The sequence below is a fragment of the Haematobia irritans genome, chromosome 4, assembly GCF_050003625.1.
Source record: "Haematobia irritans isolate KBUSLIRL chromosome 4, ASM5000362v1, whole genome shotgun sequence".
NCBI lineage: Eukaryota > Metazoa > Arthropoda > Insecta > Diptera > Muscidae > Haematobia > Haematobia irritans.
The window spans coordinates 173,085,639-173,229,817 of record NC_134400.1 but is presented as its reverse complement, the minus strand read 5'-3'; the positions used below and the strand labels follow the sequence as shown (position 1 = coordinate 173,229,817).

General features: G+C 32.1%; 5 protein-coding genes and 7 long non-coding RNA genes across 16 annotated transcripts; 6 read left to right on the top strand and 6 right to left on the bottom strand.

Annotated features, from left to right (window-relative positions):
* Positions 1-25,160: 25,160 nt before the first annotated feature.
* On the top strand, positions 25,161-29,290 carry LOC142234312 (aldo-keto reductase 1B-like). The gene is made up of 5 exons (XM_075305413.1): positions 25,161-25,374; positions 28,021-28,188; positions 28,377-28,549; positions 28,623-28,965; positions 29,029-29,290. The coding sequence occupies exons 1-5, from the start codon at positions 25,297-25,299 to the stop codon at positions 29,218-29,220; spliced, it is 954 nt and encodes a 317-aa protein (XP_075161528.1). The 5' UTR covers positions 25,161-25,296; the 3' UTR covers positions 29,221-29,290.
* A 2,781-nt stretch (positions 29,291-32,071) lies between these two features.
* LOC142234878 (1,5-anhydro-D-fructose reductase) lies at positions 32,072-40,027 on the top strand. Of its 3 annotated transcripts, none has more exons than XM_075306087.1 (6): positions 32,120-32,339; positions 32,468-32,667; positions 38,528-38,695; positions 38,768-38,940; positions 39,003-39,345; positions 39,613-40,027. In XM_075306087.1, exons 1-6 carry the CDS (start codon positions 32,135-32,137, stop codon positions 39,808-39,810), a joined length of 1,287 nt encoding a protein of 428 aa, XP_075162202.1. In that variant the 5' UTR covers positions 32,120-32,134; the 3' UTR covers positions 39,811-40,027. The 3 variants fall into 3 exon arrangements, with proteins under 3 accessions (XP_075162201.1, XP_075162202.1, XP_075162200.1); XM_075306085.1 differs by having other exon boundaries at positions 32,447-32,667; XM_075306086.1 differs by lacking the exons at positions 38,528-38,695; positions 38,768-38,940; positions 39,003-39,345; positions 39,613-40,027 and adding exons at positions 34,916-35,253; positions 35,780-36,122; positions 36,185-36,441 and having other exon boundaries at positions 32,072-32,339; positions 32,447-32,667.
* Positions 40,028-52,873: 12,846 nt separating this feature from the next.
* On the bottom strand, positions 52,874-53,252 carry LOC142234875 (uncharacterized). The gene is made up of 2 exons (XR_012721732.1): positions 53,144-53,252; positions 52,874-53,086 (listed from the first exon to the last, which is right to left on the bottom strand). It is a non-coding gene; the product is annotated as an uncharacterized LOC142234875 (long non-coding RNA).
* Positions 53,253-54,170: 918 nt separating this feature from the next.
* On the top strand, positions 54,171-56,725 carry Rcc1 (Regulator of chromosome condensation 1). Of its 2 annotated transcripts, none has more exons than XM_075306079.1 (2): positions 54,171-54,543; positions 54,639-56,725. In XM_075306079.1, exon 2 carries the CDS (start codon positions 54,651-54,653, stop codon positions 56,184-56,186), a length of 1,536 nt encoding a protein of 511 aa, XP_075162194.1. In that variant the 5' UTR covers positions 54,171-54,543; positions 54,639-54,650; the 3' UTR covers positions 56,187-56,725. The 2 variants fall into 2 exon arrangements, with proteins under 2 accessions (XP_075162194.1, XP_075162193.1); XM_075306078.1 differs by having other exon boundaries at positions 54,172-54,543; positions 54,609-56,725.
* Positions 56,726-62,181: 5,456 nt separating this feature from the next.
* On the bottom strand, positions 62,182-63,433 carry LOC142234869 (uncharacterized). The gene has a single exon (XM_075306077.1). It carries the CDS (start codon positions 63,431-63,433, stop codon positions 63,152-63,154), a length of 282 nt encoding a protein of 93 aa, XP_075162192.1. The 3' UTR covers positions 62,182-63,151.
* Positions 63,434-63,592: 159 nt separating this feature from the next.
* LOC142234868 (motile sperm domain-containing protein 2-like) lies at positions 63,593-131,607 on the bottom strand. Its single transcript, XM_075306076.1, has 7 exons — positions 130,760-131,607; positions 108,829-109,317; positions 108,521-108,747; positions 69,104-69,191; positions 67,889-67,998; positions 67,496-67,822; positions 63,593-63,802 (listed from the first exon to the last, which is right to left on the bottom strand). The coding sequence occupies exons 1-7, from the start codon at positions 130,848-130,850 to the stop codon at positions 63,593-63,595; spliced, it is 1,542 nt and encodes a 513-aa protein (XP_075162191.1). The 5' UTR covers positions 130,851-131,607.
* On the top strand, positions 75,277-77,120 carry LOC142234870 (uncharacterized). 2 transcript variants are annotated; one of them, XR_012721728.1, is made up of 4 exons: positions 75,277-75,813; positions 75,931-76,082; positions 76,148-76,560; positions 76,625-77,120. It is a non-coding gene; the product is annotated as an uncharacterized LOC142234870 (long non-coding RNA). The 2 variants fall into 2 exon arrangements; XR_012721727.1 differs by having other exon boundaries at positions 75,277-76,082.
* Positions 90,452-91,343, bottom strand: LOC142234873 (uncharacterized). The gene is made up of 3 exons (XR_012721731.1): positions 91,122-91,343; positions 90,740-91,050; positions 90,452-90,680 (listed from the first exon to the last, which is right to left on the bottom strand). It is a non-coding gene; the product is annotated as an uncharacterized LOC142234873 (long non-coding RNA).
* On the top strand, positions 100,163-100,951 carry LOC142234871 (uncharacterized). The gene is made up of 3 exons (XR_012721729.1): positions 100,163-100,348; positions 100,413-100,518; positions 100,584-100,951. It is a non-coding gene; the product is annotated as an uncharacterized LOC142234871 (long non-coding RNA).
* Positions 101,844-102,632, top strand: LOC142234872 (uncharacterized). Its single transcript, XR_012721730.1, has 3 exons — positions 101,844-102,029; positions 102,094-102,199; positions 102,265-102,632. It is a non-coding gene; the product is annotated as an uncharacterized LOC142234872 (long non-coding RNA).
* LOC142236613 (uncharacterized) lies at positions 122,585-123,300 on the bottom strand. Its single transcript, XR_012722114.1, has 2 exons — positions 122,885-123,300; positions 122,585-122,815 (listed from the first exon to the last, which is right to left on the bottom strand). It is a non-coding gene; the product is annotated as an uncharacterized LOC142236613 (long non-coding RNA).
* A 2,333-nt stretch (positions 131,608-133,940) lies between the features above and the next one.
* LOC142237161 (uncharacterized) lies at positions 133,941-134,356 on the bottom strand. Its single transcript, XR_012722372.1, has 2 exons — positions 134,262-134,356; positions 133,941-134,201 (listed from the first exon to the last, which is right to left on the bottom strand). It is a non-coding gene; the product is annotated as an uncharacterized LOC142237161 (long non-coding RNA).
* Between the last annotated feature and the right edge of the window lie 9,823 nt (positions 134,357-144,179).

The following is a 144,179-nucleotide window of genomic DNA, read 5'->3' as shown; positions in this document are numbered from 1 at the left end:
GCTTAGTTACAAAAATGTGAAGTGTTTTAAAAAATTTGGTTTAGCCGGAGTCGGAGTCGAGCAAAATTTTTACGACTCCGACTCCGACTCTAGCAAAATCTTCATACTCCGACTCCAAGACTCCGACTCCGGCTCCACAGCCCTGATCAAAAGTATGAATTTGAAGTATGGATCAAAAAAGTGTCATTTGAAATGAAAAAGGTTTCATTTGATTTAAAAAAGTATTCATTTTATTTGAAAAAGGTTTCATTGCAAATGTAAAAGGTTTCATTTAAAGTTAAAATACTATATATTCGTCGCAACCATGTTCTTTTCGCGGAAATGATGTGTCTGATTTTGACAAGAATTCTATGTTTGACGAGAAAATAATAATGTTCCACCCAAAGCTAATATTTTGATGTTGAGACATGTTTGAGATGATCATATTCCTTCTCTGCGTGCACGGACGAAAAATACTTTTTTTAAATGTTTAGGTTAAAAATCATATGTTTGGAACACAAATTTTTAGTAAATTATTTTGAAGTGCAAGCATATAATGTTCATAAAGTAGTATACCATATTTGGGACATATATGTTAATACTCGTATGTTAGAACATATTATATGTGGGACATTACATTTTTAACAGGTTGGCTGATAAGTCCCCGGTCTGACACATAGTATCAAATGCATATTATTTTTATATAGTACCAACCTTCAAATGATTCGTGTCAAAATTTGACGTCTGTAAGTCAATTAGTTTGTGAGATAGAACGTCTTTTGTGAAGCAACTTTTGTTATTGTGAAAAAAATGGAAAAAAAGGAATTTCGTGTTTTGATAAAATACTGTTGCCTGAAGGGAAAAATACGGCGGAAGAAAAAACGTGGCTTGATAATGAGTTTCCGGACTCTGCCCCAGGGAATCAACAATAATTGATTGGTATGCAAAATTCAAGCGTGTTGAACGTGTTGTTCATATCATTCATCAATATTTGGATATGCGGAAGCTCTGTGCAAAATGGGTGCCGCGCGAGCTCACATTTGACCAAAAACAACAACGTGTTGATGATTCTGAAATATGTGACAATGGATGAAACATGGCTCCATCACTACACTCCTGAGTCCAATCGACAGTCGGCTGAGTGGACAGAGACCGGTGAACCGTCTCCGAAGCTTGGAAAGACTCAAAAGTCCGCTGGCAAGGTAATGGCCTCTGTTTTTTGGGATGCGCATGGAATAATTTTTATCGATTATCTTGAGAAGGGAAAAACCATCAACAGTGACTATTATATGGCGTTATTTGAGCGTTTGAAGGTCGAAATCGCGGCAAAACGGCCCCATATGAAGAAGAAAAGTGTTGTTCCACCAAGACAACGCACCGTGCCACAAGTCATTGAGAACGATGGCAAAAATTCATGAATTGGGCTTCGAATTGCTTCCCCACCCACCGTATTCTCCAGATCTGGCCCCAGCGACTTTTTCTTGTTCTCAGACCTCAAAACGATGCTCGCAGGGAAAAAATTTGGCTGCAATGAAGAGGTGATCGCCGAAAATGAGGCCTATTTTGAGGTAAAACCGAAGAAGTACTACCAAAATGGTATCAAAAAATTGGAAGGTCGTTATAATCGTTGTATCGCTCTTGAAGGGAACTATGTTGAATATTTAATAAAAACGAATTTTGGCAAAAAATGTGTTTTTCTTTGTTAGACCGGGGACTTATCAGCCAAACTGTTATACCCTGCGCCACACTGTAGAACAGGGTATTACACGCAAAGAAAAAAAACGTTTGGAAAACGTGTACCGAAAACGTTTTTCTTTTGTTAGAGTTTTTTGAATTGCTTCGAAAATTTTAAACTTTTATCACCAAAAAAATTCGTTTGTTACAAAATTTTTATTTTTTCAATAAAAAAAGTTATTTTTGAAATAACAACACAGTCCATTTCGTTTATATCAAACACTGTTCTTTTCTGACTTTAGGTCTTTAATAAGACACATTTTACAGTTCAAAATTTAATATAGTACAATGTAATGTTGAACATTTTTTCGGAATCTTCCGAATATATCTGGAATATATGTAAAAAAAAAAAACAAAAGCAAAAAAAAACTTTGGCCGAAGCAGGGATCGAACCCACGACCCTTGGCATGAGAGTCGGACGTAGCTACCACTGCTCCACGGTGCCAAACTAACTGTTTGTTTCTGTTAAATAAACTTTGTTTATTCAGTTCGTGGGCGCCGCAAGCTATGCTATATAAATATAACTTATATGGATATTTATCTATTGATGACCATAACAGGTACATAGCTCAGTGGTTAGTGTGTTGGCTTACAATGTGCATGGTCCGCGGTTCGATTCTCCGTCCAGGCGAAAGTTAAAAAAAAATTTAAAAATTTATAAAATCGTATAATTTCTTCTACATTGTTGGTATTACAGGAAAAGGTGTTAAGAACTAAAAATCCTCGTGGATGTGAGAAAGATGTGAGGGACAATGCAATTGGCAAGAAAATAATGTTTTTGTTTTTTGAGCTAGTCTTTATGAAATTGTTTTTACATCCTGGAAAAGAATAAACGTTCATCACAAAAAGTATATACTTTTCTTCCAAATACACTTCCTTACAGCGAAAAGCAAATGAGAAACGAACTTTGTTTGTCTAAAATTTCGTTTGGGAGGAAAGAATTATTTTTTTGCGTGTATAAGTTAGTGCATATGTTTGCAACACCCAAAAGGAGACGAGATAGACACACGGTGTCTTTGGCAAAAATGCTCAGGGTGGGCTCCTGAGTCGATATAGCCATGTTTGTCTGTCCGTGAACACATTTTTTAATCAAAATCTAGGTCGCAGTTTTAGTCCAATCGACTTCAAATTTGGCACAAGTATGTGTTTTGGCTCAGAATAAACCCTATTGATTTTGGAAGAAATCGGTTGAGATTTAGATATAGCTCCCATATATATATTTTGCCCGATATGGACTTATATGGCCCCAGAAGCCAGAGTTTTACCCCAATTTGCTTAAAATTTTGCACAAGAAGAACAATTAGTACTATAGTCAATGTGCCAAATTTATTGAAATCGGTTCAGATTTAGATATAGCTCCCATATATACCTTTCGCCCGACATGGACTAATACGGTCCTAGAAGACAGAGTTTTACCCAAATTCGGTTGAAATTTTGCACTAGGAGTACACTAGGTGTAGTCAAATGTGCCAAATTTTATTGAAATCGGTTCAGATTTAGATATAGATATAGCTATGATCACAGTGGCCAATCTTTTACTCCGATTTAATTGAAATTTTGCACAGAGAGTAGAATTAGCATTGCAGCTATTCGTGCCAAATTTGATTGAAATCGGCTCAGATTTAGATATAGCTCCCATATATAGCTTTCGCCCGAGTTACACTCATATGACCACAGGGGCCAATTTTTTGCTCTGATTTAATTGAAATTTTGCACAGGGAGTAGAATTAGTATTGTAGCTATGCGTGCCAAATTTGGTTGATTTAGATATATCTTCAGATTTAGATTTAGATATATCTCCCATATATACCTTTCGCCCGATTTACACTCATATGACCACAGAGGCCAATTTTTTGCTCCGATTTAGTTGAAATTTTTCACAGGGAGTAAAATTAGCATTGTAGCTATGCGTGTCAAACTTTGTTGAAATCGGTTCAGATTTAGATATAGCTCCCATATATATATATATATATATATATATATATATATATATATATATATATATATATATATATATATATATATATATATATATATATTTTTTTTTTTTTTTTTTCTTCATATGCTATCAAATTCCTTTAAAAACAAGGTAACGGCAACTTTATTGTCCAAATTAAGACTCGACTTCCAGTAGAAATTATGCTATGTTTGAAGTAAAAAAACTTATTTAAAATAAAGTTTTGAAAAACATGTCCTATATTTGAACGATTTTTTGCTTTGTAGTCAAGATGCAAAAAGACAACAAATTTAAAGACAATTTCATTAAATTAAAAGAATTTTTCTGAATTATTAAAGTCAAGTTGACCTTAGCCTATAAATTGTTTCTTTCATGTTAAGATACCCATTTTTAAGTCAAATCACTTAATTATAAGGACAATACGACTTCATTGAGAAGTTTATCGACTTTTGGACAAAGAAAATAACTTTATTTTAGAGAAATGAGTCTCCTATGCTAAGCAAAATTTGTATTCGTATTTTAAAGACATGAAATCTTTGACCTCACGACAATATTTTTTTCAGTGTGGTGCAGGGTATAATATAGTCGGCCCCGCCCGACTTTAGACTTTCTTTACTTGTCTTAAATATAATAACTCTGAATGCAACAAACAAAACATAAATATGTTTAGAACGTCAGAGAAACAACAGAGAATCGAGAAAAAATCTTAAGATATTATTAAGGACATAAAGAGCTATGTCAGTTTTGGTATATATTGCTATATGTTTGGAGATAATCCCCATCTAAGCATCTCTCGATTTCATTTCTTCAGGTCGTGAAAGCCACAATATTTATCAATTGTTTAAAAATGGAAATATATACACCCAAAAAAATGGATGCCTTTTTCACAGCCGTTGCACTGAATTTGCATCACTTCTTAAGGTATGATCCGAATTCAGTGTTTTGGATGTGAATTAAAAAAAAATTTGTGATATTCTGCCAAATAAATAATTTTTATAATTTTTATGAGTTTCAATGCATTCTAACGCTTGTCAGAATGATTTGACTTTCAAAATAAAGCAAGTTTTCCAAAATTTAATTGAAAAAAAATTTCCATTGGAAGTGCTTTTAAAGTTGTGCCTGAAGAACAACTTCCAAATTTTTTTGCTGGGATGGTGGTGGGGATTTATTAATCGGCCTGGCTGAACTTTTTGGTCGTATATACATACTTGCTTATTGTACAACTGTTTTTTATTTACTATTTACCCATTTTTGTTTTTGTTTTCATAATATATAGGGCAAAGGAGATAAAACTATTCTGCCAGCCTAGTTGCAATAAAATTGGGACAATACATTTAAGACAAAGAAAAAAGTGTAATACGAGTATTTTAAATAAAAGTGATAACCAACTGAATACTTTCAATGCATTTATTATGACTAACAATTAGCTCGTGTTTCGTTTTTGTACACTAAAAAAAAAAACTTCAACCATCCTGTGTAGAAAAGTATAGGTTAAATGTAGATAATTATAACTAAACTGTATTACATTTATTTTTCGAAAAAGATCAAGAAAATTTATTATAAAAAAAATTTTGTATTTTTGAAAATAAAAATTGTATATACCACATTCGATTCGTTTATATCAACAATTTTATTTTGCGTGTAGCCTACACTGAAAAACATATTGACCTAATATGAAATTACATCACATCAATAATAAATTTCTTTAAAATAAAAAACTTCGTTAAAAGGAAGTTCATAATCTTTTTTTTAATATTTTTCATTAAGTTTAGGACACGAATCTATGATATTTGGTCTCCTTCGTTCCAGTCGTATGTCTTTGAAGTAATGCAAATTGTCCTTAATCCTCCCATGAGTGATAAGCTCACTGTGGGCTTTTTGGAATTTTATTCATGCATAACTCTGTATTTTACCTGATCTCAAACATGATGGTTTATCACTTCTTCTACTAATTAGTACATAAAGTAATAAACAATCACATTTGATTTCCATGAATAAAAGTCCACAAGGACTTTATCACCCATCGGAGGGTTAAAGAAAACATTTTTAATTTACATAAATAACCTTGAAATTAACTGAGCTAGGGGATATTTGCATTAAGGTGGGTATTAAGAATGAAAATTTTAGCGGCTAAACTCGAACTTAATACCTACCTTTAATGAAAAATTTTTTCACATATAGACTGTGGAAAGTAGTCTGAGACATTCTGTAAAAACGGGAAAACTAAAAACTTGGCAAAAAGTGGCAGGGCACTTTCTTTTACTTTTAGACTTGTTTGTTAGGCACGTAGATTTCAGAGAGTAGAAATCTACTACAAATCCTATCGAGCAATGTTGGAAATGTTTACCTATAGCGAGGAGAAAAAATAAAAGCGAGACCCTAGTTAAGTTTTGTAAGTACAATTTATTTTACCAACCAGACTACTCAACACCAAAACAAAGTTTACTTGGATTCAAAGATTTTGACCTTCCCTTAAGGATTTTGGTATTGATTCCGAACCAAACATGCGGCTTCTTTAAAATAAAGAATTTTTTAGCGACCTACCTGGCTTTAAATCTAGGACCAATAAAATTAAAATTAGGATACAGATCTCATTTATCAAATGTTCATTCTCTTTCTGCGGTTTATTAATGAAGGTACACACAAAAAAAATTTTTCTGATTCAATCACGAATTTAATTGATCCAATTAATTTTTAATTGAAATGTCTTCAATCACAGAAATGATAGTATCAATTAAAAAATTAATTGAAGGTCAATTAAAAAGTTAATTGATCCAATTAAAAAATTAATTGATACTATTATTTTTGTGATTGATTTTTGTTTCAATTAAAAAATTTGTTGAATCAATTAAATTTTTAATTGAATATTTTGAAGTCAAAAAATTTTTAATAAAATTTTAATTGGAAAAATTTTCGTGAAATTTTTTTGTTTGTACTCACGTACAGATTAAAAATCCAAGTTATAACGGATACTTCAAAGTAAAAAATGTTTTCTCAATTCCAAACAAAAATTTAAACCAAAGACGCTAAATCCTCAAAATAAGTCTTAGCCTATATTTGAAGCGTTTTTATCTTAAATCTAAAATTTCAATATTTCAGTTAATTTAAGGACAATTTCTTTAAATCAAAAATGTGTTTCTTTACTTTAAGGAAAATTAGCCTTAATTCAAAGACATGCGACTTTAACGGAGGGACACAAGTTTACAAAATTTGTGTCCTAAATTTAATGAAAAAAAATTTTGAAGCAAAGTTTATGAACTTTATTTTTTTTAATGTTTTATTAATTCATTATAAAAATTTACAAATATAATAAATGCCTCAGCGCCAATTGGCATTATTGAGGCTAGTTGGCATATATATCAATACATCATCTTTATATATAATGATCATACAACTTGTATCTGTACATATATATAACAGAAGCAAATGTTTATGACTAAGTTTAAATTAGCTCTTCAAGTTTAGAAAAAATATAGTCCTTTAAGGATTTTTTAAAATTTGATATTCTAGATAAGGTTTTAACTGTTTCGGGTAAAAGATTATATTCTTGACATCCGGAAAACTCAATTCTCTGTTTCGTTTTTTTTTTCGTACGGCAGAATGCTACTTTTAATTGTTGATTATTTCGCGTATTAAACGTATTCTGATTTCTTGTAAAGCTGATAGTGTGGTGACCAATATTCTGCAAACTTTTAAAAACATACAAGCACGTTTGAAATTTGTATATTCCTCTCAAAGGTAAAATCGATGGAAATTTGTTACGGAATAAATCATATGTCGAATGACTGATTGGCAAATTAGCTACAACTTTTAGGGCTTTATTTTGTAGGCGTTCTAAAGACCTCAACGCAGTGTTTTGTTTGTTGGCATACACAATTGCTAAATAATTTAGATGACTCTGAATTAGAGCATTATATAGAAGCAATTTTATTTCTTCGCTAAATTTATATCTAAATTTGAAGAAGATGCCAATTGCTGGCATCTTTAATTAAAATTTCTTTATTTTAAAGAAATTTGTTCCTAATATTTTGTAAATTTCGCATCCTAAAATTTAGGTTGCGTAATCTTTATTATCACGTAAATATTTTTTCATTGTACTCTCAAATCGCTCATTTTTATTTTGAAGATTTTGCATCTTTTGTATAAAGATTTTTCGAAATCAAAAATAAATTTTTTATTCTGTTATAACGTGAGCTTTTTAACTTACTTTTATTTTTACGTGAATAGCTTTGTTAATATATCCCAAAAAGGGAATGAAAGTTCGATCAAAAACTGTCATTATACACAAAAAACTAATTTTCTGATTCAACCACGAAATTAATTGCTCCAATTAATTTTTTAATTGAAATGTCTTCAATCACAGAAATGAAATGTCTAAGTATCAATTAAAAACTCAATTGAAAGTCAATTAAAAAATTAATTGATACTATTAGTTTTTGTGATTGGTTTTTTGTTTCAATTAAAAAACTTGTTGAATCAATTAATTTTTTAATTGAATATTTTTTAAAACTCAATTAAAATTTTAATTGGAAAATTTTTCGAGAAATGTGTATAGCGCATCTTTGGCTAGGAGCCAATGCCAAAATCGTTAAGAGAATGTCAAAATCTTTGAATCCAAGTTAATGCTTTCTTTTTAGTGTACGACCAAAACGTTTAAGTGGCAACAGCTCCAAAGCGGCTTCTAAAATTTTTTCCGATAAAAACTCGCATTTCTTTAACCCCAAACTTTTTCCTAAGCCACTAACAATACAAGCGAAAACGAAGGATATTCGAACACAGAAAAAAATATCACCAAAATATTCCCAATTAAAAAGTTGATTGAAGTTGACAACTTTTTCAAATAAAAAAATAATTGATACTATTAACATTTTAATTAAGCTAGGAACATTAATTCAATTAAGTTAATGATTGAGAGTTTTTAAATTTTCAATTAAAAATTTAATCAATACAATTAACTTTTTAATCAAACTGGGAAGAGTATGACAGTTAAAAAATTATGGATGTATATTTTTTTTTTAAATTCTTAAATTTAAAATTTTATTGAAACTATGAGTTTTGGAATCAAACTAAAAAGGATTAAAAATAGTTATAGAAAGTGATTGAAATATATAGTATAGCGATTAAAAATAGTTTCGTTTTTAATTGTCATTTCAATTAAAAAGTTAATTGGATCAATTAATTTTGTGATTGAATCTAATAAACAATTTTATTAATTGTTTAATTTCTCAAGTACACTGAAAAAAGTGAAGCTATAATGAAGAAAAATGTAGGTCAATTTAACTGAACTCTATAACACAGAAAAAAATTTCACGAAATATTTTCCAATTAAAATTTTAATTGAGTTTTAAAAAATATTCAATTAAAAATTTAATTGATTCAACAAATTTTTTAATTGAAACAAATATCAATCACAAAAATTAATAGTATCAATTAATTTTTTAATTGAATCAATTAATTTTTTAATTGACCTTCAATTAATTTTGCATTGATACTATCATTTCTGTGATTGAAGACATTTCAATCAAAAAATTAATTGGATCAATTAATTTCGTGATTGAACCAGAAAAACAATTTTTTGTGTGTACAAACATAAGTAAATATATTTCGAAAAATTTATTAGACAAAATTAAGTTTTATACCCTGCACCATAGGATGGGGATATAATAACTTTGACATTCTGTTTGTAGTTAGGTTAGGTTAGGAGACAGCCCGATGTATCAGGCTCACTTAGACTATTCAGTCCATTGTGATACCACATTGGTGAACTTCTCTCTTATGACTGAGTGCTGTATAAAAAGGGACCTCCTTTTTATAGCCGAGTCCGAACGGCGTTCCACATTGCAGTAAAACTACTTAGAGAAGTTTTGAAACCATCAGAAATGTCACCAGCATTACAGAGGTGGGATAATCCACCGCTGAAAAAATTTTTGGTGTTCGGTCGAAGAAGGAATCCCACCACTTCACCACGGTGGCTCCCGTGGTGCAATATAGTTCATCGAAATATTGGCTATCGAAGTAGTTGTTATTAATGTAGGTCAGATGGTATTGTTAATGGGTCATATCGGACCATTTAATTAGAAGACCATCTTAAAAAATAAAACTATACCTTGCAATCGGCCAACTATTGCCACAACCCAAATAATTCGATTGCAATGACATTAGTCAACTTTGTACGCAATCCATGGTGAAGGGTACATAAGATTCAGCCAGACAGAATAACCTAGATTTTGGGATACGCAATTTACACAATATTAAGAACAAATTTCCTAATAATAAAAAAATTATTAAAAGAAAGTTCATTTTTTTTTTTTTAATTTAGGATTTCAAAAACCTCAGTAAATAGTTTTCCACAAATATAAGACAATTTATTGGACATAATTCATTGTTTTCACATGTTAAAGAAAACTTCGAAGTTTGAAGGAAAAAATTGGAGTTCAAAATTGAAAAAATGTCTTTAGTACCATACGAAGTTCATAATAGACCCATTAGTGATAAAATTTACAAATTTTAAGAAATTCTGAACTATTTTGGGGGATACAGATGATAGAGCCTAGATTTAAAGCTAGCTATCTCCCAAAAAATGTCCTTATTTTAAAGAAGCTGTGCCCAGAGAATGAATATGAATACCTCAAGCATGTTTGAAGAGCAAAATGTTATTTTGTGATGGGGAACATGTAACATGTTTGTCGCAACCATGTTGTTTTCTCAGAAATTGTGTACCTGATTTCGGCAATCATTTTATGTTTGTCGAGAAAACAAAATTTTCGCAGCAAAAAAGTTCCATGTTCACCATCCAAAAACAATATTTTGTTCTTGAAACATGCTTCTCTTCAGGTGTATTTTTGACTCCGAGTTAATACAAAAATCCTTAAGAGAAGGTCAAAATATTTGGATATGAGTAATCTTGGTTTTGAGTGTATTAATAATAATATCGCAAAGTTCTGGTATCGCCATCACGGTTGCCACTCGAGCCAAAAATAATCTAACAAAATTTTACTAAAAAACTACGAAACAAAAAATCTTATTTTGCAAAATTTTATTTCCATAGAAAAAATTTTATTTCTATAGAAAATTTTGTCAAAATTTTATTTGTGAAGAAACATTTTTCCAAAATTTTATTTCTATAGAAAATTTTTTCTAAGTGAGCCTGATACATCGGGCTGCCTCCTAACCTAACTACAAACAGAATGTCAAAGTTATTATATCCCCATCCTATGGTGCAGGGTATAAAACTTAATTTTGTCTAATAAATTTTTCGAAATATATTTACTTATGTTTGTGCACACAAAAAATTGTTTTTCTGGTTCAATCACGAAATTAATTGATCCAATTAATTTTTTGATTGAAATGTCTTCAATCACAGAAATGATAGTATCAATTAAAAATTAATTGAAGGTCAATTAAAAAATTATTTGAACCAATTAAAAAATTAACTGATACTATTAATTTTTGTGATTGGTTTTTGTTTCAATTAAAAAATTTGTTGAATCACTTAAATTTTTAATTGAATATTTTTTAAAACTCAATTAAAATTTTAATTGGAAAAATTTTCGTGAAATTTTTTTCTGTGTTATAGAGTTCAGTTAAATTGACCTACTTTTTTTGATTCACTTTTTTCAGTGTACTTGAGAAATTAAACAATTAATAAAATTGTTTATTAGATTCAATCACAAAATTAATTGATCCAATAAACTTTTTAATTGAAATGTCTTCAATCCCGAAAATGATAGTGTCAATCACAGTTTTAATTGAGCATCCAAAAAAATACTTGATTAAAAAATTAATTGATTTCAATAGCAAATTTCAATTAATTTTTTAATTGATTCAATTAAAATTTTAATTGACGTTGATTGCAAAATTCAATTAATTTTTCAATTAAAAACGAAACTATTTTTAATCGCTATACTATATATTTCAATCACTTTCTATAACTATTTTTAATCCTTTTTAGTTTGATTCCAAAACTCATAGTTTCAATAAAATTTTAAATTTTAAGAATTCAAAAAAAATACACATCCGCAATTTTTTAACTGTCATACTCTTCCGAGTTTGATTAAAAAGTTAATTGTATTAATTAAAGTTTTAATTGAAAATTTAAAACCTCTCAATCATTAACTTAATTGACTTACGGTCATTTTCATGTAGCTCCGTTAGGCTTTAACTGCCAGTTAACAGAAAGTAAATTCGAAATGTCTTCTCTCCGGTTAACTTTAACTGAAAATTTTTCGGCAGTTAAGTTCCAAACTGGCATATGGAATATATATGCAAGATGGCAGCTATGCCCATAATACGGTTTAAAAGTTCGTTAGTTAACGAAGCACTGACGGAGCTCCATGAAAATGGGCATTAATGTTTCTAGTTTGATTAAAAGGTTAATAATATCAATTAATTTTTTTGATTGAAAAAGTTTTCAACTTCAATCAACTTTTTAATTGGGAATATTTTGGTGATATTTTTTTCTGTGTTCGAATATCCTTCGTTTTCACTTCTATTGTATAGTTTTTCCAATTAATATTTTAATTGAGTTTTAAAAAATATTCAATTAAACATTTAATTGATTCAACAAGTTTTTTAATTGAAACAAAAAACCAATCACTAATAGTATCAATTAATTTTTTAATTGATACTCTTCTGTGATTGAAGACATTTCATTTCTGTAATTGAAGGCATTTCAATTAAAAAATTAATTTGAGCAATTAATTTCGTGATTGAATCAGAAAATTTGTTTTTTGTGTATAATGACAGTTTTGGATCGAACTGTCATTCTCTTTTTGGGATATATTAACAAAGCTATTCACGTAAAAATAAATGTAAGTAAAAAGCCCACGTTATAACAGAATAAAAAATTTATTTTTGATTTCGAAAAATCTTTATACAAAAGATGCAAAATCCTCAAAATAAAAATGAGCGATTTGAGAGTACACTGAAAAAATATTTACGTGATAATAAAGATTACACAACCTAAATTTTAGGATGCGAAATTTACAAAATATTAGGGACAAATTTCTTTAAAATAATGAAATTTTAATTAAAATAAAGTTCATAAACTTTGCTTAAATTTTTTTTTTCATTAAATTTAGGACACAAATTTTGTAAATTTGCGTCCCTCCGTTAAAGTCGCATGTTTTGATTTAAAGAAATTGTCCTTATATTAACTGAAATATTGAAATTTTAGATTTAAAATAAAAACGCTTCAAATATAGGCTAAGACTTATTTTGAGGATTTTGCGTCTTTGGTTTAAAGTTTTGTTTGGAATTGAGAAAACATTTTTTACTTTGAAGTATCCGTTATAATTTGGATTTTTAATCTGTACGTGAGTACCTTCATTAATAAACCGCAAAAAGAGAATGAAAATTTGATAAATGATATCTGTATCCTAATTTTAATTTTATTGGTCCTAGATTTAAAGCCAGATAGGTCGCTAAAAAGTTCTTTATTTTAAAGAAGCCGCATGTTTGGCTCGGAATCAATACCAAAATCCCTAAGGGAAGGTCAAAATCTTTGAATCCCAATAAACTTTTTTTTGGTGTAGAGTAGTCTGGTTGGTAAAATAAATTGTACTTACAAAACTTAACTAGGGTCTCGCTTTTATTTTTTCTCCTCGCTATAGGTAGGTTGTAGTAGATTTCTACTCTCTGAAATCTACATGCCTGACAAACAAGTCTAGAAGTAAAAAAAAAGTGCCCTGCCACTTTCTGCCAAGTTTTTAGTTTTCCCGTTTTTACAGAATGTCTCAGACTACTTTCCACAGTCTATATGTGAACAAATTTTTCATTAAAGGTGGGTATTAAGTTCGAGTTGAGCCGCTAAAATTTTCATTCTTAATACCCACCTTAATGCAAATATCCCCTAGCTCAGTTAATTTCAAGGTTATTTATGTAAATTAAAAATGTTTTCTTTAATTTAACCCTCCGATGGGTGATAAGGTCCTTGTGGACTTTTATTCATGGAAATCAAATGTGATTGTTTATTACTTTATGTACTAATTAGTACAAGAAGTGAAAAACCATCATGTTTGAGATCAGGTAAAATACAGAGTTATGCATGAATAAAATTCCAAAAAGCCCACAGTGAGCTTATCACTCATGGGAGGATTAAGGACAATTTGCATTACTTCAAAGACATACGACTGGAACGAAGGAGACCAAATATCATAGATTCGTGTCCTAAACTTAATGAAAACAAGTAAGGAAAGTCTAAAGTCGGGCGGGGCCGACTATATCATACCCTGCACCACTTTGTAGATCTAAATTTTCGATACCATATCTAAAAATTTGTCAAAATTTTATTTCTAAAGAAACATTTTTTCAAAATTTTATTTCTATAGAAATTTTTTTCAAAATTCTATTTCTATAGAAAATTTTGTCAAAATTTTATTTCTATAGAAAATTTTGTCAAAATTTTATTTCTATACAAATTTTTGTAAAAATTTTATTTCCATAGAAAATTTTGTCAAAATTTTATTTCTATAGAAAATTTTATCAAAATTTTATTTCTATAGGAATTTTTTCCAAAATTTTATTTCTATAGAAAATTTTTTCAAAATTCTATTTCCATAGAAAATTTGATCAAACTTTTATTTCTATAGAAAATTTTGTTAAAATTTTATTTCTATACAAATTTTTGTAAAAATGTTATTTCCATAGAAAATTTTGTCAAAATTTTATTTCTATAGAAAATTTTATCAAAATTTTATTTATACAGAAAATTTTGTCAAAATTTTATTTCTATAGAAAATTTTGTCAAAATTTTATTTCTATTGAAAATTTTGTCAAAATTCTATTTCTATAGAAAATTTTATCAAAATTGTATTTCCATAGAAAATTTTATCAAAATTTTATTTCTATAGAAAATTTTGTCAAAATTTTATTTCTAAAGAAAAATTTTTTCAAAATTTTATTTCTATAGAAAATTTTTTTCAAAATTTTATTTTTATAGAAAATTTTTTCAAAATTCTATTTCTATAGAAAATTTGGTCAAAATTTTATTTCTATAGAAAATTTTGTCAAAATTTTATTTCTATAGAAAATTTTATCAAAATTTTATTTCTATAGGAATTTTTTCCAAAATTTTATTTCTATAGAAAATTTTTTCAAAATTCTATTTCCATAGAAAATTTGATCAAACTTTTATTTCTATAGAAAATTTTGTCAAAATTTTATTTCTATACAAATTTTTGTAAAAATGTTATTTCCATAGAAAATTTTGTCAAAATTTTATTTCTATAGAAAAATTTGTCAAAATTTTATTTCTATAGAAAATTTTTTTCAAAATTTTATTTTTATAGAAAATTTTTTCAAAATTCTATTTCTATAGAAAGATTTTTCAAAATTCTATTTCTATAGAAAATTTGGTCAAAATGTTATTTCTATAGAAAATTTTGTCAAAATTTTATTTCTATAGAAATTTTTGTAAAAATGTTATTTCTATAGAAAATTTTGTCAAAATTTTATTTCTATAGAAAATTTTGTCAAAATTTTATTTCTATAGAAAATTTTATTTCTATAGAAAATTTTATTTCTATAGAAAGTTTTGTGAAAATTTTATTTCTATAGAAAATTTTGTCAAAATTTTATTTCTATAGAAAATTTAGTCAAAATTTTATTTCTACAGAAAATATTGTCAAAATTTTATTTCTGTAGAAAATTTAGTCAAAATTTTATTTCTATAGAAAATTTAGTCAAAATTTTATTTCTATAGAAAATTTAGTCAAAATTTTATTTATATAGAAAATTTTGTCAAAATTTTATTTCTATAGAAAATTTTGTCAAAATTTTACTTCTATAGAAAATTTTGTCAAAATTTTATTTCTATAGAAAATGTTGTCAAAATTTTATTTCTATAGTAAATTTTATTAAACAAATTATTTCTATAGAAAATTTTACCAAAATTTTAGTTCTTTTTATTAATTGCTCTTAGATGAAGAGGAATATTTTGCAAAATCTACCAAAACATTAAAATTTCTACTAATCTACCAAACAGTAAAAAAATTTACCATTTCTGGTAGAATTTAACCAACTGTGTCAAACTTGATCGTCAAGAGTTCTTAGTTACACTGAAAAAAATATTTACGTAATAATAAAGATTACGTAACCTAAATTTAGGATTCCTAAATTCCTAAGGACAAACTTATTTACAATAATGAAATTTAAATTAAAATTTATAGTCTTTGCTTCAAAATTTTTTTTATTAAATTTAGGATACAAATTTTGGAAATTTGTGTCTCTCGGTTAAAATCGTATATCTTTCAACTAAGGCCAATTTTCTTTAAAGGAAATAAACACATTTTTTATTTAAAGATCGTCTTTAAATTAACTGAAATGTTGAATCTTTAAATTTAAGATAAAAGCGCTTCAAATATAGGCTAAGACTTATTTTGAGGATTTTGCATCTTTGGTTAATTTTTTTTTTTTTTTTTGAGATTAAGAAAACATTTTGTACGTTGATGTATCCGTTATAATTTGGATTTTTAAAGTGACATTTGTTTGTACGTGCACGCAGAGAAGGAATATGATCTCCTCAACCATGTTTCAAGAGCAAAATGTTATTTTTGTATGGTGACCATGTAGCATGTTTATGGCAAAAATGTTCTTTTCTCGCCAAAAATAATATGCTTGCCGAAATCAGACACATAATTTCCGAGAAAATAACATGGTTGCGGCAAACATGTTACATGGTCACCATTCAAAAATAACATTTTGCTCTTGAAACATGGTTGAGGTAATCATATTCCTTCTCTGGGTGTGAATAGCTTTATGAATATTCCGCAAAAAGACGATGAAAATTCGATAAATGGAATCTCTATCTTAATTTTATTGATCCTATATTTAAAGTAACATAGATCTCATCTTTGGCTGGAATCAATACCAAAATCCTTAAGGGAACATCAAAATCTTTGGATCCAAGTAAAGTTTTTTCGAATGTAGATGCGATAAAACAGGTCACTATTTAAAAGAAACAAAAATAAATATATTGGCAAACGGAAGTGTAAACGTTCCCGAAAATTATTACATATTTTACATAAATCAAGCAAATCACTTGAATAATTTCATACTTTCAACAAAGACACAATGTGATGTCCTTTGAGAAAGTCACTGCTCTGTGTATTTCTTGCACACGTATGCTCAACTTAATCAAGCGTAACGTAAACCTAGTTTTCTTTGGAAAACCCAAATATTTACGAAAATTTCATCCTTCTTTCGTCTTCAATTCTGGGCAACGTAGTTGATGTAAGAATATCGATACCAAGCCAAATACGATACTTTACTAGAATGCAAAGGACGTGTTTTTGCGTCTTCAATAAGAAACGGTATCAAATTTAAAAACCATCAATGTAATGATATAGAATGTGCAACAACATTGCACACAACCCAAGGAAGTAACTAAGTAACAATTTTTACCAAAAATAGACTACGAAAACATTTCAAAGGAATGCTACTTCCCAGTGGTGCAAAAGATGTCTTTAGCGGTATGATTTGTGTGATGAGTTTCAAGACTGTGGAAAATCATAACCGACCGATATCTTAATTAATTTATTGCTATTGTTTTGTTTTCAGCTTAAAAATCATGCATTGACTGAAATACAAGAGTAACTTAACCAACAGGGGAATTTATTTTGTCAAATTTATTTTGGCTAAGCCCTTTATACTGCAAGATGTTTGGATGGACGACCGTTTCGGAACTACCACATTCCTCATCAGGATCCTTTAGTTGCAGTGAAACTATCAACCTCAATCATTATCGCAATAAATTCGTGTTATTCACTACACTCAAAAAAATTTAACCCTATATTTTACTGAAGCCAATTTAATCCCATTTAAGTTCATGGAATTATTACGTTTCCATGACATGAATAATTGTTTGCGTACGGAGAAAATTTTTGGACAAAATTTTTGGAGAAAATTTTCTATAGAAATAAAATTTGGAGAAATTTTTCTATAGAAATACAATTTGCTGAAAATTGTCTATAGAAATACAATTTGGAGAAAATTTCCATTTTCATTTATTTATTTGATTTCCTAACACAAAAAGATATATATCTTATACGTCTATAGAAATAAAATTTGATTTGTGTAGATTATTTTTAGCACGAGTGATATCCGTGATTGTAACATGACTATTGATGTACACTTAACTTTTTTCAGTGATATGTGGTCGAATGCTCCTCTTATTTTTATTTTGTTTTGTATAAACATGCACTGAAAAAAATATTGTCGTGAGGTCAAAGATTTCATGTCTTTAAAATACAAATTTTGCTTAGCATAGAAGACGCATTTCTCTAAAATAAAGTTATTTTCCTTGTCCAAAAGTCGATAAACTTTTCCATGAAGTCGTATTGTCCTTATAATTAAGTAATTTGACTTAAAAATGGGTATCTTAACATGAAAGAAAAAATTTATAGGCTAAGGTCAACATGACTTTAATAATTCAGAAAAATTCTTTAAATTTAATGAAATTGTCTTTAAATTTGTTGTCTTTTTGCATCTTGACTACAAAGCAAAAAATCGTTCAAATATAGGACATGTTTTTCAAAACTTTATTTTAAAGAAGTTTTTTACTTCAAACATAGCATAATTTCTACTGGAAGTCGAGTCCTAATTTGGAAAATAAAGTTGTCGTTAACTCGGTTTTAAGGGACTTGAAAGCATATGAAGAAAAAAAGCTGAAAAAACGAAAAATTAAAATTTGCTTCCTAGAAGCAAGTACACAAAACCTAAATTTAAAAGAGAATTGTGTCTTAAAAGTATCCTTACTTGTATTCTCCGCTTCTTTGGCTCGGAATCAATACCAAATTTTTTAAAGTAAAGACAATATCTTTGGAACCGAGTATGCTTTTTTTTAGTGTGCAATGAATACAGGAATAGTTCTTTTTGCTGCTGCTATATGAAATTTGCAATATTGTGTTGCCACTCTTGTTGCTAGGATTTCAAGTAAAACGGAAGCAATGTCTGTTATATTTCTGCATGTAAAGGCGAAGAAAGCAATGCGGCCAGTTGAATATCCAGTAAAACACAACAATGATTTATGCCGACGATTGTTAATGGAAATTGATGGGACCCCCGGTAGTTTTTATAAATTTCCTGTATACTTTTCATGTTGTTCATTGGAATGAAAATATTTTGCTTATACATCATAATGCTGACTTTATAATTAAGTGATTTGACTTAAAAATGGGTATCATAACATGAAAGATTTTTTTTGTGCTAAGGTCAACTTGACTTTAATAATTCATATAAAAATTATTTAAAATTAATTAAATTGTCTTTAAACTTGTTGTCCTTTTGCATCTTCACTACAAAGCAAAACTGTGGTAAAAAATAGGACATGTTTTTCAACACTTTATTTTAAAGACGATTTTTACTTGAAGCATAGCATAATTTATACTAGAAGTCGAGTCTGAATTTGGAAAAAAAGTTTTCGTTAACTCTTTTTTAAAGAACTTTGATAGCATAAGACGAAAAACAGCTGAAAAAAAAATTAAAATTTGCTTCCTCCCTGCCAACATTTGTTAATTTGACAGCGCTTCTGAGAATCCTCACCACGTCGAAAACAGTCGTATACGATATCCAAAACTCGTCGGAAAAGCGCCGTCACTATTGAGAAGTTGTACCACGCCAAGTTACTACAAAAAAGTATCGAATGAGTGCAATTATTAGGTGCCTTCTTAGATAAATTTAGAACGACGCCAATAAGAGTCCCTTCAAACTACATCCAAAGAAATTTGTTAGTAGGGACAGCAGAAAAGTCTGCTGAAAAAGAGACAGCAGTCACTGTTTGCTGAAATAGCAAACACTTCCTGCTATTTTTTAAGCTCGATTACACTAAAACGTGTTTTATTTTGACTAAAACAAATAAAAATGTCAACTTAGGAACTATCCTAACATAATTAAAACAATACTTTATGAATATCTATAGTATTTGACCAAAAATCTTAGTGTTTATCGAATTGAGGTATAACAGCAAACAAAATGTTTGCTGATCGTATTTAGGAGCTTGAAAGTGTATTACAGTGCAAAAATATACCAAAAACTACTTTTGGTTCTTAAATATGCTTTGGGGAAAAATGTATAACCTAAAAATTTTATAAATTGTTGTTCATTAGGCCCTGAAGTACAAAAATATAACAGCAGATATCGACTGCTTTTAGCAGACTTTTTTCTATGAGTGTATTAGAAAAAGTGCATTGTAAGATAGCTGTAAAAGAATCATTGTGGTCAAGTAAAATACGATTGTTTAGATGTTTATTAATTTGAATAACAATTTATTAATGATTCCAGGTATAACATTTATACGAATAAAAACACATTGAACAGAATGCCTTAAATACGAATTATGTTGATTTATAAGTTGAAATTCTGCTATATTCGGCTGATGCTCCAGCGTCTATCAGTGTTTATTCTTGATGAATGCAGCGTGTCTGAAAAAATATCTGAAAAACTATCACTTTACTCCATTTGGAAATTCGAAAATTGTTCACCAATATACCTTTCACAATTTTAAGCGTAATAACTATGTTTTCACCACTTCATTTTGTTTTTATACCCTCCATCATAGGATGGGGGTATATTAACTTTGTCATTCCGTTTGTAACACATCGAAATATTGCTCTAAGACCCCATAAAGTATATATATTATGGGTCGTGGTGAAATTCTGAGTCGATCTAAGCATGTCCGTCCGTCCGTCTGTTGAAATCACGCTAACTTCCGAACGAAACAAGCTATCGACTTGAAACTTGGCACAAGTAGTTGTTATCGATGTAGGTCGGATGGTATTGAAAATGGGCCATATCGGTCCACTTTTACGTATAGCCCCCATATAAAGGGACCCTCAGATTTGGCTTGTGGAGCCTCTAACAGAAGCATATTTCATCCGATCCGGCTGAAATTTGGTATATGGTGTTGGTATATGGTCTCTAACAACCATGCACAAATTGGTCCACATCGGTCCATAATTATATATAGTCCCCATATAAACCGATCCCCAGATTTGGCTTGCGGAGCCTCAAAGAGATGCAAATTTCATCCGATCCGGCTGAAATTTGGTACATGGTGTTGGTATATGGTCTATAACAACCACGCAAAAATTGGTCCATATCGGTCCATAATTATATATAGCCCCCATATAAACCGATCCCCAGATTTGGCTTGTGGAGCCTCTAAGAGAAGCATATTTCATCCGATCCGGCTGAAATTTGGTACATGGTGTTGGTATATGGTCTCTAATAATCACGCAAAAATTGGTCCACATCAGTCCATAATTATATATAGCCCCCATATAAACCGATCCCCAGATTTGGCTTGCGCAGCCTCAAAGAGAAGCAAATTTCTTCCGATCCGGCTGAAATTTGGTACATGATGTTGGTATATGGTCTCTAACAACCGTGCAAAAATTGGTCCACATCGGTCCATAATTATATATAGCGCCCATATAAACCGATCCCCAGATTTGGGTTGCGGAGCCTCAAAGAGAAGCAAATTTCATCCGATCCACCTGAAATTTGGTACATGATATTGGTATATGGTCTCTAACAACCATGCAAAAATTGGTCCACATCGGTTCATAATTATATATAGCCCCCATATAAACCGATCCCCAGATTTGGCTTGCGAAGTCTCAAAGAGAAGCAAATTTCATCCGATCCACCTGAAATTTGGTACATGATATTGGTATATGGCCTCTAACAACCATGCAAAAATTGGTCCACATCGGTTCATAATTAAATATAGCCCCCATATAAACCGATCCCCAGATTTGGCTTGCGAAGTCTCCAAGAGAAGCAAATTTCATCCAATCCGGTTGTAATTTGGAACATGGTGTTAGTATATGATATTTAACAAACGTGCCAGAATTGGTCCATATCGGTCCATAATTATATATAGCCCCCATATAAAACATTCTCCAGATTTGACCTACGGAGCCTCTTGGAGGAGCAAAATTCATCCGATCCGGTTCAAATTAGGAACGTGGTGTTAGTATATGGTCGCTAACAACCATACCAAAATTGGTCCAATCACACAAAACTTAGTCTATATCGGTTCATAATAAAATTTTCATCATTTATTTCTATAGAAAATTTTGTTCAAATTTTATTCGGTTCATAATCATGGTTGCCACTCGAGCCAAAAATAATCTACCAAGATTTTATTTCTATAGAAAATTTTGTTAAAATTTTATTTCTGTAGAAATTTTTGTCAAAATTTTCTTTCTATAGAAAATTTTGTCAAAATTTTTATTTTTATAGAAAATTTTGTGAAAATTTTATTTCTATAGAAAATTTTGTTAAAATTTTATTTCTGTACAAAATTTTGTCAAAATTTTATGTCTACTTTGTCAAACTGAATTATATACGTATTGGATCGATCTTTTTTGATTTAATATATACCACGTATGGACTTACATACAATTTAGAAGATGGTGTTAGGAGGTTTTAAGATACCTTGCCATCGGCAAGCGTTACCGCAACTTAAGTAATTCGATTCTGGATGGCAGTGTTTAGAAGAAGTTTCTACGCAATCCATGATGGAGGGTACATAAGCTTCGGCCTGGCCGAACTTACGGCCGTATATACTTGTTGTTTATTATTATAGAATTAATTGGTTATTTATAAAATATTCGTTCATCTTCACCAGCGATAAATTTTCGTTTTTTTTAATAAATTATAACAAGCTAGTTGCGCTTGGTGTTTCACAAAATATAAAATGGCTGTTGTGACAATAGTGATGGCATAATACTTCCATGTACGTTTTGTACTTTTTAATACGCTTCCCCCATCGCAGTTGGCGATTGTTGTAGTATCACTTACGAGTCTCTGGTAGCGATGAGGATGAAATGGAACTTTGAAATGCTGGCAGGCCTAGATTCAAGTATACAAAGCCCAAATTTAAAAGAGAATTGATTCTTAATATGTCGAATTTAGTTAGGTTAGGTTAGGTTAGGTTATGTGGCAGCCCGATGTATCAGGCTCACTTAGACTATTCAGTCCATTGTGATACCACAGTGGTGAACTTCTCTCTTATCACTGAGTGCTGCCCGATTCCATGTTAAGCTCAATGACAAGGGACCTCCTTTTTATAGCCGAGTCCGAACGGCGTTCCACATTCCAGTGAAACCACTTAGAGAAGCTTTGAAACCCTCAGAAATGTCAACAGCATTACTGAGGTGGGATAATCCACCGCTGAAAAACTTTTTGGTGTTCGGCCGTAGCAGGAATCGAACCCACGACCTTGTGTATGCAAGGCGGGCATGCTAACCACTCCACCACGGTGGCTCCCTAATTTAGTTGTATTTGACTAGATTGATTTAGAATTGATACGATAGAGTTGGTTTACAGTAGAGGTGTGTGCGTGACACGCATGATTCACGTGAGGCGTGAACAAAATACAGGTGAATGTGCGTGAAAAATTCACATTCACTATAAATCATGCTCACGAACAAATTCACATTCGAAAGAAAATTCACACTTGCCGGTTGCAATCATACCCTGCCAGCATTTCTAGCTAGAATTTTAACTACGTTATCATAGACTCTTAAGTGACACTATAATAATTGCCATCAATGATGAGCAAAATGTACCAAAAAATCTTGAAAGTATTTTACCATCACTTGGAACACCAAGAGCAAATATCATGGCTGAACAAGAAGGTTAAATCATAGGCCCATATGATTACAATTTTTTTATTTCGAAAACATTTTTAATGTCAAAATCATATGTTTATGGTGGTTGCAGCTCCCCAAATGACACTTCATAGCAAATGCATCTAAAACCAACTCACGCATTCATAGCTGGAGAATTATGCACTTTACACACTATCAGTTATTCCGGACGACAGTGCTCGTGTCGAACATACCCCATATATTGTGCACATTATAAGTTAAGTCCGAAGGCATAATCGATACTGCTGCATGTTTATGGGATCGATAACACATTTACCGATTATTTAGTCATCGCCGACAATTCGTATCGATCCGACACACTATAAGATTCTTTGCAAACACCGACATTCCATCCGGAATAACTGATAGTCTGTAAAGCGCATTATTCGAAGATGACTTTTGTATCTAGATAACACATTCCAGTCCCAAAATACCACGCACATCAGTTTTTAAACAGCATCATGAACTGTTTTTGTTAATAAATGGCAAAGAGCCATTTGACTGACTTCCATTCTTAACTTTGGTGGGTTTATAGTCTTATTTGTCACATATCGGCGTTCCTCGGATGAACTATCTACTTCACAATCACTCATAGGTAACGCAATTATATTTGAACCTTCACTTTTCTCTGGATTTTTTCAAGACAATAGAAAGAATAAAGTAATTGCCACTTTTACCATAGCCATACGATTCTTTTATCAGCTTGTTTTGACTTCTTAAAATTGTAAACAACACATTGGAATTTTTGTTTTTGTAATCGTGATTCAACCTCTTTATTCAGCCATGGCAAATAGGTTCTTTGAAATTATTTGAAGAAAAAGGCCGGTATGCACCTCTAGCGAAATTTTCGGTAGCAAAAATTTATATAAGTCTACAACAAAACAACAGGGCTGTGTACACAAATTTTAAACCAGCTAATCGCTTTTAAAAATTGTTAATATATGTTCCAAATATTCCTCAAATAAATTGTTTATTATTTACAGACCTTTTAAAACTTTTACGCACACAATGATTGTAATAAATTAAATGTTTGCTGCCAAAATATGCTTTTGACAACCCTGTTATTTTCATTAGAGGTGCGTACCAGCTTACGAAATTGAACGCTACCGAAAATTTCGTTAGCATAAATCGCAATGCAATTTTTCGCCTATCGGCCTAAAGGCCGGTATGCACCTCTAGTGAAATTTTCGGTAGCAAAAATTTATTTAAGTCTACAACAAAAAAACTGGGCTGTGTACACAAATTTTAAACCAGCTAATCGCTTTTAAAAATTGTTAATATATGTTCCAAATATTCCTCAAATAAATTGTTTATTATTTACAGACCTTTTAAAACTTTTACGCACACAATGATTGTAATAAATTAAGTGTTTGCTGCCAAAATATGCTTTTGACAACCCTGTTATTTTCATTAGAGGTGCGTACCAGCTTACGAAATTGAACGCTACCGAAAATTTCGTTAGCATAAATAGCAATGCATTTCTTATGGGAATGAAATTTTTCGCTAGAGGTGCATACCGGCCTTAAAGCAAAAAATTAGCTTAAAATTGTCAAAGATGTATTGTTGGAAAATTGTCGAAATGTAATGCTGAATATAGTGAGAGCATATTTTTGTCAAGGGCTGAGCATACTGTTGACATGTTGTTTTTGTAATAAACGTATACAAATTGAAATTGGTTGTTGATTTACTTTCTACAGACATTTAGTTTGACATTATTCTGAGTTCTGTTGGACAAATGATGCTACCTTGTAAATTCTTTTAACATTTGTTCCCTGTTGTTGCAAAAAGCTCTTTGCCAATCAGTTTCTTTTGAAAGCTCTTCTAGAGAGAACTTTGACATTTTTTGACAGTCGGCAACAGTTGTTTGCAAAAAGAAGATCGTTGTGGTGAAAATAGACTAATTGGCAAAGAAAAGCGCAATAACGAATATTCTAAAATTCTGTTGTTCATTGCAAACAAATTTATTTCACAATGGTTAATCCAGATGTGCCCTATGTAACCCACAACAATGGCTCCAAAATGCAAACAATTGGTTTAGGAACTTATACTGTAAGTATGGTATTATTATTAAGATTTTGGTCATGTATCATCTAAACAGTCGTTAATTCATATTTTATTGATACATAAAACGAGAAGAATTATCTAATGAATGCAAGAATGGAATCAGTGACACTCTTATCAGAATTTTAGTTATGGTCTTTATTTTTACTGTACGCATTGATCAAAGATTCAAATTCATTAAGCTATGCGGTATTTATCAGTTGCCGTCGTAAAAGCTAAACAAAAATATTAATTCAACAAGTGTGTTCGACCGGGCCGATTCTCCACTTTAGATCGTATACAAGAATTTTTCCAGAAGGCGATAATAATCCAGATTTGCGGTACTTGTTGATCATTGTTTGGAGTCTGACGAAATCGCTTGCATGGAATGAGCATAACCACCGCATTTTTATTCACTACTGTGGAACAGGGTATTATAAGTTAGTGCATATGTTTACAACACCCAGACGAGATAGACACATGGTGTCTTTGGCAATAATGCTCAGGGTGGGTCCCTGAGTCGATCTAGCCATATCCGTCTGTCTGTCCATCTGTCTGTGAACACATTTTGGTGATCAAAGTCTAGGTCGCAGTTTAAGTCCAATCGCCTTCAAATTAGGCACAAGTTCCTGCTTTGGGTCAGAATAGAACCCTATTGAGAAATCGGTTCAGATTTAGATATAGCTTCCATATATATATTTCGCCCGATATGGACTTATATGGCCCCAGAAGCCAGAGTTTTAATTTGCTTGAAATTTTGCACCAGGAGGACAATAAGTACTATAGTCAGGTGTGCCAAATTTGATTGAAATCGGTTCAGATTGAGATATAGCTCTCATATATATCTTTCGCCCGATATAGACTTCTATAGCCCCAGAAGCCAGCGTTTTAGCCCAATTTGGTTGAAATTTTGCACTAGGGGTACAATTAGTAGTGTATTCAAGTGTGCTAAATTTTATTGAAATCGGTTCAGATTTCGATATAGCTCCCATATATATCTTTCGCCCGATTTTCCGTCATATGACCACAGAGGTCAAAGTTGTAGTCCGATTTACGAGAAATTTTGCACAGGGAGTAGAATTAACCCTCTAATGCCCAATCCCACCTTTAGGCGGGCTTCATTAAATCAGGAAGCTTTTTGTAAAACGCACCTTAAGACAACAAAAATGGGTGAAATAAAAAGAAAACTTAGTTGAAACTGTTCATGAGGTTTTGTAGCATATACTGAATTTTACCGTATAATTTTTTCTTGTTTAGTTTTCTTGCTTTTGTATCGTTAACATTGAATATTTAATCAGCTGGCAAAAAATTGAGGCATTAGAGGGTTAAAATACCAAGTATGCTTGTCAAATTTGGTTGAAATCGGTTCAGATTTGTATATAGCTTCCATATTATGTTTTTCCGATTGGGAAAAACATAATATGGTCCTACAATCTATTGTAGGACGGTGTTATTACAAATGGCCCATATCCAGCCCCTTTTAGGTATAGCCCCCATTTATATACCGTCTGACAACCCCGCAAAAATTGGTCCATATCGCTCCATAACTATGTATAGCCCCTATGTAAACCGATCCCCATATTCGACTTCAGGAGCCTCATTTAAGGCCAAATTTCATCCCATCCGGTTGAAATTTGTTACGTAATGTTAGTTGTTACGTATATAACAACCCCACAAAATTTGGTCGTAACAATATATAGCCCCCAAATAAACCGCTTCCCAGATTTGATTTCAGGAGCCTCTTGGAGGAGCAAATTTCATCGGATTGAAAATTTGATCCTGATGTTAACATATGCCTTCTAACAAACATGTAAAAATTGGTCCATATCAATCCATAAATATATAGCACCAGGTCATCAGAGGCGGTTGAAATTTGGTACGTGATGTGTCAGTATATGCTTTATAACAACCGTGCAAATATTAGTCGATATCGGTTCATAATTGTTTATAGCCTCCATATAAGGTAAACGAAGCCCAATATTTGACTTCTGGAGTCACTTGGAGGAACAAATTTCATCTGATCCGCTTGAAATTTGGTACGTGATATTGGTATATGCTTTCTAACAAACCTGCCAAAATTTTCAGTACCATCCAATAATAGCTACTTGTACCAAGTTTCATGCCAATTGCTTATTTCGTTTGGAAGTTAGGGTTCTAAGACAAATATTTCGATGTATACCGCCATCATCCTATGGTGGAGGGTATAAACAGACAAGGTTTGCTATTTCGTGACCACATTCACTTATCCCGCTGATTTTTCGCTGTTTTACAAGATTTTTGTTTTTAATAACAAATTTGTTTGGTGATGGTTAAATTCAGCTCCCATAGAAAATGCAATTATTTTAACTCTTAAATTCTCTTCGAAACACACAATATTTCCTTACGGCACACCCACATTTACTGACATTTGATACACATTGATAGCAAGTGGAACCAATTGCAGTGCTGTAATAAAACTTTTGCAAAATACGTGAATGCAACATTCATTAAGAAAGTTTATTTAAACGTTTATTTCACTTAACTCTTTGTCTTTTTTTTTTTTTTTTATCTTTCGTTTCATATCATGTCTAACTGTCATTTTACTGAAAATGGGTATAAATTTTTCCAACACGTCGTCGATACGGCTTGCTTGCTTCTCGTTGACCCTGCATGTAGTCATTGGGTGGAGATTGCGAACGTGCTGTTCGAGATGCTATTGATGCTGGTTATAGACACATAGACACTGCATACTTCTATGAAAACGAACACGAGGTGGGCAAAGCAGTAAAGGATAAAATTGCTGAGGGTGTTATAAAGCGCGAGGATATTTTCATCGTTTCCAAGGTAATTAACAAGCAACATTCAGATAACTAGACCATACTCCACCCTCATGTAAAACGACAAAAAAAAAAACATCCATAGAAGGGTGGAGACAGATCTGTGCCCATTGAGAATTAAATATGAGAAGTTGGAATAGTTGTTCCCAAGTTTAGTTCTTTAACTAACATACATTGTTCTATGTGTTTCACCAGTTGTGGTGCCATTTCCATGAACCCGAACGTGTCGAGTATGCATGCCGCAAGACTTTAGCTAATTTTGGCTTGGATTTCATCGATTTGTATTTAATGCATTGGCCTTACTCCTATGTACATCGTGGTGACGATGTGTTAATGCCTACCAATGCCAAGGGCGAAGTAGAGTTAAGGTATATCATGTTTACGACAATGGCATTTAGTGCTAAATGGTCAAATGCTTAAACGTAAACTTATTATTTGTAGCGATGTTGACTATTTAGATACTTGGCGTGAAATGGAGAAATTACAAGAAAAGGGGTTAGTCAAAAACATTGGAGTATCCAACTTCAATTCGGAACAATTGGCTCGACTAATGGCCAACTGTAAGATAAAACCCATACACAATCAGATCGAATGCCATCCGGCCTTAAATCAAAAACCTTTGATTGAACTTTGCAAGAAATACGATATTGTAGTTACAGCCTATTGTCCACTGGGTCGCCCAGATCCCGCAAAAAAATTACCTGTATATCTGTTTGATGGTAAAGTTAAGGAAATTGGTGATAAATACAATAAAACTCCTGCCCAGGTGGTCTTGAGATATTTGGTAATATAGGTGCTTGTAATTACAAAGTGTTGTTGTATTCACAATATGTTTTCATTTTTTCAGATTGAAATCGGTACTGTACCCATTCCCAAGTCAGTAAATAAGAATCGTATTATTGAAAATTTTAATGTTTTCGATTTTAAACTTACGCCTGATGACCATAAAATATTGGACTCCTACAATAAAGGTGAACGGTTAATACCCATGGAGCATGCAAAAAAGAGTCCATATTATCCCTTTGCTATTGAATATTGATTTTGGTGATTTGCAAATAAAAAGAAATTAAATAGATGGAAACAAATAAAGAATCATTATGAAAATTTAATTTCATCTGGTCAGACATTTTTATATCCTCCACAATATAATGTAGGTATATTAATTTTGTCATTCCATTGGTAACACATCGTAATATTGGTCTCAGACTCCATAAAGTCTGCCCGTTCATCAGTTGAAAACAATCAAATTCCGAACGACTTGAAATTTAACTGTTATTGGTATATGGCGAATTGTATATGAAATGAGCCATATAAGTTAATTTTTATATATAGCTCCCATATTAACCGCCCTTCCTCATGAAAGAGCAAATTTCATTCGATCCTTTTGAAATTATGTGCATGATATATGCCATCTAACAATCATGCAGAAATTGGTCCATAGCGGTTCATAATTCAATATAGCTCCCATCCGGTTGGAATTTAGTACCAGATGTCAGTATATGCCCAGCAAAAAAAAGCGTCACCAAAAAAGTAAGTAGTAATTGGCTCGGAAGCGATGGATTTTCCATAAGATGGATGCTTGCCATTTCAACAGCTGTTCCACTGTATTTGCATCACTTCTTCTTAAGGTTTGATCCGGATTCAGTGTTTTGGATGTATATAAAAAATGTAATATTTTTCCAAATTAATAATTTTTACAATTTTTTATGATTTTTAACGCTTGTCTAAAGCGTTTGTACTAATTTTTTTTACAAATTCGCAATTTTTCTAGAATGGATTTATCATTTTTTTCGACAAAATTGAAATTTTTGTACCATTTTATGAATTCTTACTCTGTGTTTAACCTATTTGAAACAAAAAAGTTAAAATTATCCAAAATATGAAAAATTGGCCCGTTAAAGGCTTTGAATTGCTTAAATATATGAAAAAACGTGTTATAAGAAATTGAATTAAAAGAACTAACTATGTAGTTAAAATAAAGAACATTGGGAGGACATTTTTGGAAGTACATACATTTTAAATTGTGCCTTTAGAAGAACTTCCAAATTTTTTTCTGGGATGCTTTCTAACAATCATAAAAAAGTTTGTCCATATCGGTTCATAATTATATACAGCCCCAAAAAGATTTTATTTCTGGAGCTTCATGGCGGAACAAACTTCATCCGATTCGGTTGAAATTTGGCCCTCAAATTACCGTGCTAAAATTGGTTCATATCGGTTCATAATTATTTATAGAATCATCTACCGATCAAGAACTAAAGAGACTTATGTAGAGATTTATTCTGCCTTACAATTTAGAAGACAATCACCCTTATTCCTGAAGTCGCCTTCGCCGTCGCTTTTTGTCGTCTCGTCATTCATTTGGTATTCCTGTGAAGTGGCGACGGCGAGACGACGATTACAATTTGTACCAATTACAATACTCGGTAAAAAAGGCCGATATCACTAGAAAACAATCAGCTGATGTGCAAAAAATGAATTTTATTTTTTTCGGTTTAAAATATTTTTTATTTCTGACGCAATTCTGTGTCGGCAAATCAAGAAAAATATTTAATGTGACGCGGGAAAAAATGTGGATATATATTCAAGGACAGTAAAAGCTTCCAAAACTATAAAAATGGCGACGACGCTGAGATCAATGGCACAAGGATCATCGTGAAAGAAAACAATCAGCGGATGTGCAAAACTGAATTTTAATTGCTTTTAAAAGTAATAAATGATAAATTTGGCTCGGGAAATGATTTACATTATCTAAGTTTGGTGCTAAATAAAATACATTGGCTTTGAAAGGTTTCTATTAAAAATAAATGGAAAAATCAACACGTCTACTTTAACTGTGCAGTTTTCTTTTCTGTGATGACCATAACTACTATATAAACAGATCAATTTGGTATAAATAGCGCATTTTTATATCAATAGATTTGTGATCGTGGTCAGCTCAGAACATGAGTTCCTCAAAGAGTGGAACAGTATCGATTTTTTTAATAATAGTTACAGTTTTCTACCATTTGCTCCAATTTTTCTCTAAAGTTCAAAGGCATTAAACTACAAACCATTTGTTCCAACCGGTTTTAATTCGTTGGAGTCAGTCTAGTTCATCTAATGGCTTATCTCTAGTTCCTTTTACTCCCATTTTTTTGTAATTTTTGAAGATTAGTCACTTTACCTCTTACCAATTTCCATTTATTAAATTTATTTTTCAATTATTCGATTAATAAAGTCTAAAAAACTTCTTCAAAAATTAATCACTAAACTCGTCGCTGGTAAATTTAACGGCGACAAAAAGCGAGATATTGGCGACAAAAAGCGATAGCAGAATATATCGACGAACGGAATACCAATTAGTGGCGACAGATGAAAAGCGACGGGGAGGGCGACTTCAGGAATAAGGGTGAATGTTAAGAAGGTTTAAGATACCTTGACATCGGCAACTGTTACCACAGCCCAAGTAATTCAATTGTGGATGGCTGTCTTTAGTAGAACTTAGTACCCGATCCATGGTGGTTGGTACATTCGATCCGGCCGACAAGAAATATATTGCTTTTGTTGAGTTCCATTACCCTCTAGATCACCTTTTTCTTCGATTCAGCCATACTAAAACATGCTTTATAGGAACCGGACTTAAAAACTAGGAGACCTATTTAGCAAATTTTTATTTCTTCAGCCCAGATTAGGAGCATTGTACTATATACCAACTTTTACTCACAATAGTGTTAGCCATCCCAAGATTTTGTATTGGATTTATTCCAGTAACTACATTTCTTATCCTACAGAATAGCGCTTTATTATTTCGAATATGGTGAGATGAAGGCGTTTTTCTAATTCGCAAATCGGAACAAGATAGTGGCCATAGGGTATTTTTAACAAGAAAGCTTTTTGTTTGGAAACCATCTATACCCTCCGGTTATTTCACAATTTACAACAGTCAGCTTGAATCGTTCACTTACCTCGAAATGCATCAGCACATAGCAAGATTCTTCATCCCTATACGTCACCTGTGGTCTGGAAATTTGCAACAAGTGAGATTTCTTTGGATAAATACACAACTATCGAATAATTGCAAAACGCAAAAACAAAGCAAAACCAATTTTTCTATTTTAAATAAAAATGCAATTAAACGTAAACAACACAATCCACAAAAATATACAGAGAGTAGAGGTAAGTATTTATTTTTCTCGCGCTCTTTCTCTCTCTCTCTTTGCAAATGTCAAAATGCAAAAGCTTTGCTAATTTCTAACGCGGCACTTCGATTGAAAGCAATTCAGTTCTTTATTGTTCTTCCGCAGCTGCAATTAACGTTTCGCTATTTGTAAAATATTCTGGAAAAGTTTGTGCGGGCACATCCAGTAAAAGTAGGAACTACACTTGCATTCAATACCGGAATTTTTCAACAAACAACTACAAGAAAATGGCTCCAATACTTGCTCCCACTATAAAATTGAACAATGGTTATGAAATGCCAGTTCTAGGTTTGGGTACATATGAGGTGAGTAGCAAATAAGTGAACAGTAGTTCCGTCCTTTAAGACCATAATATGCGAAGTCGCAGGTTTAAAAAAACGCAGAGGCCGGCACTAATTTCGTGTTCCATGGGTGAAAAGTGCACTGTTACATTGGAACCAAAGAAAAAGGGTCGAACAATCTATTAATTATTTTATAAACGTATAAAAGTGAAAACTATATTCTATGGTATTGAGGAGATTGCAGATTGAATTAGTCTACATTAAGCTTCACACTAGTTTCAAGAAGGGCACAGACGAACAATCATGTGGGTCATATAGTGTGACCGTATCCTTAGTGAATGCAAGAATCAAGTTGATGATATAAAAGAGTCGTCATGAATTTATAGTTTTTGTCTTCCGCTATCTATAAACATCATTTCTACTCATGACCTCATAAAAAAAGATTAGTTGTCAAGATTTGAAAATGTACATATAGACCACTACTTAACATGTCATGTGTTATCGTAGAAGAAGAATCCAACATGTCGATATCTGAACATCGTAGCCTCAATACATCACATTAGCATAATGAACTAAAATGACTCATTTCACTGTAGTGTTCATTTAAAAAGTTACTATTCTTCACAAATTTAAAAATAAACTCGACGAAAGTTAGATAGGTTTTGTTTTTGGGTCTGTGGAAGATTTATTCAAAGGCCTTCTAAAAGAGTGTTTGATATAGTATATAATCTTTAAATGATTATCAATATGATTATCCTATCCTAAGCAGATTCACATAATTAAACAAAATGGAACCTACAAATGCAGAATAAAATATAACACCCCATTGGGTCGACAGACATGCAATACAGCATTCGTTCGTCGTAGGTGCTCAACAACTTATCCGTTATTTCCATATTTGTTACCTCACTTTCGGCAGACGTTGTACTTCATTTATTCATAGAAAAGAATCTGCTTAAAAGCGCACTCGGTGTTTGATGTTATACTCCTTAGGTTCAAAATCTAATTTGAGTGCGTAAATTAGTAATGTGGAATGCATCCATAATGTGTCCACTAACAAATTTCTTTGGGTGTACACATTAAGGCACTTAATAACTAAACACGAATGGTGTTTTCTTTTCCAATAAAATTTTTTTTTTGCATTTTTCCCGAAAATATAGTTCTAAAAAAGGTCAAAAGTGCGAAAAGTCTTCGAATTCTGTTGTGAAAATAGTGCCACGCATAAAGGCAAATTGCGGGCATTTTCAGCACTGCCGACAAACGAGAGTGCTGCGATTTCCCTATTTGCTCCTTTGAATTCTTTTCTGCCCGCTAAAATGATATTTTCTAGGTGCTGGTAAAGGGTGATACGGTCAAAATTTGGTCAAGGGATCGCGCTTTGGCCGTTGCATTTTGATTATCATCGCGATTTGGAGTCACTACCTTCTTGTAAGTCGATAGTCCGGCTCGTTTTTTGCTCGATGCACGGTTGTAGACGATACACCCAGCTTATTTGCGGCATCTCGGAGAGAGAGGTTAGGGTTTCGCTTGAAACTACCGGCAACTCTCTTTGTCGTCTCAGCGGCTTCCGGTTTTCGATTTCCCTCCGATCCAGACTTCCTGGCTGTCGACAAACGTTCCCCAAACACTTTAATTACATTTGTAACGGTTGATTTGGCAACTTTTAGCGATTTTGCCAGCTTTGCATGCGAGTAGCTCGGCATTTTGACAACTGAAGAGTGAATTCCAAAATTAAAATAGGAGCAACATTCTACACACACACCTTCAAAATGAGGGGTGTTCAGGTTTTTTAAATGCAAAATTGAAAGAAATACGTCAAGTTTATATTGACCAAACTTTGACCATATCGCCCTTTAACATTTTAAATGCGCATTCTGTACAGACAAAATGAAGTCAAAGCTCTTTTTTCAGAAAGAAAACACCATAAGTACCATCGCCTTTAGTACAGATGTGACGAGAGGAGATTACATCATTTTGGGATTCTTTAATGCTAACTTCTAATGGCAATAACTTACGAGAAGTTCATTTCCCAAACTGAGGCATCTCTACCACTATTGTCCATCATCTTTTCATATATGTAACTATAATCACTTAATCATATTATATTTGTTGCTTTTTTTAGATACATGAATTTATTGTTTTGGCAGTTTTCTCATTTTCGGGAGCGTGTTTGCTAATTTAGTAAATATTTCTTACCTGTGTATAAATAAATTTCTCCCAGTGTATCAACTTATCATATAAAACTCATAACATAGTTTCTTTTCCATTAAAGTTGAAGAAAACCAAATGTGAAAATGCCATACGTGAAGCGATAAAAATCGGCTATCGTCACATTGACACAGCGTATTTGTATGGCAATGAAGCTATAATTGGTCGAATCTTAAGGGAACAAATTGACCAAAATTATGTAAAACGAAAAGATATATTTTTGGTTACAAAGCTATGGAATATTCATCATGAAACGGATAAAGTTAAATATGCATGCAAAATGCAAATGGAAGCCCTCAAAGTCGATTACATTGATCTCTATCTAATGCATTCACCTATCGGCTATAAATACGTGGATGATCAAGCCCTTATGCCACACAAGGAAGATAAATTGCAAACTATGTAGGTTTAATATGAAAGAAAATTAAGACGCTGACATTAGACGTGCTCTAGACGTAAAGATGGAAGGTTACATGCAATTTTATTCAATATAAAATTTGTAAATTTCTTTAAATTTTGAAAACTTATGTTGAACACATCCAAAATTATCTTATTGCTAACATGCTTTCAGTTGTTTTAATTAAATATTCCATATTTTTATAATTTCGCCAACATAAATGGGCAGATTTTAGCATAAAAAATACATCTTCGTGTACTACAAAGGAGTTAAATGATTGCGTCCATTTATTGGCGTTAACGATCTGATTTACATAAACACAGTTAAAATTTTCTACGAAGAAAAATAATATTTCTATAGAATACTTTACATAGCTCGGTTTGTAATTATATATTTTGCGTATATCTTCACATTTTTGTAAAATCTTAATACGAACTTTAGTTATTAGACAACAATTGCATATAACAGCCACTTCGTCTATAGCACCGTTTAATAAATCTCGTACTGACTAATACCTTCAATTGTTTTAAGTGATATTGACTATGTTGAAACATACAAGGCCATGGAGGAATTGGTATCCTTTGGTTGGGTACGTAGTCTTGGTTTGTCGAATTTCAATATATCGCAAATGCAAAGGATTTTAGAAATATGTTCCATAAAACCCGTTACCAATCAGGTAGAATGCCATCCGGCCCTGAATCAGAAGATGCTAAGGACATTTTGTGCTAATCATAATATAATTGTGACTGCGTATTCACCTTTGGCAAGACCCAAACCCTCGAAACCTTTGCCAGCATTCTATACTTCAGAAAAGCTTCAAGAAATTTCCGACAAATACCAAAAGACCAAAGCCCAAATTGTTTTAAGGTATTTGGTAAGTCATCCATTAACGAGAATAAATATGTGGCAAATTTTAAATTGTATTATCTTCCATAGATTGACTTAGGAACTGTGCCTATACCAAAATCTTCCAATCCGGAGCGTTTATACGAAAATATGAATATATTCGATTTTCAATTAAGCCCCGATGAAATCTCCGCAATTAATAGTCTCAACACAAATACTCGTTTGTGGCGAAATGAAATGGCAAAGTTTCATCCATATTGGCCTTTTAGTGAAAACTAGTTGTAATATTCCTAGTGAAAATTGTATCATATTATGTTATTCAAGTAAAGGCGTCGCATGAAAATCTATGTTTTGTGTCTATTTAACTCATCAAATAGTCCCATTTAAAAAGTATTTGGAGGGCATTAGTATAGAATTTTCAAAAACAAAAAAAAAAAATTAAACGACGAGTTTTTCTATATCAGAATACACTTGATCGACGTTTCAGATAAACGACTCTGTGTCCACAAATCGAATACACACGAAATAATATTTATTAACTTGCTCCCACATGGCCAGAATCACGTGAATTGTGAGTAAAATTCAAAGCATTACACATGCATGGGACTGAAACAGTGTATGTCGTGCGTGAGTAAAAAACAGTATCTTCAAAAGCATATTAAATTCACCTTCTCTATCAAATTCACGCTGACCCTAATTTTTTAGGTTCACGATCTATGAATGAGGAGAATTGTCGCTATTTGTGAATCAGGAGAATTTTCACGTATCACTTGTTGTTGTCAGGAGAATTTTTGGGCGTCGCGCAAAATTGTGTTCGTGGGTGAGCATGCGTGAGTACAGCTATTCGTTTCGTAAATGTTCGTGAGCGTTAGAGAAATTTCTCTAGTACGCCCTAAATTACTAACATTTTTTTTGAGATCTTTACAATAGCCAAAAAATTCTGATAGCAGAAAAGAAAAACTCTCACTGGTAAATTAGCTCAAAATCATGAGTTTTATATATATTAGAGGGTAGAAATATAAATAAAAAATATTTTATTATACCCTGCGTCACACTGTGGAACAGGGTATTACAAGTTAGTGCATATGTTTGCAACACCCAGAAGGAGACGAGATAGGCACATAGTGTCTTTGGCAATAATGCTCAGGGTGGGTCTCTGATTCGATCTAGCCATGTCCGTCCGTCCGTCTGTCTGTGAACACATTTTTGTGATCAAATACTAGGTCGCAGTTTAAGTGCAATCGCCTTCAAATTTTGCACAAGTTCCTGTTTTGGGTCAGAATAGAACTCTATTGATTTTGGAAGAAATCGGTTCAGATTTAGATATAGCATATATCTTTCGCCCGATGTGTACTTATATGGACCCAGAAGCCAGAGTTTTACCCCGATTTGCTTGAAATTTTGCACAAACATAACACTTGGTCGTATAGTCAAGTGTGACTATACGATATGGACTTTTAATTTGCTTGAAATTTTGCACCAGGAGAACATATAAGTACTATAGTTAGGTGTGCCAAATTTGATTGAAATCTGTTCAGATTTAGATATAGCTCCTATATATATCTTTCGCCCGATATAGACTTATATGGCCCCAGAATCCAGAGTTTTATCCCAATTTGGTTGAAATTTTACACTAGGAGTACAATTAGTAGTGTAGTCAAGTGTGCTACATTTTATTGAAATCGGTTCAGATTTAGATATAGCTCCCATATATAACTGTCGCCCGATTTTCCGTCATATGACCACAGATTCCATAGTTGTAGCCGATTTACGTGAAATTTTGCACAGGGAGTAGAATTAAAATACTAAGTATGCAAATTTGAAATCGGTTCAGATTTCTATATAGCTTCCATATATATACTTTTCCGATTTGGGCAAAAATGACCAAAATACCCACATTTTCCTTATAAAATCGCCACTGCTAAGTCGAAAACTTATAAAAGTAACTCAAATTTTCCTTTATTTCTAATACATATCTATCGACCGATAAATTATAAATACACTTTTGCGAAGTTGCCTCAAAATTGGTTCAGATTAAAATGTTTCCCATATTTGTTTACTAACATAGTGTACCATCCCTTAAATTTTAAGTCTATAGATTACAAATTTTGTTCAGATGGAGTCAGATTTAAATGTATGTATTTGGGACAAACACCTTTATATATAGCACCCAACACATTTGTCGGATTTGATATAGTATCGAAAATGTGGATTTACAAAGTGGTACAGGGTAAAATATAGTCGGCCCGGCCCGACTTTAGACTTTCCCTACTTGTTTTTTTTATACTTTAGGTAAAAACACAAAAATTTTACGAATTGTTATTCAAGGAGGGCTAAAAATATGGCAGCAAACACCGACTGCTATTTTTAGCAGACTATCTATGATTAAATATTTTTGATATTGCTAAGATTTACATTATTTGTTATTTCTAGTCCAAAAACAATGAAGGAGAGATCGCTGTGAAACATGCCATTGACATTGGTTATCGTCATATAGATACTGCTTATTTTTACCAAAATGAAGCAGAAATTGGAAAGGCTATAAAGGATAAAATCGCTGAGGGTGTTGTTAAAAGAGAAGACATCTTTTTGGTAACCAAGGTAATCAATTGCAGTTTCGTTATATAGCAAAATGAATAATATAATGTAAAAAATAAACGCTTCTGTCCTAAGTTGTGGTGTATTCATCATGAACCCGAACGGGTGGAAACAGCTTGTCGTAAACAATTGCAGCTTTTGGGATTGGATTATATAGATTTATATTTGATGCATTTGCCTGTTGGATATAAATATGTTAATGAGGAGACATTATTGCCGAAAAACGACGAAGGATTATTGCAATTGACGTTAGTTTTATAACGCAAATTTTTGTTTCTATTTCTTCATAAGATTTCTATCTTGTTTTCAGTGATGTCGACTACTTAGACACTTATAAAGCCATGGAAAATCTGGTTAAATTAGGTTTAGTACGCAGTATTGGCGTTTCGAACTTTAATAGCGAGCAATTGCAGCGTGTCTTAGATAATTGCGAAATAAAACCAGTAACTAATCAAGTTGAATGTTCTCCCGCCTTGAATCAACGCAAATTGACGAAATATTGCAAAGACCGCGGTGTTACACTTACAGCATATTCACCACTTGGTCGCCCCAAACCTTCAGAGAATAAACCAGATTTTTATTACTCAGAAAAAACGAAATCACTGGCCAATAAATATAACAAAACACCAGCGCAGATTATTCTACGTTATTTGGTAGGTATCAAAATGAATATACAATTTAAGACTACACAACCTCTTAATATAAATCAACTGATCATGAGATTTGTTAGAAGATGCAGCAGAAAAAGTCTGCTAAAAAAGGAAACCCTTTACTCAAGATTATACCGAGGTGCAGTGTATGCTTACAACATTTTCTTTTTATCATGGCGAATTCGATAAGATTTGCATATTTTAATGTTGATTATAGTTTTAAATATTATTAAATCTCTTGTTTTTATTAAAACATTCTTGTCCTTTCAGGTTGATATTGGTACCATTCCCATACCTAAATCATCTAATCCCCAACGTATTGAGGAAAATTTCAATATTTTTGATTTTAACCTCACTGAAGAGGACATTGCAACCATGGATTCTTTCCACACCGGTGAACGTTTAGTTCCATTCAATTTAATTAAAGGCCAAAATCACAAATATTGGCCATTTAGAATTGAGTTCTAAAATATTATATGTAAATTATTTTTCTAAAAATTGTACTGAAATATATATACAATGTGAATACATTTTTGCAATTCAAATCGATTTCTCGGAACTTTAACAACCGCGCGAATATTTTTGTTATCATTAAATCTTTTACAAAAACTGTTATGAAACGAAAGGATCACGATCACGAGAAATGGAACAATCGCAATAAAAATGTTATCTTCAAGTAAACAAATCTTTAATTTAGTGGGTATAATCGATTTTATTGCATATATTTTTTGGTATCATTTAAAATATTTCAAACTAAAATAAAATATCACAATTAAAATGCCAGCAATTAGAACCATTAAAAATAAATACAATAGAAATATTTTGACTACGTTTTGAGCCATCTCTTCGCTGGGACTACGCTGTAGAGGCCTGTAGGTCCGACATATACTTTGACTGTTTTTTGATGTTATTGGAACTTGATCTTGGGACGTAGTCATTGGAAAATCGAATTATTAAAATGCTAAACACAATGGTGAACTGACACAATTCATACAGATTGTATGTATACAAATTATTCTGTTCTTCATTGTGATGGTTTAACCGCAATCATTGGTCATTTATTTTAAGTTAAAAATTTTGAAAAAAAAAGTATGCTATTTATATAAATTCTGTAATGTACATTATTCTGAAACTGAAAACTGAATTAGATAGATGTTTATTGAGTACATTTAATTGGTGGGAAAAATAAGTGCACTCATAGAAAAAAGTCTGCTAAAAACAGCAGTCGATGTCTGCTGTTATATTTTTGTACTTCAGGGCCTAATGAACAACAATGTATAAAATTTTTAGGTTATACATTTTTCCCAAAACCTATTTAAGAACCAAAAGTAGTTTTTGGTATATTTTTTCACTGTAATATACTTACAAGCTCCTAAATACGATCAGCAAACATTTTGTTTGCTGTTATGTCTCAATTCGAAAAATATTCAGATTTTTGGTCAAATACTATAGATATTCATAAAATATTGTTTTAATTATGTTAGGATAGCTCCTAAGTTGACATGTTTATTTGTTTTATCCAAAATAAAACATGTTTTAGTGTAATCGAGCTTAAAAAATAGCAGGAAATGTTTGCTATTTCAGCAAACAGTGACTGCTGTCCCTTTTTCAGCAGACTTTTCTGCTGTCCCTACTAACAAATTTCTTTGGGTGTATGTGTTCTCTTTAAATAAGATCGGTTAATAGAGGGGCATAACATATGACTCTATTGGTGTAGTTCGAGACAAATTTGGGTAAGCTGCGTTTGTAAATGGTGTTAATAAAGCCCTACTCACGCAAGCCAGGCGACAGCCTGGGATTGATCGACTGATGAGATATATCCAATGCATACTATATGACATCATTAGACCTCTTGTAACAGTAATTCGCTTCTTCGATAGGCTGGCATGCATTCTAAGAGCATGTCATGGGGGAGCAAATTTAATCCAATCCGGAAACCATTCAACAATTGGTCCATATTGGTCCAAATTAATTTGGCCCCATATAAACCGATTCCCAGATTTGAATTATTGACCATCCTGGGAGCTGACATTGAATTAAAACTCCCGATGTGTAAGTATCTTTTCTTACAATAAAGGTGAGTACTATGTTCGTTTTTTTTCACCAAAACACTAAATTAAAATTACAAATATATTTATGAAGACGATTATATTTTGATCAAGTCAAGTTGATACAACGGTTAGCACGCTTGTCTTGCATACAGAAGTTCATGGGTTCAATCCCAGTTTCAAGCCAACACCAAGAAGTTTTTCAGCCATCAGGTTATCCCCTCTCTGTTTGTGACATTTCTGGATGTTGTAAAGCTTAACTAAATAGTTCCTCTATAAAGGTGGGTATTAAGCTCAAGTTTAGCCGCTAATGCCTAGTACTAAGTTCGTTTTTGCGAAAAACGAATATCTTCATTTATCTCCATAAATAGGGTGTCAAGCCCAGGGATGTTAACTTATTTATGCGAAATAATATACCTGCCTATTTTTTCGTGCGAAAAATCCAGGGTTGTATAAATATGTGTTTGAAAATGCTCAAAACAAAGATTTCGCATTTATTCCGCGCTGACGTTTTATATATGGAGTATAACAGTTTTTCGTGCGAAAACGTTATCTTAGTACTAGGCTTAAAGGTGAGTATTAAGTCTTTTTTCACTAAAGTGAAAACTAAATCAGTAAAAAAGGCATAAAATTATACATATTTGTTGCAGATTTCATTATAACTTGATAGGGAATACCCCAAAGCAAATTTTCACAAAGTTTGTATTCCTTAAAATGGATTACACTAGTTTACACTCAAAATATACACTTGATAAAAATCGAAAAAATTTTTTAAAATTTTTTTATGGAACAGTTTTTGAGATATCCCGTTATTTTTAAATGTTCGCTCTTTTTTCACTAAACACAATATATCTCGAGTTAGAAATGTCCGATTATAACGTTGATGGTAATAAGATGACGAATAATCGTGTGTAATTGGATCTGTGATAAGTTAAGTGGTTCAAAAATGACGAAGTTATAAGCAATTGAGTGAACAAATCCGATGGCAAATATGAGCCAATCACCCACACAAAAATTTCTCTCGACCACAGAGAAATGCATTTTTGTGTGGGTGAGTGGCTCATATTTGAATGATTTCACATCATTCAATTGCTTATAACTTTGTCATTTTTTTAATGGTTTATACTTTTCTGGCGGAAAAGGTCCATTGTAAAATACGTTTTTTTTTAATTTTTGACTTTTCGCATTGATTTGTTTTGAACTACTTAACTTATCACAGATCCACGATTATTCGTCATCTTCATGGCTGAATAAGGAGGTTGAATCACGATAACAAAAACAACAAATTTCAATATGTTGTTTACAATTTTAAGAAGTCAAAATCAGCTGAAAAAAGAATCGTATGTCATTGGTAAAAGTGGCAATTATTTATTCTTTCAATTGTCCTGAAAAAATAATTCAAATCCAGAGAAAAATAAAGGTTCAAATTTAATTGCGTCACCTATGAGTTATTGTAAAGTGGATAATTCATCCGAGGAACGCCGATATGAGACCAAAGTTAAGAATGGAAGTCAGTCAAATGGATCTTCGCCATCTATTAACAAAAACAGTTTATGATGCAGTTTAAAAACTGCATCATAAACTGGTCTGGAATATGTTATCAAGATACTCAAGTCATCTTTGAACAATTCTCCAGCTATGAATGCGCGAGTTTGTTTGAGATGCATTTGCTATGCAGTGTCATTTGGAGAGCTGCAATCACCATAAACATATGATTTTGACATCTTAAAATTTGGTCGAAATAAAAAAATTGTAATCATATGGGCTCATGATTTAACCTTCTTGTTCAGTCATGGTCATCTTATTACCTTTCATTTAAGTACCAACAACGTTTTAATCGGACATTTCTAACTCGAGATATATTGTGTTTAGTGAAAAAAGTGCGAAAATTTAAAAATAACGGGATATTTCAAAAACTGTTCCATAATTTTTTTTTTAAATTTTTTTTTCGAATTCAGCAGCTCAAAATACATAAGAATAGTTCATTTTCATCAAGTGTAAATGCATTTTTTTGTAAACTAGTGTTATTAAAGAAAAGTAATCGTGAAAAATGACGATTTTAGCGGCTAAACTCGATCTTAATAATCGTGAACAAATCATAATTTTTTCACGATTACTTTTCTTTAATAATCCATTTTAAGGAATACAAACTTTGTGAACATTCGCTTTGGGCTATTCCCCATCAAGTCATATTAAAATTTGCAACAAATGAGTATAATTTAATGCATTTTTTACTGATTTAGTTTTCACTTTAAGGTAGGTACTATGTTCGGTTTTCGAGTTGAAAACCACTTTATTTTCGCGATTACTTTTCCTTAAATAATCAAAATTATAAATGAAAACAAACTTATTCCTGTAAAGTCTTGCCGAAATCTAGAGGAACAAGAAACCACGCATCAATTGTGTTGATTTGTCTGCTTTATATTGAACTGTTTTAATAAAGTAACCACGAAAATTTCAACGCGAAAAGCGAACATAGTACTTACCTTTAGCGGCTAAACTCGAACTTAGTACCCACCTTAAAGGTGGGTAGGTACTATGTTCGGTTTTCGAGTTGAAAACCAGGTTATTTTCGGGACTACTTTTCCAAATTCCACTATTATACTAAACTTGAAATAGTTCATATTTTTTAATGCGAGAAATGTATTTAAATTATGTTCATATTTTCATAATAATAATTTCATATTTTTTTGTGCAGTTTCCAATAAACTTATAAACAAATTCACCAGGTTTTCATTTAAGAACTTCAAATTCATGTGTTATATGGTGTTCTCACCAAGCATGTTTTGTGGTTTGAGATGTTTTCCCTTTATAAGCACTTCAAAACGAGTCGTTTTCACCATACTAAAAAACAAGTTCAAAACACAAGTTTTCCTCCAAAACACGTCAATTTTAGAATGTGAACCCACCTAATTTGGAATATACCCCGAATAACATACCCTATTCAAAATATATGTCAAAATATTGAAATAAGTTTCATAGAAAAAAAAAGAATAAACAAAGGCTTTTAAGAACATGGACATGTGAACATAACATAAAACATTTTTTCCCTTTGCGCTCGCGCTAATTATTTGGACATAGGTTGCATATATGTGAAGTTCGAGGAAATGTGAATTTCTAGTTTCCATGGTAAAGGTGGGTATTAAGTTCGAGTTTAGCCGCTAAAATACTCATTTTTTCACGATTACTTTTCTTTAGTAATCCATTTTAATGAATATAAACTTTGTGCAAATTTACTTTGGGATATTCCCCATCAAGTTATAATGAAATCTGCAACAAATATGTATAATTTTATGACTTTTTTACTGATTTAGTTTTCACTTTAGTGAAAATTAGCGGCTAAACTCGAACTTAATACTCACCTTAAGGCCGGTACTCTGTTCGGTTTTCGCGTTGAAACTCCATACAAAACCAAAAAATGCGAAAAATTTGCGAAATTTTTTCCATTTGTGATACTTTGTTTTTTCGTGTTGAAAAACTGACGTTTATAGCACGGCGCCATTTGCAATGTGAATTAAGAAATAATTTATTTATTAAAAACTATTTGTGCGGGTTTATAAATCAAACACAGACCATATTTTTGTTCCGAAACTATACAAAGGATCAAAGGAATAGCAGATCAATTGTCCAAGGAAAAATAAAATGTTATTTTGTAAAAACAAGCAACAACCACCAACTTAATCCAATATCGCTCCCTGTAAAATAGCGCTCCAAGCTACCTAAAAAAACGCCGCTTTCTATGTGCGAAATAATGGTTTCCATAAAAATTTTTCGCAAGAATGAACATAGTACCGGCCTTTAACTGTTTTGGAAAAACCAATGAGGAAAACGAGTCGGTGGGAACATAGCATTATAAAATATTTGTATGATAAATGTTAAATTTATACTCACCTCGACTTATATCAAATTTTTACCCATGATAGTTAAAAATTCAGCTTCGAACAGCAGCTTTTTCTAGAAAGGTTTGTGAACATACCCAACATAGACAATTTAGAAGAAGGCGCAGTATTGTCATTACACAACTGAAGCACCAGAGGACTCTGTCAACAAAATATTGTTACGAATTTGATAATTATAGTTTAAGTTTATTTAAATTAGTTTCCGTTAATTTAAATTTCAAATTGTAACGATAAAATTTCGTTATAACTTGTTGGAATCATCTATTCATTTTCTAGCACTTTCCTGAATTTCTTTTATGTTCTTTTGTTTGCTTATTTTCATGTAAGTTCTCACTCTCTTTGATAACAACCCCTTTGTTTTGTTATTTTGCATTCTCATTTCATCTCATTGTATATTGTCATTGTTTTTGTTCTTGTAGTAATGCGAGCGCATATCTATGTGAGTGTGTATGTGTTTGGCAGCCACCAGATGAATGACTTAATGGTCGTAGATCCAGTGTTGCCAATTTGGTGCTTTTAGCACCAAATTTAGTGCTTTTTGATTTCTAAAAAGCACCAAATTGCCTTTTTGGTGCCTTTTCAAAAAAAGCACCAACTTGGTGCTTTCTGGCATTTTCATTTAGTGCTTTTGGTGCTTTTTTATTTTGAACAGTATTAAGTTTAATTGATACAAAAATTTTGATTAGACTTTCAAGAGCCGAAGAAACTCAAATTTATTGCCAAATATAGAATTTGATTGTTATGAAGTTGGTATTGATTATTTTTTAATTAATATTGTTATTTAGGGTATTCTGTAGGAAAGTCGAACGATGAGTGCCGAATTTTTTAATTTGGTAAAGATGTCATTAAAAACGTTGTATTAAATTCACAAAAGCACGCAGAATTGGAATAAGCAATAGACTTCTTCCATATATTAATATTTTGAAAGTTGAAAAACATGACTGATCAAAATGAATAGCGGTTCATAATGGTGAGTACTAAGTTCGAGTTTTGCCGCTAAAGTGAAAACTATATCAGTAAAAACGGTATAAAATTATGCATATTTGCTGCAAATTTTATTATAATGGGGAATAGCCACAAAGTTTGTATTCCTTAAAATGAATTATTAAAGAAAAGTAATTGTTGAAAAATGACTATTTTAGCAGCTAAACTCGATCTTAATACCCACCTTAACTTCTTAAAATTCAATTCATAATTCATCTTCGGAACTTTTTTTTTTTTTTTTTTTTAGTAGAGCATTTAATTTTCGATTTTGTGGTGGAAGGTGGTATGTTAGAATTTATAAAATATTTTTGGTGCTTTTTGGCCTTGGGGAGTTGGCAACACTGCGTAGATCCTTCTATCATTGTCTAAGAATGTTCTGGCGTTGCCAGAATATTGTAGTGCTACCAGAATGTTCTCGAATTGCCACACCGTCATATATAAAAGCGCTCGCATGCTGCTAACGAGTCAGTCTTAATTAAAGCGTCAAACGAATAACTCCAGTGTGAACGAATTGTAAAGTGTGAAGTCATAGTAAATAAATTGTAGATTGTCGTTATTTAAAAGAACTGTGTTTTAATTGTCGGGTAATTAAAAACGCCTAAATATAAAAACGTAACAATTGGTGTCGGAAGTGAAATAACGGAAAAAAAAAATCTACAATGAAGTTTAATGAGCTTCGTGTGGAAGACTTAAAAAAGGAATTGAGCAAACTGGAGCTGCCGACAACAGGCAATAAGGCCCAGCTTCAAAAGCGTCTACTGGAAGAGTTTGAACGGCGTAATATGGACATTGCGACGCATGAGTTTGATTATAAGGAAGACATTGATGAATCAATACTCGTCAATACAAGCAGTGTAGAAACTCCATCTGTGGCTTCGAGTGTTGTGGATTACACATCAATGCTCAATGTTTTGAGCAAAATGATGGAAGAAAACTCTAGAAAAATCATGGATGAGAATTCTAGAAAAATGGAAGAAAATTCTAGACAATTGCTGAAAGAAAATGCCCTACAAATGGAAGCAAGTTCAAGAAAATTGGAAGAAAAATTCAACGAAAATTCTAGAATTCTCAATGAAAAACTACAACAAATTTCAGAAGGCATGGAAAAACGTGTGGACCATATAGAAAATCAAATTGTGGAATTGGATAAGAAAGTTCTTTCTGTGGATGAGAAAATTATGGTTCATGATGAGAAGTTTCTGCACATCGAGAAAAAAATGTCAGAGTTGGAAATTAAAGGTGGTCCAGTGCGCGTCATCGAGGGCTCAAAAATCAAAACTCCTGTTTTCGATGGCTCAACGTCATTTGATGTCTTCAAATTCCAATTCGAAATGGTTGCTTGTAGAAATTTGTGGAATGACGATGATAAAGCAATTGAACTTCTATTGGCATTAAAGGGCAATGCTGCTGATGTGATACAAAGCATTCCCGCTGCTTCTAGAAATAACTACAATGAAGTAATAGCGGCACTTCAACGCAAGTATGGTGGAGAGCACAAGCAGGACATCTTCAGAATGGAATTGAGAGGAAGAATCCAGAAATCGAATGAAACCCTACAAGATTTCGCAACAGAAGTTGAGCGGCTAGTGCTTTTGGCATACCCTGGAGAGAATCATCCTCTTATAGATCGTATCAAGATTGAGACTTTTGTGAATGGCATTCGAGACCCTGAGATAAAATGTGCAACATATGCCGCACAAAAAGCTACATTCACAGAAACAGTAACATTTGCACTTGTACAAGAGACTGCGAGATTGCTAGCACGGCCTCAAATTCACAAAGTACGCAGAGTAGAGACCGAGTGTGAAGAATCGAAATCGGTCATTGAATTGGTAAAAGAGGCTCTAAAGCAGATAATGCAAGAAATGAAGCAGCAGGCAAATAAATCTAGAATGAAATGCTATAACTGTGATAAGGCTGGACATCTTTCCCGGGAATGTAAAGCGTGGCGTAAAACGTCGGGGTCAATCTCGCCATCTCCATTAAACAATAGTCAGAAGAAGGCGACCACAAAGCCAAGCGACTTAAATTCAAATTTTGCGGATAATAGAAAAGGTGGCAAACAAGTTATTCATCAAGCCTTGACACGACGGCATTGCAATGTAGAAAACAGACGCTACTCGAAGGCTGAACCAAAGGAGACAGTTGTAAATGTCAGGCAGTTACACATCGAATCTGGCACAGACTGGTCAACAGAGCAACGTAAAGATCCCATTCTGAGAAAAATTATTTCGGCAAAACAAGAAAATAAGAAGCCCAGCAAGAAAGACATCGCAGCCGAAAGTCCACTTATGAAAGCATACTGGGCTCAATGGGATAGTTTAGTTCTAGTCAATGGATCCCTGCAACGTAAATGGGAAAGCGAAGATGGCAAGAGCAGCCGAAATTTGATCATCGTACCGGATTCCAAAATAAGAGACGTTTTGGCGGAGTTCCATAATGGTCCCAGTGGAGGTCATCTGGGAATAACCAAAACCGCCGATAAAGTGAAGCAACGATTCTACTGGGTTGGATGCCAGAAATCAATTGCTGAATGGGTAGCCAATTGCGAGAAGTGCATGAAGGCGAAAGGTCCAACAAGGAAAAGTCGAGGTCCTATGCAAGAATATAGACCAGGAGCCCCGTTTGAAAGAATAGCAATGGACGTGGCAGGCCCTTTCCCAGTAAGTGATTCTGGAAACCGTTATGTCCTTGTGGTCATGGATTACTTCAGCAAATGGCCGGAGGTGTATGCAATTCCAAACCAAGAGGCAAAAACGATTGTGGATGTGGTCAACAAAAACTGGATATGTCGCTACGGTGTGCCGTCCGAGATTCACTCAGACCAGGGAAGAAATTTTGAATCGGCCATATTCAAAGAGATGTGTGAATCCCTTGGTATCAAGAAAACGAGGACTACGCCATTACATCCACAATCCGATGGCATGGTAGAAAGGTTTAATCGCACCCTGGAGGAACATCTTCGAAAAGTGGTGGACAACGGCCAGAGGGACTGGGACGAGCATATACCAAAGTTTTTGCTGTCCTATAGATCTGCCATTCATGATTCCACCTCTCGAACACCGGCCAATGTTCTATTCGGAACTGAGTTAAAGTTGCCTGGAGATCTGATATTCGGCGCTAAACCTTATGAGCTCGCCATGGAAGAAAACAGAAACGACATCCCAAACACTTTCGGAGAAGTTCACGAATCAGTGCGCAACAAAATAAAAATGGTCAGCAACAGAATGAAGGCGAGATACGATCGTGCTGTAAATACTGAGGGCTTCCAAGAAGAAGAATTGGTTCTGCTATTTAACCCGCAACGAAAGAAAGGACTGTGTCCCAAACTGCAAACACAGTGGGAAGGCCCATACAAAGTCATCAAGAAGATCAATGATGTTGTATACCGGATTCAGAAGGACGACAGCCCTAGATCAAAGATGAAAGTTGTACATCTGGAACGATTGGCTCCTTACGGAACAGGTTCTGTGCCTGTTCGGGACGAACAGGCTTAAGCGGGAGGCAGTGTTACGAATTTGATAATTATAGTTTAAGTTTATTTAAATTAGTTTCCGTTAATTTAAATTTCAAATTGTAACGATAAAATTTCGTTATAACTTGTTGGAATCATCTATTCATTTTCTAGCACTTTCCTGAATTTCTTTTATGTTCTTTTGTTTGCTTATTTTCATGTAAGTTCTCACTCTCTTTGATAACAACCCCTTTGTTTTGTTATTTTGCATTCTCATTTCATCTCATTGTATATTGTCATTGTTTTTGTTCTTGTAGTAATGCGAGCGCATATCTATGTGAGTGTGTATGTGTTTGGCAGCCACCAGATGAATGACTTAATGGTCGTAGATCCTTCTATCATTGTCTAAGAATGTTCTGGCGTTGCCAGAATATTGTAGTGCTACCAGAATGTTCTCGAATTGCCACACCGTCATATATAAAAGCGCTCGCATGCTGCTAACGAGTCAGTCTTAATTAAAGCGTCAAACGAATAACTCCAGTGTGAACGAATTGTAAAGTGTGAAGTCATAGTAAATAAATTGTAGATTGTCGTTATTTAAAAGAACTGTGTTTTAATTGTCGGGTAATTAAAAACGCCTAAATATAAAAACGTAACAATATCATGAAGTTTGCTTCGACGTGTCTCTCAAATGTACTGCCGTTTGCGTCGGAAAATATCATAACATTTGTGCTTTTCATAAATTTCTGAATTAAAAACCACAAAAGCAATACCAAAACGAAATTAAAATAAAGCTAATATTTATTATGGTTTTATGTGAATATTGCTGTTTTAATTTATTCCTTGGCATAGCTGCTTTGGAAAAAATTGACATATAAAACAATTTTTTTCATAGCCCTCTACACCTTGACATTTGTTTTCTCTTTATAAGAGCACAATGCTTACAGCCAATATCTCATAACCGAAACGAACGCTTCCGTTATCTTGTTATTCTCAACTATCTTTGTATCCACCCAATAAACACAGGATGAGCGTTTTTCAAATGCAACACCTCTTCAGTTTGAGGGTAAATATCATTTTCAACATAAATTCAACTTGACTTGAAAAAGCTCATCTTCAATTCATCTTCAATTTGTTTGCGAATTACAACCAATTTGGCAAAATGTTGACGAAAACTTTGAAAATGTGTTGAAGATAATTGGAGAAAACTTTGACAAAACACTACCCTGAAATGCAACGATCCCCTGCCAGCATTTCAAAGTTCCATTTCATCTTCATCGCTACCACAGACTCGTAAATGTCACTACAACCATCCTACTGTGATGGGGGGCAGCATATCATAAAGTACAAAATGTACTTCATACATGTATTTTGCCATCACTACTTTTACAAAAGCCATTTTATTTTTTGTGAAACGCCAAGCGCAACCAGCTTGTTATATTTTATTTAAATAAAAACGAAAATAAAGTTCTGAAAACATAGATTTTACGCTTAAAATTGTGAATGGTATATTGGTGAACAATTTTTGATTTTCCAAATGGAATAAAGTGATTGTTTTTCAAATATTTTACAGACACGCTGCCTCCATCGAATAAAAATACTGGCTGATAGACGCTGCAACATGTAACTCGCTACTTGTAACTCTACCTCATCATTAATGCAAAAAATTATGTTAAATGTGATGTGATAGTGGTATAAATGTTATATTTTTAAGAATTTGTAAATAATTAATCAAATTATTAAATATCTAAACAAACGTGTTTTACTCGACCACAATGATTCTTTTACCACTATCTTAAAATGTGCTTTTTCTGATTGTTTGGAGGGTCTCTTATTGGCGTCGTACTAAATTGATCTATAAAGGCACCTAATAATTGCACTCATGCGAAACCTTTTTGTAGTAACTTGGCGTGGTACAACTTCTCAATAGTGACGGCGCTTTTCCGACGAGTTTTTGATATCGTACATGATTGTTTTCAACGTACTGGGGATTCTCAGAAGCGCCCCCAAATTCAAAAAATGTTGGCAGGGGAAAAAACCACATGGTTTTCAATACTACTTTGGACAACAAAGTTCGTGGAAGAAATACAAAAATGTGGAAATTTTTTAATAATCAATTGAAATTGCTTATAATAATTGGTAAGTAAAACTAAAACACGAAATGAAAACTTTAAGGAAGTAACTAAACTCAAATCTCTTTGCAGACAACAAAAATATTTGGATGCTGATTCTTGGACACATTAAGAGGCTGGCCGATGAAAAATGGTAGTGGCTTATCGAGAAGAGAAAGTTTCCATAAATCAAAGTGCAACCAAAAAAACTCGGTATTTATGATTTTCCATATCAACAACTACTGGATGATAATTCGCAATTCACAAAATAACAAATTAAACCGATGATGCGATATAAATTAAACTATCGATGTGATATAGTTTAATTTATATCGCATCATCGGTTTAATTTGTTATTTTGTGAATTGAAATTGCTGGAAATTTATTTAATTTGTTATTTTGTGAATTGAAATTGCTGGAAATTTATTCCAATTATCTGGTCATCAAGTTCCTGAAAATTGCCAGTATTTTAATAACAATTTTGTAACACCAACGTTCTTGAGGAAATCACGAAGTACGTGGTCAGTTGGAAGAAATACAAATTGGTAAGTCAAAATAAAAAGTGAAATGAAAACATAATGGAAATCACAAAACTCGATTGTTTTGCAGAAAACTAAAATCATTGGATGGTATATTCTTGGAAGATGTTGGCCGATGAAAAACCGATGAAGGGAACAACAAAGAAAAGTTTTCAGAAAACTTACAAAGTGCAATCAATTAAACCAAAGTGCAACAATTCCTATATCAAGAACTTCTGGATGAAAATGTGCATTACATCAACCCTGCCAACATTTTTTGAATTTGGGGACTCTTTTGAGAATCCCCACTACGTCGAAAACAATCATATACGACATCAAAAACTCGTCGGAAAAGCGCCGTCACTATTGAGAAGTTGTACCACGCCAAGTTACTACAAAAATGTTTCGCATGAGTGCAATTATTAGGTGCCTTTATAGATCAATTTAGAACGACGCCAATAAGGGACCCTCCAAACAATCAGAAAAAGTGCATTTTAAGATAGTTGTAAAAGAATCATTGTGGTCGAGTAAACACGTTTGTTTAGATATTTATTAATTTGATTAAACATTTACAAATTCTTAAAGATATAACATTTATACCACTATCACATTACATTTAACATAATTTTTGGCATTAATGATGATGTTGAGTTACAAGTAGCGAGTTACATGTTGCTGCGTCTATCAACCAGTGTTTTTATTCCATGGAGGCAGCGTGTCTGTAAAATATCTGAAAAACAATCACTTTATTCCATTTGGAAAATCACCAAATTGTTCACCAATATACCTTTCACAATTTTAAGCGTATAATCTATGTTTTCAGAACTTTATTTTCGTTTTTATTTAATTAAAATATAACAAGCTGGTTGCGCTTGGCGTTTCACAAAAAAAAATGAGTTTTTTAACAGTAGGGATGGCAAATTACTTGCATGTACTTTTTGATGTACCTTTTCATGATGGTTGAAGTGACATTTACGAGTCTGTGGTAACGATGAGGTTGAAATGGAACTTTGAAATGCTGGCAGGGAATTTACATCCCGTCATCAGTTTGATATTTTGTGATTTCCTCTTGCTGGAATCTATTCTAACACACAAGCCAGCAAGTTCCTCGATAGTAATTATTTCAAATTGCCAGCATATTAATGACACCAACATTATGGAGGAAATGGAATTATACATGTAAAAATGTTTAAGATATTTAAAGTTGTATTCATAGTTTTATTTATTAATACGTTTAATAAGATAATTACATTTTGATTGGTATAATATTATTATTTTTATATATTATTAATGCTATTTTTAAGATTATTATATTTGTTAACGAAAAAAATAATAAAATTTACAAAATCCCTAGAAATTTAGTATTGACTTTCAGTTAGAACTAGGATTGACTTTCATACAAATTGTGGTTTGAAAGTATTCGCAACAATGGTAATTTTTTATTTTTCTCACATTGAAAACTGTTTGAGAAATTATTGAGTAGCGATGCATTTCAATTTGAGGATTACAATTGAGAAATTATTGCTATTGTGTTGAATTTTACTGTTGAGGGTAATGTCTGTTTTTTGTTGAGAACGCGATTTTCTCAACAATTTCTCAACTTGAATATTACCCTAATCCTTTGAAAAAATGTTTGAAAAATTATTGAATTTTAGTATTTTTCAAACGTTTGTGTTTATTGGGCAATGTGTAAATAAAGGAAATTATATTGTCGGATCGGCCCATTAATAATTTGGTGTTACTGCCTGCCATCACAAACAAGGTGGCAACTACGATTTGTAGGTAGGAATATTTGGGCGGCGCTATGCAATTCGGCTTTGTAGCAATTGCAGCTGCTTGGTTTTGCCGGCTTGCGTTTTGCAAATTGATTCCCGCGCTTCATAACGAGGAGAATTTTTGTCGCAGGTAAAAAAGGATCAAAGGGCAAACAAACGCTTCAGGCAAACAACAAGCAATCTTGTGGGTATCTCAAAAAATCGCCGTATTCGATCTTCAAGGAATTACTAAACATTGACACTAAGTACACCGAACTAAACGCACGTTGATTGCGATTGCTGCTACCAAATAAAATCATATCGAAGTTTCCCCCCGAAACAGTACAACATAAAACGGCAAAAGCATCAACACAAAGGAGTGAAATAAAAAATAAACAGTGAAAATAGCAAAAGTCGTCAATAGTTAATTGATGTGAGTATAAGGAAAATTCTACATAGGAGATTGACTTTAAAAGCAGTTAAATATTTTTTTTGCAGTTTTTTTTTTCTTTGCCGTTGGAAATATAGAGATCTTCGAAAATGCCACGCGTAGCTGCTAGACGGAAAGCCGAAGATGACCTATCAAATGTAAATAACAACAACAAAGGAGAAACTACTGACACCAGTTCCAAAAGCAAAAGGTTACGGATTGCTTTTGCATTAGCCCTGCCCGAACGACCACGTGTTGTTGGTCGTGCATTAGTATGTGGACAAGGTGATATGGGCCAGCTCGGATTGGGCGATGATGAGTCGAAATTTGAACGTAAACGACCAGCGTTAGTAGAAAAGGTAGCCAATGTGGTGGATGTGCAGGCTGGTGGTATGCATAATTTGGTACTTACTCATGATGGACGTGTGTTTTCGTTTGGTTGCAATGATGAAGGCGCCCTTGGCCGCGATAGCAGTGAAGAGGGCTCCGAATTCGAACCTAGTCTGGTTGATTTGCCCGGCAAAGTATTGAAAATCTCTGCGGGTGATTCTCATTCGGCATGTTTGTTGGAGGATGGACGTGTGTTTGCTTGGGGCTCATTTAGAGATTCCCATGGTAATATGGGCTTGACTTTGGAGGGTAATAAAAGAATGCCAATAAACGTATTGCCCGATTTGACGTGTTGCGATATTGCTTCGGGAGCTGATCACTTAGCTATTCTCACATGCCAAGGAAAAGTCTACACTGTGGGCTGTGCGGAACAGGGCCAGTTGGGTCGCGTCTCATTGAGGTCGGCTTCCGGTGAGGGCCGCAGAGGGAAAACTGAACTTTTGAAACCCGGATTGGTAATAACAAAGAACAAAAATAAACCCATTGAAGCTATTTGGGCAACAAATTATTGCACGTTTATGCGAGAACATCAATCTGGAAATATATGGGCTTTTGGTTTAAATAACTATTGTCAGCTTCTGGCCAATGCTAAAGACTTGCCCACCATAATTAACCCCATTAATACAAAAATCGCAGATGTTAAGCAAATCGCAGGAGGTCAACATCACACACTTGTACTGAAAAATGATGGCTCTGTATTTGTTATAGGCCGTAAGGACTATGGACGTCTTGGCTTGGGCACAGTGTCCGACGATGTGACCGAATTGAAGCCCATTGCAGCGCTGAAAGGCAAGAAAGTTGTTAGTGTATCGTGTGGTGAGGCACAATCTTTTGCCCTAACTGACGATGGCAAATTATACTCTTGGGGAATGGGATCAAATCACCAATTGGCCACAGGATCCGATGAAGATTCCCTTGAGCCTGTGCTTATTATCAGTAAACAAACTGAAGGCAAGCGTATAATACGAGCATCAAGTGGAGGTCAACATAGCATATTTTTGGTAGAAGATGAAAATCAACCAGCATCAGAAGGAAGTGTCAAGGAAAAAGCAGCAGGTAAAAAAACCGCCAAAGCTGAAACTAAGGAAAGTGTTCCAGCAACCAGTGAGGAAGCAAATAACGAACCCCCCGAGGCGAAGAAAACCAATGGCAGTACATCCAAAGATGAGCAGGCCAGCGTAGAGACCAATGGCTCTAACGAAGCCGAATCGGTCGGTGCTCCGCCTCCAGCAAAGAAAGGACGCAAGAAAAAATAAGAGAGTGTTATCTTTAGTTTTAAGTACGTTACAAATTCTCCGTATAAGTAGTTTCTTAAAAATCTGATGAAATACCTTGTTAACGGCAATCTTTTCATAGATTGTGAACAAAAAGAATTCCAATGCATGAAAACAAAACCAAAATCCCCAATGCTTAATGCTTTCTATTTTTGACGAAACAATTATATTTTTTCTTAAGCAAAAATATGAAATATTGTTTGTTTTTTTTTTCTCCGATTTCTAGTTTTGCTACATTTTGTTTGTCTAAGGATATTAATTTTTTTCGTTTTGTACTATTTATGTTTGTAGATTGTTCTTCATTAGGGTATTACAACACTCTTTTTGGCCACCTCTGCAAAGGAATGAGCTACCAAAAAGAAAATAAAAAACAACTAATACTCAACTGATATCCAATCTATTTTCATACTTTTTTTTCCAAAAATATAAATTTTTGCATTTTTTTTGTAATTTTTATACACCGTTAGTGTACTATTGATTTGATGAAGTAATAATAAAAAAGAATTAAATACTTTGTATAAGATCTGCTTTTCTTAATATGAGTAGGGGTGTCCAATGGGTTCTCTTGGTCAATCGAATGTTTAAGAATGCCACGATGTTCGCAAAACGATTAAAACTAATAATTACTGACGATTAATGTCGCTAATTTGTTCGCTTTCGAAACTCTTAACATAGGCACAAAGAAGACTAAGCGAATACTGTCTAGAGCTCGACCGAAGAATCGACTTCGGACAAAAATCGATAATCGGCCTACGATGTCAAGAAGCCGAAACTTTTTTAATAATTTATTCATATTGAATTTGTCTCAATCAAACACCCAAATACAAAACAAAAAGCTCAAAGTCATCCATATGGGAAAAGCATGACTCCATGCCTAATAAAATGGAGAAGAGCAAAAAACCGAAAATGAAATAAAAGTATGCGATTCAATTTCAGTAATGGATAAATAATTTTGGATGAGTGGAGAACAGAATATAAGAATATAGAAAGAGCTGGTAAGTCATATTTTGTACAAACTTAGAGTTATGGTATCGGACCTGTGGCACTCATAGGCAGTTTCCAATCGTACCAAATATAATCTACCAAAATTTGAAGAACATTTTTTGAAGTTATTGATCAAATTTTTGTTAGTTAAAAAATTCTTTTATTCGAATGAATGATCCCTCTTATTAACGACAATTTTTTAGGTGCATGGCTAACTCTCGCATTGTAAATGAGTCGAATTTTAAATGTTTTAACGATTTTATCTTGCACCAACAACGGGACTACATCTACAAACAGGGAGATCTTACTCACAATGGATCGAATGAAATATCACGGAAATTATAATTTTCAAAGAAAATAAATTTTATTTCAATAGGAAATAGAAAAATGTAAAATTTTTATTTCTATAGAAAATTTTGTCAAAATTTGATTTCTATACAAAATGTTGTCAAAAGTGATTTCTATAGAAAATTTTGTCAACATTTTATTTATACAGGAAATTTTGTCAAAATTTTATTTCTATAGAAAATTTTGTCAAAATTTGATTTCTATAGAACATTTTGTAAAAATTTGATTTCTATAGAAAATTTTGTAAAAATTTGATTTCTTCGATAGTCGGCTAGTCGTGTGTTGATTGTTTCTTGGAATGGACGGAGAATACGGAATTACTGTGTTTTGTGTTAATTTATTTATTCAGAAGTGGCACGTGGTTTTATGCGAACACAAAAAAGGAAAGTGCAATTGAAAAAAATGTACCTGTTTTTGTTCTGCATTTTGATATATGGTATAATTTATTTTTATTTGCAGTTACATGATGTCTGCCTTGGTACATTTGATGGGCACGAAGTAAATATGGAATGATTACTTATTGTTGAAATTGAACCAAAATAGAGTGTGTAAAAATATGGGATGTTTGCTTGCACGACATTATAACTACAAATAAACAATGAATTAGTTTATAAATAAACAAAAACAAATAAATAAAGTTAATTTTGTGTTTTCTTTTCTCAAGTGACGTCCTTTTTTCGACGACGAAAAAAGTTTTTTCATAAAGATCAAAACATTTTAGGTTGTGACCATGTTCTTTTAACTGGAAGAAAAACATTTTTGACAAATACCATAACATTTTAGATCGTGACCATTGTCTTTTAATGGAAACAAAATTCTTTTATTAAAGACAACAATAATGATTGAAGAGAAACCAACAATAACAAACAAAACGAATGAAGATAGAGGAAGCACGCTCAAAAACAAACCCAGCCAATTACATTCAAATCGATGATTTGAGTTTGGCAAAGGAAAAGAGATATGCTTTGTTTAGGAAGGTTTAAGTGTAGTTCACTTTGGGTTGAGTGAATTATTCGAATTTATTCTGATAATTGGTTGATAGTTTCGCTGCAAGTAGAGGATGCCGATGAGGAATCTGATAATTCCAAAACAGCTGTACATCCAACCATCATGCAGTCTATAGGGCTTTGCCCAAATAAATTTAACAGGCATACTTTTCCTCTGTTGGCTAAGCTACACTTGTAGTTTAGTCAATGCATGGTTTTAAGCTGAAATCAAAGACAACAATAATGATTGAAGAGAACCAACAATAATATAAACAAAACGAAAATTTTATTTCTATAGAAAATTTTGTCAAAATTGTATTTCTATTGGAAACTTTGTCAAAATGTTATTTCTATTGAAAATTTTGTTAAAATTTTATTTCTATAGAACATTTTGTAAAAATTTTATTTGTATGATAGTTTTGTCAAAATTTTATTTCTACAGGAAAGTTTGTCAAAATTTTGTTTCTATAGGAAAGTTTGTCAAAGTTTTATTTCTATAGGAAATTTTGTCAAAATTTTATTTCTATAGATAGTTTTGTCAAAATTTTATTTCTATAGAAAATTTTGACAAAATTTTATTTCTGTAGATAGTTTTGTCAAAATTTTATTTCCATAGAAAATTTTGTCAAAATTTTATTTCTGTAGAAAATTTTCTCAAATTTTGATTTCTATAGAAAAATTTGTCAAAATTTTATTTCTATATAAAATTTTGTGAAAATTTTATTTCTGTAGAAAATTTTGTGAAAATTTTATTTCTATAGAAAATTTTATCAAAATTTTATTTTTATAGGAAATTTTGTCAAAAATTTATTTCTACAGGAAAGTTTATCAAAATTTTATTTCTATAGAAAATTTTATCAAAATTTTATTTCTATAGGAAATTTTGTCAAAATTTTATTTCTATCGGAAACTTTTCCAAAATTGTATTTCTATAGGAAACTTTGTCAAAATTTTATTTATATGATAGTTTTGTCAAAAATTTATTTCTATAGAAAATTTTGTCAAAATTATATTTATATAGAAATTTTTGTCAACATTTTATTTATATAGAAAATTTTGTCATAATTTTATTTCAATAGAAAATTTTGTCAAAATTTTATTTCTATAGAAAATTTTGTCAAAATTTTATTTCTATAGAAATTTTTGTCAAAATTTTATTTCTATATAAAATATTGTTAAAATTTTATTTCTATAGAAAATGTTCTCAACATTTTATTTCTACAGGAAAGTTAGTCAAAATTTTGTTTCTATAGGAAAGTTTGTCAAAGTTTTATTTCTATAGGAAATTTTGTCAAAATTTTATTTCTGTAGATAGTTTTGTTAAAATTTTATTTCCATAGAAAATTTTGTCAAGATTTTATTTCTGTAGAAAATTTTCTCAAATTTTTATTTCTAAAGAAAAATTTGTCAAAATTTTAATTCTATATAAAATTTTGTGAAAAATTTATTTCTGTAGAAAATTTTGTGAAAATTTTATTTCTATAGAAAATTTTATCAAAATTTTATTTTTATAGGAAGTTTTGTCAAAATTTTATTTCTAAAGGAAAGTTTATCAAAATTTTATTTCTATAGAAAATTTTATCAAAATTTTATTTCTATAGGCAATTTTGTCAAAATTTTATTTCTATAGGAAACTTTGTCAAAATTGTATTTCTATAGGAAACTTTGTCAAAATTTTATTTATATGATAGTTTTGTCAAAATTTTATTTCAATAGAAAATTTTGTCAAAATTTTATTTCTATGGAAAATTTTGTCAACATTTTATTTCTATAGAAAATTTTGTCAAAATTTTAATTCTATAGAAATTTTTGTCAAAATTTTATTTCTATATATTGTCAAAATTTTATTTCTATAGAAAATTTTATCAAAATTTTATTTCTACAGGAAAGTTTATCAAAATTTTATTTCTATAGAAAATTTTATCAAAATTTTATTTCTATAGGAAATTTTGTCAAAATTTTATTTCTATCGGAAACTTTTCCAAAATTGTATTTCCATAGGAAACTTTGTCAAAATTTTATTTATATGATAGACATTTTTGTCAACATTTTATTTATATAGAAAATTTTGTCATAATTTTATTTCAATAGAAAATTTTGTCAAAATTTTATTTCTATAGAAAATTTTGTCAAAATTTTATTTCTATAGAAATTTTTGTCAAAATTTTATTTCTATCTATTGTCAAAATTTTATTTCTATAGATAGTTTTGTCAAAAATTTATTTCTATAGAAAATTTTGTCAAAATTATATTTATATAGAAATTTTTGTAAACATTTTATTTATATAGAAAATTTTGTCATAATTTTATTTCAATAGAAAATTTTGTCAAAATTTTATTTCTATAGAAAATTTTGTCAAAATTTTATTTCTATAGAAATTTTTGTCAAAATTTTATTTCTATATAAAATATTGTTAAAATTTTATTTCTATAGAAAATGTTCTCAACATTTTATTTCTACAGGAAAGTTAGTCAAAATTTTGTTTCTATAGGAAAGTTTGTCAAAGTTTTATTTCTATAGGAAATTTTGTCAAAATTTTATTTCTGTAGATAGTTTTGTTAAAATTTTATTTCCATAGAAAATTTTGTCAAGATTTTATTTCTGTAGAAAATTTTCTCAAATTTTTATTTCTAAAGAAAAATTTGTCAAAATTTTAATTCTATATAAAATTTTGTGAAAAATTTATTTCTGTAGAAAATTTTGTGAAAATTTTATTTCTATAGAAAATTTTATCAAAATTTTATTTTTATAGGAAGTTTTGTCAAAATTTTATTTCTAAAGGAAAGTTTATCAAAATTTTATTTCTATAGAAAATTTTATCAAAATTTTATTTCTATAGGCAATTTTGTCAAAATTTTATTTCTATAGGAAACTTTGTCAAAATTGTATTTCTATAGGAAACTTTGTCAAAATTTTATTTATATGATAGTTTTGTCAAAATTTTATTTCAATAGAAAATTTTGTCAAAATTTTATTTCTATGGAAAATTTTGTCAACATTTTTTTTCTATAGAAAATTTTGTCAAAATTTTAATTCTATAGAAATTTTTGTCAAAATTTTATTTCTATATATTGTCAAAATTTTATTTCTATAGAAAATTTTATCAAAATTTTATTTCTACAGGAAAGTTTATCAAAATTTTATTTCTATAGAAAATTTTATCAAAATTTTATTTCTATAGGAAATTTTGTCAAAATTTTATTTCTATCGGAAACTTTTCCAAAATTGTATTTCCATAGGAAACTTTGTCAAAATTTTATTTATATGATAGACATTTTTGTCAACATTTTATTTATATAGAAAATTTTGTCATAATTTTATTTCAATAGAAAATTTTGTCAAAATTTTATTTCTATAGAAAATTTTGTCAAAATTTTATTTCTATAGAAATTTTTGTCAAAATTTTATTTCTATCTATTGTCAAAATTTTATTTCTATAGAAAATTTTGTCAAAAAAAAAAAAAAAAGAAATTGGTGATAACATAATAAACTGTTACAACAACAAAGAAAATTGTTAGTTAGAATTGTTAAGATTTTGTTGCAAGCACTGGCGATGAATGATAATCGGACTCACATAACTGTAGTATTTGTTTACGGGTTTCTGTATGAGACGATGATAATTACCTCTCTTCAGCAGAATTCTAAATTACAACAAAACTATAAATATTTGTATTTTTATTTTTTGTATTATCAAGAGGGTTTCATGTATATTGTTTGGTTTGGTCGTGTTACTTTTTCTCAAAAGCATAAATAAATTAAATATGATTAAATGTTGTTTGTTATTAGTATATATATGTACTTAGCAAATAGATATTGTAAACCTGCAAAAATTAACAAAAGAAATATTTCCTCAATATCATATTGGATATAGTATTGAATTAGAGCAATGTTCTATTTAATCTGTTATTGTGGTTATAAATTTATTTTTTATTAAATATAAAAGTGTTTAACGTATCATAAATAATTGTGAATACTTTGTATACAGTTCCTTCAAAATTCTATTAATTAATAAAATCTATAGACATATGAGAAATGATTGTTATAGAGTAGACGAGGCAGATAGGTGATAGATAATCTAATAATTCAATTTATGGATTTTATGAGTACAGATTTGGGGACAAAGGGCAAATTATAAGAAAAATAATTGAAAATGTGACTTGGGAATCTTTAAAAAAATAAAGAGAAACGATAGAAATTGACAATTAAACCTACACTGAACATAAGTAAAAATTAAGAACATAGTTATAAACCTATTTGTTATAATTTTGGATGTAGTTTGTATATATTTACATGTTTGTAGATAGGTACAAATTTTTCAAGGGTTACAGTAAAATTAATGCATTTTTTGTTGTTGTTTTTCCTTCCTTTACAAATCTCCACAATATAACAATCCAGTTTCATAATCCAACCAAACTAAATATTTAGTTCTTGTTTTCTATTTCTTTTACACAAAAATTATTATATTACATAACAATAAATTCTTTATGTAGTTGTTTTTGATTTGTTTGCGCACACATGTAAATATCATAAATAAAATCAAACGTATAGAAAAACAAAAATAGTAATAATAGACATTTAACACATTAATTTAATTTTCCCAATTACGTATTCCAAACAAAATCCCATAATCAATTCCAATCATAAGTTGTTAGAGTATATTCAGCTTCGGTCACTTGTAGTAGAGCATTACTTGGAATAACCATGGATGGATTGTCACGGGATGTTGAACATAAATAGAACGTTATAAACACAATGGCAAAGAGCATTGTTAGAGTTAGTATACAACGAGCAAATTTACGGGCGAATGCGATGAGACCAAGCAAATATCCGCCACCTAAAACGCCACCATCTTTGTGCACACACTCATCGTTTAAACCATAAGGATCTGCTGATGTTGATTCATCATTCATGTCGCCAAATATTTCGGTGGCCACATATCCTTCCGGGCATTGACAATGTTTGATGAGTTTGTGAATTTTTGCTGCCTTAAAATGGCGACATTTAGTATTGGCAGCAGCGGCAGCATTAAGGAGGCGTTGTTTGGTCAAATTGCATTTCGTAAGTAAATATTATAGATCCGCTTTGCCCTTGGCGCAAGCAGCAAAATCTACAGAGTCTGCTGAGCCATCTCTACTTAGGCCTCCCTCATCGTCTAGCATTTGCAATTTGAGTAGATAAATGACAGCCATGGAGAGTATGAAGAGTATGATCAAGGTAACCCATTGTAGGGTTTGAGTGAATTTCAGCTGTTTTTCCAATTTTCGTGTAGCCGCCAACGACTGGAAATTTATATGGAGAGAAAAAAAACAAATAGAAACATATTAAAGATTTCTCAAAATAGATATAGCTAAAAAGTATAGATCATTGGAAATTGCTAAAGAAATTTAAGAAATATTTTAAATTGAAGCATAAAAAATCAGCGTGAGTGAAAAATACAATCGTTTGTTGATGACTTATGCTATCGCTTGAACGTCTACCTCCCTGATCTTACCAGTTATTTCACTGCAAGAAATTTGAGGATATCTCCCACCAAATCCTCAGCCACACTGTTCACCACATGGACGGCGCAAGTACGCAGGCAGTTGAATGTCAGAGTCGACTGCGAAATAATTCCGACCACAAACTACCCCAAGATTCTCGGGGTCACATTCAACACTTTAAGTCGCCCGCCCATGCCACTACAATTTGTGATAAGCTCCGCGGTAGAAACAAGGTCCTCAAGTCGCTTGCCGGCAGCACTTGGGTTGCGGCCAATTGCCTTATATGTTGACTACATATAAGGCAATTGGCCGGTCAGTGGTAAACTATGCAGCGCCAGTGTGGACACCTCAAACGAGCGACACGCAGTGGAATAACATACAGACATGTCAGAACGCTGCCTTTAGAACTGCAACAGGATGTCTCCGCAGTACACCTCTGGATCACCTTTATGCGGAGACCAAGATCATCCCAGTGTGTCGACACAATTACATGTTGTCAAGGCAGTACCTCTTGGGTTGTTATCGAAGCTGTCATCCAAATCACCATCTTGTGGATAGACAGCCACCACCCAGGTTGATCTTCACCTTCTGGAACGCGAGATCCAGCGTTATAAAAGAGAGCCTGTAGATCAGGCAGCATACCAGACAGGTCTGAACAGGATTCATGAGGATACTGTAGCTGAAGCGGTGAGAAGCTACAAGGTTAATGCTGTTCTCGGACCAGGGACCGGAGGAGAAAGACCTCCCTAGGCAGTTTTGGCCCAACTAAGATCAGGCAAGTGCAGCCACTTCAATTTCTACTTATCAGTGATTGATAACAGCGTAGCTGACGTGTGTCCCATCTGTAATCAAGGGCCATAGCACCGGAGGAGAAAGACCTCCCTAGGCAGACCAGTGTGGTAGTGTTGGCCCAACTAAGATCAGGCAAGTGCAGCCGCCTCAATTTCTACTCATCAGTGATTGATAACAGAGTAGCTGACGTGTGTCCCATCTGTAATCAAGGGCCACATGACACCTTTTCGCTTGCCCAGCTAAGCCTACCCGTCTCACCACCAGATCACTCTGGTCGCAGAGTTCCTTGATCTGGCTACTAATTGAACTACATAAGCATAGAACAAAATGGATGAAACTACATTAAAAACTGTTACAACAACAACAATATTTTCTTGAATGTTTAATACGTGTTCATATCAGTTCTATTATTTCAATAATTGTCTGTTCAATATTTTTTTATTTTAGTACTTCTGCTCATTCCTTGTTTGAAATTGTCGAGCGTCTCAGGACAAATTCATTCCTGCGTCACGTGAATTGTTATGAAGCAAAGAGGTGGGGTGTGTCAGTTGATCCATAGTAAGGGCTAAAACAAGCGCATTCGCTTTATTTAAGTTGGCTTTCAAAAGGGATATGTATGAACAAATATACAGATACAGCCAATGTTCGGCAAAAAAAAAAAAAAACAATAATCGTCCGAAGTCGGCGGAAGCATGTTGTTTTGGCCGAAGCCAATGTTCGGTAAAAAACCAATAATTGGCCGATGTCGAAGTTGATTACTTTCCTAAAATTTCTAATTAAAGAAGTTTGGAATGTTTTAGTTCAATATTAGCATATTTTAATAAACACAGGCATAAAAACAACAATGAAAGGTATTTCAGTCTATGTCTTAGAATATTCTTTTAGAACTTACAGAATTTTTAGTAATCAAAATTCAGTATTATGATATTATTTATTTATTTATTCATTATAATACAAAAGCCTATTGGCCAATCACGTATTACATTATGACAAAAATAAGGATCTTCTTTCGGAAAAAGACCCCGTTGTACTGGACAATTGTTCGCTGAGCACTCATAAATATTTTATTGCAGCTGCTTTTAAATGTTGAAAAGGATAACTGTTCCGATTTTCAAATATGTTACGTAGCATAGTAGGCTTCGGTAATATATGAATCCATTTCATTTTTATTTTTTCTCTTCTTAATTTTATTGGGCATGGAGTCATGTTTTCCCCATATGGAGGACTTTGAACTTCTTGTTTTTTTGTTTTGTATTTGGTTTAAATTTATTTTTGAGTTTTGATTGGAACAAATCCCACATTGGCATAATTCGATGCGAAATAAACTATTAAAAAACGATTCGGCCGAATGCCGAAGCTTCTGTTTAGCTCTAGACACAGTCTGCGTTTCGCATTAAATACTCAGGGCTGGTACTGCGGAGGCACCCGGCAAGACACTTGAAATCCTTGCTTCCACCACAGAGCGTATAAAAAAGAATGAATGAATGAGTTGAAAATGCAGACAATAAAACAACAAAGAATCCTAGTTATTTTATTGTCGGCGCTATGAAGCCAATGACTGATATTCAGATGCCTATGTACTCGAATTGGTCGCATCAGCAAAGTAGATATTGAACCTATCGCTATACAAGGAGCGGGTGCCATAATTGTACATTTTAAATTTCATTTGTAGGAGATAAAATAGATGGCTGGAAGAAATTAAACAATTGCGAAAATAGTATTCCATGCTAATATCATCCTCATCTATCATTCAGTATATAATCAAGACCCAACGTTTGGCCTTCACAAACAGAAACGTCGACGTCCACAAATAAAAGTGTGATATAACTGGCCGTATTAAAGGTCCTTTGATAGGTCAAGTGTTATGGAGTCTGTCTCTTGTAGCTTAACTGGTAAAGACTTTGACAGCTATCACTAGGCTTAGTGCCGCTAGTGTCCTTGCATCGAATGCATCTAGAGATCGGTCAGTATGATTTATTATTACTTGTGTCATTGACTTGCTTCAGTAGCGGAACCACTCGCTCTACACCTTTTCTAAGCGGGTGATAATGAGTGAACCCGGTCATAAATTCGGAAGTATGGTTAGATACTCAACTTTGGGTAAATTAAAGTGTTACAAAAACATTTTGTTTAGTTTACTTTTATGACCAATGTCATATTTGGGAGCCAACGTGGTGCAATGGCCGACTAGCATACACAAGGTCGTGGGTTCGATTCCTGCTTCGACCGAACACCAAAAAAGCGGTGGATTATCCCACCTCAGTAATGCTGGTGACATTTCTGAGTGTTTCAAAGCTTCTCTAAGTGGCTTCACTGCAATGTGGAACGCCGTTCGGACTCGGCTATAAAAAGGAGGTCCCTTGTCATTGAGCTTAACATGGAATCGGGCAGCACTCAGTGATAAGAGAGAAGTTGTTCATCCAATGTAGGATCTTTTAAGTATATTAGCGGACATGAAATATGAAAATATAACAGAAATCGACTGCTATTTTTAGCAGAAAAGGAACGAACAATCAATAATATTTAAGTCACCGATTTTCTTTCAATTGGCGTTTCGTACAATTTACTGATTTCAGAAGGAAATAATATTAATTACTTATACGAATAGAATTTGTTGCTATAAATAAGAACGGATTCTTATTTATTGAGCAAATAATTTGAAAAAAAAAAATGCATACCTCTCAAATCTATTATACTTACATGATCTTCCTTTTTGTCACCCGAACTATTGCCACCAACTCCATTGGCCATTGTCGTTTGTGTACTCGAACCATCATCAACGTAAGTGCAATAAAATCTATGTTGTTCCATATTCGGATCTTGTTGTCCTACCTTTCTCCAGTATTCAACAATATTCTGGGCTTGGACATCCACAGCAGGAATACACATTACTAAAAATTTATCTTTACCATTCTCTGACAATTTATGTTCGGGCTTTAGCAGTATATTAACCACAATCGTTTCGCCAGGAATAATAATGCCACATCTTGGTCGAACACGAAACTTTTCCGGCGATGTTGTTTGAATCTAACAAAGGAATTTTAAAGATCAATATCAATTTCCAGATTATGAAAAATACTATGTAATATTTACCTTATATGTTATGGGTGTTGAGGATGCGCATGTTAATTCCAGAGTACAATCTTTGGCATCTCCACGTGTGAATTTAAGATAATCGGCAGGTGAAGTTCGCAACATTTCTTCTATATGGGACAAAAACAAAAATATTAAATATAACACAAATTTGTAAAAAAAAAAATCTATGAGAAAAAATCTAAGCTTGCTAATGGCATTGAAATAGTTTTTTAGAACAGTAGTATTCATGGTATAAATATACCATGGTATTATTTAATGAATTTATTTAAAACAAAAAATCAAAGATGGATCCAATTACGAAGATGGCTCACCGCTTAAAGACCAGTACTAAGTTTGTGGTAACAAGTAGAACCTAAAATTGCAAAAATAAATACATCTTTTGGAAGAAATCATCAAATATATCAATTCAATAAGTTCCTCCGATGTATAATTGGTTTGGCATTCCGTTTGCAACACTTCGAAATATCGATTTCAAACTACATGTTTAATTAAATATATTCTTGAGCAGAGAGAATTTCTAAGACGATATAACCAATTTAAACGGCTACTGCCAGCATATCAGTAATATCGGAATCGTACCGCCCTGTCTGTCAAAAAAATTTCCAAAGAAACAATATAGGCCTGTTATTTCTTTCTTGCTTGGAAGGAGAGACTGGAAGTGATTGTCTCCTTCTATGGCTGCGTAAAAGATGAGTTTAGACGTGGATAGGTTAGGTGTAGTGGCCGGCCGTTATTGTAGGCTCATTTCCATTCAAACATTTATTTAATCAATTAAACTCTTTGTGACACCATAGAGGTGAACTTCTTTATTCGATTTGCCTAAAATTGGAAATCTAAAGATAATTTAGGACCACAAATAGGTGTGCCGCATATAGCGTAAGATTTCCAGTTTTTACTTCTCGTACTCATTAAAAAATGGAGTAAAAATCCATTTTTGAATCTTTATTTGTGAGAAATATATGCAATTTGAATACTGATTAGAAGAATTCAAGGACAGTCGTTAAATAGAATAAGGAAGGGGATTTAAAATGATTTGATATTGAAGATTTATTTTTTTGACTACGTGGCGCTAAAATGTTTTGATTAAATAGTGGTCATGAGGAATTCTATCTCTGAGGTATATTTAGAGACATAAATCGGCAAATGGAAAAAAAAAGAGATAAACAATAAAAAATTAACAATGCGTTGTAAACATTAATTTTAAATACTTACTAAATTGTGGTGAATGATCTGGTATATCGTACATGTGTGTCGGTACCACTGCAGGCACTCGTGTAGGACTGCTATTGGCAAAATGGACCTGGAAACCAAAGAAAATTTAAATTTTTTAGTCTTAGTCTTTACACGACGAAGGATATGCTCAAACTGATAGAAAAACACTGCAATAATGATGTGTTCATGGGGGATAGAATACATAAATCAACACATATAGCTTTGAAGAAGATGAAAAATTTAACCATCAGCAATGCTCATTTTTAGAAGAACTACTTAAGTGGTCCTTCAATATTTCAATTTGTGGCACAATGATGGGGTTGCATATGGTGGCAAATGAGACCTAAAAACCCCATAACGATCGAAGTACATACATACAAAGTAAAATTATTGTCACTTAAATGATTGGCGATTGATATTGGACGTTTGATGAGGTGGTGTTAAAATAATCAATCGATATATTATCCACCGCTATATTGGAATCATGAATGTGTGTCCGAGTATGAACACACATCACCAGCAGTCAGTAGCTTTCACGCCATCACTAAAATGACCGGCAATTGGGTTGTCAAATCCCCTGTGTTCTCTTATGGTCGAGGTAAGATATAAAAATTTAATAATTAATAGCAATAACCTTCCAGGGAGAATCAATCGTGGGCAATATGTGTGTATGCAAAAACTTTCTAAATTTATATTTTTCTATTCATTTTACAAAACAGATTTATTGAATCACAAATCCACATACCCTATATTCTCTATTGCAAAATTATTGTTCTAAATTTTTAATTATTCTTAGGAGACGACCATTTTTATATCAATAAACATTGAGACTTTTTAATTAATTCCAATAGAGCTTCTACGTTAAACAAAAGTGAGGATAACTTGAGATTTTTTAATCCCCCTTTAATGCTGTAATAATTGTTTTTGTTTTGCTTTCATTCGTTACGGCGTTGATTTTGCTTTACTGACTATGTACTATAGGCAAAATAAAAAGTTTCAAGGGTCCTTTAAACAATGCTACAAGCCGCGTTACCACAATTAATTTTTATTTTGGACCAACATTTTTCCAAAATTGGACCAAAATTCGTACCAGCGGACCGTTTTTCCATATTAAATTTATATCATTTAATAGTTAAATTTTTTCTAAAATTTTACTTAGATAGAAACATTTTTCAACTTTTTATTTATATTTAAAATTCTTATATCTATTTATTTTTATAGAAAAATTGATTGACTGATTGATTATCGTTGACTTTTTTATTTTATTTTTAAGCAATAGTTTCGGATATAGGTCGATTAAAAAACATAGGATTGATGTTTTTATTTAAGTTTTATTTCCAATATTTCGGTTGACTTCGACAAAACCGTTTTCCAGGATTTATTCTGGTGTGTGTAAAACAGAGTGTGAAGCTGGTTGACGAAGTCAACCGAAATATTGGAAATAAAACTTAAATAAAAACATCAATCCTATGTTTTTAATCGACCTATAGCCGAAACTATGATAAGTATTGCTTAAAAATTTTATTTCTGTAGAAAATTTTGTCAACATTTTATTTCTATAGAAATTTTAATCAAAATTTTATTTCTATAGAAAATTTTGTCAACATTTTATTTCCATTGAAAATTATGTTGTTAAAATTTTATTCCTATAGAAAATTTTGTCAAAATTTTATTTTTAAAAAAATGTTGTCAAAATTGTATTTCTATATGAAATTTTTACAAACTTTTCTTCCTGTACAAAATTTTTGCATTATTTTGTATTTATACAAATTTTTTTAAAGTTTATTTCTGTAAAAAATTTTAGCAACATTTCATTTCTAAAGAAAATTTTGTTAAAAATGTATTTCTACAGAAAGTATTGTCCAAAATTTTATTTCTACAGAAAAATTTGTCAAAATTGTATTTCTATAAAAATTTTTAAAAAATTAGCGATTTGACGAAAATGGGCCAAAATCAACTATATTCCATTTGGTTCGACCATCGGACACTACTTAGCGTAGTGTGAGTAAACGTTTAAAATGTGCGATATGTATTTTTGTACGTACGTACATTGGGGAAAACACAAAGTGTTTTTTTAGTAATTGTTTTCAAAAACGGCAAATGTCAAAATATATCTCTAGTATGTGTTGTAAAAGTAACAACAGTACTTTCGATCAATTTCATCCCGTATTACTACAAAGATGTTTGTAATGAACGCCAAATAAATGCAATTAAACGATCTTATTTATATTTAATTTTTTAGTTTTCTACACTGAAAAAAATATTGTCGTGAAGTCAAAGATTTCATGTCCTTAGAATAAGAATAAATTTTTGAAAAATTTGCTTAACATGGAAGACGCATTTCTCTAAAATAAAGTTTTTTTCCTTGTCCAAAAGTCAATAAACTTTTGAATGAAGTTGTAATGTCCTTATAATAAAGTGGTTTTACTTAAAAATGTGTATCATAACATGAAAGATAAAATTTTTGAGGTAAGGTCAACGTGACTTTAATAATTAAGAAAAATTCTTTAAAATTAATAAAATTGTATTTAAATTTGTTTCCTTTTTGCATCTTGCCTACAAAGCAAAAAATCGTTAAAAAACAAGACAAGTTTTTCAACACTTTATATTAAAGACGCTTTTTACTTGAAACATAGCATAATTTCTACTGGAAGTCGAGTCTTAATATGGAAAATAAAATTGTCGTTAAATCGTTTTTAAAGGATTTTGATAACAACTGACGAAAAAAATCTAAAAAAAAAAAATTAAAAATTAATATTTGCTTCCTAGAAGCAAGTACATAACCCCCAAATGTAAAAGAGAATTGCGTCTTTAAAGTATCCTTGCTGGTATTCTCCGCTTCTTTGGCTCGGAATTAATACCCAAACTGTTAAAGTAAAGACAAAATCTTTGGAACCGGGCATGCGTTTTTTCAGTGTAAGGACATTCATATTTGCTTTACTATTGTACTATACCCTAGCATTCTCTTATTTCTGATATTAGTTCTCGAAAATTTAATTAAAATTATGGATAGTTTCAATTTTGGTTGAAAAATGTGCGCATATACATTTATCCACTTTTTTTGAGAACGAACATTTCTTAAAAACGCTGTTCGAAAATGTATTTTTACAATAAAGGGGAAAAAAGCGAAATTAGGTAACACTAGATCTGAGTAAGAATATTCGAAGGTATACCACGGACTGATTTCGATGGAGGTTGTTGCAAACATACACTGAAAAAAAGCATACTCGGTTCCAAAGATTTTGTCTTTACTTTAAAAATGTTGGTATTGATTCCGAGCCAAAGAAGCGGAGAATACAAGCAAGGACACTTTTAAAACACAATTCTCTTTTAAATTTCGGTTTTGTGTACTTGCTTCTAGGAAGCAAATTTTAATTTTTCGCTTTCTCGGCTTTTTTTTCTTCATATGCTATCAAAGTCCTTTAAAAACGAGTTAACGGCAACTTTATTTTCCAAATTAGGACTCGACTTCCAGTAGAAATTATGCTATGTTTGAAGTAAAAAACTTCTTTAAAATAAAGTTTTGAAAAACATGTCCTATATTTGAACGATTTTTTGCTTTGTAGTCAATATGCAAAAAGACAACAAAGACAATTTCATTAAATTTAAAGAATTTTTCTGAATTATTAAAGTCAAATTGACCTTAGCCTATAAATTTTTTCAAAAAATTTTATCAAAAAAATACCCATTTTTAAGTCAAATCATCAAATATTACAAAACCTTTTCTCTACGTCTGTTGCAAAACAAAAAAAAAAACTTCCGGAGAGTAGTTACTTCTACTCTGTGTATAGACTTTCAATTCCAATCAGCGTTGCCGTTTTGGTCCGATCGGACCAAAATTGGTCCAAAAGATTTCTAATTTTTAAATTTGGTCCGATGGTCGGACCAAACAGAATTTGGTCCATTTTGGTCCATTTTCATAAATTTGGTTTCTATCACATATTAAATAGTAGATGTGGCACCGCAAAGAATATTGTCGGGAGGCCAAATATTTCACATGCTTAAAATACGAATACGAATTTTGCTTAGAATAGAAGACGTATTTCTCTGATATAAAGTTTTTTTCCTTGTCTAAAAGTCTCTAAACTTTTCAATGAAGTCTGTTTGTCCTTATAGCTAAGTGATTCGACATAAAAATGTGTCTCCTAACATGAATGAAAATTTCGTTTTAATGAAGTCAAAATGGATTTAATATTCTGAAAAAATCTTCAAAATTAATAAAATGTTTCAACACATTGTTTTAAAGTCATTATACCCTAAACCACATAGTGGTTAGGGTATAATAAGTTTGATCTGCCAAAAAAATGTGCCTACCAGAAATATTGATTTTAGACCCCATAAAATATATACCGATCGACTCAGAATTACCTCCTGAGTCGATCTAGTGCTTGGTGTCCGTCCGTCCGTCCGTCTGTCCATGTATTTGTTGTTCACAGGATTCCGGTGGCAATTATTAACCGATTTTGATGAAATTTGGTACAGGGAGTTTTTGGGCACAACGACGAACTCTATTGAATTTGGAAGAAATCGGATCAAATTTAGATATAGCTCCCATATATATGTATCGCCCGATTTCGACAAATGGGGTCACGCTGTGCTTTTTTTCAAACGGATCGTCGCCAAATTTGGCAAAAGGTAATCTTTTTCATCGCCCTTCAAGTCTGCAAAATTTCATCCAAATCGGTTCAGATTTGGATATAGCTCTCATATATATGTATCGCCCGATTTTCCCAGATTTAGCTATAGCTCCCATATATATGTACCGCCCGATTTTTCTCGAAGAGGAGCGGAGCGTTGAGCGGAGCGGAGCGATTTCTTTTTCTCGGAGCGGAGCGTGGAGCGGAGCGATTTTTTTTTCTCCGGAGCGGGAGCGGAGCGGAGCGGAGCGAAAAAAATGGACCGCCCCGGATCCCTGGCCCTGGCTATAAGCCTGCAAGCACAAAGTGGGATAATGTGAACGCAGTATAAAGTGGCACTATATAAAAATGAAAACATTCTTTAACATCATAATAGTTAGTGATATATTCCGATATTTTAGACTGATTTACATATCATGCGTTAATCCGTGCGTTGATATTTTTCAGTTTGAAGCACTCTAAAAAAACTGTTGCTTTCAAAGAGAAAATTCAACTCTTCAATCAACGGACGCATTAACGTATGGTTAGGTTAGGTGGCAGCCCGATGTATCAAGCTCACTTAGGCTATTCAGTCCATTGTGATACCACATTGGTGAACTTCTTTCTTATCACTGAGTGCTGCTCGATTCCATGTTAAGCTCAATGACAAGGGACCTCCTTTTTATAGCCGAGTCTGAATGGCGATCCACATTGCAGTGAAACCACTTAGAGAAGCTTTAAACCCCTCAGAAATGTCACCAGCATTACTGAGGTGGGATAATCCACCGCTGAAAAACTTTTTGGTGTTCGGTCGAAGCAGGAATCGAACCCACGACCTTGTATATACAAGGCGGGCATGCTAACCATTGCACCACGCTTGCTCGTATGGTATGTAAAGGTTGAGTTATATTGCATTTTGAAGAGTGCTTCAAACCGAAAAAAAACAACCCTTCCATCAACGCACGGTTTAACGCAGGACATGTAACCCAACCTTAAGGCCGGTACTCTGTTCGGTTTTCGCGTTGAAACTCCATACAAAACCAAAAAATGCGAAAAATTTGCGAAATTTTTTCCATTTGTGATACTATGTTTTTTCGTGTTGAAAAACTGACGTTTATAGCACGGCGCCATTTGCAATGTGAATTAAGAAATAATTTATTTATTAAAAACTATTTGTGCGGGTTTATAAATCAAACACGGACCATATTTTTGTTCCGAAACTATACAAAGGATCAAAGGAATAGCAGATCAATTGCCCAAGGAAAAATAAAATGTTATTTTCTAAAAACACGCAACAACCACCAACTTAATCCAATATCGCTCCCTGTAAAACAGCGCTCCAAGCTACCTAAAAAAACGCCGCTTTCTATGTGCGAAATAATGGTTTCCATAAAAATTTTTCGCAAGAATGAACATAGTACCGGCCTTTAAGGCCGGTACTATGTTCATTCTTGCGAAAAAATTTTATAGAAACCATTATTTCGCACATAGAAAACGTTGTTTATTTAGGTAACTTGGAGCGCTATTTTACAGGGAGCGATATTGAATTAAGTTGGTGGTTGCTGTTTGTTATTACAAAATTAATATTTTATTTTCCTTGGGCAATTGATCTGCTGCTCCTTTGATCCTTTGTATAGTTTCGGAACAAAAATATAATCCGTGTTTGTGTTATAAACCCACACAAATATTTTTAATAAATAAATTATTTCTTAATTCACATTGCAAATGGCGCCATGCTATAAACGTCAGTTTTTCAACTCGAAAAAACAAAGTACCACAAATGGAAAAATTTCGCTAGTTTTTCGCATTTTTTAATTTTGTATGGAGTTTCAACGCGAAAACCGAACAGAGTACCGGCCTTTAACTCAACCTTTTGTTAGTAGTAAATAACTTCTTCTAAATTATTTCAAGAAACCCAAAAAATTAGAGCTTATGTTTATCCGGACGACAGTACACGTGTCGAACATATCCCAGATGTTGGTCACACCATAAGTTAAGGAAAAAAAAATAGTTTCATCATTAAAACAAGCAATGAAATTACCCAATAAACACAGGATGAGCGTTTTTCAAATGCAACACCTCTTCAGTTTGAGGGTAAATATCATTTTCAATATAAATTCAACTTGACTTGAAAAAGCTCATCTTCAAATTGTCTGCGAATTACAACCAATTTGGCATAATGTTGACGAAAACTTTGAAAATGTGTTGAAGATAATTGGAGAAAACTTTGACAAAACACTACCCTGAAATGCAACGAAAAAACCACATGGTTTTCAATACTACTTTGGACAACAAAGTTCGTGGAAGAAATAAAAAAATGTGGAAATTTTTTAATAATCAATTGAAATTGCTTACAATAATTGGTAAGTAAAACTAAAACACGAAATGAAAACTTTAAGGAAGTCACTAAACTCAAACCTCTTTGCAGACAACTAAAATATTTGGATGCTGATTCTTGGACACATTAAGAGGCTGGCCGATGAAAAATGGTAGTGGTTTATCGAGAAGAGAAAGTTTCCATAAATCAAAGTGCAACCAAAAAAACTTGGTATTTATGCTTTTCCATATCAACAACTACTGGATGATAATTCGCAATTCACAAAATAAAAATTAAACCGATGATGCGATATAAATTAAACTATCGATGTGATATAGTTTAATTTATATCGCATCATCGGTTTAATTTGTTATTTTGTGAATTGAAATTGCTGGAAATTTATTCCAATTATCTGGACATCAAGTTCCTGAAAATTGCCAGTATTTTAATAACAACAATTTTGTAACACCAACGTTCTTGAGGAAATCACGAAGTACGTGGTCAATTGGAAGAAATACAAATTGGTAAGTCAAAATAAAAAGTGAAATGAAAACATAATGGAAATCACAAAACTCGATTGTTTTGCAGAAAACTAAAATCATTGGATGGTATATTCTTGGAAGATGTTGGCCGATGAAAAACCGATGAAGGGAACAACAAAGAAAAGTTTTCAGAAAACTTACAAAGTGCAATCAATTAAACCACAGTGCAACAATTCCTATATCAAGAACTTCTGGATGAAAATGTGCATTACATCAATTTACATCCCGTCATCAGTTTGATATTTTGTGATTTCCTCTTGCTGGAATCTATTCTAACACACAAGCCAGCAAGTTCCTCGATAGTAATTATTTCAAATTGCCAGCATATTAATGACACCAACATTATGGAGGAAATGGAATTATACATGTAAAAATGTTTAAGATATTTAAAGTTGTATTCATAGTTTTATTTATTAATACGTTTAATAAGATAACTACATTTTGATTGGTATTATATTATTTTTATATATTATTAATGTTATTTATAAGATTATTATATTTGTTAACGAAAAAAATAATAAAATTTACAAAATCCCTAGAAATTTAGTATTGACTTTCAGTTAGAACTAGGATTGACTTTCATACAAATTGTGGTTTGAAAGTATTCGCAACAATGGTAATTTTTTATTTTTCTCACATTGAAAACTGTTTGAGAAATTATTGAGTAGCGATGCATTTCAATTTGAGGATTACAATTGAGAAATTATTGCTATTGTGTTGAATTTTACTGTTGAGGGTAATGTCTGTTTTTTGTTGAGAACACGATTTTCTCAACAATTTCTCAACTTGAATATTACCCTAATCCTTTGAAAAAATGTTTGAAAAATTATTGAATTTTAGTATTTTTCAAACGTTTGTGTTTATTGGGTAATGATGGATTGCTAATGCGCCTTGCAGACTATAAGTTTATCCGGATGACAGTGGTCGTGTCGAACATATCCCATATATTGGCCACATTATAAGTTAAGTCCGAAGGCATAATTGATACTGCTGCATGTTTATGGGATCAATAACACATTGGACACAGTGTAATGCGCTTTACAGATTATCAGTTATTCCGGACGACAGTGCTCGCGTCGAACATATCCCATATATTGTGCATAATATAAGTTAAGTCCGAAGGCATAATCGATACTGCTGCATGTTTACGGGATCGATAACACATTTACCGATTATTTAGTCATCGCCGACAAGTCGTATCGATCCGACACACTATAAGATTCTTTACAAACACCGACATTCCGTCCGGAATAACTGATAGTCTGTAAAGTGCATAAGATTCTTTACAAAAACAGACATTCCGTCCTGAAAAACTTATAGTCTGTAAGACGCATAATTCTGCTTGGAATTTTTATTCTTTCTTCCATTTTTTATTAAAAAATGGATTCACTCATAACTTTTCGTCCATCTTTATTGTTTTTGTTTATGTTTAAAGGCAGGCACTATGTTCATTCTTGCGAAAATTTTTTATAGAAATAATTATTTCGCACATAAAGCGGTGTTTATGAAAGTAACAGGGAGCGATGAAGTTATTGCACCCAAACACGCATACAAACTCATAGCCCTTTATTTGAAAAAGAAGAAGAATGTGCATTTATTTATTTTAGAAAATAATTTTGTTATTCAAAAATATAATACAAATCTAAAAAATAAGCTTCACTATATCAAACCAATATTTTATTTATATTTTTCAATACATATTTTATTTAATACATATGTGAGTGCCTGTGTATTTGGTGGTTGCTGCTTGCTATTACAAAATTAAAATTTTATTTTTCTACTACTCCTTTGATCCTTTGTATATTTTCGGAACAAAAATATAATCCGTGTTTGCGTTATAAACCCACACAAATAGTTTTACTAAATAGATTATTTATTAATTCACATTGCAAATGGTGCCATGCTATAAACGTCAGTTTTTCAACTCGAAAAAAAAAAAACAAAGTACCACAAATGGAAAAAATTCGCGTTTTTCGATTTTTTTTGGTTTTTTATTGGATTTCGCAGTGAAAATCGAACATAGTACCGGCCTTAAGTAATGTTAGAATTCGTTATCGATACTGCGGCTTATTAATGGAATCTATAACACATTTATCGATTATTTAGTCATTGCCGACAAATCCTAGCGATTGGCCACACTGTAAGATTCTTCACAAACACATACATTCCGTTCGGATAAACTTATAGTCTGAAAGGCTATATCTGAACCGATTTCTTCTAGAATCAATACGTTTCTATTCTGACCCAAAAAAACATAATTGTTTTCGACGGTTAAGGTGGGTATTAAGTTCGAGTTTAGCCGCTAAAATCGTAATTCTTTCACGATTACTTTTTTTTCATTTATTTAGTGCGCTTTACAGACTATCAGTTATTCCGGACGGAATGTCGGTGTTTGTAAAGAATCTTACAGTGTGTCGGATCTATACGACTTGTCGGCGATGACTAAATAATCGGTAAATGTGTGATCGATCTTATAAACATGCAGCAGTATCGATTATGCCTTCGGACTTAACTTATAATGTGCACAATATATGGGATATGTTCGGCACGAGCACTGCCGTTCGGAAAAACTGATAATCTGTAAAGCGCATAAGCAATTCAAAGCCTTTAAAAGGCCAATTGAACGAATTACAATATACTACTCTAACGGACATTACAATATTATATGAAAATATAAAGCATAAATTAATAAAAAGAGGACTTTGTGTCTTAAAAATATTGTAAAATATCAACAGCGATCTTAAATCAACAAATTCTGAGCACGAATATGAGACATGATCGAACCGTCCAAGCGAATATAATTCATTTTAAGGAATACAAACTTTGTGAAAATTTGCTTTGGGCTATTCCCCATCAAGTTATAAAAAAATTTGCAACAAATATGTATAATTTTATGACTTTTTTACTGATTTAGTTTTCACTTTAGCGGCTAAACTCGAACTTAATACTCACCTTTAGACTAAACCAACGACCTAGACATTGTGTTGGCTAGAATCGACTCTGGGGCAGAGAATGAAGCCGACCCATTTTTGTCGGCGGCGGCGGACACTAAATTTTTGCCTCCGGCGGCGGCGGCTTGACGGCTGAGCCGATATAAATTTGTTCACTCGGCGGCGGACAATTATCCATTATAAAATCAATTTGAAGTTAATCGAATGGTAATGAGATTAGTTGTACAACCTATCTTACAAACAAATTTACTTTTCGTTCAAATTTTCTGAGCTAAATTTTTGCTAAATTATTATAGCAGATTAAATATGATTGGTTGTGTTCAAAATTTTGGAAAAAATACGACAATTTAATAAACATTTTTCTGATTTAAATCGATATTTTTGATTACTTGGCGTCTAAATTTGAGTCGAGATGAGTCGACATATTCGGCGGCGGCGTCGACTGGCAAAAAATGGTCGGCGGCGACTGAAATCGGCGGCGCGACTCGGCGGCTTCATTCTCTGCTCTGGGGACGGCCCCGAGCATTATTGACAAAGTCATCATGTGTCAGTCTCGTCTTCTTGCGGGTGTTGCAAACATATGCAGCAAAAAAAGAGCTTCCACAAAAAGTGGTTTGTATCCCCAATTTGTGATTTGTGTGAAATGGAAAACAATTTTGTTTTTTTAGTTTTTTAAATTTCTTCAACCAAATGAACTTCCAAGGCACAACATGTAAAGCAATGCAAAGGATCAAAAAACGGAGTAGTTCGTCCTATGACAAGCCTATGTAAAATTCATTTGAGATGATTCAAGTTTGCACTACTTCCGGATTACAGATTGGGGATCCAAACTACTTTTTTGGAAGCTCTTGTTTTGCTGGGAATTATAATAAACCAATCAACCAATCCAATGGTACAGGGTATTAAAAAATAAACATATGAAATGATCAAAGTTACTTATAACTAGGGTCGGATATTTCAATTGATTTGCTTGGTCCCTTGGAGGTCATTGTAATCATGCGTATGATTGATATCAATTCAGATTAATGAGTCTGTAGTTGGATATAACGAACTAAAAATTCCGGCACCTTCGTGTTCGTTATAACCGCGTTCAACTGTATATAAATTATATGAAGATACGCTTAGATGGCCCTACATTAGTACATTAGCTCATTGTTTCTGTATAAATATGCGCCTGTATTTCCAAAAACTTTTCTTTGTTTCTAATATTCAATGAAATGAGTACTGTGTCGATCATGATGATGTCTTACGATCTCCAACACATATAAATGATTTAACGGCTTAATAGCCGGGGCAATTATGATTGTATGCATAGAACTCTAGTGCGATAAATATGGACGTACCCGAGGCATCTTAATTTTGTTTCTGGTTTTGTGAGGCGAATAATAAAAGATACTTGTTTTTGTTATTGGCGTAGATTGCCGATATCTCGATGGTTGATATCGTGATTACAGGCAACAGGCTACTATTTCATCAATATTTGGTTGAATATCACTTGAGCACTATTATCATAGATGTATTTATATTACGGTTAAACCTTAAACAAACAATTTCACTTTAGACAAAGAACAAGAAACCGCGCTACTAGATCAGCTTCTGTTAATAATCGCAGTATTTCGAATTCGGTTTTTAGGTGGTTTTAATTTTTTTTATGGTACTGCTGTGTGCTGATATGAAGATTGGTGGTAACAATCAAAACAGGTTTCTCTACTGTTGTACCAAATTTCAAAATGGAACTTATTTTAATAAATATATATATATATATATTTTTTTTTATTTTATATTGTATAAATATTTGTTCTACTTATTTCATAAACAAAAGGCGGGATAAAGACTGTTATAGAAAAATATCACAATCAATTTTGTTTTGTTCTTCAAATATATCTATGTACAATGTAGTTATTTGAACTTATTTTAATTTTTATACACATATTAACAACAAACACTTGGCATAATTTTGTTTGAATAAAAATAACTTTTAATATTTTGTATTTTCGTTTTTAAATATTCATGAATATTTTTTGTTGATGGAAGGAATGGCGATTTGAGGACGGGAAACTTATTTCGTTTGCTTCTACTATGTTGTTAAACTTAGATATGACGACGCCGCGACGACCAACAGAAATAAACTAAAAGCACACAATTTTTGTACATGTTCATTCGGACCTTTTGTGTTGGTTGCTTTAACGCGAAGAATAAAGTCAATTTCAATAACAACAACAATACACTCTCATTTACTGTCTGTCATACACTCATAGCTTTATTTATTTTCTTATTTTCTCTTTTGCCATTTTTTAATAGGGGGAGTAGTATGGTTATTTAGAGAAATGTGATGGTCTGAATCGGAATTGTATTAGTTTACACTGAAAAATATCAATCCATCGTGATATAAATTACAAGTTTATTAAAGAAAATTATATCTAAACTGTATTGCAAGTGGCGAGATGATAGTGTTCCATCTTTAGTTTGAGGCGTATTTAATTAATCTACACGCAAAGAGAAACACGTTTTGAAAATGTTCTTCTTTTGTTAGAGTTTTTTTTTTAATTTCTTTGAAATTTCAATCTTTTGTCATCAAAAAAAAAAAAATTTTTTTTTGCTACACCCAGAAAAAATGGGCTCTAATGCCAGCCGAACTTTATTTTAGTTCATGGAGATTAGTTGATTTTAGTTAAATTTTGCACAATATGAGTAAATATTCCTTATTTGAATAATTTTTTGCTAACTTTAATGAGGTGAACCAAAAATAAGACAAAAAAGTTGTATACAAATATAGTGCACAATTTTACTACAAATAAAGTTGTTCATATTTCCCTAAAATGGCAGAAGTTTGCTTAAATTGAGTTCACAAGGCTCTAAAATGAGTAAATTTTACTAAAATTGTATTTATCTTGAACTTCGTACAGGGCGAAAGACATTTTAACAATTTTTAAATCCAATTTTTTCTTTCAACATATGAAATTTTCTTAAACAATAGAAAAAAAAAATAATTATTTTTGACAAAAAGTATTAACTTATTTATAACATGTTGCAATTAGAAAACTATTTTAGTTAAAATTTCACTTTTTTTGGGTGTACAAAAGTTTACTTTCTGCAATAAAAAAAAAATAATTTTTGATCGAAAAACACAATCTATTTTGTTTATATCAAGCTAGGGATGTCACTTGAGATTAATCCCGTGCCGAAATCGTGGGATTTATCCTGAATCCCGGGGTTTTTTGTTTTGAATCAGGGGATTTTTCGGGATCCCGAAAAAAATCTTTATTTATTAATAAATTGGTGTCTTCGTTCAGTATAAACGACCCTTAGACCAGCGTCGACTGTGAGAGATGCTTTTCATCTCCAATAAGATAGGATCGCGTATATCTGATGAAACTTTGGATGCCTTGATATAATAGAAAATCCTTAAAATATTTTGTTGAGTACAAAAGCAATATGAATTAGCTTCTTAATTTGTTTTTGTATTCATATTTTTTGTTTTGTTAAGTAGAAATTTGAAATTGCTTTTTAATTTACTCTTATGTTCTTTTATACTTATATATATATATACGTAAAAAACTTGTTAGTGTTCAGTCGAAGCAGGGATTGAACCCACGAACCTTTGTATGCAAGGCGGGCATGTTAACCATTGGGCCTCAGGGCTTAACTAAATATATGTTTCTGTGAAATGAAGTTTCTTCACATCAGGTTAGGTTAGGTGACAGCCCGATGTATCAGGCTCACATAGACTATTCAGTCCATTGTGATACCACATTGGTGAACTTCTCTCCTATCACTGAGTGCTGCCCGATTCCATGTTAAGCTCAATGACAAGGGACCTCCTTTTTATAGCCGAGTCCGAAAGGCGTTCCACATTGCAGTGAAACCACTTAGAGAAGTTTTGAAATCCACCGTTCAAAAACTTTTTGGTGTTCGGTCGAAACAGGAATCGAACCCACGACCTTGTATATGCAAGGCGGGCATGCTAACTAGAGGTCTGCATCGAATAACTTTTCACTACATGTATGCAATTCGCTGTCGAATATAGTACATACATTGTCTTTCTCTCAGAGCGCAAGTAGTGAAGTGAAGAGAACACTTGCTTGTCAAATACCACCAAGTACTTATCCGAAGCAATATGTGTTCCGAAAAAAAGGAACAATAAAAATGTAAGTACTTGAGAAAAAGTACAACATGGATTCTCTTTACTTCACGTGGTACCACAAGTATTTCTCAGTTATGTGCGAAGCAAAACTTTCCATTATTATTAATCATAGATATGTATGTATATCACATATTTCATATATTTATGTATGTCACACACTTACCTTAACGTTTGCCGTTCTTTATAATAAACCAAAACATATATTATGGAGATTAACTGTTTTTTTGTATTTCTGAAACTGCACTTGGTACATGGAGTACTCTATGAAGTTTTGTTCTCGCAACATACTCGACGTGATCACTCTGAGTACACTTCAATAAGAGAGAAAGAGGAATATGTGTTTGTTGGTAGTGAAGACATCAGAGTAGCAACAAGAAGTTACTCGTGGCTTTTGGTGTTCATCAAAATGTGTACCAATAGCTTTGCGACTCTTTCAAATAGATGTACTCATGTAGCAAGTACACGTGTACTCTGCATTTACAACTGGAATTGTCCAGACCTCTAATGCTAACCATTGCACTACGGTGGCTCATCGCATCAACTCGTGGGCGCCGAAAACTATGCTTTATAAATATAACTGCTTAATGGTTATAGCGATAACTGTCTGTTGATGGCAATAACAGCTACGTATCCCAGTCCAGGCGAAAGGTAAAATTTAAAATCGAATATTTTTTTCTACATTGTTTGTATTAAAATGGTGAAAATGGTTCTAAGAACTAAAATACCTCATGGAAGTGAGAAAGATGTGAGGGAAGATGTAATTAGCCAGATCCTGTAAATGATTCAATGTTTATCGCAAAAAGTATATACTTTCCTTCCAAACAAACTTCCTCACAGCGAAAAGCAAATGGGAAACGATATTTATTTGTCTAAAATATAGTTTGGGAGGAAAAAATATTTTTTGCGTGTATATTATATCCTGGCTGTATTTGTGATTTTTATCCCCGTTTATCTTCAATAATTGTGCCATATTTTTTCCACACTTTGTATACTACCATCGTTAATTACTTTACATATTCCTCTTTGCTGACCACAAAATGAGCGAATTTAATATTGAACTAAGACGATTTCTTGAAGTCCCCTTCCGTCAAATATACCCCCGGGATGGGTGATATAAGTGGTATATTTGTATATTTTTGTTGTTGAAGAAATCATTATCAAATCAATATAGGGTGTATCGCAGTGTTCTGTGAATTGAAATTTCGAATAAAATGTGATGGGACGTTTGACTTGAGACTATGGTAAAATTGTGAATTGTGGTCATTATATAGACTTGAAGACAATTAACTTCTTTTATCGTAATAATGCTTAGGAGGAATATACACGCTCACAAAAAATCGCTTCTGTAACATATACTCCCAAACATATTTTGCTTCAAGCATATACATTTTTGGCTATTGCCCAAACATTTATATGTGTGATCTCTTCCAATATATAATATGTTTGAAAGCATATTGGTCTAAACAATATATTTTTGGGTAGTCAATTTCCAAACATTTTGTATTTTTGCATCCAAATTCAATAATGTTGTCTTCCAAAAAACAATATGTTATTATGTGAACATATAATATGTTTGGAAGCATTTTGCGCCCAAAAATATTGTGCTCAAAATTTTATTTATTTATTTATATATTTACAATCATAATGAATTATGAAAATAAACAGGTAATATAGGTGCTAACAACATAGGTTTTCGACCTGTGCTCAAAATTTTGTTTCTGCCCAATTGTATATTCCCCCACATCTTTCTCACTTCCACGAGATTTTTTAGTTCTTAGCACCTTTTTCTGTAATACAAACATTGTAGGAGAAATTATTCAATTTTATGATTTTTTTTTATTTTAATTTTACCTTTTGCCGGACGGGGATTCGAACAGCGGACCACACAGTTTGTAAGGATCAAAGAAGTAGCTGATCAATTGCCCAAGGAAAAATAAAATGTTAATTTTGTAATAACAAGCAACAACCACCAACTTAATTCAATATCGCTCCCTGTTAAATAGCGCTCCAAGCTACTAAACACATATATGTTTATAGGCTATTTCTAAATTAATATATGTTTGCATCCAAGCTATTATATTTAAAAACATTTTATGTCCCAAACATAATATGTTCTAACATATTAACATATATGTCCCAAACATGTTATGCTAGTTTATGAACATTATATGCTTGCACTCAAAAATATTGTGTTTAAAAATTTGTGTTCCAAACATATAATGTTTATAGCCAAACATATGAAAAACAGTCTTTTTCATCCGTGTAGTTATAGTGTGTCATATAAGAAAAGATGAAAATAATGGTACTGTTACATTTGGCAAATATTTGAGACCCATTTTAGTCAAATATTTGTTCCTAAAAATACTAATCGCTTTTAATACCTCCATCATAAGACTCTAAATTTGTCATTTCGTTTGTAACATATCGAAATAGTTAAAGAATATATGCATATTCTAGTCGAACAAAACCAGATATAGGCTCGGGGCATATCGGTATATGTCAGTCCCCATATAAACGGTATATACCCAATAACATTGAAACATTGGTTTTACTACATTTGGTTCTTTATATATATATATATATATATATATATATATATATATATATATATATATATATATATATATATATATATATATATATATATATATATATATATATATATATATATATATATATATATATATATATATATATATATATATATATATATATATATATATATATATATATATATATATATATATATATATATATATATATATATATAACCTCCTTATAAATCGATCGATTTGATTTGGTCTAGATCCCATATACCCAGATTTGGCTTCCTAATCTTCCTGGAGAAGCAAATTTCTTCCGATCTGCTTGAAATTAGGCACATGTCAGTACACCCAGAGAAGGAATATGATCACTCCAAACATGTTTCAAGAGCAAAATGTTATTATTGGACGGTGAAATTGGAACATGTTTGTTGTAGTAATCAATTAAAAAATTAATTGATATTTACAAATGAAATCAATTAATTTTTTATGCCCAATTGAAAATGTGATTGATAATACCATTTGGTTTCAAATAATTTCGTGATTGAATCAGAAAAAAATTGTGTGTACACCTTCATAAAAAATCGCTTCTGTAACATATACTCCCAAACATATTTTACTTCAAGCATATACATTTTTGGGTATTGCCCAAACATTTATATGTTTGATCTCTTCCAATATATAATATGTTTGAAAGCATATTGGTCTAAACAATATATGTTTGGGTAGTCTAAGTTCCAAACATTTTGTATTTTTGCATCCAAATTCAATAATGTTGTCTTCCAAAAAACAATATGTTATTTTGTGAACATATAATATGTTTGGAAGTATTTTGCACCCAAAAATATTATATGCTTAAAAAATTCTCCCAAACAATATTGTGCTCAAAATTTTATTTATTTATTTATATATTTACAATCATAATGAATTATGAAAATAAACAGGTAATATAGGTGCTAACAACATAGGTTTTCGACCTGAATGCTCAAAATTTTGTTTCTGCCTAATTGTATATTCCTCCACATCTTTCTCACTTCCACGACATTTTTTAGTTCTTAGCACCTTTTTCTGTAATACAAACATTGAAGAAGAAATTATTCAATTTTTATACCCTAAAACACATAGTGGTCAGGGTGTCCGTCCGTCCGTCTGTCCATGTATTTGTTGTTCACAGGATTCCGGTCGCAATTATTAACCGATTTTGAAATTTGGTACAGGGAGGTTTCTGGGCACAAGGACAAACGCTATTGAATTTGGAAGAAATCGGATCAAATTTAGATATAGCTCCCATATATATGTATCGCCCGATTTCGACAAATGGGGTCACGTTGCGCTTTTTTTCAAACGGATCGTCACCAAATTTTGCAAAAGGTAATCTTTTCCATCGCCTTTCATGTTTGCAAAATTTCATCCAAATCGGTTCAGATTTAGATATAGCTCTCATATATATGTATCGCCCGATTTTACCAAATTTGGCCACAAAACCTTTATTTATCAACCGATCTTACTCAAAGTTGGCTAAATATAATCTTCTATAGCACTAACTACATGTGCAAAAAATCATCGAAATCGGTTCAGATTTAGCTATAGCTCCCATATATATGTACCGCCCGATTTTTCTAAATTTGGCCATAAAACCCTTATTTATTAACCGATCTTACCCAAATTTGGCTAAATGTAGTTTTCTATAGCACTAACTATATGTGCAAAAAATCATCGAAATCGGTTCAGATTTATATATAGCTCCCATATATATGTATAGCCCGATTTTCCCAAATTTGGCCATAGAACCCTTATTTATTAACCGATCTTACTGAAAGTTGGCTAGATCCAGTCCTCTATAGTACTAATTATATGTGCAAAATTTCATCGAAATCGGTTCAGATGTAGATATAGCTCCCATATATGTATCACCCGATTTTGAAAAATTCGCCCTTAATAACCTTATGTTTGACCATACAGGCCTCATTTCTTAACTGATCTTACTCAAATCTTGCACAAGGTAACTTTTTGTGGTATTAATCAAAAATCTGTAGATTTTTACCGCCATTATTTAAATGATTGCGAGTAGTAAAATGTGGAAATTGTACTTCCAGTTTCAAGCAATTTTCATGAGCAGTGCGCCTGCTATATACTGAAAGAAGAGTTTTCTTTTCTAAGGAACGAAATTTTAGACAAGCAAAGTTTCCTTTTGACACAAATTTTAGAGACAATCGTTGAATCGCTTATCAAAAATTCGTATTATTTGTTCTAAACGAAAATACTTTATACGAAAGGGGAATTTCGTTTGTCTAAAATGTCATTCCGGAGGAAAAATATTTTTCCTTTGGGTGTACCGTCAAGAAGAGAAATCGGTCTATATCGATGCCTTACCAAATGGACCGGTAAAAATAAATGCGATACAGATTTTTGATGGTGTACAATACCAGTATAATTACATTTTCGAGCAAATCGGATAAAAACTACGGTTTCTAGAAGCCCAAGGAGTTAAATCGGGAGATCGGTCTATGGCGTGTGTCGAGCCAAAACATAGTTCGACACACACCATATTCGGTTGACCTATTTGTGGTCAGCCGGATTCTAGAAGTCCTGGAAATAAATTCGTGAGGTATGTCTATATAGGGGCTATACCAAAACATGGACCAATACTCACTATTTTCGACAAACCACTTAATGGTCCTCAAATACCTCTAGAATTCCAATTTCAGACAAATTGGGTAAAAACCCAAGAAATATAGTCGAGAGATAAGTCTATATAGGGGCTATACCAAAACATGGACCAATACTCACTATTTTCGACAAACCACTTCATGGTCCTCAAATACCTCTAGAATTCCAATTTCGGACAAATTGGGTAAAAACTACGAATTCTAGAAGCCCAAGAAATATAGTCGAGAGATAAGTCTATATGGGGGCTATACCCAAACATGGACCGATAAGCACCATTTTCAGCATGATGGTCCTAAAATACCTCTAGAGTTCCAATTTCAGGCAAATTGGATAAAAACTACGGACTTTAGAAGCCCAAGACATAAAGTCGGGAGATCGGTCTATATGGGGGCTATTCCAAAAGATGGACCAATATGCGCCATGTGCGCTACACCAACTTTTGGTACCAAAATACCTATAGATTTTAAATTTCAGGTAAATCAGATTGATAATACGGTTTTAGAAGCCCAAGAAGTAAAATCGGGAGATCGGTCTATATGGGGACTATACCAAAACATGGACCTATACTCCAAATTTATGGTCCTAAAATACATCTAGATTTTTAATTTCAGGCAAATCGGATGGTAAATACAGTTCTAGAAGCCCAAGAAGTAAAATCGGGAGATCGGTCTATATAGGGGCGATACCAAAAGATGGACCGATAGGCACGATTTTCGGCACACCTTTTTATGGTCCTAGAATACCTTTAGATTTCAAATTTCAGGCAAATCGGAAAGTAAATACAGTTTCTAGAAGCCCAAGAAGTAAAATCGGGAGATCGGTCTATGTGGGGGCTATACCAAAATATGGACCGATATGCACCATTTTCGGCACACCTTTTTATGGTCCTAGAATACCTTTAGATTTCAAATTCCAGGCAAATCGGAAAGTAAATACAGTTTCTAGAAGCCCAAGACGTAAAATCGGGATATCGGTCTATATGGGGGCTATACCAAAAGATGGACCTATACGCCCCATTCCACACATTTTTATGGTCCTAAAATACCTCTAGATTTCAAATTTCAGGCAAATTGGATAAAAACTACGGTTTTTATAAACCCAAGACCACAAATCGGGAGGCCGTTTTATATGGGGACTATATGAAAACTTGGACCGATATAGCCCATCTTCGAACTTGACCTGCCTGCAAACAAAAAACGAATCTGTGGCATATTTCAGGACGATAGCTCCATTATTGAAGGCTGTAGAGTGATTACAAGAGACAGACGGACATGGTTATATCGTCATGGTTATTTCTCCCTGATCAAGAATATATATACTTTATATAGTTGGAAATCGATATTTCGATGAGTTACAAACGGAATGACAAACTTATTATAACCCCCGTCACCATTCTGGTGGGTATAAAAATCATCCCCACTGGGATTTGAACCTGTGCCGTTCGACTTTTTCACTTCCATGTAAGTTTTTCAAATTACGATTTTTTTTAATTTTTTGTTGAAATATATTTACACAAAAATATAAGCAAAAAAAAAAAAACAATATAAAAACGATGTATAACATAAAAATATATTTTTTTTAGGAAAATGTTTAATAAAAAAAATTTGCACTACTTCCGGATCAAAAATTGGGAATGCAAACCACTTTAGTGTTTATTTTTGCTTTTGCGTTGAAAATGAAATATTTTCGACACAGAATACAGCTCCAATTTTATAATTCGTTATTATCTCGAATATGATCTTGGCAAACATGTTTCTTCTCTGTGTGTAGATACATACATCCACCATACCTAATCTATGTATGACATTTTTCAGATTTAAAGAAATAGATAATTACATTATTGCTAAACTTACCTATCCCAATAGAAGGCAATATGACCATATTTCAGATAAAATAACTGACATAATTATACGCCCTATTGTACATATGTTTCTCCATTCGTATGTAAATATTACAGCTGTTTTCTCATCTTCTTTGTTTGAAAACCTAAGAAACACCAGCTAATCGTGTCAAAGCCAAACCCAAACAATAATGTCGGCAACTACTCTCCCAACAGGGAAGCTAATGAATATCAAACTACAATACTATAGCATACTCTCCCTATTTCATATATGTATGTATGCATGGGTTTTATTTAAAACTGATTTGGTGTATCTGTAATAGTCTGTAAGAGAATTGAAAACATTAATTGGATTAATATATGTGGGTGAGACTGAACCCATTCTCTTATTTTACCACTGATATAAGTGTTGCCAGCAGGACTGCCAATTTTGCCAATTTTCGGCATTTTGACGATTTTTTACTCACAAAATGGACAATTCCGATTTTTTCCGATTTTTAACTATATTAACTCCGTTCATTAGACACATAATTTAGGGAGTTAATGTTTTTACATTTTGAAGAAATTTTTGAAAATATTAAAATAAATTTGAAAAATTTTTGGGAAAAAATTGAAAACAAAACATGGAGTACTTTGGATTTTCGAGTTTTGTCAAAAATTTCATGATTCTACCACACTCAAATATTAATGATTCTTCCACACTCCAGAGCAAACGTAGAAATTTTTAAGCAAAAAACTAAAATTAGATGATAGCTGGAGAATAATTCATTGGAAGGAATATTCTGTTCCAAAAATAACCTAAAATGAAATAACTCAAGTTGTTTTAATACCAAAATTGATAATGATTTACTCAGAATGTGCAAAATAAAATTTTACTAATTATGATAAAATTCTAGTACAGTATAAACAAATAACCACATATAGACAAATCTATCGGAAACACCATAAAAAATCACTTGGTTTTGAAAACACCGGACTTTTTCTTGAGTTTCAAAATAATTAATTTTTAAATATAAATGTTACTCAATTAATAACAATATTTTAGAAAAATAAATTTTTTATACAAAAATTACGAAATATTTTTGTTTAACTAGAAAATAATTTTTTTAATATGTTAATGTTATTTGCATACAAAACGGATTTCTTTATATTTTATTTTATATGCATAGTTGTGTACATTAATTATCTGTTTTGTATGTGAAATAAATACTTATGTTTTGTGTTTACCCCAAAAATATGTTTAATTTTATTAAATCGGCAATTTAATTTCCGATTTTTTTACGATTTTTAAACTTGTTTTAAACCTTTATAAACAACACTACATTTTCTGATTCAATCACGAAATTAATTGATCCAATTAATTTTTAATTGAAATGTCACAGAAATGATAGTATCAATTAAAAAATTAATTGAAGGTCAATTAAAAAGTTAATTGGTCCAATTAAAAATTAATTGATACTATTATTTTTGTGATTGATTTTTGTTTCAATTAAAAAATTTGTTGAATCAATTAAATTTTTAATTGAATATTTTTTAAAACTCAATTAAAATTTTAATTGGAAAAATTTTCGTGAAATTTTTTTGTGTGCACCTATGAACTTTAGTGTCCATATTCATATTTTTCACGATTTTTAAAATGCAAGTGCCGAATATGACGATTTTTATCGAAAAAAGTTACGATTTTTCTTGAAATTTTACTGGCAGCCCTGGTTTCTAGTACACTTATGGCGTTTTCTTTTCTTATGAAAAATGCGCACTTTTTTTGCATTTTGACCGGAAAATGTACTTTTTAGTTTCTTTTCTAAAAAAAAAACAGGCAAAGGTGCGAAAAGGCATCGAATTCTGTTGTGAAAATAGTGCCACGCATAGCGGCAAATTACGGGCATTTTTAGCACTGCCAACAAACGAGAGTGCTGCGATTGCCCTGTTTCCTTCTTTGAATTCTTTTCTGTCCGCTGAAATGATAGCATTTTTTTAGGTTGCTGGTAACATTTTAAAAATGCGCATTCTGTACAGACAAAATGACGGCAAAGCACTTTTTTCAGAAAAGAAAAAACCATTAAAGCAAACGTTCACCTACCACAAAAGTATATGTAGGCTAATATTTGAAATGTTTAATTAAACTATATTACAAACGCCCATATGATCAAAATAAGTAAATATTTTTCGACGACTTGGAGAAAATTTATTAGATACTCGTATACATTTGCCTTGTATAAGAAAATTTAGATTGAAGGACTGGGGAGTTCGTCCACAGATCCTTAATTCTAGTTTTAGAAAACTCCAGACGGTCAACGTCCAAGGCCTTTAATGTCTTTTCCTTTCAAAGTGTTGTCGAGACAGACGGTAACGTCCAGTATCGTGCACACTTTATTTTATTGGTAATAAAACACAGCGGTTTTCTTCCGTTGTTCAACTTTATTGCCTGAGGGCAAGATTAGCAATGATAACATACAATATTCAAAAATTCATAACAAAGAAGCTAAACTTTCAGAGCATTATAAAATACACAGACAATTCAACATAAAACAGGGATGGGCAGAGAGGATTTGTGTTTGTGTGCGTTTTCAGTTGATCGCTCTCTTTATGCACTTCGATAAATGATACTTAATAATTATATTAAGTTAGTTTTTTTATGAGATTTTTATGAAAGACTTTAAAGACGTATTTCTGTCATTGATACAGAATTTTAATGTAATTAACTTTTTAACGAAACGAAACATTATTTGGATGTCCAAAGAGGCACTGTACTAAAAAATTACCATATAAAATCGTAAAATATTAAGTGTTTTTTGTTTATTGTGTATTTTCCTTTGATTCGAAATAGTAAAATAAATAATATTTTTAGGTTTTCAAATATTTTAATATTTTAATTTAATTCTCTATCGACCCAAAAAAAAATTTTTTTACGAGGTATAGCTAAACTAGAGTTGCTCCTATATTTTTTTGTTTCCAGAATTCATAACTTACAATTAAATAATAACCAGATGTAATAAAGAAATATTTTTTTAATAATTATTGAATTTTTCTATTGTGCGTATTTGAAAACCTAAAAATATTATTTATTTGGAGCAACTCTAGTTTAGCTATACCTCGTAAAAATTTTTTTTTTTGGGTCGATAGAGAATTAAATTTGACATCGAAATAAAAAGTAACCGGTTGGCGGTCGCAACCGGTTAACCGGTTATTCGAGCCTAAAGTGTAAGCAAATAATCGTTAATAAAACCGGTTTTAGTGAACCGATTACTTTAAAATATACATCACTAGAAAGCTAAAGGTACGACCTTTCAAATGAGGTACAACTTTTATCCGGTTATCAATTTAGGTTTTAGATGAAAAATACGTGTTTTTGAACCTGTTTTTTTGACAAAACCGGCTTTTAACCCAAAAACGCTCGATGTAAAGGTACAATATTACTAATTGCATTGTGTAGCTAACACTTCTACCTATCCGCCAAAGTCATTTGCAAGCCGATATCTCCGTTAGAACCGGATATATTTGATCTGAAATTTAATTGTAACCGTAAAATTTGAATTTATCGTTAATAAAACCGGTTTTAGTGAACCGATTACTTTAAAATGTACATCACTAGAAAGCTAAAGGTACGACCTTTCAAATGAGGTACAACTCGAGTTTATTCGGTTATCAGTTTAGGTTTTAGATGAAAAAATACGTGTTTTTGAACCGGTTTTTTTACAAAACCGGCTTTTAATCCAAAAACGCTCGATGTAAAGGTTCAAAATTACTAATTGCATTGTGTAGCTAACACTTCTATCTATCCGTCAATGTTATTTGCAAGCCGATATCTCCGTTAGAACCGGATATATTTGATCTGAAATTTAATTGTAACCGTAAAATTTGAATTTATCGTTAACAAAACCGGTTTTAGTGAACCGATTACTTTAAACTGTACATCACTAGAAAGCTAAAGGTACGACCTTTCAAATTAGGTACAACTCGAGTTTATCCGGTTATCAGTTTAGGTTTTAGATGAAAAAATACGTGTTTTTGAACCGGTTTTTGGATTAAAAACCGGCTTTTAATCCAAAAACGCTCGGTGTAAAGGTTCAAATCGCACGATTTTTTTGAAAAAAAATTTCATTTTGTCTTTTCAAACCGGATATGGATAGGATCTTGGTAATACGCTTTCTTATTCCTACAATTACACATATTACCAAGATCCCATACATATACGGTTTGAAAAATAAAAAATTTCGCGCGATTTTTTTGAAAAAAATTTTGCCTGCGGCGCTTCTTATTCCTACAATTATTTTTTAATCCGTATATGAATATATAATAGTTAATATCACCGGTTATAGTAAAGATAGCAGCTTGACTTTAACCTTGACGGAAAGGTAGAAGTGTTAGCTACACAATGCAATCCGTTATTTAGTACTTTTATATGGAGCAGTTTTTGAGATATAAGCTTATTTAAAAAAAACCGGTTCCGACAAATACAAGTTTTTATCCGTACAGCTGGAACGGATGAAGCTGATATAACGAGTTGTACCTCATTTGAAAGGTCGTACCTTTAGCTTTCTAGTGATGTACAGTTTAAAGTAATCGGTTCACTAAAACCGGTTTTGTTAACGATAAATTCAAATTTTACGGTTACAATTAAATTTCAGATCAAATATATCCGGTTCTAACGGAGATATCGGCTTGCAAATAACATTGACGGATAGATAGAAGTATTAGCTACACAATGCAATTAGTAATTTTGAACCTTTACATCGAGCGTTTTTGGATTAAAAGCCGGTTTTGTAAAAAAACCGGTTCAAAAACACGTATTTTTTCATCTAAAACCTAAACTGATAACCGAATAAACTCGAGTTGTACCTAATTTGAAAGGTCGTACCTTTAGCTTTCTAGTGATGTACATTTTAAAGTAATCGGTTCACTAAAACCGGTTTTATTAACGATAAATTCAAATTTTACGGTTACAATTAAATTTCAGATCAAATATATCCGGTTCTAACGGAGATATCGGCTTGCAAATGACTTTGGCGGATAGGTAGAAGTGTTAGCTACACAATGCAATTAGTAATATTGTACCTTTACATCGAGCGTTTTTGGGTTAAAAGCCGGTTTTGTCAAAAAAACAGGTTCAAAAACACGTATTTTTTCATCTAAAACCTAAATTGATAACCGGATAAAAGTTGTACCTCATTTGAAAGGTCGTACCTTTAGCTTTCTAGTGATGTACATTTTAAAGTAATCGGTTCACTAAAACCGGTTTTATTAACGATAAATTCAAATTTTACGGTTACAATTAAATTTCAGATCAAATATATCCGGTTCTAACGGAGATATCGGCTTGCAAATGACTTTGGCGGATAGGTAGAAGTGTTAGCTACACAATGCAATTAGTAATATTGTACCTTTACATCGAGCGTTTTTGGGTTAAAAGCCGGTTTTGTCAAAAAAACAGGTTCAAAAACACGTATTTTTTCATCTAAAACCTAAATTGATAACCGGATAAAAGTTGTACCTCATTTGAAAGGTCGTACCTTTAGCTTTCTAGTGATGTATATTTTAAAGTAATCGGTTCACTAAAACCGGTTTTATTAACGATTATTTGCTTACACTTTAGGCTCGAATAACCGGTTAACCGGTTGCGACCGCCAACCGGTTACTTTTTATTTCGATGTCAAATTTAATTCTCTATCGACCCAAAAAAAAAAATTTTTACGAGGTATAGCTAAACTAGAGTTGCTCCAAATAAATAATATTTTTAGGTTTTCAAATACGCACAATAGAAAAATTCAATAATTATTAAAAAAATATTTCTTTATTACATCTGGTTATTATTTAATTGTAAGTTATGAATTCTGGAAACAAAAAAATATAGGAGCAACTCTAGTTTAGCTATACCTCGTAAAAAAAATTTTTTTTGGGTCGATAGAGAATTAAATTAAAATATTAAAATATTTGAAAACCTAAAAATATTATTTATTTTACTATTTCGAATCAAAGGAAAATACACAATAAACAAAAAACACTTAATATTTTACGATTTTATATGGTAATTTTTTAGTACAGTGCCTCTTTGGACATCCAAATAATGTTTCGTTTCGTTAAAAAGTTAATTACATTAAAATTCTGTATCAATGACAGAAATACGTCTTTAAAGTCTTTCATAAAAATCTCATAAAAAAAACTAACTTAATATAATTATTAAGTATCATTTATCGAAGTGCATAAAGAGAGCGATCAATTGAAAACGCACACAAACACAAATCCTCTCTGCCCATCCCTGACATACTCATCATAAGAGCATCATAAGCATTAGCGTAGCTAGACAATTTTCCTAGGGGGGGCTATAGCCCCCCTAGCTGAAAATTTATAGACTGAACTTATAGGTTCAATTAATGTTTTATTTCATAAAAATGTATAACAATATAGGCATCAAAATAACTCGACAATTAATTTATAATAAAGCAACTAAAAGTAGTTCCACACTTTTCCCAGCAAAAAAATTGGGAGTTATTCTAATGTCACAACTTTAAAAGCACTTCCAAAAATGTCCTCACAAAGAAGTTAATTATTTTAACTGCACAGGAAGTTTTTTACTTCATTTTTTCATATTTCAATGCGTATTTTTTTGTTTTCTTTTAAAAAAAGGTAAGAATAAATAAAATGGTACAAATTATTCAAATTTTGCCACAAATATGCTAAATTCATTATAGAAATTTTTATAGAATTTTTGAAAATATTCGAGGGAAAACGTTTCAAACAAGCGTTAGAATGCATTAAAAATCATAGAAAATATAAAAATTAATTATGTGGAAAAACAAAACAAAATTTTTTAATTCACATTCAAAACACTGAATTTGGATCACAACTTAAGAAGTGATGCAAATTCATTGCAACGGCTGTTGAAACGGTGGACATTCGTTCTATGATAATTTCATATTACATTCATCGCTTCTCCGCCAATTTTGCACCACTTCCGGACCCAAAAAGAAGATTTTCACTTCTTTTTGGCTATGCTTTTTGGCAGCATTATTAAGATATTAATTTATGAAAGAATAGTATCAATTACTATTTTTTTTATTTAAATTGACTAAACAAAATAATAAAGGAGCTTTAGTTATTCAACTAAATCAAAAGTTCAACCACAGATTTATTTTATAAATATCAGATTTCAAACATTGCCATCGGCAACTGCTACCACAACCAAAGTAATTCGATTGTGCATGAAAGTCTTTAGCGGAACTTTGTGCGGTTGTATATACTTGTTTAATTTTTAGAAAAATGTAAAATCGTAAATAGGTTTTCAAATTCTGGGGGGGGCTAAAATTTTTCTGGGGGGTCTAAGCCCCCTCCCCAGAGGCCTTCCTACGCTTATGAACATAAGAGTTCGAACTGACAAGTAACAAATAATCAAAGTATGAGTCAAAATAACTGAAATTGAGTGCAATGTATAAACAAGAATCTGAATGTTGTTACAATAACAAATAACTAACATAGAAAAAAACGCTATATAATTCAAAATTACATAGAAATATGGCATTAAAGTAAATAATATTTCAATCTGCTACAAGATTTATTTTAGGAAATTTTTAATGAAATATCCCAATAAACACAAGGATGAGCATTTTTCATAGGTAACGCCATATCAATTTGATAGTGAATCCCATCTTCAACATTAATTCAAATGGCCTTGCAAATTGCTTGCTATCAATAAATTTTCAAATAGGTTTGAAGCATTAAAATGAAATTTAGTTTGAAAAGTTGTTGCTAATATTTTGAGAAATTGTTGCTAACGTGTTGAATTCTACTGTTGAGGATAATGTCTGCTTTTTGTTGAGAACGCGATTTTCTCAACAATTTCTCAAATTGAATTCTAATCTAATTCTTTGGAAAAATGTTTGCAAGCGTATTGAATATAAGCATTTCTCCAATACTTGTGTTTATAGGGATATTACCAAAAATAACATTTTTTTTTAACATGTCTGGGTGATCACATACCATCTCTGGGTGCAATTTTACTAAATTGGAAATTCGAACAAAATCGGTTACATTTTCCTAAACTAAGCATAAGCGTAGGAAGGCCTCTGGGGAGGGGGCTTAGACCCCCCAGAAAAATTTTAGCCCCCCCAGAATTTGAAACTCTATTTATGATTTTCCATTTTTCAATAAATGTCAATATTTTTTTTAATTTTTAGAAAAATAAAACAAGTATATACAATTGCACAAAGTTCCGCTAATGACTTTCATGAACAATCGAATTACTTGGGTTGTGGTAGCAGTTGCCGATGGCAATGTTTGAAGTCAGATATTTATGAAATAAAGCTGTGGTTGAACTAATGATTGATTTAGTTTAGTCAATTTAATTAAAAAAATAGTAATTGATATTAAAACATTCTTTCATAAATTAATATCTTAATAATGCTGCGAAAAAGCGTTGCCTAAAAAATAGTGAAAATGTTTTTTTTTTGGGTCTAGAAGTGGGGCAAAATTGGCGGAGAAGCAATGAATGTAATATGAGCTTGTCATAGGACAAATGTTCACCGTTTCAACAGCCGTTGCAATAAATTTGCATCACTTCTTAAGGTGAGATCCGATTCAGTGTTTTGAATGTGAATTAAAAAATTTTGTGATATTTTCCCAAATAAATAATTTTTATATTGTTTTAATGATTTTTAATGCATTCTGACGCTTGTTTGAAACGTTTTTCCTCGAATAATTTCCAAACTTATCGATTTTTCTATAATGGATTTAGCAGTTTTGTGGCAAAATTTGAATAATTTGTACCAATTTATTTATTCTTACTCTTTATTTAAACTATTTGAAAAAAAAGAAAACAAAAAATTACACTTAAAAAAAAGAAAAAAAAAATAAGTAAAAAATGAAGTAGTTCAAATAATTGCGGACATTTTTGGAAGTACTTTTAAAGTTGTGCCTTTAGAACAACTCACAATTTTCTTGCTGGGAAAAGTGTGGAACTACTTTTAGTTGCTTTATTATAAATTAATTGTCGAGTTATTTTGATGCCCAATTTTTTATTCAATTTTATAAAATAAAACATTAATTGAACCTATAAGTTCAGTCTATAAATTTTTAGCTAGGGGGGCTATAGCCCCCCCTAGGAAAATTGTCTAGCTACGCTAATGAAACTAAGTAAATTTTACTTAAGTTTCATTTATCTTTTATATAATTAAACATTTTAACTCCAATTTTTCCTTCAATATATGCATTTTTCTTCCACAAAAATTCATGATTTTTTATAAGTTTTCTTTAATTTGACAAAAAGTATCAACATATTTGTATCATCCCAATAAACACAGGATGAGCGTTTTTCAAATGCAACAACTTTTCAGTTTGAGGGTAAATATAATTTTCAACATAAATTCAACTTGACTTGAAATAGCTCATCTTCAAAACATCTTCAAATTGTTTGCGAATTACTTCCAATTTGCTAAAATGTTGACGAAATCTTTGAAAAGGTGTTGAAGATAATATGAGAAAACTTTGACAAAACACTACCCTAAAATGCAACGAAAAAACCATGTGGTTTTCAATACTTATTTGTGCAACGAAGTTCTTGGTCAATTGCAAGAAATAAAAAAAAAAATGGAAAATTTTAGACAAATAACCAAATAGTTTATAAAAATAGGTAAGTGAAAATAAAAAATGAAATAAAACTTTAAGGTAGTCACGAAATGTATATCTCTTTGCAGAAAACTGAAATTATGGATTCTACGTTCTTGAAAACATTAAAAAGCTGGCCGATGAAAAAATTGTGGACAATTAACTGGAACTGCTTCAAATAGTTTATAATAATTGGTACGTCAATATGAAAAATTAAATCAACACTTTAGAGAAGTCACTAAATTTAAATCTCTTTGCAGAAAACTAAAATCTTTGGATGCTACATTCTTGCAAACATTAAGAAGCTGACCAATGAAAAATGAGTGGCTTATCGACAAGAAAAAGTTTCCAGACAAGAAAAAGTTTCCAGAAACATTACAAGTGCAACATATTAAAATTGTTAAAAACAACAAATTGTTGAAATCAACAATTTCTGGATGAACATGTGCATCACATCGTCAGTTTTAATTCATATGCTATTATCAGTTTAAAATGGATATTTTGTGAATTCCTTCTGCTGGAAATCAATTCTAACACGCGGTCCAGTACGTTCCTAATTTCAAATTGCCCGCATGTTAATAAATGTTAATGCTGTTTTATGACACCAAAAGAAGGAAATCGAATTATCAATGCAAAAGTGTTTACTAATAATGTTTAAAATATTTAAAGTTTTGTTGTTTGTTTTTTTTTTTTGTTTTGTTCTTATTTGTTGATATGTTTAATAAGATTATTATTTATCAATTGGTAATGTAGTGTATTATGTAGTGTAGTGTATTAATATATATTTTATTTTGATGAAAATTAATAAATTATACAAAATTCGTAGAATTTTGGCTTTGACTTTCAATTTGAAGTGGGGATATCATTCATACAAATTTAGGTTGAAAAGTATTTGCAACGATGTTAATTTTGAATTTGACTCGCATCGAAAATTGTTTGACAAATTATTGAGTAGCGATGCATTTCAATTTGAGGATAACACTTGAGATATTATTGCTAATGTGTTGAATTTCACTGTTGAGGGTAATGTCTGTTTTTTGTTGAGAACGCGATTTTCTCAACAATTTCTCAACTTGAATATTACCCTAATCCTTTGAAAAAATGTTTGAAAAATTGTTGAAATTTAGCATTTTTCAAGCGTTTGTGTTTATTGGGATGTTGCAATTACCATTTTAGCTAAATTTCATAATAATAATAATAAACTAACATTTTCTTTGATGGTGGATTCCCTTTTTTTGGGTGTTTGTGGTTAGGGTAAAACAACAGTCGTTTAAGAGAATGTAAGACCAAGTACATTTTCGGCCACCCACGCACTTATCGATTTCGATATGTTGTTGTCTACAATTGTTCAAATGACACATTACCCAATAAACACAGGATGAGCGTTTTTCAAATGCAACAACTTTTCAGTTTGAGGGTAAATATAATTTTCAACATAAATTCAACTTGACTTGAAATAGCTCATCTTCAAAACATCTTCAAATTGTTTGCGAATTACTTCCAATTTGCTAAAATGTTGACGAAATCTTTGAAAAGGTGTTGAAGATAATATGAGAAAACTTTGACAAAACACTACCCTAAAATGCAACGAAAAAACCATGTGGTTTTCAATACTTATTTGTGCAACGAAGTTCTTGGTCAATTGCAAGAAATAAAAAAAAAAATGGAAAATTTTAGACAAATAACCAAATAGTTTATAAAAATAGGTAAGTGAAAATAAAAAATGAAATAAAACTTTAAGGTAGTCACGAAATGTATATCTCTTTGCAGAAAACTGAAATTATGGATTCTACGTTCTTGAAAACATTAAAAAGCTGGCCGATGAAAAAATTGTGGACAATTAACTGGAACTGCTTCAAATAGTTTATAATAATTGGTACGTCAATATGAAAAATTAAATCAACACTTTAGAGAAGTCACTAAATTTAAATCTCTTTGCAGAAAACTAAAATCTTTGGATGCTACATTCTTGCAAACATTAAGAAGCTGACCAATGAAAAATGAGTGGCTTATCGACAAGAAAAAGTTTCCAGACAAGAAAAAGTTTCCAGAAACATTACAAGTGCAACATATTAAAATTGTTAAAAACAACAAATTGTTGAAATCAACAATTTCTGGATGAACATGTGCATCACATCGTCAGTTTTAATTCATATGCTATTATCAGTTTAAAATGGATATTTTGTGAATTCCTTCTGCTGGAAATCAATTCTAACACGCGGTCCAGTACGTTCCTAATTTCAAATTGCCCGCATGTTAATAAATGTTAATGCTGTTTTATGACACCAAAAGAAGGAAATCGAATTATCAATGCAAAAGTGTTTACTAATAATGTTTAAAATATTTAAAGTTTTGTTGTTTGTTTTTTTTTTTTGTTTTGTTCTTATTTGTTGATATGTTTAATAAGATTATTATTTATCAATTGGTAATGTAGTGTATTATGTAGTGTAGTGTATTAATATATATTTTATTTTGATGAAAATTAATAAATTATACAAAATTCGTAGAATTTTGGCTTTGACTTTCAATTTGAAGTGGGGATATCATTCATACAAATTTAGGTTGAAAAGTATTTGCAACGATGTTAATTTTGAATTTGACTCGCATCGAAAATTGTTTGACAAATTATTGAGTAGCGATGCATTTCAATTTGAGGATAACACTTGAGATATTATTGCTAATGTGTTGAATTTCACTGTTGAGGGTAATGTCTGTTTTTTGTTGAGAACGCGATTTTCTCAACAATTTCTCAACTTGAATATTACCCTAATCCTTTGAAAAAATGTTTGAAAAATTGTTGAAATTTAGCATTTTTCAAGCGTTTGTGTTTATTGGGTATGAACAAAATAAAATCAATTACTTGGTTTTTCCCCTCCGAAGCACACATGGTAGAGTCCTGGCCGCACTTTGATGCGTGTAAAAAAGTAACTAACTATCCCTCACTGACCTCATTGAATGTGGCCATAAAAAATGAATATTTATAGAGGCGGGTTGCGTGTCGTCCTCATTGTCGTCGTCGATATTAAAATGTCCGCAGACGTTAGGTTATTCAGATACATTCGAAACGTAAACATGTGTCTACAATATTGATGACCCCTAGGTAATGTTGTTCGGATAGGGGGGGGGGGGGGGGGGTCGGTGTCCGTACGGACTGTGGTGACGCAAAATAACATGAGTATCAGTGTCTATGGAAAAGGATAGTTCATGCTTTGAAATGGAGATGTGCTATTGATGTATACTATGGTTCAGAAATATAATGTCCAGCTAACTAGATTAGCACACTACAACTACTCAATGATTGTCTGAGAATTAATGATAGATGTTGTGTGAATGAAATAAGCGAAGACCCCTATGAACTTTAATGTCCATATTCATAATAATTTACTGAATGTTTATCGAAGGAATTTGTACGGTAATAGTAGGTTTAAAGTTTATGATAACTTTTTTGGATGTGTACACTGAAAGAAAAGTACATCATCAAATTAATGAAACTATCAAAAAATCATCAAAAAATCTTCATCAAATTGATATAGAAATTACATTTCAATATTTCTAGCAGAAAGTACCCAAGAAGTAGACAACCACTTACATTTTTTTCAAAAAGACAAATTAGAATATGAAACCTTTTATTGTTGTTATTGGAGATATCTATTTAGAAAATAGTGACTACAATTATTATGTTTATCTAGACCAAAAGTACTTTTATAATATTAAATCAGCTAACACAAAACACTTTTCGAAAATACTAATCATTTTAAGCGAATATATTCCAATTATATTCCAATAGGGCAAAAAAAAAGATTTCTCATCTATAAGTATGTTTATGTTAATATTATATTGAAACGCTGAAAACGTCTTATATTTATGTAAATTTTTGATTAATATCATATGTATACTTTTTCCATTCACAATTCAAAGTTAATATTGAAATTTATAATCCATTAATAATTGAATAAAAATAATATTTCTTAATTGACTTAAAATATATGTAATTATATTGAATATTGTAAAATTTAGAACTAGTTTCTAAGGCGCCTCTATACCGCCAAAAATTGTACACACCTAATTGTGGTCCTAAAAAACCGACAGAATCTAGACCCCCAATCGGAGGGCGGGTTTATAATGGGGATAAATCGAAATCGGTACCGTACTTACCGATACACAATTCGGAACACCGATTTATGGTCCTAAAAACCCTCTCGATTTCTAATCTCAGGAAATTGGATAAAAACTACGGTTTCTAGAGGCCCAACATGGAGCGATAGGCACCATTTTCGACACAACTATTTTTGGTCCCAAAATACCTCTAGACTTCAAAATTCAGGCAAATCGAATTGAAAATACGGTTTCTGGAATCCCAAGAAGTAAAATCGGGAGATCGGGCTATACCAAAACATGGACCGATAGTCACCATTTTCAGCACACCTATTTTTGGTCCTAAAATACCTCTAGATTTCAAAATTCAGGCAAATCGAATTGAAAATACGGTTTCTGGAATCCCAAGAAGTAAAATCGGGAGATCGGTCTATATTGGGGCTATACTAAAACATGGACCGATACACCCCATTTTCGACAGACCTATTTGTGGTTCTAAAATACCTCTAGATTTCTAATTTCAAGTAAATCGGATAGAAAATACAAGAAAAGAAAAGAAATAGAAAATACATTTTTGGTCCCAAAATACCTCTAGATTTAAAATTTCAGACAAATCGAATAGAAAATATGGTTTCTGGAAGCCCAAGAACTAAAATCGGGAGATCGGTCTATATGGGCGCTATACTAAAATATGGACCGATAGGCACCACTTTGAACACATCTATTTGTGGTCTTAAATACCTCTAGGTTTCCAATTTCAGGCAAATCGAATGGATAATACGGTTTATAGAAGCCCAAGAATCCAAATCGTAGGACCGATTTATATGGGGGATATATTTTTGCATTTATGATTTATGGGTCAATACACATATATATGGGAGCTTTTTCAAAATGTGAGCCAATTTGGATTAAATTCAACACACTTAAATAGAATATTAAATGTGCACTGTTCCAAAAAATTTGTCTTTACACTTTAGTTTTTGTATTGATTCCGAGCAGAATCGGAGAATTGTAGTAAGGACAAATTTGAGACATAGTTCTCGTTTTTCCGTTTTTTCTTCATATGCCATCAGAGTCCTTTAAAATCATGTTAACGACAATTTAAATTTCCAAATTTGGACTCGATTAAAAGCAGAAATTATGCTTTGTTTCAAATAAAAAGTTTTTAAAATAGAGTGCTGAAAAAATCTCCTATTTTTAAAAAATGTTTTGCTTTGTTGTCAAGATGCAAAACGACAACAAATTTAAAGGCGATCTCATTAATTTTTAAGAATTTTTCAGAAAGTCAAGATGACCTTAGTCAAACAAAATAGTCTTTCATTTTTGGATACACAATTTTAAGTATAATCACTTAAATATAAGGACACAACGACTTTTGGACAAGAAAAAAAATATCAGAGAAATGCGTCTTCTTTGCAAATAAAAAAATTCGGAGTCGTATAAGGACACGGAATCTTTTGCCTCACGACAATATTTATTTCAGTATACTACTTATAAATTATCAAGTCAATTGAACTTAAATCTCGTTGAATCTTGGGGATAAAATGTGAGTATTTAAGCCATTGTGCCAATTTTTCGGAATAAAACTTTTGCCTCCGTGGACATAAATCGGGGGAAAGATATGTATATAGGAGATATATCTAAATCTGAACCAATTTTTACCAAATTTGGCTACATGGTAAGACTATTAATTCAATTATCTCTGCAAGATATTAAGTAAATCGGACTGGTCAAACCTCCATTGGTCATATGAGTATAAATCGGGCGAAAGATATATATGTGGGGAGACGAGGCATGGTTCGATTGTATACTAAAAAAAAGTGGACCCTATATTTGACTAAAGCCGATTTAATTCTATTTTAGTTCATGGCATTGTTACGTTTTAAGAACGTTTCCATGACTTTTTTGCGTACCTTAGTTAAATTAACTAAAACAGATGAAAAAACAAGTATATACGGACTTAAGTTCGGCCGGGTCGAATAAAAAAACAAGTATGTAAAGTAGAAAGTCGGACGGGGCCGACTAATCATACCCTAAACCACCCTTACTGGATTAGTATTCATAAGCATTTGTGAGGTAACATTGATATAAGTCTGGGAGATAAACCGCAGTTGCATATTTAAGAAAATTAAGGGGTACATCCCAGCAAAAAAAGCGTCGCCAAAAAAGTAATGTTCTTTTTGGATCCGGAAGTGGTGCCAAATTGACGCAGAAGCGGTGAATTTAACATGGGCTTGTCATAGGACGGAAGTCCTCCATTTCAACAGCCGTTGCATTGAATTTACATCATTTCTTTAGGTGTGATACGAATTCAATGGTTTGGATGTAAATTAAAAAATTTTGTGATATTTTGTCAAATAAATAATTTTTAAATTTTTTTTTTTTAAATTTTTAATGTATTCTAAAGCTAGTCAGAAACGTTTGACCTCAAATATTTTCAAAAATGCACAATTTTTTCAGTTTGGATTTAGCATTTTTTTCGACAAAATTTAAATGGTTTGTACCATTTTATGAATTCTTACTCTGTTTTTAACCTATTTGAAAGGAAAAGTTTAAATTATCCATTAAAAGTACGAAAAAAACCATGTGTCTTGTCACAATCTGAGCAGAAATGTCTAATATTATGAGCTATAGTTTATTTTGTACCAAAAGAGTTATAATGCCACTAATATTGAGTCCATTATTAAAATAAGAGGAAATCGGTCAATTAGTTGTGGGTAATAAATCCAAATTTCTGCAAATAGGGCAATAGATTTATGTAAGAGCTACATGTAAGTCTAAATACGATCAGCTAGTACATCAAAATTTGAAATTTAAATAACATAGGTTAATAAATAAGAGTATTATGGCCAAATATAACAAAATCGAGCAATGCATATATATGGAACCTATATCTAAATCAGAACCAATTTACATATATATGGGAGTTATATCTAAATTCCAACCGATTTCGATGAAATTTTGCACATACAGTTAGTGCTATAGAATATTATATTTAGCCAACCTTGGTTACGATCGGTTGATAAATAAGGGTTTTACGGCCAAATTTGACAAAATCGGGCGATACATATATATGGAAGCTATATCTAAATCTGAAGCGATTTCGATGAAATTGCGCACATACAGTTAGAGGTTTGGAAGATTACATTTAGCCAACTTTGAGTCCTATCGGTTGATAAATAAGGGTTTTACGGCCAAATTTGGCAAAATTGGGCGATACATATATATGGGAGCTATATCTAAATCTGAACCGATTTTGATTATTTTTAGCACATATTGTCAGTACTATAAAAGATTAGAGTAAGCCAAGTTTGAGTAAGATCGCTTAATAAATAAGGGTTTTACGGTCAAATTTGGCAAAATCGGGCGATACATATATATGGGAGCTATATCTAAATCTGAACCGATTTTGATTATTTTTAGCACATATTGTCAGTACTATAAAAGATTAGAGTAAGCCAAGTTTGAGTAAGATCGCTTAATAAATAAGGGTTTTATGGCCAAATTTGGGAAAATCGGGCGATACATATATATGGGAGCTATATCTAAATATAAACCGATTTCGATGAAATTTTGCAGACTTAAAGGGTGATGAAAAAGTTAACTATGCGCAAAATTTGATGACGATCGGTTTGTAAAAAAGCGCAACGTGACTCCAGACGGACGGACGGACACCAAGCGCTAGATCGACTCAGGAGGTGATTCTTAGTCGATCTGTATATATTTTATGGGGTCTAAAATCAATATTTCTGGTAGGCACATTTTTTGGCCGATCAAACTTATTATCCCATGACAACTATGTGGTTTAGGGTATAACTATACACAAATGAAGCATAAAGATTAACTAAATTCGAGTTTCCCACAAAATAGTTCAGAATTCCGTAAAATGTGTAAATATTAGCAATATTGTACCTATCTTGAACTTCGTATGGCACTAAAGATATTTTTGCAATTTTGAACTCCAATTTTTTCCTGATGACTTCACTGTTTTTTCAGTGTAAAATTCTCATGGTCATGTTAAATGGTCACCATACAAAAATAACATTTTGCTCTTAAAACATGTTTGAGGTGATCATATTCCTCCTATGCGTGTAGTACTTACCTTTCTATCATGGATATTGTTATTATTAGGATCATCGGGTAGGGCTGAACCATTCAGTAGTGGCGTCTTTACTTCTGGACAAAATGAGAATTCATAATTGTCCGTACCGCCCCAACTCGCCAAACAATTATCCGTGTCAATGTAGGTAGTGATAGTTTTCTTTGTGATGACCTTTAGAATTTCCACAGCTTTTTCTGGCAAGAGAGCTTTGACAATTTTAAAAGCAGCTATAATAAAATGAAATAAAATGGGATTACATTACCAATACGCTGCAATCGAAAATCATAAGACGATTCTAAAAGTCATACCATTCAATATCCAAGCCATTTCAAAGACCAGAATATAATTCAAGGCATTGGGATAATATTGCTTAAATGCTTCAATTATCATTTTTATGAACTCCAAATCCATGTTGGACAAACCACAACCATCCATATCAAAAAATATTGTGATTTTATCCATATTTGTTTCACGATGTATACGCTCGACCCAATAGATAAGGACCCTAAGGATTTCATTCATATCCTTGGAGCCTTTAATGTGTTTCTTTGTTTTGAATATGAGCAGCGGCTTGCCATCCACATCCTTGTTGTGAGGGAAAATAACGCCATCGTTAAGATAATCTTTGCGAATATTGAATTCATTCAAATCATTTGCTCCAAATGATTGACGCCATATGCAGGTACTCCAAAGTTTGTCAAAGGATACTTTCATATCCAAATCGTACATTTCCAGAAAACGTGTACACCAAAGATCATCATTGCGTACACGATCAATATCCACCGGATGAAAAGCAACTGAAAACAGCCAGAAAGAATTATTAGTTACAATTAATATGGCGATCTAGAATATGGAGCATATATACGAAAAATATAGGAAAACAAATTCTTCAATTAAAATTTTATTTGAATTTATAAAAAAAGTGTTTGATTAATCTGTTTTTTAATTATCAAAAACATCTACAAATCCACGATAGGATGGGGGGTATATTAACTTTGTCATTCCGTTTGTAACACGTCGAAATATTGCTCTAAGACCCCATAAAGTATATATATTCTGGGTCGTGGTGAAATTCTGAGTCGATCTAAGCATGTCCGTCTGTTGAAATCACGCTAACTTCCGAACGAAACAAGCTATCGACTTGAAACTTGGCGCAAGTAGTTGTAACTGATGTAGGTCGGATGGCATAGCAAATGGACCATATCGGACCACTTTTACGTATAGCCCCCATATAAACCGATCCCCAGATTTGAACTCCGGAGCCTCTTGGAAGAGCAAAATTCATACGATCCGATTGAAATTTGGTACGTGGTGTTAGTATATGGTCTCTAACAACCATTCAAAAATTGGTCCATATCAGTCCATAACTATATATAGACCCCATATAAACCGATCCCCAGATTTGACCTCCGGAGCCTCTTGGAAGAGCAAAATTCATCCAATCCGGTTGAAATTTGGTACGAAGTGTAAGTATATGGTATCTAACAACCATGCAAAAATTGTTTCCTAATTATATATAGTCCCCATATAAACCGATCCCCAGATTTGAACTCCGGAGCCTCTTGGAAGAGCAACTTCCTCCGATCCGGTTGAAATTTGGTACGTCGTGTAAGTATATGGTCTCTAATAACCATGCCAAAATTGGTCTATATCAGTCTATAGTTATATATAGCCGATCCCCAATCACACAAAACTTGGTCCATATCAGTTCATAATCATGGTTGCCATTCGAGCCAAAAATAATCTACCAAAATTTTATGGTTCTGTTCTTTTCCTCTGTTGGTTAAGCTACTCTTGTAGTTTAGTCAACGCAATGGTTTTTAAGCTGAGATCAAAAGTACAAACCAAGAATAACAAAACAAAACAAAATTTCATTTCTATAGAACATTTTGTCAAAATTTTATTTCTATAGAAAATTTTGTCAAAGTTTTATTTCTATAGAAAATTTTGTCAACATTTTATTTCTATAGAAAATTTTGTCAAAATTTTATTTCTATAGAAAATTTTGTCAAAATTTTATGTCTATAGAAAATGTTAACAAAATTTTATTTCTATTGAAAATTTTGTCAAATTTTTATTTCTATAGAAAATTTTGTCAAAATCTTATTTCTATAGAAAATTTTGTCAAAATTTTATTTCTATAGAAAATTTTGTGAAAATTTTATTTCTATAGAAAATTTTGTCAAAATTTCATTTCTATAGAAAATTTTGTCACAATTTCATTTCTATAGAAAATTTTGTCAAAATTTTATTTCTATAGAAAATGTTAACATAATTTTATTTCTATAGAAAATTTTGTCAAAATTTTATTTCTATAGAAAATTTTGTCAAAATTTTTTTCTATAGAAAATTTTGTCAAAATTTTATTTCTATAGAAAATTTTGACAAAATTTTATTTCTATAGAAAATTTTGTCAAAATTTTATTTCTATTGAAAATTTTGTCAACATTTTATTTCTATTGAAAATTTTGTCAACATTTTATTTCTATAGAAAATTATGTCAAAATTTTATTTCTATAGAAAATTTTGTCAAAATTTTATTTCTATAGAAAATGTTAACAAAATTTTATTTCTATAGAAAATTTTGTCAAAACTTTATTTCTATTTAAAATTTTGTCAAAACTTTATTTCTATAGAAAATTTTGTCAAAATTTTATTTCTATTAAAAATTTTGACAAAATTTTATTTCTATAAAAAATTTTGTCAAAATTTTATTTCTATTAAAAATTTTGACAAAATTTTATTTCTATTGAAAATTTTGTCAAAATTTTATTTCTATTGAAAATTTTGTCAAAATTTTATTTCTATTGAAAATTTTGTCAAAATTTTATTTCTATAGAAAATTTTGTCAAAATTTTATTTCTATAGAAAATGTTATCAAAATTTTATTTCTATAGAAAATTTTGTCAAAATTTTATTTCTATAGAAAATTTTGTCAAAATTTTATTTTTATTGAAAATTTTGTCAAAATTTATTTCTATTGAAAATTTTGTCAAAATTTTATTTCTATAGAAAATTTTGTCAAAATTTTATTTCTATAGAAAATTTTATTTCTATAGAAAATTTTGTCAAAATTTTATTTCTATAGAAAATTTTGTCAAAATTTTATTTCTATAGAAAATTTTGTCAACAGTTTATTTCTATAGAAAGTTTTATCAAACTGAATAATATACGTATATAATATGCCTTTTTTACTTGCCATCGGAAAGTGTTACCGCAACTCAAGTAATTCGATTGTGGACGACAGTCTTTAGTAGAAGTTTCTACGCAATCCATGGTGGAGGGTACATAAGCTTCGGCCTGGCCGAACTTACGGCCGTATATACTTGTGTTTAATTCACTTTGCTGATTGATATCCCAGCAAAAAAATTTTTGTCAGCCGCCACCGCTGACCAAAAGTACTCGGCGCAAAACTCTGCCACAAGGCCTTCCTGTAGAAAGATACTATGATGACAACACTGCACTATGTCAAAAAAAAATGTTTTTGCTCTTTTTTTGGTTCTTAAGACAAATTAAAATTACGCCTAATAAATGACAAATCCAAGAAATTGTAGGTTTTTGAAACATTGAAAAAATACAAGTCCCACAATTCACAAATACTTATATATTCTTCTGTTTTAGCCATATGGAGTGGCCCATATACAATTATGTGTATAATTTAATGTGTTGACAAAATAATGTTTATGAGGCATGGCGATTTTTTTATAGGCCCTGTTCTATGATGGATGGTATTAGCAAATTCTCTGTTTTCGAATAGATAACTTTTACCTTCAAATGTAAATTAATATTCTACATACACTGAAACATATATGTATAGTCAGGCTTGCGAGAGTGGTATCTGGCATTTTCTTTTCAGTAACTTAATAATAAATCAATTCCCTTAATCTTCCTGTCCAATAAGCTCGAATAAATATTGTAATAATTTCTAGTATAGTAATTATTATTTTTTATATGAGTTTGTTGGAAGACGAAGGTAATTGGTATTATTAAGTAATTCAACACCAAAATGAGTTGAGTTTATTCGGTCATTATCAGTTATTACTTTAAATAAATGTTTGAAATTATTGATAAATGTATGGACGATTAACTTAAATCGATTTCGAAATATCACATACAGGGTTAATTGGCGTCAGGCCGTCGTCTGACCGTGCTATCAAGTTTAAACAGGAAAATTGGAAGTTGTTTCAAAGAGATTTCTTTTACGATCGTCCTGGGATCCCCTCATCTATTTTTCCACTTCCAATGAAGTTGTTTTGGACAAATCTTAGAAATTCAATGCAAGCCGTGGAATATTCAAAAAATAGTAAAATTAAACCGAAGGGAGATTTTTTAAGAGCTGTAGGAAAAATTTTCAACAAAAAAATTATAATAATAACAATAAAACACATAGAAAGGCATGAAACCTTATTTTAATCGAGAGTGCAGTCCATATAATTTAATGTTTGAAGAATATTCCATGCAAATGTTGCCTACGACTGCGTCTTAAATGGTCCATCCGCTTAGTTCAATTTTGCTTCAAATATAGTCTAATGGCGTTAAATCGCACGATCTAGTGGCCAATTGACCGAACGTGAAATAAAATGTTCACCGAACTCGCCTTTCAATAACTCCATTGTTACGCGTGCTATGTGGCATGCAACACCGTTGGATACCATACAAGATAAATGATAAATATGCATTGATTTCTAGTAAAATTAATATATATTAAAAGTGAACCAACCCGGGAAGAAAATGTTGTTCAATACACGCAAAGAAAAAAAAGTTTGGAAAACGTGTAGCCATTCTTCGAAAACTTCAAACCTTTATCACAAAAACAAAATCATAGTCCATTTCGTTTATATCGAGCACTGTTCAATTCTGACTAGGGTTTTCTTTTTCCCGGACTTTTTTCATTCCCGGGAAAGCGGGATTTTTTTTCGAATTTCCCGGGATCCCGGTCAAAGGGAAACCAACTTTGATGTGACATACATTTAGACAGTTGAATTAATTAGAAATCGCCTAAAGCTACGGTTATAAGGCGCTGTCCGGACAAGTGCAAATATATATAATGTTGATCTGTTACATGAGCCATAAATCATGTAATACCTCATTCACATTACACTTCCAAAATCCACTTTAACTAGATATCAACTGTCATTTGCCTTATAAATAAGAGATTTAAAATCCACTTTTAATAGATTTTGTGCCTAATGTGAATGAGGTATAAGTTTGAAGTTAAAGAAACTATCTTAATAAAGGTTGGAATTTTCATATATCATAAAAACATCCTTGTAATAATTATGAAATTATGCAATTGCAAACGTGTGTCACATAAGTTAAAATGTCCTTTTGTTTATAAAGATTTACTCAGTCTATCAGAATGTCGGTTTACAGAAATATGACAACCATAAATTGGGAAGCGCAATCTTCTTTTTAACAATTAGGAGCCCGTTAGAATCTGGGCTAGAACCCACGACTATGTGTATGTCCCGCAAGGCAGCTACTACTGTTTGGTACCGTAGTCACACTCAAAAAAAAGTGAACTCACTATTTCACTAAAGCCAAATTAAGTATATTTTAGTTCATGAAATTATTATATTTGGAGAAAGTTTAATTTACTCTAATAATTTTTTGCGTACGTTAGTTAAATGAACTAAAAGACGGGAAAAAATTATACTCAAATGAAGTAAAAAGTTTTACTAAATTCGTACTTCTCACAAAATAGTTCATTATTTCTTAAAATTTGTAAATTTTACTACAACAGCGTCCATCATGAACTTCGTATGTCACTAAAGACATTCTTGCAATTTTGAACTCCAATTTTTTCCTTCAAACTACAAAATTTTCTTTAAAAAGTGAAAAAAATTATTTATGTTTAATAAATTTTCTTGAATTTGCCGAAAAATATTTACTTATTTTTGTGATATCGGCGTGATGCCAGCGCTTGTAATACTGTTTAGTTAAAAATTTCTAAAACTATTCAAAATTTTCTAAAATTAATCAAAAGTTTTCTTCCTGGTGGGTTCACTGTTTTTTCAGTGCATTCACATTACACTTCCAAAATTCACTTTAAATAGATTTCAACTGTCATGTGCATTTTTATATAAAATATTATATATAAAATATTGTAAAGAAAATTTCTCGGGAATTCCCGCACTTCATTCCCGGGAAAGCGGGAGCGAAAAAATAGCAAATTCCTGGGATCCCGTTCCCCTTCCCGGGAAAAACTCTAATTCTGGCTTTATGTCTTTAATAATACATATTTAGATGTTTAATAGTTACAAGTATAAACGGCCGTAAGTTCGGCCAAGCCGAATCTTATGTAGCCTCCACCATGGATTGCGTAGAAACTTCTACGAAAGACTGTCATCCACAATCCAATTACTTGGGTTGTCGTATATTAAAACTTCTTAACATCGTTTTCTAAATTGTGAGTTAGTCCATACGTGGTAGAGAGCCAGAATTGAATTATGGGGGTCGCTTATATGGGGGCTATATACAATTATGAACTTGATATGGATCAATTTTTGTGTGATTGGGGATCGATTTATCTGAGGGCTATATATAACTATAGACCGATATGGACCTAGTTAGGCATGGTTGTTAACGGCCATATACTAGCACAATGTACCAAATTTCAACTGTCTCGGATGAAATTTGCTCCTCCAAGAGGTTCCAAAACCAAATCTCGGGATCGGTTTATATGGGGGCTATATATGATTATGGACTGATATGGACCAATTTTGGAATGGCTGTTGAATATCATATACTACCACCATGTACAAAATTTCAACCAGATCGGATGAATTGTGCTTCTCCAAAAGGCACCGGAGGTCAAATCTGGGGATCGGTTTATATGGGGGCTATATATAATTATGGACCGATTTCGACCAATTTTTGCATGGGTGTTTGAGGTCAATTTTGGTCTTACAAAAGGCTTCGGAGGTCAATTCTGGTGATGGGTTTATATGGGGGCTATATATAATTAAGGACCGATGTGGACCATTTTTTGCATGGTCATTAGAGACCATATACTAACACCATGTACCAAATTTCAGCCGGATCGGATGAAATTTGCTTCTCTTACAGGCTCCGCAAGACAAATCGGGGGATCGGTTTATATGGGGGCTATACGTACAAGTGCACCGATATGGCCCATTTGCAATACCATCCGACCTACATCAATAACAACTACTTGTGCCAAGTTTCAAGTCGATAGCTTGTTTCGTTCGGAAGTTAGCGTGATTTCAACAGACGGACGGATGGACGGACGAACATGCTGAGATCGACTCAGAATTTCACCACGACCCAGAATATATATACTTTATGGGGTCTTAGAGCAATATTTCGATGTGTTACAAATGGAATGACAAAGTTAATATGCCCCCATCCTATGGGGGAGGGTTTACAAATTTTAAAATCGAATAATTTCTTCTACATTGTTTGTATTACAGAAAAAGGTGCTAAGAAATAAAAAACCTCGTGGAAGTGAGAAGGATGTGAGAGAAGACACAATTAGCCAGAATTTTTTTTTGTTGTTAGTCTGCATGAAATTGTTTTTACATCATGTAAAATACTCAACGTTTGTTTCTTCCAAATAAATCCTTACAGCGAAAAGCAAATGGGAAACCATATTTGTTTGTATGAAGCCGTTTTTATTCTTGCATTTGTATTAATGCAAAAGATCGAATAGTAAACGGTGTCTTAATCACTGCCATCGACATTTTGTGGGTAAGATACGAAAAAAGTCAGGGTATAAGAATACACAGAAAAAAGTCCGTTGTTATAAATAAATGCTAAAAATTAACTAAAAAAGGAATTTGAAAGAATTTCGTAAATGGTAGTTAAAAATTCAAAAAATCTCTGAAAATACTCATTATGGAAATCTCACAAAATAAAACGCAATTTAGTTCAATTTTCCCACATGGTAGTTCATTCTTCTCATAAAATAGTTAACTTTTTTTTCTGTGTAGCAGTCTTTACGATAGGTTAATTAAAGCACAATGAAGTCATTCTTTTAAATCGAAGCACAGTATTCATAGTATTCAATCATTACTAACTAATCATAGATAATTTATGCAAATTTAAAATATAAACAAGTTACTTTTCTTTCCCTGAAATTGAACTTTAAAGTGCTGGTGAAATAACACATGTAAAGCTAAAGTCTGTAAGTATTTACAATATGTTAGGTATACTAGTTTAAGTATTTTTATATACAACAGTACCATCAGTTTTATGGCCCAATGGACAGGTTCCTAAATACGCTAGACACTGCAAAACACGATTACAATGTGCAAATACAAATGCAAAACCTTTGAGAACCACTGATCTATAAAGTTACAATACATGCTGTGTTGTGTAATATTTTTTTAATTAATACTACAAATATGAGAATTCATTTCACAACTGGTTTTAGGAAAGTTCCTATGCCCGGTTTCAAAGATTTTGTATATATTAGTGATTTTGGTATTGATTCCGATCCAAAGAAGCGGAGAATTGGTGTAAAGATGACCTTAAAACACAATTCGCTTGTAAATTTGAAATTTGGGTACTTGATTCTAGGAAACAAATTTTAATTTATTTTTCCAGCTTTTTTCTTCGTGTGTTTCAAATTTCTTTAAAAATGTGTTTATGAAAACTTAAATTTTCAAATTTCGATTCGACTCCACACTGACCAAAATATTGTCGCGATGTTAAAGATTTCATGTCTTTAAAATACGATTGCAAATTTTGCTCAGCATAGAGGACGCATTTCTCTAATATAAAGTTTTTTCCTTGTCCAAAAGTCGATAAACTTTTCAATGAAGTCGTATTGTCCTTATAATTAAGTGATTTCACTTAAAAATGGGTATCATAACATGAAAGAAAAAATTTTTGGGATAAAGTCAACTTGACTTTAATAATTCAGAAAAATTCTTTAAATTTAATGAAATCGTATTTAAATTTGTTGACTTTTTGCATCTTGGCTACAAAGCAAAAAATCATTGAATGATAGGACATGTTCTTCAACACTTTATTTTAAAGACGTTTTTTTACTTGAAACCTAGCATAATTTCTACTGGAAGTCGAGTCATAATTTGGAAATCAAGGTTGTCGTTAACTCGTTCTTAAAGGACTTTGCACTAAAAAAAAAGTGAACTCTCTATTTCACTAAAGCCAATTTAACTTTATTTTAGTTAATAGAAATATTATGTTTGGAGAAAGTTTTCTTTACTCTAATACTTTTTTGTGTACGTTAGTTAAATTAACTAAACCCGAGAAAAAAAATATACTCAAGTGAAGCATAAAGATTAACTAAATTCGTGTCTTCCACAAAATAGTTCAGAATTTCTTTAAATTTGTAAATTTTACCAAAAATGCGTCCATCGTGAACTTCGTATGTCACTAAAGACATTCTTGCAATTTTGAACTCCAAGTTTTTTCTTCAAACTACAAATTTTTTTTTAACAAGTGAAAAAACTTAGTTATGTCTAATAAATTTTCTTGTATTTGTCGAAAAATATTTACTTATTTTTATGACATCGGCGTGATGCCAACGTTTGTAATACTGTTTAGTTAAAATTTTCTACAAATATTCAAATTTTTCTAAAATTAACCGAAAGTTTTCTTCCTGGTGGGTTCACTGTTTTTTCAGTGTGAAAGCATATGAAGAAAAAAGCTGAAAAAGCGAAAATTTAAAGTTTGCTTCCTAGAAGCAAATACACAAAACCCAAATTCAAAAGAGAATTGTGTCTTTAAAGTATCCTTACTTGTACACGCTCACAAAAAATCGCTTCTGTAACATATACTCCCAAACATATTTTGCTTCAAGCATATACATTTTTGGGTATTGCCCAAACATTTATATGTTTGATCTCTTCCAATATATAATATGTTTGAAAGCATATTGGTCTAAACAATATATGTTTGGGTAGTCTAAGTTCCAAACATTTTGTATTTTTGCATCCAAATTCAATAATGTTGTCTTCCAAAAAACAATATGTTATTATGTGAACATATAATATGTTTGGAAGCATTTTGCACCCAAAAATATTATATGCTTAAAAAAAATTCTCCCAAACAATATTGTGCTCAAAATTTTATTTATTTATTTATATATTTACAATCATAATGAATTATGAAAATAAACAGGTAATATAGGTGCTAACAACATAGGTTTTCGACCTGAATGCTCAAAATTTTGTTTCTGCCTAATTGTATATTCCCTTCACATCTCACTTCCACGAGATTTTTTAGTTCTTAGCACCTTTTTCTGTAATACCAACATTGTAGAAGAAATTATTCAATTTTATGATTTTTTTATTTTAATTTTACCTTTTGCCGGACGGGGATTCGAACAGCGGACCACACAGTTTGTAAGGATCAAAGAAGTAGCTGATCAATTGCCCAAGGGAAAATAAAATGTTAATTTTGTAATAACAAGCAACAACCACCAACTTAATTCAATATCGCTCCCTGTTAAATAGCGCTCCAAGCTACTAAACACATATATGTTTATAGGCTATTTCTAAATTAATATATGTTTGCATCCAAGCATATTATATTTACAAACATTTTATGTCCCAAACATAATATGTTCTAACATATTAACATATATGTCCCAAACATGTTATGCTAGTTTATGAACATTATATGCTTGCACTCAAAAATATTGTGTTTAAAAATTTGTATTCCAAACATATAATGTTTATAGCCAAACATATGAAAAACAGTCTTTTTCATCCGTGTATACTTCGCTTCTTTGGCTCGAAATCAATACCAAAATTGTTAAAGTAAAGACAAAATCTTTGGAACCGGACATGCTTTTTTTCAGTGTACCAGACATTATATAAAATATTATCTAAAATTTTTTTGAGTAGAAACATTATAAAAAAAAAAAACAAAATAATCCAAAACATTCTTTAAAAACATTAATTACATTTTGCATTTTCAAAAGTGAATTCTTTGATACGTCCCTGGCGATAAGGTTAAGCTATTGGATCATGTGTGATTGCTTAGTATACAATATTACTATCGAAATAATAAATACTATAAATACAAAATTAAGATTTTGTATTATAATCTAATCTATTTTTCTGTGCAATGTATTTTTAAAATATTTCAAGGGCTTGTTAAACTTGAGATATAGGCTATTGTGGAGTATTTTAATCGAAACCTTATTTAAAGATCAGGGTTCAAAAGATGTAAATATTTTTAAATATGCATTAATGTTTACTCTGAAAAAAGCCCGATTCCAAAGATTTTGTCTAGAGATTTTGATTCCGAGCCAAAGAAGCGAAGAACTTCTCTATTAAATTTGGGATTTGGGTACGTGATATTAGGTAACAAATTTAAATTTATTATTTTTTTATGTCTTCATGTTTCAACTACATACAATAAATCGGAAAAAGTAAAATTGAACATATTAACCTTTGTTAAAATGTTGGACATGCCTTTCTCGAACATATACCGGAAAATGAAGCACCTTCTAACGGTTTGCTGATACGTCCCCGGTCTAACAAAGAAAAACACATTTTTTTGCCAAATTCGTTTTTATTATTCAACATGGTTCCCTTCAAGAGCGATACAACGATTATAACGACCTTCCAATTTTTTGATACCATTTTGGTCGTACTCCTTCGGTTTTGCCTCAAAATAGGCCTCAGTTTCGGCGATCACCTCTTCATTGCAGCCAAATTTTTTCCCTGCGAGCATCCTTTTGAGGTCTGAGAACAAGAAAAAGTCGCTGGGGCCAGATCTGGAGAATACGGTGGGTGGGGAAGCAATTCGAAGCCCAATTCATGAATTTTTGCCATCGGTCTCAATGACTTGTGGCACGGTGCGTTGTCTTGGTGGAACAACACTTTTTTTCTTCTTCATATGGGGCCGTTTTGCCGCGATTTCGACCTTCAAACGCTCCAATAACGCCATATAATAGTCACTGTTGATGGTTTTTCCCTTCTCAAGATAATCGATAAAAATTATTCCATACTCATCCCAAAAAAGCAGAGGCCATTACTTTGCAGCGAACTTTTGAGTCTTTCCACGCTTCGGAGACGGTTCACCGGTCGCTGTCCACTCAGCCGACTGTCGATTGGACTCAGGAGTGTAGTAATGGAGCCATTTTTCATCCATTGTTACATATCGACGGAGAAACTCGGGTGTATGTTATTACGAGTTAACAGCTGCTCAGAATCATCAACACGTTGTTGTTTTTGGTCAAATGTGAGCTCGCGCGGCACCCATTTTGCACAGAGCTTCCGCATATCCAAATATTGATGAATGATATGACCAACACATTCCTTTGATATCTTTAAGGCCTCTGTTATCTCGATCAACTTCATTTTACGGTCATTCAAAATCATTTTGTGGATTTTTTTTGATGTTTTCGTCGGTAACCACCTCTTTCGGGCGTCCACTGCGTTCACCGTCCTCCGTGCTCATTTCACCACGCTTGAATTTTGCATAAAATTATTTGATTTCCCTGGTGCAGAGTCCGGAAACTCATTATGAAGCCATGTTTTTGCTTCCAGGGGAAGGTAAAACCCTTCAGAAAACAGTATTTTATTAAAACACGAAATTCCTTTTTTTCCATTTTTTTCACAATAACAAAAGTTGCTTCACAAAAGACGCACTATCTCACAAACTAATTGACTTACAGACGTCAAAATATAAAAATAATATGCATTTAATACTAGCGACAGTGTTGCCAGGTGATTTTTGATTCTTCCCCCCAAATCTTAAGAAAAAAACCCCTAAATTGGTCTAAGCTTTTTTCAAAAACCCCCAAAATTCAGAATATAAAAGTACAAAAAGTGGTCCCAAAATTACGTGAAAAAAATCCTGTGGTGATACACTTTAAAAATTAAATTTAACACAAATATATATCCAGAAAGAAGAGTTCTTTCCTGAGAAACGAAATTTTAGAAAAACTAAGTTTGATGCTATTTTTTTTCGTTTGAAGTAAATAAAAAATAAAATTTGCTATTTAAGAAAATACTTTAAAACAAAAGAGATTTTCGTTTGTTTAAAATTTCATCCCTGAGGAAATTATTTTTTCTACGGATGTAATAATACAATATGTATATCAATTTAAAAAGCGGGCTTACTCTTAAAAAGCTTTGAGCTGCTAAGTTAAAATACGATTGTTTTTAATTTTGTCAAATAATAAAAATGCCCTTTCAACAGAAGAGTTTAAAAAAGATAACGAAAATAATGCTATTGGATACTTGTTATACCCTCCATCATAGGATGGGGGTATATTTACTTTGTCATTCCGTTTGTAACACATCGAAATATTGCTCTAAGACCCCATAAAGTATATATATTCTGGGTCGTGGTGAAATTCTGTGTCGATCTAAGCATGTCCGTCCGTCTGTCCGGCTGTCCGTCCGTCTGTGGAAATCACGCTAACTTCCGAACGAAACTAGCTATCGACTTGAAACTTGGCACAAGTAGTTGTTATTGATGTAGATCGGATGGTATTGAAAATGGGCCATATCGGCCCACGTTTACGTATAGCCCCCATATAAACTAGAGGCCTGCACAAATGTATTTGGCAGGCAAATACCAAATGGTGTTTACGGCCAAAGTCAAGACATGAGAGTATAGATGAGAGTACAAATAGTATTTGTAACCGAAGAAGCTCTGAGCAAATTAAACATAGTGTGTATTTATTTCAACAAATACTCGTACTTCCAATATTTGCCCTGATCCCGCAAACTCAAATACTCTCTTTGCAAAGGCAAAATGCATAAACACATTCATCGATAATGAATAAATAACACAAAACAACATCAAATACTCGGGACACGAAGCATAGCGACCGAGTATTCCTAGAGATTCATCTTTTTGCTTTGCTATGCTTTTGTGGTGCATTTGTTAGTCAGAGTTGCCAACTTGTAGGAAGAAAAAGTGGTATTTTTTGACTGTGTTTCGATCAATTACATTCATTTTTATACCCTAAATAGTGGTCAGGGTATAATAACAACAAAAACAAAAAATGTGCCTACCAGAAATATTGATTTTAGACCCCATAAAATATATACCGATCGACTCTGAATCACCTCCTTTAATTAAATGTTATTAATCGAAATGCAAAGAAACTTAATTTAAAAATAACGAATGTTGGTTTATTAGTTATTTAAACATAAAGGTACCTATGTTATATATCAAAATTCAAATAACATAATATGGTTGTCTTTTCTATGCTTATTGAAAATATTGCGATTTTGGAGTTTTATATTTACATGCAGCGGCAAAATAGGCGGTAACACTAATGGAGAGAATTCATATGTGAACCGTTATATTTTCATTGTTAGTTGCTGGTGCAATAGTCTGAAAATAGTCAGTTATTAGTAGTAATATTACCAGTTTAAACCAAAAAATATTTAGGAATTTGATTACCACCGCAATTACCATCAATCTCCCTGCTTTCAGCTATAAAAGCATTCGTTTTATTGTGATATGGCATCCCTACTTGACATTATATTGCTCTCTTCTGCTTCTCAGTTTCTCCTTCTCTCACTTACTCACAACTCCAAACAAATGGTGGTGGTTTTATACATTTTACTAGCGTGGAGATGGAAATACAATAGGTACACCATATAAAACTTGCAAATACGCGAGATGTGTGTAAGTTTGCAAATGCTGAATATGTAAATAGTGTTTGGCGTGAGTTTTTGTATTTGTACACACAAGATAATAGTTCATGTGTAGGGAAAAATACAATGATTTGCGGGAACAAATGAGAGTAAACAATGACCCTCAATAGACAAAAATGTCTTGATATGTCTTATAAGACGTCTTGTGCAGGCCTTTAATATAAACCGATCCTCAAATTTGGCTTGCGGAGCCTTCCGGAGCAGCAAAATTCATCCGATCCGGTTGAAATTTGGTACGTGGTCTAAGTATTCGGTCTCTAACAACCATGCAAAAATTGATCCATATCGGTCCATAATTATATATAGCCCCCATATAAACCGATCCCCAGATTTGACCTCCGGAGCCTCTTGGAGGGGCAAAATTTATCCGATCCGGTTGAAATTTGGTACCTGATGTTAGTATACGGTCTTTAACAACCATGCAAAAATTGGTCCATATCGGTCCATAAATATATATATAGCTCCCATATAAACCGATCCCCAGATTTGAACTCTGGAGCCTCTTGGATGAGCAAAATTCATCCGATCCAATTGAAATTTAGTGCGTGGTGTTAGTATATGGTCTCTAACAACCATGCAAAAATTGGTCCATATCGGTCCATAATTATATATAGCTCCCATATAAACCGATCCCCAGATTTGACCTCCGGAGCCTCTTGGAGGGGCAAAATTCATCCGATCCGTTTGAAATTGGGTACCTGATGTTAGTATACGGTCTCTAACAAGCATGCAAAAATTGGTCCATATTGGTCCATAATTATATATAGCTCCCATATAAACCGATCCCCAGATTTGAACTCTGGAGCCTCTTGGATGAGCAAAATTCATCCGATCCAATTGAAATTTAGTGCGTGGTGTTAGTATATGGTCTCTAACAACCATGCAAAAATTGGTCCATATCGGTCCATAATTATATATAGCTCCCATATAAACCGATCCCCAGATTTGACCTCCGGAGCCTCTTGGAGGAGCAAAAGTCATCCGATGCGGTTGAAATTTGGTACATTTCGTTAGTATATGGCCTCTAACAGCCATGTAAAAATTGTCAAATTTTATTACTATAGAAAGTTTTGTCAAAATTTCATTTCTATAGAAAGTTTTGTAAAAAGTTTATTTCTATAGCAATGTTTGTCAACATTTTATTTCCATAGAAAATTTTGTCAAAATTTTATTTCTATAGAAAATTTTGTCAACATTTTATTTCTGTAGAAAATTTTGTCAACATTTTATTTCTATAGACAATTTTGTCAACATTTTATTTCTATAGAACATTTGGTCAACATTTTATTTCTATAGAAAATTTTGTCAACATTCTATTTCTATAGAAAATTTTGTCAAAATTTTATTGCTATAGAAAATTTTGTCAACATTTTACTTCCATAGAAAATTTTGTCAACATTTTATTTCTATAGAAAATTTTGTCAAGTTTTTATTTCTATAGAAAATTTTGTCAAACTGAATTATATACGTATTTAATCGGCCTTTTTTTTTGTTTAATATATACCCCTTATGGACTAACTTACAATTTAGTAGACAGTGTTAAAAAGTTTTACGATACCTTGCCATCGGCAAGTGTTATCGCAACCCAAGTAATTCGATTGTGGATGACAGCCTTTAGTAGAAGTTCCTACGCAATCCATGGTGGAGGGTACATAAGATTCGGCCTGGCCGAACTTACGGCCGTATATACTTGTTTGATTTAATATATACCACGTATGGACTTACATACAATTTAGAAGATGGTGTTAGGAGGTTTTAAGATACCTTGCCATCGGCAAGCGTTACCGTAATTCGATTGTGGATGGGAGTGTTTAGAAGAAGTTTCTACGCAATCCATGATGGAGGTTACATAAGCTTCGGCCTGGCCGAACTTACGGCCGTATATACTTGTTTGTATTTAGGATCTTCTTGTTGACTTTCCGCATCTTTTTTCCCATAACTCATGCTAGAATTGTTCCGAATTTGCTTGAGAATTGCTCCACTTTATAAGGTCTGAAATAATTTTTTACCCCCAAAAATCCCCCCAAATAAATTTACCCCTAAAAATCACCCTATATTTGGGGGTGAAAACCCCTAACCAGGCAACACTGACTAGCGACGCCATCTATGTGTCAGACCGGGGACTTATCAGCCAACGTGTTATACTCAACATTGGTATTTTCTAGTTCCCATTTTTTCTGGAATCAGAAATGTTTGGTTGACTCGTTTAATTTGTGTGATATGTGGTTTATATTAAGATATTCTGTTGAGTGTTTTTTTTTTGCAAAATTATTCATGATGCTACCTACTACTCTACATTCCAATGACACAGATAGATTAAAACAAATAATAACTAATTCACAACCAAAATGTAAACAAAACCACATGTCATACATATGCTAATTAATCAACTCGCATCTTTCAAGGTCACACAGGCGAATTCAGAAAGACTTAAAGAAATTTTAAGTTATACAAAAATTTGAGCCAATGAAAAGGTAGAAAGAGATGAAATTGGGGCGCAGCCGATTATATTATACCATATACACTCCTACACTGAAAAAGGCGTTATTTTGTGAATAACGAAATTTTTCTTTAATGTCATGTACTCTTAAAGAAAATGCTTTATAACAAAATAATACTATGTTTAAATTTCATACGAACTTATTGGACATACATATTAAGGAAATGGTATTATCACCAGATACCAATCTACATAAGTCTGACTATACATAGGTTTCATCCCTGGCTAACTCGAATTTCCTTAGTACAGTAAATATCTGGCGGGGGAAGATGATTCATTGTTTCATTATAGCGATGGCTGACTGTTTGTCTCTTGATTTATACAATGTACAGCTCACAGATTAAGTCCGATCGTCCTCAAATTTGTCATAAGGTCTTACTTCGGCTCAAAGACAACCGCTATCGAAACATCGGTTCAGATATAGATATATTTATCATATATATTTATCACCGATCTGGTCATAATTGACTTGTTTACTAACCCATCGTCTTCAAATTTCGTATATCCGAATATTTTGTGAGTCCCGTAAAACTTGAAAAATATCACCCTAATCGGTTCAAATGTAAATATAGCTCCAATATATAGCATTCGCCAGATATGCACGTAACGACACGTAAGCTCATCAATCAAGGTTATATTTGTGTTTATTCCGTGTATAAATATAATCGGGTATAAAGAAGGTATTCTCATTCTCTAAGAAGAATTTTTCTAATTCTCTAATAAAGGAACTATCTTCGCTTTTCGCGTTGAAATTTTCGTGTTCACTTTATTAAAACAGTTCAATAGAAAGCAGATAAATTAACTCAATTGATGCACAGTTTCTTGTTCCTCTAAATTTTGGCAAGACTTTACAGGAATATGTCTGTTTTTTCATTTATAATTTTGATTTTTTCAGGAAAAGTAATCGCGAAAAAAGTGATATTCAACTCGGAAACCGAACATAGTACACACTTTAAGGCATGAGTAAGGTAAAGAAACGGAATTTATCAAGGATTTTTCCTGTTAAGAACAATTGAAAAATTTTTAAAGGCTCAACTGCAATTTGTTAGTGTCCTAAAAAAAACAATATGCCAAAACCAATATACGTATATAAAATACGTAATATACGTAAAATATTTATATATTAATATTCGTAATATATTTATATATTAATATTAAATATAAATATGGTTATTAAAGATTTACAGTCAGAAAAGATCGCTGAGAAACAGACACCACCACAGAAACAGACCACCAACGCCGCTACCACCACCGCCGTCACCACCACACGACCCTCAGAAAATAACACTGCGAAACAGATCACCACCGCCACTAACACCACCAGCGATTTACAATCAGAAAATAACACAGGTGAGATATTAAATCTATTATTCTTTTTTTTTCATAGCAAATTTTGTAAAAATTTTATTTCTATAGAAGATTTTGTCAAAATTTTATTTCTATAGAAGATTTTGTCAAAATTTTGTTTCTATAGAAAATTTTCTCAAAATGTTATTTCTATAGAAAATTTTGTCAAAATTTTATTTCTATTGAAAATTTTGTCAAAATCTTATTTCTATAGAAAATTTTGTCAAAATAATATTTCTATAGAAAATTTTGTCAAAATTTTATTTCTATTGAAATTTTTGTCAAAATTTTATTTCTATAGAAAATTTTGTCAAAATTTTATTTCTATTGAAAATTTTGTCAAAATTTTATTTCTATTGAAAATTTTGTCAAAATTTTATTTCTATAGAAAATTTTGTCAAAATTTTATTTCTATAGAAAATTTTGTCAAAATTTTATTTCTATAGAAAATTTTGTCAAAATTTTATTTCTATTGAAAATTTTGTCAAAATCTTATTTCTATAGAAATTTTTGTCAAAATAATATTTCTATAGAAAATTTTGTCAAAATTTTATTTCTATTAAAATTTTTGTCAAAATTTTATTTCTATAGAAAATTTTGTCAAAATTTTATTTCTATAGAAAATTTTGTCAAAATTTTATTTCTATTGAAAATTTTGTCAAAATTTTATTTCTATAGAAAATTTTGTCAAAATTTTATTTCTATAGAAAATTTTGTCAAAATTTTATTTCTATAGAAAATTTTGTCAAAATTTTATTTCTGTAGAAAATTTTGTCAAAATTTTATTTCTGTAGAAAATTTTGTCAAAATTTTATTTCTATCGAAAATTTTGTCTAAATTTTATTTCTATAGACAATTTTGTCAAAATTTTATTTCTATCGAAAATTTTGTCTAAATTTTATTTCTATAGACAATTTTGTCAAAATTTTATTGGTATAGAAAATCTAGTCAAAATTTTATTTCTATGTTTTGGTGAACGAAGGAAACTCTTTATACGGGACATATGAAATACCTATTTTTCTAATATTGTATAAATTTTTTTCATTTTTTTAGGAAATGAGTCTGAAGAAGATTTTCAAGGTTTTAATGAACGCCCGAATCCCTTAAAACGGCCGTATGAAGCTTCAAAAACAAGTAAGTAAAACACAATACTCATTTTTATACCCTTCACCACTACTGTAACGCCAAGAAATAGTGGTCATAGACCCATCTTTTAGTATACCGATCGGCTTAGAATTAAATTCTGAGTCGATTTAGCGATTTCCGTCTGTCTGTCTGTCCGTCTGTCTGTATATGTAATTTTGTGCACAAAGTACAGCTCGCAATTTAAGTCCGATCATCCTCAATTTTGGCACTGGACCGTTTCTTGGGACAGAGACAATCGCTATTGGTTTTGGAAAAAATCGGTTCATATTTAGATATAGCTGCCATATATATTTATCCCCGATTTGGTCATAGTTAACGTGTTTATCAACCGATTATCTTGAAATACCGTACATCCAAATATTTTATATTTATATATCTTGCAAAATATCAGCCAAATCGGTTCAGATTTAGATATAGCTCCCATATATATCTTTCGTCCGATTTAGACTCATATGACCACAGAGGCCAAAGTTTACTACCGATCTTCGTGAAATTTTGCACAGAGGGTAGAGTTGACATTCTACCAATGCTTGGTAAATTTGATTGAAATCAGTTCAAATTTAGATATAGCTCCCATATATATCTTTCGTCCGATTTGAACTTATATGGCCACAAAAGCCAGAGTTTTTCCGTGATTTGCTTCAAATTTTGCACAAGGGGTACGTTTAATAGTATCGTTAAGTGTGTCAAATTTTGTTAAAATCGGTTCAGATTTAGATATAGCTCACATATATATCTTTCGCCCGATTTGGACTTATATAGTCTCAAAAGCCAGAGTTTTACCCTGACTTACTTCAAATTTTGCACAAGCGGTACTTTTAACGATACTATTGTATGTGCCAAATATGGTCAAAATCGATTCAGATATAGATATAGCTCCCATATATATCTTTCGTCCGATTTGAACTTATATGGCCTCAAATTATATGGCCGTGATTTGCTTCAAATTTCGCACAAGAAGTACGTTTAGTAGTATCGGTAATTGTGCCAAATTTGGTTGAAATCGGTTCAGATTTAGATATGGCTCCCATATATATGACCAGGGGGTCCCATTTACGTGAAATTTTGCAGAGATAGCAGAATTATTATTCTAAATATACATGTCAAATTTAGTCAAAATCGGTTCAGATTATATATAGCTCCCATATATACGTACACCAGAGTTGGGGAAATATAGTAGACTGTTACACATTTTAGACCCATTTTCAATGGAAGTTTCCTCCAATTAACTGGATAGCGTTAACCGATTTAAATTTTAATTCTAGAGATTTTGTAGAAGTAAAAAAATTATCTCCTTTATATAGCTTCCAGCAAATGTGAAGTAGTTGAGATGGTAGCACAAATTTTGGCCTACATAGGGGTTAAGGGTATAATATAGTCGGCCCCGCCCAACTTTAGACTTTACTTACTTGTTTAAAAATGAGTATTTCATTTTCTTATTAAAATGACATATTTTTTACTTGTTTTATTTCATTTTCGGCCACGGCCCAACGAAAATTTTCAAAAAAAAAAACTGTGGTACGAGGTCCGAGTCGTCATATTCAAAATATTTATTTTTATGCGTTTTTAATTTTTGTTTATTAAAGTTTCTTTACGCAACAGACCATTGTGGAGAAGATGAAAGTGACATAAAGTATGGGAAAACTGGCGAAGTAAACAATGCTTATAGAAAAATTAAACAGAAACTGAAAGAAGAATTTAATTTAAGCCAGGACCATTTAGGGCTTCCAGTTAAATATGGCGCCATAAAAAGACAGGCTCTTAAGTCAATTGCAAAATTTGGAACATCATGCAAATACCCATATAAGGATTTTTTATCAAGTACAATTACTATTCAAGTTATTAAGAAATGATTTAATTTTGTTTTTTATTTATAGATGAACAACATAACAACAACAACAGGAACTAAATCATCCTTGGTCTGTTTATTTTTATTCCACAAATTCTACAAACCAACAATAATTCTCCTCATTCTCAATGTCAACAATTTTAAAATTATACCATTTTCCATTGCTTGGAAATAACATACGCACTGAATTTTCCTAAAAGCTTAACCAAATTTAAACATTTTTGTAATCATAAAAAAACTATTTTATATTAAAAAAAAATTACTTAATTTAATCCTCAGCTTTGAAAGCTTGCTTTGTTATTCTTATTTAGTTTTATTTTGTTTTTATAATCAATTTATTATAATTTATTTATATTTATATCTATATATAGTTAAACTTAAACATAAAATAATAAATAAAAATATATATTTGATATACCATAAGTGCATAAATACCTGAAAAAAATTGAAAATATAAAATAGTTAGTTAGTTAGTCTATTGTAACTATTTGAAAACAATGGTTCATTTTATATTTTTATGTAGTTTTTCTGTTAAAAAAAAAAAAAAGTAATAAACATACATACTAAAAACATTAATTTTTTTAAGTAAAATTTTATTTATTCATTATTGGGAACGCATATCAAACTGCAAATCAAAAAAACATATCAAAAATACAAACCAAAAAAAACAGATTATTTCGCAATGAACGGTTATCAAAGCGAAAAAACTTTTCATTCGATGTACTATAACTTTATTTGAATTTAGACATAATTTCACAAACTCTTTAACTTCTTACCTGCTGGTGGATTTGTTTCATATTTCTGGATAAACATATTCCGCAGCTCATCAATTTGCTGCTTGCTCGGCGTCATAGTTTTAATAGGCATTATTGTTGGCTGTATTATTTATCTTCTCGTTTTGGTATTTTTATTTACTTTCCTTTGCACTTTAATTTTTAACGGCTACCCTATGTCAGCTCAAATCAATTGTAACAGCACACACAAATTGTCATATAAATTTCACTTTTTCTCTTCGAACAAGGCTCTCACTATAGCTATTCACTCTTCGCGACCCGTAATTCGCTTTTGGTACAGAACACTCGGAAGCATACAAAAACGGTTTGTTTAGCCTCAAATACAACAGCGTACTGAATAAAATTCAATTTACATCGATACCCGGCTACAACTGTCGATCGGAAAGTTTGCGATTAATATTTGTTAATCACTCATTAGAATTTCCATTGGTTCTATTCCACTTTAGAGCAATGAGATTACAGTTTTAGGAGAAAATGGTTAGACATGTTATGGGTTGTTGTTGTTAATTTATTTGTTCAGCTATTTTATATTCTGAATTAAGTTGTGCTCCCATTAAATGCCGAGCAACCGCGGAGTAGGAATCATTGTTTATCACTATTATTATAAAGATACGGTTGGCGCGCTGTTTATTTGGCACTTGTCAATAGTAGAGTGCGTACACACGTTGACACATCTCTACACAGAGTCACACACATGCCCCCGTATGCATTGATGTTTGCACAGTAGCCGCATATGATTTGAAATGAATAGCAATTGTATGATATGTGGTAGCGTTTGACCGAAACGAACTGAAAATGGCTCCGAATGAATTTAAATAAATAAAACCCTAAAGTAACTTTAATATAAATTCGTGCATTAACGAAGCAAACAACACAGGTTATCGAGAGAGTACGATTGATTGTATGTACGTCAGCCGATGAGTATGTCTTCGCTCTCGAGTTATGAATATTTTTGGGGTATGAAATGTCGCAACCCCATGTGAATGGAGAGTGTCACCATAAGTAGACATTGGTTGTTCTCTCCAACAAGTTACAACTGATATTAAGGTGGGTCTAGATCAGCGATGAAAAATGGGATTTTTAAAAAGTAATGAAACCAAAATTCAAAACTGGGGATCGGTTTAAAAGGGGCTAAACCGAAAAGTGGTCCGGTATGGAAGTTTTGAATTCCATCCCATCTACATCTATAAAAACTACTTGTGTCAAGTTTTACGTCGATAGTTTGTTTCGTTCGGAAGTTAGCGTGATTTCAATAGGCGGACATCGCTACATCGTCTAAGAATTTCACCAAGACCCTGAATATACTCGTATATACTTTATGCCTTTGAGATGAATATTTATATGCGTTAGAAATGGAATGGACATTGGTTGAACTCTCCACCAAGTTACAATTGATATTAAGGTGGGTCTAGATCAGGGATGAAAAATGGGATTTTTAAAAAGTAATGAAACCAAAATTCAAAACTGGGGATCGGTTTAAATGGGGCTAAACCGAAAAGTGGTCCGGTATGGAAGTTTTGAATTCCATCCCATCTACATCGATAACAACTACTTGTGCCAAGTTGCACGTCGGTAGTTTGTTTCGTTCGGAAGTTAGCGTGATTTCAACAGGCGGACATCGCTACATCGACTAAGAATTTCACCAAGACCCTGAATATACTCGTATATACTTTATGACTTTGAGATGAATATTTTATGCCTTAGAAACGGAATGGCAAAGTTAATACCCTTCCTTTCATAAACAAGAAAGAACTTACAAACAAATTAATTTTTATACCCTACACCATAGGAGGGGGTAAATTAACTTTGTCATTCCGTTTGTAACACATCGAAATATTGCTCTGAGGCCCCATAAAGTATATATATTCTGAGTCGTGGTGAAATTCTGAGTCGATCTAAGCATGTCCGTCCGTCCGTCTGTTGAAATCACGCTAACTTCCGAACGAAACAAGCTATCGACTTGAAACTTGGAACAAGTAGTTGTAATTGATGTAGGTCGGATGGTATTGCAAATGGGCCATATTGGACCACTTTTACGTATAGCCCTCATATAAACCGACCCCCAGATTTGAACTCCGGAGCCTCTTGGAGGAGTAAAATTCATCCGATCCGGTTGAAATTTGTTCCGTCGTGTTAGAATATGGTCTCTAACAACCATGCCAAAATTTGTCCATATCGGTCTATAGTTATATATAGCCGTTCCCCAATCACACAAAAATTGGTCAATATCGGTTCATAATCATGGTTGCCATTCTACCAAAATGTTATGGTTCTGTTCTTTTCCTCTGTTGGTTAAGCTACTCTTGTAGTTTAGTCAACGCAATGGCTTTCAGGCTGATATCAAAATAACAATAACAAAACAAAACAAAATATTATTTCTATAGAAAATGTTTTCAAAATTTGATTTCTATGGAAAATTTTGTCAATATTTTATTTCTATGGAAAATTTTGTCAATATTTTATTTCTATAGAAAATTTTGTCAAAATTTTATTTCTATAGAAAATTTTGTCAAAATTTTATTTCTATAGAAAATTTTGTCAAAATTTTATTTCTACAGAAAATTTTTTCAAAATTTTATTTCTATAGGAAATTTTGTCAAAATTTTATTTCTATAGAAAATTTTGTCAAAATTTTATTTCTATAGCAAATGTTGTCAAAATTTTATTATTATTATTTCTATAGAAAATTTTGTCAAACTGAATAATATACGTATTTAATCGGCCTTTTTTCAGTTTAATATATACCACGTATGGACTAACTTACAATATAGAAGACAGTGTTAGAAAGTTTTAAGATACCTTCCCATCGGGAAGTGTTACCTATGGCAAGCAATTTGATTGTGGATGACTTTCTTTAGTAGAAGTTTCTACGCAATCCAAGGTGAAAGGTACATAAGCTTCGGCCTGGCTGAATTTACTTGTTTTTTATTTTAGCCAATTCTAGCTCTATGTAAAGATGTTTTGAACTGTAACATTACATGTTTTATCCCAAATTCCAAGTATTACAAGAAATGAATAGAAACAATTCTCAAATATTTTGGAAAATTGAGAAACCCCAAATTCTTTGCATAAAATAAAGTTTTTTTTTCTAGAAGGACATTTTAGAATTTATATTAAAAGTAATGGCTTGGGAAGATGTCCCAACTGATACACATTTAAAGTGTTATTTTCAAAAATTTGTTTATTATAGCACTTTTTCAATTTAGTTAATAAATAATGTAACTTGTTCGAGAGTCTACTATATTTATCCTCTTGTAATCACTTAAAAATCATATATAAATGGGGTAAGGTTAGGTTTAGGTTCCTAAGAAATATTACCCATTCCAATCTACGTACACTGGAATAGCTGTGGCTTAACATATGTAAGTGTGGGGGGATTCTTATCAATTCATATTAGTTTTGTTGTTCGATTGACAAACATTACCTTAAAAAAAAAAAAAACAAACAACAATAATATAAATGTAAAACGTTCCGAATTACTAACTTTCATATTTTTACTCTCAACAACAGTTCAAACGTCGTCGAACTTGCTAAACAAATATGGAAACTGAACGAACCAACAAAAATCGATTCAGCAAATGCGAGTTGCACTACAGTCCAATGTACGAAGAAAACGATCGGCGTGGGATTACGTGCTCAGAATTTTAACAGAACTCTCAGCGTAACACTCTCATTTTTATCGAGCATATAGTTGAGCGTCATAGTTAATTACAAGCACCAACAATACAAGCCAATTGTCATCAGTATGCAGCAGTGGGTATGCGATACCGTAACATCATTTGTCAATGCATTAGGGTGAATAGCGCTATTATTATATTTTATTCCCAGCTATTCTTTTGGATTCAGAAGTGCTGCTAAACCGGACATAAGAGAAGATTTTCATAAGATTTGCCTGGATTATTATTAATATTAAGCATCCACAGTATTGATTTCGCATTCGTTCTTCATAAAATATAAAAAAAGCTAAACAATTTAGTTTTCATTTTCCATTTGCATCTCTATGTAACGGTCGGTGCCCCGAAACATGCGCCTATGCAAAAATATTTGGCCGGCACAAATGCCATTTTTTATACCCTCCACCATAGGATGGATTAACTTTGTCATTCCGTTTGTAACACATCGAAATATTGCTCTAAGACCCCATAAAGTATGTATATTCTGGGTCGTGGTGAAATTCTGAGTCGATCTGAGTATGTCCGTCCGTCCGTTCGTCCGTCCGTCTGTTGAAATCACGCTAACTTCCGAACGAAACAAGCTATCGACTTGAAACTTGGCACAAGTAGTTGTTATTGATGTAGGTCGGATGGTATTGCAAATGGGCCATATCGGTCCACTTTTACCTATAGCCCCCATATAAACGGACTCCCAAATTTGGCTTGTGAGGCCTCTAAGAGAAGCAAATTTCATCAGATCAGGCTAAAATTTGGTACATGGTGTTAGTATATGGTCTCTAACAACCATGCAAAAATTGTTCCACATCGGTCCATAATCATATATAGCCCCCATATAAACCGATCCCCCGATTTTGCTTGTGAGGCCTCTAAGCATAAGCGTAGGAAGGCCTCTGGGGAGGGGGCTTAGACTCCCCCAGAAAAATTTTAGCCCCCCCAGAATTTGAAAACCTATTTACGATTTTACATTTTTATAAAAATTAAACAAGTATATACTCGTAGAACGCACAAAGTTTCACTAAAAACTTTCATGCACAATCGAATTACTTGGGTTGTGGTAGAAGTCTGATATTTATGAAATAAAGCTGTGGTTGAACTTATGATTTAGTTGAATAAAAAATAGTAATTGATATTAAAACTATTCTTTCATAAATTAATATCTTAATAATGCTGCCAAAAAGCGTCGCCAAAAAAGAAGTGAACATGTTCTTTTTGGGTCTGGAAGTGGTACAAAATTGGCGGAGAAGCGATGAATGTAATATGAACTTGTCATAGAACGAATGTCCACCGTTTCAACAACCGTTGCAATGAATTTGCATCACTTCTTAAGGTTTGATCTGAATTCAGTGTTTTGAATGTGAATTAAAAATTTTGTGATATTTTCCCAAATAAATAATTTTTATACTTTTTTATGATTTCTAATGCATTCTAACGCTTGTTTGAAACGTTTTTTCAAATATTATCGATTTTTCTATAATGGATTTAGCATTTTTGTGGCAAAATTTGAATAATTTTTACCATTTTGTTTATTCTTACTCTTTTTTTTTAAACTATATGAAAAAAGAAAACAAAAAATTACGCATTAAAATATAAAAAATGAAGTAAAAAACTTCCTGTGTAGTTAAAATAGTTAACTTCTTTGTGAGGACATTTTTGGAAGTGCTTTTAATGTTGTGCCTGTAGAACAACTCCCAATTTTTTGCTGGGAAAAGTGTGGAACTACCCTACGGGAAATGGATCAACCACAGAACTGGTACAGAACTAGTCCCAGGTGTGTATGGATCAGTCCCAGTTCTGATCAAAACGTATGGAAGGGACCGTCCACTTTAACATGGGTTTGTCATTGACGGAGTAAACTTACATTTTAGGACGCGTCTTGGACTCATCCCAAAGAACACGTCCTGGGACAATTTAGCAGGAGCAACCCATAAACAGGTCCTCAGGAACCAGTCTCGGACAAACTCTTAGAAATCTCTTTCAATTTGGGCTCCTAATCGAACCCGAAATGAAAAAAAAATTTGAAATATGTCGAACAACAGGTTATTCTGATAATTTTATTTCACTAAATGTGAAAATTGCAACTAACTGGAGCACAGGTACCAGTTCTGTGATAGGTCCGTCAGTGGCAATTTGCACCAATTTCCCGTAGGGTACTTTTAGTTGCTTTATTATAAATTGATTGTCGAGTTATTTTTATGTCTATTTTTTTATTCAATTTTATGAAATAAAACATTAGTTGAACCTATAAGTTCAGTCTATAAAGTTTTAGCTAGGGGGGCTATAGCCCCCCCTAGGAAAATTGTCTAGCAACGCTAATGCCTCTAAGAGAAGCAAATTTCATCAGATCAGGCTAAAATTTGGTACATGGTGTTAGTATATGGTCTCTAACAACCATGCAAAAATTGGTCCACATCGGTCCATAATCATATATAGCACCCATATAAACCGATCCCCCGATTTGGCTTGCGAGGCCTCTAAGAGAAGCAAATTTCATCCGATCCGGCTGAAATTTGGTGCATGGTGTTAGTATATGGTCTCTAACAACCATGCAAAAATTGGTCCACATCGGTCCATAATTATATATAGCCCCCATATAAACCGATCTCCCGATTTGGCTTGCGAGGCCTCTAAGAGAAGCAAATTTCAGCCGCTCCGGCTGAAATTTGGTACATGGTGTTAGTATACGGTCTCTAACTACCATGCAAATATTGGTCCACATCGGTCCATAATTATATATAGCCCCCCATATAAACCGATCATCAGATTTGACCTCCGGAGCCTCTTGGAAGACCAAAATTCTTACCATTCGGTTGAAATTTGGTACGTGATGTTAGTATATGGTATCCAACAACCATGCAGGAATTGGTTCCTATCAGCCCATAATTATATATAGCTCCCATATAAACCGATCCCCAAATTTGACCTCCGGTGCCTTTTGGAGAAGCAAAGTTCATCCGATCTGCTTGAAATTTGGTACGTGGTGATCGTATATGATATTTAACAACCATGCCAAAAGTGGTCCATATCAGTCCATAATCATATATAGCCCCATATAAACCGATCCCAAGATTTGGTTTTGGAGCCTCTTGGAGGAGCAAATTTCATCCGAGTGAGTTGGAATTTGGTACATTGTGCTAGTATATGGTCGTTAGCAACCAATGCCTAACTAGGTCCATATCGGTCTATAGTTATATGTATCCCTTAGATAAATCGATTTCCAATCACACAAAAATTGGTCCATATCAAGTTCATAATTGTATATAGCCCCCATATAAGCGACCCCCATATTTCAATTCTGGCTCTTACGTACCGTGCAAAAAGTCCATATCGATTCGTAATTATTTGTAGACTTACCTATACATAACTTTTTTGTCTAGTATATACCACGTATGGACTAACTCACAATTTAGAAAACGATGTTAAGAAGTTTTAAGATACCACAACCCAAGTATTTCGACTGTGGATGACAGTCTTTCGCAGAAGTTTCTACGCAATCCATGGTGGAGGGTACATAAGATTCGGCCTGGCCGAACATACGGCCGTATATACTTGTTTTAAATTCACACTATTCGCCCCTTAATGTGTTTTATACCCAGTAAAATTTAGAAAAATTAAATTTTTTGATAAAATAAACAAGTGAGTAAAGTAGAAAGTCGGGCGGGGCCGACTATGTCATACCCTAAACCACCCCTACTGAATTAGTGAACATTGTTTGTGGGGTATCAATGGTATTGGTTTGGGCAAAAACCGCATTTCCATATTTAAAAACTTAAAGGGTTCATGGGAGTTTTATCACAATCTGAACAGAAATGTCTGATATTAGGAGCTATAGTTGATTCTGAACCTACAGAGTTAGTATGCTACTAATATTGAGTCCATTATTAAAAAAGAGGAAATCGCTCAAGTAGTGTGGTAATAAATTTCTGAAAATAGGGCAATGGATTTATGTAAGTCTATATATGATCGGCTAATACATGTAAATTTGAGCAACATTGGTTAATATATAAGAGTACAATTTCCAAATTTAGGAAAATCGATCGATTCATACATATGGGAGCTATATCTAAATCTGAACCGATTTGGATTATATTTTCCACATTTCGTTGATACCACAGAAGGTTATCTTGCGCTAAATTAGAGTAAGATCGGTTATTAAATAGGGCTATTAACAGGTTGGCTGACAAGTCCCCGGTCTGACACATAGATGGCGTCGCTAGTATTAAATGCATATTATTTGTATATAGTACCAACCTTCAAATGATTCGTGTCAAAATTTGACGTCTGTAAGTCAATTAGTTTGTGAGATAGAGCGTCTTTTGTGAAGCAACTTTTGTTATTGTAAAAAAAAATGGAAAAAAGGAATTTCGTGTTTTGATAAAATACTGTTTTCTGAAGGGAAAAAGTGCGGTGGAAGCAAAAACTTGGCTTGATAATGAGTTTCCGGACTCTGCCCCAGGGAAATCAACAATAATTGATTGGTTTGCAAAATTCAAGCGTGGTGAAATGAGCACGGAGGACGTTGAACGCAGTGGACGCCCGAAAGAGGTGGTTACCGACAAAAACATCAAAAAAATCCACAAAATGATTTTGAATGACCGTAAAATGAAGTTGATCGAGATAGCAGAGGCCCTAAAGATATCAAAGGAACGTGTTGGTCATATCATTCATCAATATTTGGAAATGCGGAAGCTCTGTGTAAAATGGGTGCCGCGCGAGCACACATTTGACCAAAAACAACAACGTGTTGATGATTCTGAGCGGTGTTTGCAGCTGTTAACTCGTAATACACCCGAGTTTTTCCGTCGATGTGTGACAATGGATGAAACATGGCTCCATCACTACACTCCTGAGTCCAATCGACAGTCGGCGACCGGTGAACCGTCTCCGAAGCGTGGAAAGACTCAAAAGTCCGCTGGCAAAGTAATGGCCTCTGTTTTTTGGGATGCGCATGGAATAATTTTTATCGATTATCTTGAGAAGGGAAAAACCATCAACAGTGACTATTATGTGGTGTTATTGGAGCGTTTGAAGGTCGAAATCGCGGCAAAACGGTCCCATATGAAGAAGAAAAAAGTGTTGTTCCACCAAGACAACGCACCGTGCCACAAGTCATTGAGAACGATGGCAAAAATTCATGAATTGGGCTTCGAATTGCTTTCCCACGCACCGTATTCTCCAGATCTGGCCCCCAGCGACTTTTTCTTGTTCTCAGACCTCAAAAGGATGCTCGCAGGGAAAAAACTTGGCTGCAATGAAGAGGTGATCGCCGAAACTGACGCCTATTTTGAGGCAAAACCGAAGGAGTATTACCAAAATGGTATCAAAAAATTGTAAGGTCGTTATAATCGTTGTATCGCTCTTGAAGGGAACTATGTTGAATAATAAAAACGAATTTTGACAAAAAAAAGAGTTTTTCTTTGTTAGACCGGGGACTTATCAGCCAACCTGTTAGTTATTGATATAGGTTGAATGATGTTACAAATGGGCCATGTCGGACATTACATGTCGATGTTTATTCAAGCACGATACGTGTGGTACCCAATCCCACTCACGCACTTTCACGAAATGAAAACCAGTATTCACACACGAACTACTTTTAAAGACTCACGCTCAGGCACGATTCACGTGATCCACGGCAAATTCACGAGACTCACGACATTTTCCAAACGAAAATCGGCAGAGGTAACAAAATTCAAAAATAAAATATAGTTCGAAAGCGAAATTAATTTCAATTAACATATGAGTATGAATTAAATCTTGATTTTTTCGTGAACTTGATTTTGCAGACATTTTATTCACGCACATTCACGAACCGATTTTATTTCTCACGCACCTTCACGCACTACATATTTATTTTAGTCCCATTCACGCGCATTCACGAGAGTTGCTTTGGATTATGTTGACGACTCACGTGATTGACGCGTGAATCATGCGTATCACGCGAATTTAATACCACGCGCACACCTCTAATGTAGACCCCATATAAATCGATCCCAAAATTTGACCTCCGGAGCCATTTGGAGGAGCAAATTTCATCCAATACGTTTATAGTTTTTTGTTTTATCCATCATAGTCTGTAGGGAATGTTTGTATATAAACAAATTGGTTCATTTCGACCCATAATTACATATAGCCCTCATATAAACCGATACCACACGGTATCAAGAGCATGTAACATGTAATGCTCATCTCTTATTCATTGATAAGACTCATTTTGAAACACAACTACCTTATACTGGAGATGTGGATTCGCGTTATCGTTTTGGACATGGAAATAAATCAAAGAAGATTTATTCGAAAATGTTTGCAGGGTTTGCATGGAATTACATTCAGAGAGTGCAAGTATATTATGTATGCATAAGTAGCATTCGTTTTGATTCAAATAAACTTTGTTAAATGTGTTGCCAATCAAAGCTATTTTCATTGATATTTCGTAAATGACAATAACTACCGTTTCACACATTCGTATAACGGTTTTATATACGGAGTATAATGCACGATAATATATAAAAGGTGGTGTTATTCACACGAACCTATTAATAGGACAAGTACTACGACATTTTTTTTAAATATTTTACATATGCTTTACTTATGCCGCAAAAAAAATGATGGCAACGCTTACCAATACATTTCAATACCACCTAAAATTATGCAAGGTTATTTATTTTGTGGAAAAAAACTAGAGATTATAAATAATATATGTACATAAATAACAAGTATATCCAAACCTTAAATAGAACCACATTTAATAACTTCCTTAGAGAAAATCTCGTCGTGATGTCGCCTTCAAACATATTCCCTCAAGCAGATCCAATCAATTTGTAAGATTAACGAAGCTAAATTCAATTTTTAATTGAATTCAAATTTGATATTTGAGTTCTAGAGAAACTTAAGTTTCTTGTATAAGCATTCAAGAAATCGCATGAAATAAGTTAGGTTAGATGGCAGCCCGATGTATTAGGCTCACTTAGACTATTCAGTCCATTGTGATACCACATTGGTGAACTTCTCTCTTATCATTGAGTGCTGCCCGATTCCATGTTAAGCTCAATGACAAGGGACCTCCTTTTTATAGCCGAGTCCGAACGGCGTTCCACATTGCAGTGAAACCACTTAGAGAAGCTTTGAAACCCTCAGAAATGTCACCAGCATTACTGAGGTGGGTTAATACACCGCTGAAAAACTTTTTGGTGTTCGGTCGAAGCAGGAATCGAACCCACGACCTTGTGTATGCAAGACGGGCATGCTAACCATTGCACCACGGTGGCTCGCATGAAATAACGCCGCAGCAAAAAAGCAATGAAAATTTTCTTTTCGGATGCGAAAGTAGTGCACATTTGGCTCAGAAGCAATTTTACATGGGATTGTCATACGGTGCAAATCATCTTTTTAAGTACCCGCTGCATTGCTTTCCCATTAGTTCTCCAGATGTGATTCAACTTCAGTATTTCGGATTTCATTTAAAAAAATAAGGAAGTTTGTAGTTTTTTTCGACTTTTATATCTGCATAGAGACGTTTGATCACATACTTTTTGGAAGTTGACATTATACTAATTATCCCTACTGTGTTTTATACACAGAAAAATTTAAAAAATTTGAACTTATTGCAAAATCTTCGTACAACAACGAATTTTTACCCCAAAAGAAATTCTTGTGAAATGAAAATTATGTTCATCTCTAGAAGAGCACTTTTGGATGTACGTTAAAAGTAATGACTTAAGAAGCACTTCAAATTTTTTTTGCTCGGGTCTTTCAGATAATTCGAATTCGAATTTTGTACATTTTTACCCCAATACGAATGCTCAGATGAAGTTAGTAAAATCGGTCAAAAAAAAGTCATTCCAAATTGAACAGGCCGATGGTCGCTCCCCGCCGTTATGCACCTCTAGCGAAAAATTTCGTTCCCATAAGAAATGCATTGCTATTTATGCTAACGAAATAAGCTGGTACGCACCTCTAAAGAAAATTTTTGTTCATAACAGGGTTGTCAAGAGCATATTTTGGAAAGATGTTGACAACTCATGGCAGCAAACATTTAATTTATTACAATCATTGCGTGTGTAAAAGTTTTAGGAGGTCTATAAATAATCAACAAATTATTTGAGGAATATTTGTAACAAATATTAACAATTTTTAAAAGCGATTAGCTGCTTATCTACACTCTATACACAACCCGTTTTTTGTTGTAGACTTAAATACATTTTTGCTACCGCAAATTTCGTGAGAGGTGCATACCTGCCTTAACTAATAATTTTATATCATTACACAGAAAAAATATCATCGAAATATTTCCAATTAAAAAATTGATTGAAGTCGAAAACGAGATTAATTAAACAATAAACTTTTTAATCAAATTAAAAGAATATAATCAATTAATGTAAAAGTTTTCAAGCTTTTAATTAAACAAGTAAGTAAAGTAGAAAGTCGGGCGGGGCCGACTATATCATACCCTAAACCACCATTACAGAATTAGTAATCATAAGCATTTGTGGGGTAACATATAGGTCTGGGAGATAAACCGCAGTTGCATATTTAAGAAAATTAAGGGGTACATGTCTATGGGTGCTTTGTGTCACTCTGACTATTGCTCATATTCAATGTTGCCAGGGAAAATGTTCGGTTTACCCTACAAGGACAAAAAAAGTTGCCTACTTTCCATACATTCCCAAACAATTTTCTCTACTATATTTTTCGTTAAATTTAAAAAAAAAAAATACAAAATAAAAATGGTTCTAAGTACTTTATTATGTTAAAACATGAATATGCAACGTATATAACTTAGAATATAAACTTGTATTACCACCACGGTTGCCACAGTTGGTAGAATTCTACCCAAATTAGTAATCTTTTTTGTTAAATCTCTATAAAAATAAAATTTTGGAAAAAGTTTCTATAAACAAATTTTTGTGAGAAATTTTTCTGTAGAAATAAATTTTTGAGAAAAAATTCCACAGAAATAAAATTTTGAGAAAATTTTTTATAGAAATAATATTTAAAAAAAAAAATCTATAGAAATACAATTTTGACAAAATGTTCTATAGAAATAAAATATTGACAAAATTTTCTACAGGAATACAGTTTACCACACATTGTTAAAGATCAAGCCTTGCCGGCTTCTAATTTCCTCCTCTAGAGCCACCAAAATGTAAAAATTATTACAAATTGTGTTGAGTGAAAATGTCCTACATTGTGGCCCTACGTCCCTACAAGACGCTAAATATTAGAAAAAACCCTACATATAGGGAATTTCCCCTACTTCTAGCAACACTGGCTGTGTTGATATTGCACCTACGGAATTAGTATGCCACTAATATTGAGCCCATTATTAAAAAAAGTGAAAATCGTTAAATTAGTGTGGGTAATAAATACAAATTTGTAAAAATCGAGCAATATTCTTATGTAAGAGCTACAAGTACGTATAAGTACGATCGGCTAGTACATCAAAATTTGAAATTTGAGTAACATTGGTTAATAAATAAGAGTACTATGGCCAAATTTGGGAAAATCGAGCGATACATATATATGGAAGCTATATCTAAATCTGAACCAATTTGCCTAATATTTTTCGGGTTTGATTAATACCACAAAAGGTTTCCTTGTGCAAGATTTGAGTAAGATCAGTTAAGAAATGAGGCCTGTATGGTCAAACATAAGGTTATTAGGGGCGAATTTTTCAAAATCGGGTGATACATATATGGGAGCTATATCTACATCTGAACCGATTTCGATGA

What these genes read in the sequence shown, in the direction of transcription:
- Rcc1 (XM_075306079.1), top strand. Translation starts at nt 54,651, where the DNA reads ATGCCACGCGTAGCTGCTAGACGGAAAGCCGAAGATGACCTATCAAAT.
- LOC142234878 (XM_075306085.1), top strand. Translation starts at nt 32,135, where the DNA reads ATGCATCAGCACATAGCAAGATTCTTCATCCCTATACGTCACCTGTGG. An exon ending in AAAATATACAGAGAGTAGAG is followed by an intron (nt 32,340 to 32,446) that starts GTAAGTATTTAT and finishes AAAGCAATTCAG; the next exon opens with TTCTTTATTGTTCTTCCGCA. An exon ending in TAGGTTTGGGTACATATGAG is followed by an intron (nt 32,668 to 38,527) that starts GTGAGTAGCAAA and finishes TGTTATTTCTAG; the next exon opens with TCCAAAAACAATGAAGGAGA.
- LOC142234868 (XM_075306076.1), bottom strand. Translation starts at nt 130,850, where the DNA reads ATGCCTATTAAAACTATGACGCCGAGCAAGCAGCAAATTGATGAGCTG. An exon ending in AATGGCTTGGATATTGAATG is followed by an intron (nt 108,748 to 108,828) that starts GTATGACTTTTA and finishes ATTTTATTATAG; the next exon opens with CTGCTTTTAAAATTGTCAAA. An exon ending in ACAATATCCATGATAGAAAG is followed by an intron (nt 69,192 to 108,520) that starts GTAAGTACTACA and finishes TTTGGTTTCCAG; the next exon opens with GTCCATTTTGCCAATAGCAG.
- LOC142234312 (XM_075305413.1), top strand. Translation starts at nt 25,297, where the DNA reads ATGGTTAATCCAGATGTGCCCTATGTAACCCACAACAATGGCTCCAAA. An exon ending in AAGGGCGAAGTAGAGTTAAG is followed by an intron (nt 28,550 to 28,622) that starts GTATATCATGTT and finishes TATTATTTGTAG; the next exon opens with CGATGTTGACTATTTAGATA. An exon ending in AGGTGGTCTTGAGATATTTG is followed by an intron (nt 28,966 to 29,028) that starts GTAATATAGGTG and finishes TCATTTTTTCAG; the next exon opens with ATTGAAATCGGTACTGTACC.
- LOC142234869 (XM_075306077.1), bottom strand. Translation starts at nt 63,433, where the DNA reads ATGAATGATGAATCAACATCAGCAGATCCTTATGGTTTAAACGATGAG.